At 44.3% G+C, this 144,179-nt stretch overlaps 1 protein-coding gene across 1 annotated transcript; it reads left to right on the top strand.

The window, feature by feature from the left end:
* The first annotated feature begins 27,913 nt into the window (after positions 1-27,913).
* Positions 27,914-127,648, top strand: ddx46 (DEAD (Asp-Glu-Ala-Asp) box polypeptide 46). The gene is made up of 24 exons (XM_068043702.1): positions 27,914-28,022; positions 44,894-45,085; positions 47,147-47,185; positions 48,804-48,932; positions 51,697-51,784; positions 53,982-54,147; positions 56,160-56,308; positions 60,263-60,376; positions 60,502-60,667; positions 68,850-68,970; positions 69,070-69,245; positions 73,205-73,326; positions 79,391-79,469; positions 83,093-83,175; positions 86,197-86,361; positions 101,280-101,442; positions 106,148-106,341; positions 106,454-106,591; positions 106,785-106,934; positions 107,868-108,041; positions 114,145-114,363; positions 123,253-123,397; positions 123,706-123,779; positions 127,259-127,648. The coding sequence occupies exons 1-24, from the start codon at positions 28,006-28,008 to the stop codon at positions 127,304-127,306; spliced, it is 3,111 nt and encodes a 1,036-aa protein (XP_067899803.1). The 5' UTR covers positions 27,914-28,005; the 3' UTR covers positions 127,307-127,648.
* Positions 127,649-144,179: the final 16,531 nt, after the last annotated feature.

Raw genomic sequence — 144,179 nt, 5'->3', positions numbered from 1 at the left:
GCCCAGGCAGAAGCTGCAGTTTGTACATCAAGTGCCCTGCACAGCTATACAAGCTAGTTCCTCCACCTAGTGGGTGATGCTACCTTTCCCATGGTGTATGCAAAGTTCTTGATTCTTTAGCATTAATAAAGAACATTAATACTAGGGTGGATTACTCAGAGATCCAACTGGTAAAGCTTTCAAGGGAAGCCAGCAAATTAATTAACCAATTGAAGCACAGTATCAGTGCATTGTGTCGTTAGCTATTTTTTCCCCCAATGTTTTATGCTCATAAAGATGAGGGATGTTAGCACTGGGAAATGGAACAATTCCGATTATAAGCATCTAATGTCAAGGTAAAGCACTTCAGATCATGTATGCCATCAAAAAACTTCAGGTCAAGTAATGATCCCTCTACCATTGCAATGGGACTTAAAAAGCCCCAATTTTGAACTGTAAACTGCCAGCACAAGTGTGATATCTGTCACCCGTATGGAGTGGAGCTGAGTAATGCAGTGGTATAAGTTTAAGCAATTGGTAGTATTCATGCTTTGGAGTAAGGAAAGTTGTGGGTTCAAGCCTTATTCCAGAATTTGAGCATCTAATCTAAACTGATAATCTGAAAGGGTGCTGTATTGTCTTAGCAGATAATTGGCAAAAGAATCAGATGGAAGATGAAGAGAAATGTATTTATGCAGTAAATTGCTATGATCTGAAATGCACTGCCTGAAAGGGTTGAGGCTCACACACATAAATACTGCTAATGGCAGTCAGGGTTGCTAGGCGATCAGCTGTACATGGAAGTTCATTTGAAAAGCATAGTAAGAATATTTAGTCAGCAATTTTAAGGCTATTTCTGCACTTTGCACCATTCTCCTTCTGGTTTATTGTGCTGCCACTTGAGTTTTCAGGAGCTTTAGTGATAATTGTTCTCCTGCTTCCTTTCTTCTAACAGTTCCATTATGATACTAATGGGTTTCAAAATTGGAAAGTCTTTATATTTGAGCTTTTTGCAGGAAGGAGAGAGGGAGGCCAGATCGGTCAAGTTGCACCAATGATAATCTGTGCCTACCTACTTTTTATTATCTAGAGATACAGCACTGAAACAGGCCCTTCGGCACACCAAGTCTGTGCTGACCAACAATCACCCATTTATACTAATCCTACATTAATCCCATATTCCCTACCACATCCCCACCATTCTCCTACCACCTACCTACACTAGGGGCAATTTACAATGGCCAATTTACCTCTCAACCTGCAAGTCTTTGGCTGTGGGAGGAAACCGGAGTACGCGGCGGAAACCCACGCAGTCAAAGGGAGAACTTGCAAACTCCGCACAGGCAGTACCTAGAACTGAACCTGGGTCGCTGGAGCTGTGAGGCTGCGGTGCTAACCACTGTGCCACTATGCTGCCCACTGATACCCTCAAACTCACATCCACAGAACAATGTCACATACCTCACTTTGATTAGTGTTTGTGGAGGGTTCAATTCAAAAGGAGACCATGATAGTAGACCTGATACAATATGTGCAAGTCTGACTAACCAGAACACTGGCTGGTTCATCAGAAGCATCCCAATCACAATGTGTCATGCTTTAAGTGGTGTTATATGAAATACGTGATTCTAGACTAGTCAACAGTAAGTTCCAAAGAAGGGTCACTGACCCGAAACGTTAACTCTGCTGAGTTCCGAAGAAGGGTCACTGACCCAAAATGTTAACTCTGCTTCTCTTTCCACAGATGCTGCCAGACCTGCTGAGTGGTTCCAGCATTTCTTGTTTTTATTACAACAGTAAGCATACCCTGTTTAGCTGCATATTTCAAGATGCCATCAACCATAACTATAGACATTGGCACACTTGTATGTGGAAACTGGCATCAGGTTAGGTGCTCAATCAGGAACTGTGTTTGGACTACTTCAGACCTGCCTGGATCAAGTATTGGATTAGCAAGTCTATAACAGAGGTTAATTTGGTTCTGACCATCCATCATCAGGTGTGTCACCTCAGGGCCATCTCTACCTCACAGAGACTTCTGCCCCTCTCCCCACTCCCCTCCTCCACCTCCCCACCACAGAGGACAGTTATTGATCCACTAACAAATGTAAATTTTAGCTCTTGCTAGATGGACAGCAAGTACAAGGAACTCCCGATAAGGTGACATGGCAAGAAGGACAACTTACCATAAAATGTGATGGTGATTTGTCTCCATCCTCCTGACCATAGCATGGTAGGCACCAAATATTATGAAATGTGAGGACATGTACTTATATCTGGTCTCCAGCAAATTCTTTCTAGCAGCTGTCTTCCTAAGTATCACAGTTTCCTCATCAGATAAATAATGGAGATCAGTGAGCTGATAGTCTGATACCAGACACCAGGTGAGAAAGGTGTCTAGGGGTCTTTTACTGTCTTCACCTGGTCTTTTTGTAACAGGATTTAATTTTTAAACACACTGTGTTTTGAACTCCCCCTTGGTGAATCCTTGTTCACTGCTTTCCAAGTATCAGGTAAAGAAATCTTAGGTTTAAAGAAGAAAAGTTGAAATTTATTAAAACTTAAACTCTAATATAGTTAATGCCTATGGATATACGACACTCCCACGCTAGCATGCACACGCGATACACACATGCAAATAGGGACAGAAAAGAGCAAAAGAAAAATAAAGTAGAGAGATTTGAGACAATATCAATATTCTTGTTTACTGTGCTTTGAGCTCACAGTAATCCTTTTGTAAGTGGTCTTGCTTTTCATTGGGGCCCAGTATTCTTCTTAAACCTAGTTTACTGTAGGAGACTTTTCTCTCTAGGGGTTCATGTGTCTTCAATGGGTCTTCAATTTCATGAGAAAGAGATGGGAGCAGACAGGAGAGAGATCTTTTCAGTCCAGGTGCAAATAACTTTCTGAGTTTCAAACACTCTGTGGCAAATTCAAATTCAAACAGCCAGTTAGTCATGTGACTAAACCTGTCTGACCAGGTCTTCTGTGTATTGGAGAAGCAGGGACAGGGTCCTTTGTTCCACCACTGTCTGCTGGTATGCAAAAAAGATCTTTCCAGCGAGGGGCCTGGCAATTCCTTGTGATAGGCCCTCTTTTCTTCCCAGCAACATTTTAAAGTTTTTAATGCTCATGTTGCAAAATAATGTGTGCCTCATTCTTGGCAGGTGGGGGCCTGCATGACACCTCCACACCCAGGGAAATGAAATGCGATTTGAAAAAAACTATGCATTTCATTACAAAGTTTGAGAGAAATACAAGATACAGAAAGAAAAACCATGCATTTCTCTCATCCATTTCCATTCATTCATCAATCTTAAAGCCTATTAAAATGGTATTTTTTGGGTGCCAGTGCTGCTTTAATTTCCCCTTTTTTCTGGAGAGTTAGTAGTGGCCAGGTCTATCCTAGACAGAATCACAGAATCATACAGTGCAGAAGAGGCCCTTCGGCCCATCAAGTCTGCACCGATGCATTAAAGACACCTGACCTGTCTACCTAATCCCATTTTCCAGCACTTGGCCCATAGCCTTGAATGTTATGACGTGCCAAGTGCTCATCCAGGTACTTTTTAAAGGATATGAGGCAACCCGCCTCTACCACCCTCCCAAGCAGGGCATTCCAGACCGTCACCACCCTCTGGGTAAAAAAGTTCTTCTTCAAATCCCCCTTAAACCTCCCGCCCCTCACCTTAAACTTGTGACCCTTCGTAACTGACCCTTCAACTAAGGGGAACAGCTGCTCCCTATCCACCCTGTCCATGCCCCTCATAATCTTGTACACCTCGATCAGGTCACCCTCAGTCTTCTCTGCTCCAGCGAAAACAACCCAAGCCTATCCAACCTTTCTTCATAGCTTAAATGTTCCATCCCAGCTAACATCCTGGTGAATCGCTTCTGCACCTCCTCCAATGCAATCACATCCTTCCTATAATGTGGCGACCAGAATTGCACACAGTACTCCAGCTGTGGCCTTACCAAAGTTCTGTACAACTCCAACATGACCTCCCTGCTTTTGTAATCTATGCCTCGATTGATAAAGGCAAGTATCCCATATGCCTTTTTCACCACCCTATTAACCTGCCCTTCTGCCTTCAGAGGTCTATGGACAAACACGCCAAGGTCCCTTTGTTCCTCAGAACTTCCCAGTGTCAGGCCATTCATTGAATACTTCCATGTCACATTACTCCTTCCAAAGTGTATCACCTCACACTTTTCAGTGTTAAATTCCATCTGCCACTTTTCTGCCCATTTGACCATCCCGTCTATATCTTCCTGTATCCTAAGACACTCCACCTCACTGTTAACCACTCGGCCAATCTTTGTGTCATCCACAAATTTACTGATCCTACCCCCCACATAGTCGTCTATGTCATTTATATAAATGACAAAAAATAGGGGACCCAGCACAGATCCCTGTGGTACGCCACTGGACACTGTCTTCCAGTCACTAAAACAGCCGTCTGTCATCACTCTCTGTCTCCTACAGCTAAGCCAATTTTGAATCCACCTTATCAAGTTACCTTGACTCTGAGTCATGCAAAGACTTTTGACTTCAGGAGATGGGTGGTTCCCTTTTTCTCTGACTGTGAGGGAGGATTCTTTGTTAATCTCCCCTTTGTTCTCTGGGACACACCTACCTGCAGGCATGTATGCAGACATGACTGCCCTCTCCTGTGGCACTTCAACTAGGTGAGGCATCATCCTTACGGTTTCTGTGCTCCCTAGAGGTCTCTGTTTGTCTCAGCAGGTTCCTGTTAATGCTGCTGGCAACTCTGGTGGGGAGCTTCTAGAGTCTGCATTTACATAGGAGGATGTGGGATCTAACTTTTCAAATTTTTCAGGGTTGGCAGACCAGACAGTAGGGGTTTTCATCCAGGATTCCTCCCAGACTTCCTTTAACCTGCCCTATTGGTCACTTCTTCCCCTTCTCTTTCCAAACCTTTGCCAGCCGTGTACCTGCCTGTCCCCTTCTGTTCTCTGCAGGGGCCCCTTACAGTTCACCAGCTCTCTGCTAGAGGGTCCTCCTAACACCAGTACAGGACTTAGGGGGTGCAGGTTTCACTGTAGGTTGGGGCTTTCCCCCTAACCTGGCACATGTGGCAACTTCTGCAGTACTCCACCATATCTTTGTGGAGTTTTGGCCAGTCAAACTGCTGTCTTATGCGGGCTTTGGTCTTTCATATACCAGCATGTACAGCCACTGTAGTCTCGTGGGCCCTTCTTAATATTTCTCTCCGGGACCTCTGTGGCACCACTAACTGGTGAACTACTGTCCACTCCTTGCCCTCAGGTCTGTGGGCAGAACTCCATTTCCTCATCAGTACCTCATTCTTTAAGTAGCAGCAATCAGGGACTCCTTGTGCTTCACTTTCAGACTGGGCAGCCTGTGCTAACTCTCGCAATACTGATTCGGCTCGCTGAGCCTCAGCTAGGGAAAATCCATTTAATTCATTCCCTGGGTCTCCTAACTTTCCAAGGAAAATTTCAGACAGGCAGACCTCATGGTCATTTGCCTGCAGTGCCAATGCAGTCTCCTCTGGGGGAGCTGGTTTGATCATGGCCTGATCCACTACTCATTCAGGGACTCTACAGGGAACCGTCTCCTGCCACTGCCCTATCTCTCTGACCTCCTGTGGTCTTTCTTTCGCTACTGGAGGGGCTACCACCTTCATCCCTGCCAGATCATTACCTAGGAGCAAGTGAACCCCATCCACAGGCAAACAAGGGACAATCCCTACGGTCACGGGTCCTGAAACTAGGTCACACTCCAGGTGCACCGGGTGTTCAGGTACAGACATACACTGCCCTCCAATACCATTCATCACCATTCTGGTGTTCACTGCACTCTCTGGGTGAAAGGTCAGGTTTTTTCCCAGTAAAAGGGATCTAGTGGCCCCTGTGTCCCTGAGAATCACTATGGGCTTGCTTGCCCCATTCGAGGGGTATGGGTTACTTTCCCTTCAGAAACAAAACCCTGATAACCATCATGAATCCTATTAACCTTTCCTCCACTGGCTGTAGTAAGCTTCCTGGGTTGCACTCTTCCTCCAGTTAAAGCCACAGCTTTCTCTGTGCTTTCCATCAGGATTCCATCTCCACTGAGTGGGTGTGCCCTTATTAACCCTACCGGTTTTCCCTTTAGTTTCCAGCAGTCAGCTTTTAAATGCCCTGACTAATTACAATGGAAGCACACAGGTCTCCGGGTCTCACTGTTGCTCACAGTACCTTGCTTTTTGGCTGGAGGAGGGCCACCTGTGTCTCCTGCTTTCCTTTCTCTTCCAGGACTGCCTGGGCTTGTATCACCTTCCCACCCTTTGTCCTTTTCGGATTTGTGTGGATGACTAGGAAGAGTTCTCCCCTGGGAACGGCCGCTTGCCGGGCTTCCTGAACCGGCTGCTCCTCTACAACGGTCTTTATTGTGAGTGGGAGAGAGTTTTTAAATTCCTTGAATAGAATTACTTCTCTGAGAGTCTCATAGCTGAGCTGCACTTTAAGAGCCCTCAGCTACTGATCAAAAGCCAGCTGCTTACTTCTTTCAAACTCCAGATAAGTTTGATTAGCTTGCTTTTTGAGGGTTCTAAAGTTTTGGCGATAGGCTTCAGGTACTCATTCATACGCCCTGAGGATAGCATTTTTGATTAGTTCATAATTTGATGAACTGTCATCTGGCAACAAGGAATAAACCTCATGGGCTTTCCCGGTTAGTTTGCTTTGCAATAAGAGAGACCAGGTCTCAGCTGGCCATTTTGGCTGCCTTGCCAGTTTCTCAAAAGACACAAAAAATTCTTCCACATCTTCCTCATTTAATTTTGGAATTAATTGAGCAAATTTTAGCAATTTTGTATCCAGCCCTGAATTCTGCTCTTCCATATTGGCCATGCTTTCATTGGGGTTTCTCTGTTGCCCCCTAGTTAACTCAAGCTGCCTCAACTCTCTTTCTGCACATTCTTTCTGGAATATTCTTTCTCTTTCTCTCTCCTCTCTCTCTTGTTCCTTCTCCTGTCTTTCTCTCTCTCTCTCCTGCCTTTCAGTTTCTTCATGTTCCTTTTGGTAGCCTCTCTCTTTCTGCCTCTCCTGCCTCTCTCTCTTTTTCTTTCTTCGAATTCAAGTTTCCTCTGTTCCAATTGTATCTTTGCTAACAATACCCTGTCAGATTCTGCTTCTAAGCCTGTTTTTTTTTAGAGATACAGCACTGAAACAGGCCCTTCGGCCCACTGAGTCTGTGCCGACCATCAACCACCCATTTATACTAATCCTATACTAATTCCATGTTCCTACCACATCCCCACCTGTCCCTATATTTCCCTACCACCTACCTATCCTAGGGGTAATTTATAATGACCAATTTACCTATCAACCTGCAATTCTTTGGCATGTGGGAGGAAACCGGAGCACCTGGAGGAAACCCACACAGACACAGGGAGAACTTGCAAACTCCACACAGGCAGTTCATTCTTGTTCACTGCTTTCCAATTATAAGGCAAAGAAATTAGCACAAACAGCCCTTCTTAGGTTTAAAGAAGAAAAGTGACATTTGTTTAAACTTAAACTTAAACTCTAATACAGTTAATGCTTACAGATATACGACACACCCACGCTAGCATGCACATGCGATACACACATGCAAATAGGGACAGAAACGAGCAGAAGAAAAATAAAGTAGAGAGGTTTGAGACAATATCAGAAGAGTTTCTTTTTTAGTGTGCTTTGAGCTCACAGTAATCCTTTTGTAAGTAGTCTTGCTTTTCGTTGGGTCCTAGTATTCTTCTTAAACCTTGTTCACTGTAGGAGACCTATCTCTCTTAGGGTTCATGTGTCTTCAATGGGTCTTCATTTTCGTGAGAAAGAGATGGGAGCAGACAGGAGAGAGATCTTTTCAGTCCAGGAGCAAACAGCTTTCTGAGTTTCAAACACTCTGTGGCAAGTTCAAATTCAAACAGCCAGTTAGTCATGTGACTAAACTGATCTGACCACGTCTTCTGTGTATTGGAGAAGCATGGACAGGGTCCTTTGTTCCAACACTATCTGCTAATATGCAAAATAAGGTCTTTCTGGCGAGGGGCCTGGCAATTCCTTGTGATAGGCCCTCTTTTCTTCCCAGCAACATTTTTAAGTTTTTAATGTTCATGTTGCAAAATAATGTGTGCCCCATTCTTGGCAGGTGGGGGCCTGCATGAAACTGGGTTTACATGTCACCAGCTGGTTTGTCCAGATCCTCTTGTAAGGGGCTTTGGAAAATAACAATGTTTGCCATGAAACTGAATTCTCCTCCAGAGTTTTCACTGACAGTTTGGCATAGCCTGGAACTCCTTCTTGCAACAGCATTTTTTAAAATCACAAATCCATCTAATAGCTAAGACTGGGGGAGGAGGTGAAAATGGCAGCAGCCAGGGGTGGGAAGGGAGCAGGAGAAGACCATGATGCGGTAGTATTCAAAAGAGGATTAAAATTCTGCAGGTCCTTTAAGGACATGGAAGTTCTGCATTGTTAAGCTGTTGACTCCCACCCCAAATTACAAAACAGAGTCTAATATATATTCCGGGTGATCATATTCCGGGAAGCAAAAGGGAATATTCAGCAGATAGAACCTACTGAGCTGAAAGGGAGCTCAGGAAGTCAGTTTTCTTTGGGCATACCCAGCAAGATACTTGGATTTATAGATATGGCTCTGCAAGTCAGCCTCTGGTTCAGTTGAACTTGCCTCACAAACCTTGATTTCAACTCGTACTTTCATTATATTAAGATAAAGCTCTTGCATGTTTTATTTACTTTAGGCTCAGCTAGAAGATCTTGTATTTGTAGAGAGATACAACACACATCAAAATAAATGTATTGTTGTTGAGTAAAGCAGTGGTCAAATTCCACTGTGTGCATTTCTGCTCACCTAGTCCAATTATTGGTGGAGGAAGTAGAGGTGAGCAGGATTATTGAAGGTATCTAGAATCTTTTATAAAGATAAGTTAAGAAAGTTTGGCTTATTCTGCTTGGACAATAAGTGACTTTGTGGTGATTTAATTGAAGTTTTCAAGATTAGTTAAAATAATTGGCAAATTAATCCAGGCAAATTGTTCATTTAGTTAAAAAGTCAACTATAAGGAGATACAAGTTAAAAATCAAGAGTAGAAAGGGAAATCTGACAGAACCTGGTTTCTCGAAGAGTGATCAAAGAGCCTTGAGAAATTGGTTACGAAGGAAAATCAATGAAACAAATGTTAGGGGTGACTAGTTCTAAGCAGTGATTTTAACCCTACCAGAATAACATAAACGGGGCAGATGGGCAGTTAAAATGCCAGGTGACTTACTTGATGAAGTCCCACTGAGATCCCGCTGTCTTTAATTTTAGCCTGCTCATCTGAACAGGTGGCAATGCCATCTACCTGAAACCAGCAATGATCTACAGTAAATATGAAATCATCAGGTCCTGACAGCAGTTTTAACACAGACCTGAACAGGAAAGCTGGTATGGCTTTCCTGCCAGGTGTAAATAACAGATAGAGGATCTGGGAGCAGAAAAGGCCAGTTAAAGTAGTTATTTTACTTTCCTTGTGTGGCCAGGAGAAGCAGGAGTACAAGGAAAGTTGAGGCATTTCATTGCAGCAGCTTATTCGGGAGCAGAGAGTGCGAGCGAGTGATCAGCTGGGAAGCAGCTTATTCGGGAGCAGAGAGTGCGAGCGAGTGATCAGCTGGGAAGGTCAGTTTCAAAGTAAACTTAATTTCCTTTTGTTTTCGGTGGAGACCAGGGGGCTGCTGGGTAAGTAAAACCCTATATATTTGGGCCGTTTCTGAACCCGAGACACTACACAGGTAGTGGCTCCCACCCGCCCTCCTCCTCTCACCAAAAAAAAAGGACTCGGTGGTGTGTAGATAAGGTAAGGCTTTTTCTATTTCTCTTTTTTTTTATCGTGTGATTGGTAAAAACTTTTCATTCCTTTTTCATTTAACTAAGTTAAGCTTAAGATTAAAAATGGCAGGAGTTCTCAGACCCGTGTCATGCTCCTCTTGCTCAATGTGGGAGCTCAGGGACACGGCTGATGTCCCTGACTCCTTCACGTGCAGGAAGTGTGTCCAGCTGCAGCTCTTGTTAGACCGCATGACGGCTCTGGAGCTGCAGATGGACTCACTTTGGAGCATGCGCGATGCTGAGGAGGTCGTGGATAGCACGTTTAGCGAATTGGTCACACCACAGATTAGGATTGCTGAAGGAGAAAGGGAATGGGTGACCAAAAGGCAGAGAAAGAGCAGGAAGGCAGCGCAGGAGTCCCCTGCGGTCATCTCCCTCCAAAACAAGTATACCATTTTGGATACTGTTGAGGGAGATGGCTCACCAGGGGAAGGCAGCAGTAGCCAGGTTCATGGCACCGTGGCTGGCTCTGCTGTTCGGAAGGGCGGGAAAAAGAGTGGAAGGGCTATAGTCATCAGGGATTCGATTGTAAGGGGAGTAGATAGGCGGTTCTGTGGTCAAAAATGAGATTCCAGAATGGTATGTTGCCTCCCAGGTGCACGGGTCAGGGATGTCTCAGATCGGCTGCAGAACATTCTGAAGGGGGAGGGTGAACAGCCAGTTGTCGTTGTGCACATAGGCACCAATGATATAGGTAAAAAACAGGATGAGGTCCTACAAGCAGAATTTAGGGAGTTAGGAGCCAAGTTAAAATGTAGGACCTCAGAGGTAGTAATCTCAGGATTGCTACCAGTGCCACGTGATAGTCAGAGTAGAAATGAAAGAATAGTCAGGATGAATGCGTGGCTTGAGAGATGGTGCAGGAAGGAGGGGTTCAGATTTTTGGGACATTGGGACCGGTTCTGGGGGAGGTGGGATTATTACAAATTGGACGGTCTACACCTGGGCCGGACTGGAACCAATGTCCTTGGGAGTGCTTTTGCTAACGCTGTTGGGGAGGGTTTAAACTAATGTGGCAGGGGGATGGGAACCAAATGAGGAGGTCAGTGGACAGTAAGGAGGTAGTAACGAAAGCCTGTAAGGAACTAGATAATGAAGTCAGCGTGACTAAGGGGAAGAGTAGGCAGGGAGCAGATGATGAACGCAAAGGGAGTGGTGGTCTGAGGTGCATTTGTTTTAATGCAAGAAATGTAGTAGGTAAGGCAGATTAACTTAGGGCTTGGATTAGTACCTGGGAGTATGATGTTATTGCTATTACTGAGACTTGGTTGAGGGAAGGGCATGATTGGCAACTAAATATCCCAGGATATCGATGCTTCAGGCGGGATAGAGAGGGAGGTAAAAGGGGTGGAGGAGTTGCATTACTGGTCAAAGAGGATATCACAGCTGTGCTGAAGGAGGGCACTATGGAGGACTCGAGCAGTGAGGCAATATGGGCAAAACTCAGAAATAGGAAGGGTGCAGTAACAATGTTGGGGCTGTACTACAGGCCTCCCAACAGCGAGCGTAAGATAGAGGTGCAAATATGTAAACAGATTATGGAAAGATGTAGGAGCAACAGGGTGGTGGTGATAGGAGATTTTAATTTTCCCAACATTGACTGGGATTCACTTAGTGTTAGAGGTCTAGATGGAGCAGAATTTGTCAGGAGCATCCAGGAGGGTTTTCTCGAGCAGTATGTAAATAGTCCAACTCGGGAAGGGGCCATACTGGACCTGGTGTTGGGGAATGAGCCGGGCCAGGTGGTTGACGTTTCAGTAGGGGACTACTTTGGGAATAGTGATCACAATTCCGTAAGTTTTAGAATACTCATGGACAAAGACGAGAGTGGTCCTCAAGGAAGAGTGCGAAATTGGGGGAAGGCCAACTATACCAAAATTCGGAAGGAGCTGGGGAATGTAGATTGGGAGCAGCTGTTTGAAGGTAAATCCACATGTGATATGTGGGAGGCTTTTAAAGAGAGGTTGATTAGCGTGCAGGAGAGACATGTTCCTGTGAAAATGAGGGATAGAAATGGCAAGATTAGGGAACCGTGGATGACAGGTGAAATTGTGAGACTAGCTAAGAGGAAAAAGGAAGCATACAAAAGGTCTAGGTGGCTGAAGAAAGACGAAGCTTTGAAAGAATATCGGGAATGTAGGACCAATCTGAAACGAGGAATTAAGAGGGCTAAAAGGGGTCATGAAATATCTTTAACAAACAGGGTTAAGGAAAATCCCAAAGCCTTTTATTCATATATAAGGAGCAAGAGGGTAACTAGAGAAAGGATTGGCCCACTCAAGGACAAAGGAGGAAAGTTATGCGTGGAGTCAGAGAAAATGGGTGAGATTCTAAACGAGTACTTTGCATCGGTATTCACCGAGGAGAGGGACATGAAGGATGTTGAGGTTAGGAACAGATGTTTGATTACTCTAGGTCAAGTCGGCATAAGGATGGAGGAAGTGTTGGGTATTCTAAAAGGCATTAAGATGGACAAGTCCCCAGGTCCGGATGGGATCTATCCCAGGTTACTGTGGGAAGCGAGAGAGGAAATAGCTGGGGCCTTAACAGATATCTTTGCAGCATCCTTAAACACGGGTGAGGTCCCGGAGGACTGGAGAATTGCTAATGTTGTCCCCTTGTTTAAGAAGGGTAGCAGGGATAATCCAGGTAATTATAGAGCGGTGAGCCTGACGTCAGTGGTAGGGAAGCTGCTGGAGAAGATACTGAGGGATAGGATCTATTCCCATTTGGAAGAAAATGGGCTTATCAGTGATAGGCAACATGGTTTTGTGCAGGGAAGGTCATGTCTTACCAACTTAATAGAATTCTTTGAGGAAGTGACAAAGTTGATTGATGAGGGAAGGGCTGTAGATGTCATATGCATGGACTTCAGTAAGGCGTTTGATAAGGTTCCCCATGGTAGGCTGATGGAGAAAGTGAAGGCGCATGGGGTCCAAGGTGTACTAGCTAGATGGATAAAGAACTGGCTGGGCAACAGGAGACAGAGAGTAGCAGCGGAAGGGAGTTTCTCAAAATGGAGACGTGTGACCAGTGGTGTTCCACACGGATCCATGCTGGGACTACTGTTGTTTGTGATATACATAAATGATTTGGAGGAAAGTATAGGTGGTCTGATTAGCAAGTTTGCAGACGACACTAAGATTGGTGGAGTAGCAGATAGTGAAGGGGACGGTCAGAGAATACAGCAGAATATAGATAGACTGGAGAGTTGGGCAGAGAAATGGCAGATGGAGTTCAATCAGGGCAAATGCGAGGTGATGCATTTTGGAAGATCCAATTCAAGAGTGAACTATACAGTAAATGGAAAAGTCCTGGGGAAAATTGATGTACAGAGAGATTTGGGTGTTCAGGTCCATTGTTCCCTGAAGGTGGCAACGCAGGTCAATAGAGTGGTCAAGAAGGCATACGGCATGCTTTCCTTCATCGGACGGGGTATTGAGTACAAGAGTTGGCAGGTCATGTTACAGTTGTATAGGACTTTGGTTCGGCCACATTTGGAATACTGCGTGCAGTTCTGGTCGCCACATTACCAAAAGGATGAAGATGCTTTGGAGAGGGTGCAGAGGAGGTTCACCAGGATGTTGCCTGGTATGGAGGGCGCTAGCTATGAAGAGAGGTTGAGTAGATTAGGATTATTTTCATTAGAAAGACGGAGGTTGAGGGGGGACCTGATTGAGGTGTACAAAATCATGAGAGGTATAGACAGGGTGGATAGCAAGAAGCTTTTTCCCAGAGTGGGGGATTCAATTACTAGGGGTCACGAGTTCAAAGTGAAAGGGGAAAAGTTTAGGGGGGATTTACGCAGAGGGTGGTGGGTGCCTGGAACGCGTTGCCAGCGGAGGTGGTAGACGCCTGCACGATAGCGTCTTTTAAGATGTATCTAGAGAGATACATGAATGGGCAGGAAGTAAAGAGATACAGACCCTTAGAAAATAGGCGTCATGTTTAGATAGAGGATCTGGATCGGCGCAGGCTTGGAGGGCCGAAGGGCCTGTTCCCGTGCTGTGATTTTCTTTTTTTCTTTGTTCTTATTCCCTGGCCTGGGCTCCCTCTCTTCCCTAACACGCGACCCTCCTGAAACCCTGTTCCCATCATGTACATTCTTGCGCTTCCTTTGGGATGGCCTGCTACCTCAGGCCTCCTGAACGTCTGCTCTCGTCTGCTGGCCAGCTATTGCATGCTCCTCATTTCAGAAAGGCAGCTGACTGGCAGCATGCAGATGATGCCCTAATGTTAAAATCACCTTGGCTTCGTGTGATGCCAGTATCCTGTAAATGAATACTAAAAAAAAAATTTGGGGCTAAATTATTTTTTTTTTCAGTGGAAATCCTAGTTCTTCATGGGCAGAATCCTGGTGCAGGTTTGGTGGAAGAACTGGGAAACTGGATCCACCAGATTTCTGCCAATTTAAAGATTTGCAGACATATTCTGGCCCAGAGGTGGCGGGTGCTTCTTCTGCTTGCACCCTCACCACTCCATATCCCAAATACAATTTACAGCATGTCCAAGAGTGTTACCCAGCCACTCCTAGAATCCTGTCAGATATGCCTCTTACAGGTTCAGTCGTATCTATGGGCTGAATTTTACCATGGGCTTCAGGACCCTGATGTCCGGCCATAAAGTAGGTTCTGAGCGTGCAGTTGCCGGCAGCAGTGCCTGCTCAGTGATTTTAGTGCAAATGGCCTCCTAATTGGCCGCCTGCTGACCAGCCATCCAATTAAGGATGGTGGGCAGGCTTCTGATGCTGTTGGCTCAATCAGAGGGCCAGCAGCTCGAAAGCCTCAGCAATGTCACCAGGAAAGGTGGCCACTGCTTAGGCAGGTAGGAGACCTCGGGGGTGGCTCAGAATGGAGGCGCCCTTGGACAAGTATGTAAAAGTTAAAATTAAGGGGGCTGAGAGCAGTACACCCTGTGGGACGGAGGAAAAAACCCTCCCAGGGATCACTGGGGCCACGATGGCTGCCTTTGCTGCCCGTTGCCGCCTCTTTGGGCCGTGGAGCCTGCAGCTTCAAAGGCTCCCCGGGCTGCCACAAGGAGGCCACCTCCATGATGTTGGGAGCCTCCCCACACAGTGGGTAGCTGCCATGCCAATGGTAAATGCTGGCAGCCCCATAAAATGGCCTAAATTGGGGCCTAAATTATGCAAACTAGCTGCTGAGAAACTTTCCCGGTGGTGGGACAGCAATGGGGAGCCTTCCTGATGCGGCTTCCCGCTATTTTATTGGCACTCCTGCTTCTGTTCCCGTTTGTGCCTCTGTCTCAGCCCAAAACTTTCAATCCATTCTATGAGTCTATGATTATATAAAAAGTTATTAGAACAGCTAAGCAATAACTTGCTCAAAGAGGTAGATTTTAATGAGCATCTTAAAGGAGAAGGGAGAGGTAGATAAGGTTTAGGGAGGGAATTCCTGGACTTAGGGCCTAGGCTGCTGAAGGCATGGCTGTTGAGGGTGGTGCGAGGAAAATTCAGAAAGTGCAAGAGGCCAGCTTTGGAGGAATGCAAAGATCTCAGATGGCATAGGGTTGGAGGTTACAGAGAAAGGAAGGGGCAAAGCCATGCAGGGATTGAAAACAGGGATGTGAGTTTTAAACCAACGCATTGCTGAACCAGGAGCCAACATAGATCAGAAAGGACAGGGGTGATGGGTGAATGGGACTTGGTGTGAATTAGGATGTGGACAGCAGAGTTTTGGATCAGCTCAAGTTTACGGAGGGCGCAAGGTGGGAGGCCAGCCAGGGTAATATTGAAATAGTCGAGTCTGGAGGATAAAGGTTTCAGCAGCAGGTAAATAGAGGTAGGGGCAGAGGCAGGTGATGTTATGGAAGTGGAAGTAGGTGCTCTTGGTGATGGAGAGGATACGGGTTTGGAAGCTCAGCTCAGGCCAAATATGATGACAAGGTTGTGAAAAGTGTGATTCAGCCTCAGTTATGGATGAGCTAATGTGCAGCATTCTTGTACGCTGGAAGCCACACTGTCTGTGTTTGTTAGGTACATGGTCAGTGGGATTACTAATTTTCAGCACTTGTAATTCTGCATGGTTTCCCATTGTCCTGTTGTTTTAAATTGTCACTCATTGCTATCATTGTCACTGTTGGATTTTACTTTGCACCTCATTACCCCAACTACACCCTCTATTCTGCCATCTTACCTGTGGACTTAGGCGCTTACAAAATACTGGAGCCTTCAATCTAGCACTTTACCTCAGGACCTCAAACATTCAAAACTCAAAAGTTACCTCACTTTTGTTCTAGTATGTGTCAGCTGTTGCCCAATTGGTAGCACTCTTACCTCTAAGTCACAAGGTTCTCAGTTTAAATCCCACTTAAGCACAAAGAATCATAACTGACACTCCAATGCATTACTGAGGGATGACAGATGAGATGTTAAACTGAGGGTCACATCTACCTGTTGTGATGTATATAATAGGTCCTGTTTTGAAGAAGATCAGGGAAGTTATCCCTGGTATCCTAGCCAGTATTAGTTCCTCAATCAACATCACAAAAACAGATTATCTGGTCACATTGCTGTTTGTTAGAGCTCACTGTGTGCAACTTGGCTGCCATATTTCCACATTACAACAATGATGACACTTCAAAAGCACTTCATTGGTTGGAAAGCACTTTGAGATCTCTGGTGGTCATGAAAAGTGCTATATAAATGCAAGTCTTTCTTTTACTACCTCTGTTACAAATTCAAACCTGCCATAGATACTTTGTTGGGTTCAGTGGTGCCGGTCACTCTTGCAGCAGTTTTGTGCAACATACTTCTATGAGAAAAGCAAAATACTGCGGATTCTGGAAATCTGAAATAAAAACAAGAAATCCTGGAAATACTCAGCATCTGTGGAGAGAGCAGCAGAGTTAACTTTTCAGGTCAGTGACCCTTCTTCAGGGTCTTTTATGATAGTTGACACAAACTGCCTTACATCTTCTTGTATGACAGCATGACCACTGCAACAATAGAATCCCCTTGTGACCTGAAGTATATATCAGTGTCTGTTGCATATGCAGTTCTTCAATCCCTTCAAAGGTGGACTGAGTTAATAACAGATGAGGCAATAATTAGTTCCAATTGCAAGCTGTTTTATTCAACAGTAAGGCAAATGTACAAAGCAATGATTGTAATCAGATTCACTTAGTTCAATCCATTGTCTTTGTGCAATGATATAATAATAATGAATGAATGCCATTCCACTTTAGTGACACATCTTATTTAACTTAAATAGAACAGTCCCTGTGCATCCGTCCTACAGCCCAGGACAGAACATTTCTCCTTGCGTTTTCCTGTATACCTTTAATCTTTTCAGAACACTCGGCCGCCTGGATGACTTTTCAGTGTCTGTGGCTCGGTCAGCTTTTAGTCAGCACTCCGTTCCATCCCTCCAACAGTGCAGTCCACCAGACTGAAGTGGCAATGACCCTAATGAGTTCAAATTAATGAGATTGTTGTAGCAGCAATGAGTGTCAACTATCGCTGGAATATCAATTTATCTTTCATTGTCCCCTGGTTTCAAACGGCCCATCTGAAATTCAATACTCACCTGCAGTCTCTGCTGTCCTGTGAATTCAACCACTTTAACAAGCTTTAACATAAAACTACATTAAAAAGAACTCATATCCAGATCCTTTCTATGGAAAAATGAAACATGTCCTTCCAAGCTAGACAAGTGTGAAGAAATTGAACAAATAACTGCGACCTCCAGCAGGCACAATAACAAAATAATCAAATTTTAATTCTTGTTGAAGGGCTCAAGTCAATAGAATGTAACATTTTGGATAGGAATAATGATTTTTTTGAACAAAAAATTATGGGGGGAAGCACTGGGAGCCGGGAAGGGAGTGAGCGAGTGGAAGAAGTGCTGGGAGCTGGGAGGCAATGAGTGGGGGGAGAAAGTGCTGGGACCTGGGAGGGATTGGGTGGGGGGAAGTGCTGGGAGCTGGGGGGAGTGGGTGAGGGGAAGTGCTGGGAGGGAAGTGGGTGCGGGGGCACTGGGATTTGGGGGCAGTGGGTGGGGGGAAGCACTGGGAGCAGGAGAAGTTGGTGGGGGGTAGCGCTGGGAGCTAGGGGGGAGTGGGAGGAAGCGCTGGGAGTTGATGGGGTGGGTATTGGGGAAGAAGTGCTGGGAGCTGGGGTGTGGGTGGGGTTAAGCTCTGAGATTTGTATTTCCCTGAACGCTGTGCATCTTTAGGCCTAACAGCTTCCCCGCCCAAGTCAGCCTGATTGAATGGTTTGACTTCCAGTCGGGTGGGGACCACTCTAGAGGAGGAAGCAGGATCAGGAGGTCCAATTCCCAACTCCATTAGGGGGCGGGTCTGATCTCGGGAGGAGGGTCTGGTCTACGATCCCAGGGAATTCCAATCTTGAAGGAGATCTGATCCCTGACCACGAATTCTGATCCCAGAGACCTCCAATCCCTGATCTCAAAGCAGGTCCGATGCCCGACTGGGGGGATGTAGTCACAGGAGGAGTTTGAATAAGGGCGATGCACAGTCTGATGGTGGGAGAGCTTGTGGGGCCAGGAGGAAGCACTCCTGCTCCTCCTGGCCCACAAGGAGTGCTGTGAAGGCACTTCCCTTCTCCCCAAGGCTACCTTCGCTGCACTGCAGCTACCAGGTTTTCCAAGCTGGAAAATCCCAGTCGGCCACAGTTAAAGCTGTAAAGCAGATTAAATCCAAGGCTTCCAGCCTTATTAACATATTTAAGATGCCAACCTGCCTCCTGCGAGTGGGTTGACTGCCCACCCCTTGCCCTGCCTCACTACAACCAACAAATCGGCAGTTTGGAGCTGGCTTCCCAAAGCACATGGAATTTTTGTCTAATTAACCAACCCCCTACACCCACACCCAATCTCACCTGCTCAGCCATATTAAAATTCTCCCCTATAATTTTACTGAAAATATAAATAACTTAAATAAGATTTCTCTCAGAATGAATAAATGCATAAACATTCATTCACTGTCACGAACACATGCTATACCAAATGACAATTTTGTATTTGGCCAGCTGGAAACCTAAATTAAATTTTTAAAAAGTAACAGATAAAAGGTTACTGCTAGCAGCTAAAATGGCCACCACAATTTGCATCAAAATACCCTACATTCCAAAGCATCAAGGTGGAGATGTAGTGTCTGCTCAGTCCTCAGCAAGAACAATGACCTGGGAATTTTGAGTGAACTACCTGTCCTGTCCCCATTAAGAAGACATTAAACTGGTGGTGACGAACCACTCATAGGCAGTCACTTGAACAATGGGATCCTGGTTGAGAGAAAGGAATTCCTAGACATGAACTGATTAAGTTGTAAGAGGAAATACAGACTGGGTGATGGTTATGTGACAGGCCCCACCAGCTATATGTTTAAGCTGGTTTTTCTCTCTTGCAGACCAGACAAGCAACTAGGCACTGCTCAGGGAAGACCCAAGTGGGGACCCTCTCTCTCTCTCTCTCTCTCTCTCTCACCAGTCCACCTTGCAAGTTTCGAACTCTGCCTTCTGGCAGTAACCACCTAGGCCTATCACTGTTGCAGACAGAGACCCTGTGAAGGAAACCATCTGCATCGCTGTCTCCAGGAAAACCCCAAATCTGCTGTCCACATCTGCAAGCCGGAAGCCTCAGGACCACTGGGTTCAGCTGAAAGACAACCGAGTCACCAAACTCCACAGACTATATACCCCTTTTTACTGCTCTGGACTCTAATCCGACCAAGCTTTCCTTCCCCACATTGTAACCTATGTGTGTGTGTGTGTGTGTGTGAACCTCAAGAGTGTGTGTGTGCGTGTAGAGCTTCCACTGCAGCACTTGAATATTGGGTGTCTTCTGCCTGTGCTGCAGTGGAAGCTAAGACATCCATCACCAAATGCTACATCATGGCTGGGTCCGCAAATGCTATCATGGAGTTGGCCACCACTTGCATGCTGAAAAGGATGGACTCCAAGCTCTGTCAAAACACTGTGCCAAGTTGGAGTCACTATCCTCCATGCTCCTTGTTAGTAACAACATGCTCTGTGGCAGGCCTGCCAGTGCACCAAGCATCTCTGTTTGCCTGCCTACCAACCTTTTCCCGTATGCCACTTGTTACGACCGACCACTCCATTCAAAGCCCACAATCAAAATATACAATTCTGATTATGGTGGGAGAAATGGACTGTTATTTCAATCCCATCCCTCCACAGATTGCCTAACATATCATTTTAAACTTTCCAAATTAAAGAAAGACCCAGCCAAATTGTACCATCTATTAACCCCTGAATGAGGCTAACCAAAGCAGGTGTCTTTAAATCAATAAATTAACTGTTTAATTAGAAAAACTAAATTCTTAAGCACTACTAAGATATAAACAACATTTAAAATAGAAAAAATTAGAGTCCTTGCAGATTAAAGCTCCTGCTGGATGTGGAACAGTCCAAGGTTGCTTGAAGTCCTCATAGTCCAATGGGGGAAAAAAGGTTCTTCAACAGTAGAGCAGTCCGTAGTCTAATTCAGAATTTGAAATTGTTGCTCCTTCTCTAGCGATGAATTATCGCAATTAACAACTTGCAAACACTTTTTCATGAATCAATTTGGCTTTAGAATTTTTTTGAGGAATAAAGGATTGTCACAGTCTAACCTCCCTTCCCTCAGTTTAAATTCTCAGAGATCTCTGTTTTGGCTTGACTTTTTAGAATTTTGAGAGAGAATAATAAATAAACAGACTAAATTCTCTTCCTTCAGCTTAAATGGTCTGAGAGCGCTCCTTTCAGATGCTAACATACAGCTGTTTGTCTGTTTCCTCAGTTAGAACAGCCTGTCTCAATAAAAAAGCCAGTTCAAAAGATAATTGCAACATTTTATATCCGGTCCTTGGTCTCTGAATGGCTGTTGCCGGGTAACCAGGACGCATTCTTTGAAGCTGCTTGGTTCCCTCTCAGTATGGTTGTATCCAACGGCAACCAAAATGCACTTTCTCTAACTTCTGAAGGTTGCTGGTTCTTAAAGCAGTACGGCTCCTTTTCCAGCCTTACAAGCACACTGCATTCTTCCCGAAAAAAAAACGACAGGATCATAACACACTCCATCGAAGACCTCATCTGAGTCTTCTACAGCAGAACTCATCTGTGATCTTACCCTCCAGTGAGTGGCTCACAGGCTATCCTTTCCCCCTGGCCTGGCTGCAACCCACTTATGCCTATTTACTCATCATGTGCAGATCCCACCTCTGTTCTACCATCTAAAGTATACCATTAGCTGAGCTGGTGGCTGCAAGCGACAGTGCTTTTTCATCAGATGTGCTCTTGCTCGCACCCTTCATGCTGAGAGGCTGCACTGGCTGGCTAGGCAGCAGGTCTGGGGTATCTGAAAGCAGAAATTCAAAAAGGGAGCGTTGGAGTGAGGGGGGTGTGTGGGTGGGGTGGAATGCACAAGGTCCATGGTCACACTATCTGCAGCTTGTACTTCATGCCGGATAGCAGGATGAGTATAAGGTGGGATTTGAGAGGTGCATATGGCAGGAACATACTGTCATCCTGAAAGTTCTCAGCGATGCTGGATACAGCGGCCTCAGTCACAGCCAGCCCAATAGTTCACAGCACCGTCTCCTCCAAAGGGCTCAGAAGATGCGGGTGTGCCTGTCTCCCATCAGTTCTCTGCTGCTCCCTCCTATTATGTGAGATCTTGTCCTGTAAAAGAGAGGAAAGTGTGTCAGTGAGTTTGCTGTAAGATATTTGGATGATGTGCCTGTCATAGATGAATAGCTGGGTGCATATGGAAGCACCACAGTGTGGTTGGGAGGATTGCAGCACTAGTATGTGTGTGAGGGTGAGTGCAGCATCTGAATGTTAGGCATGAGTCCTGATTACTAGATATTTCTCAGAATCACAGAATTATTACAGTGCAGAAGGAGGCCATTCAGTCCATCGTGTCTGCACTGGCTCTCCGAACGAGTGGGTGAATAATGGTGGTGTGTGTTATTGAGCAGCGTTAGGGGTTGGGGGTGGTTTGGTGCATAAGAGTTGTCATTGGAAGATGCATTCATTGACCTTGGTCACTCACGTGAGGTCATTGAACTTTTTCCAACACTGCAACCATGTCCTACGTGGCCAGCCTCTCCCATTCCTTTTATAAGATGTGCCTTGAGGGGCTCCTGGCCCCCTGTGGAAACATGACCTCTCTCCTCCTTTCAATCCCCTAAACTAAGGACGCCAGCACCATATCAGAGAAACTTAAAGCCTTCTCTCTGGCCTGTTGCTCCAGTGATAGTGTTATTCCTTCCTTCAAAGCCTCTCATACACAGTTTCATCAGCTGCTGCCACCCGAATGCACCTCCCCGTTAAGAGGAGCAGGCTGCCTTTAAGAAGTGCTGGCTAGCTGCAAGTCGTATCAGCCCCGCATACACATGGGCCCCCTGCTGAGCGTGCAGTCAGTCAGCTGTGCATTTCTCACTGGGTAACACGTAATAATTATTGAGATGAGCAGGTAGCATGAAGTTTGTGTGCTGCCTCCTTCATCTCCACTGGGTGCGGGATAATCATGCCTCATGCTCACTAAAGGGCCTACTAGAATTTTATAGCCCAAGGGAAGAATAAGACATGCAAACCAATCCTTTATACTTTCTATACCTGTAACTTAAAATTAATTACAGCAAGGAAAAGACATTTACACAATACAGATTGAGCTCTGAATATGATAATATGTTCAATTTTTATTCTGTAAATTTCTCTCTACGTTATTTCTAGTCCTTCAGTGTATTTTTAATATTTTACTAACAAACAGAATTAAGATATTATGGCTCTAAAGAATATAAAATTTCTGAAATATATTTAATATCTAAATCCTTTTTTATTCATCCACACTGCTATACACTCAGATATTGTCTGTTCATTTGAATGGTATCACTGAAATCTCATGTCGCTCTGAAAGTTGGGAATTCAGACTCCAGCCTGCTCTGTAATGGATTGTAAATAACTTATTAAAAGTCTATGCACGATCTAAGATTCAAATTTGGGACACAAGCTCATTTGCTGATGACCTGCCAGTGTGCAAACTGGCGACCTGCCTGCCCTCAGCCTGCCTTCATGTGGTCAGGCACAGAATCTCAAACCTCATTTCTTCACTGTTCTGCTCTCACTCTTGTGTTTTATTTCATTTTTGGTCATTTTTGTGTGTTCCTTTCAGGCATTCACAAACAATATTAAGCACCGCATCCCCAACCCAGTGGTTTATAGGTATAGCCAGCTGAGCAGCGGACGTCTGCCAATAATGTGGTTCACACCAGTCTCAGAAGGGAGTAAAAGTGTGCAATCAATTATGCAAGATTCGAATCCAGGTTTGAAATGCAAAAAGGGTAGAAATTGGACTAGTGCCTGAAGAGGGGTAGAAAAAGTCAAACTCCGCTCCCTCCCCCATCCAACTGTTTTTCCTTCTCTCCTTTCCACTCACTTCTCCACTTTCCTGCCTGTCTGACGTCTACCTATTCAGCTCCGATTCCTGCTTCCTTCACTGCTAACCCCTCTTCCCATCCCATCTCTCCTCTGCCTCCAACCTATTCTCGTGCATGCCCCTCCACAATCCTTCCACTCCTCATCCTCCCTTTCCCTCCACCTCTCACATCCTTCCCTCACTCCATGATCTCCTAGTTCTCGCCCTCACCTCCTCTCTCTCCCCCACTCACGTCTCCCCTCGTTCCGTTTCCCCAAATCTCACCAATTTTTCTCTTCCTCCCTCTGCCCCTCATTCATCTTCACTCACCCCTCATTTCTCTTCCACCTTCCCCCTTGGTTCTCTACCTCTCCCCGTCATTCATGTCCCCTTTCCCATCATTTCCCTGACTCCTCTTCCCCTTGTTTCTCTGCTTCCTCTTCTAACCATCCCATTCCACTTCACCCTCTCCCCATTCCTTCACCACTTCCACATTCATCTTCACTCTCTCCCCATTCCTCTTCACCCCCTCCCATTCCTCTTTACTCCCTACCCATTCATCTTCACCCCCTCGCCATTCATCTTCACCCCCAGTTCCTCTTCACTCCCGCCTTGTTCCTGTTCCCCCTCCCCTCCTTTCACTATCCCTTCCCTCCCCATTCCTCATCATTCTGTTCCATGCTGTCACCCTCTACCTCACCAGCCAAGTTATACCAGGGCACACAGTCAATTAGATTAAAAATGCCAGCATGGAATCTCTTTTATCCACTGACTCTAATAGGGTTTCTGCTCCTGCCAGAGCACCAAAATGGTTCTTATCAAAGTTCTCTAGCTACCAACTCCATCTCTCTCTCTTGCAACAGTTTGAGATTAAACAAGTATGTTCTCAACCTTAGTGTCATATTTGAACCTGAGCTGAGCTTCCGACCACATATATGCGCCATCACTAAACCGCCTATTTCTACCTCTGTAAGGTCACCCTGTCTCAGCTCATCCGCTGCTGAAATCCTCATTCATGCCTTTGTTATCTGTAGACTTGACTATTCCAATCCACTCCTGGCTGGTCTCCCACATTCTACCCACCCCAACCCCCTGCAAACTTGAGGTCATCCAAAACTCTGCTGCCCACATTTTAACTTGCACCAAGTCTTGTTCACCTATCACCCCTGTACTCACTGACCATTGGCTCAAGCAATGTCTTGATTTTAAAATTCTCATCCTTGTTTCTCTATAACCTCCTCCAGCCCCACAATCCTCTGCGATATCTGTGCTCCTCTAATTCTGGCCTCCATCATTGATGGCCACTTCAGTTGCCTGGGCCCTAAGCTCTGGAATTCCTTCCCTAAATCTCTCTGCCTCTCTTTCCTCTTTAAGAGGCTCTCTCTTTGACCAAGCTTTCAGTCATTTTTGTGGGCATCGCTAACTAGGCCAGCATTTATTGCCCATCCCTAATTGCTCTTGAATTGAGTGGCTTCCTCGGCCATTTCAGAGAACATTTAAGAGTCAACCACATTGTTGTGGGTCAAGATTCACATGTAGGCCAGACCAGGGTAAGGACGGCAGATTTCCTTCCCTAAAGGGCATACAACAATGGTTTCATGGTCACCATTAGCGTTTAATTCCAGATTTATTTATTGAATTCAAATTTCACCATCCACTGTGGTGGGTTTCAAACTCATGCTCCCAGAGCATTAACCTTGGTTTTAGATTACTAGTCCAGTCACATTACCACTACATCACAGCCTCCCCTACCTAATATCTCGTCACGTGGCTAGGTGTTATATTTTACTATGTAATGCTTCTGTGAAATGCTTTGGGAGGGTTAATTATTTTAAAGTCATGACATAAATATAAGTTGTGGTTGACTGTTGGTAATGCCAGTTGTACCCTTCATCCCAATGGAAGATGTGGTGCGAGACCCCTTGGGGTAGAGCAGCCATAATATGATAGAATTCTTCATCAAGATGGAGAGTGAAGAAGTTGATTCTGAGACTAGGGTCCTGAATCTTAGTAAAGGAAACCACGAAGGTATGAGACGCAAGTTGGCTATGACGGATTGGGAAACGCTACTTAAAGGGATAACGGTGGATAGGGCGGCACAGTGGCGCAGTGGTTAGCACCGCAGCCTCACAGCTCCAGCGACCCGGGGTTCAATTCTGGGTACTGCCTGTGTGGAGTTTGCAAATTCTCCCTGTGTCTGCGTGGGTTTCCTCCGGGTGCTCCGGTTTCCTCCCACAGCCAAAAGACTTGCAGGTTGATAAGTGAATTGGCCATTATAAATTGCCACCAGTATAGCTAGGTGGTAGGGGAATATAGGGACAGGTGAGGATGTGGTAGGAATATGGGATTAGTGTAGGATTAGTATAAATGGGTGATTAATGGTCAGCACAGACTCGGTGGGCCGAAGGGCCTGTTTCAGTGCTGCAATATCTAAATCTAAATCTAAATCAAACATTTAAAGAGCGCATGGATGAACTGCAACAATTGTTTATCCCTGTCTGGCGCAAAAGTAAAATGGGAAAGGTTGCCAAACCATGGCTTACAAGGGGAATTAGAGATAGCATTAGATCCAAGGAAGAGGCATATAAATTTGCCAGGAAAAACAACAGACCTGAGGATTGGGAGCAGTTTAGAATTCAGAAAAGGAGGACCAAGGGATTGATTAAGAAGGGGAAAATAGAGTACGAGAGCAAGCTTGCGGGGAACATAAAAACTGACTGTAAAAGTTTCTATAGGTATGTGAAGAGAAAAAGATTGGTGAAGACAAATGTAGGTCCCTTACTGTCAGAAACAGGGGAATTTATTATGGGGAACAAAGAAATGGCTGACCAACTAAATGCATACTTTGGTTCTGTCTTCACAAAGGAGGACAAAAATATCATACCAGAAATGTTGGGGAACACAGGGCTTAGTGTGAGAGAGGAACTGAAGGAAATCAGTATTAGAAGAGAAATGGTGTTGGGGAAATTGATGGGATTGAAGGCTGATAAATCCCCAGGGCCTGATGGTATTCATCCCAGAGTACTTAAGGAAGTGGCCCTAGAAATAGTGGATGCATTGGTGGTCATCTTCCAAAATTCTATAGACTCTGGAACAGTTCCTACAGATTGGAGAATAGCGAATGTAACCCCACTATTTAAAAAGGGAGGGAGAGAGAAAGCAGGGAATTATAGACCAGTCAGCCTGACGTCGGTAGTGGGGAAAATTCTAGAGTCCATTATCAAAGATTTTATAGCAGAGCACTTAGAGAACAGTGGTAGAACTGAGCAGAGTCAGCATGGATTTACGAAAGGGAAATCATGCTTGACAAATCTACTAGAATTCTTCGAGGATATAACTCGTAGAATTGATGAGGGGGAGCCAGTGGATGTGGTTTATTTCGTCTTTCAGAAGGCTTTCGACAAAGTCCCACGTAAGAGAATAGTATGTAAAATTAAAGCGCATGGGATTGGGGGTAGTGGATTGCGATGGATAGAAAATTGGTTGGCAGACAGGAAACAAAGAGTAGGGATAAATGGGTCTTTTTCTGAATGGCAGGCAGTGACTAGTGGGGTACCGCAGGGATCGGTGCTAGGACCCCAGCTATTCACAATATATATTAATGATTTAGATGAGGGAACTAAATGTAATATCTCCAAATTTGCAGATGACACAAAACTGGGTGGGGGGGTGAGTTGTGAGGAGGATGCAGAGAGGCTTCAGGGTGATTTGGACAAGTTGAGTGAGTGGGCTAATGCATGGCAGATGCAGTATAATGTGGATAAATGTGAGGTTATTCACTTTGGTAGCAAAAACAGGAAGGCAGATTATTATCTGAACGGCTATAAACTGAGAGAGGGGAATATGCAGCGAGACCTGGGTGTTCTCGTTCACCAGTCGCTGAAGGTAAGCATGCAGGTCCAACAGGCGGTAAAAAAGGCAAATGATTTGTTGGCCTTCATAGCGAGAGGATTCGAGTACAGCAGCAGGAATATCTTGCTGCAATTATACAGGGCCTTGGTGAGGCCACACCTGGAATATTGTGTGCCGTTTTGGTCTCCTTATCTGAGGAAGGATGTTCTTGCTATAGAGGGAGTGCAGCGAAGGTTTACCAGACTGATTCCTGGGATGGCAGGACTGACGTATGAGGAGAGATTGAGTCAGTTTGGATTATATTTGCTGGAGTTCAGAAGAGTGAGGGGGAACTCATAGAAACCTATAAAGTTCTAACAGGACTTGACAGGTTAGATGCAGGAAGGATGTTCACGATGGTGGGGGAGCCCAGAACCAGGGGTCATAGTCTAAGGATATTGGGAAAACCTTTCAGGCCTGAGATGAGGAGAAATTTCTTCACCAAGAGAATGGTGAGCCTGTGGAATTCGCTACCACAGAAAGCAAGTGAGGCCAAAACATTGTATGTTTTCAAGTATGAGTTAGATATAGCTCTTGGGTCTAAAGGGATCAAAAGGTATGGGGCAAAAGCAGAAACAGGTTACTGAGTTGGATGGTCATCCATGATCATAATGAATGGTGGAGCAGGCTCGAAGGGCCGAATGGCCTATTTTAGCTCCTATTTTCTGTTTCTATGTTTTGACATTTTGTCCTCCAGGCGGCAGGTGGTGCTAGTTCTGGGAGTTGAGCGATTGTCGCTTCCTTCCTACCGTGGTGCGCTCCTTCTTCTAGGGATTGTGGGACCGATCACTTGTGACGAAGGTGGAGAGTTGGTTGCGTTGTTGTCTTTAATCTTCAGAAATGGGCAGAGAATCCAGGTACAAATAAATATGTGCTTTGCTGCGGGTGGGGATGATGGTTAATGTCGGGGAGTGCAGTCGGAGGGGCGCTGCGTCAAAGGTAGCGAGGGATCCAGGTGGAGTAGGCCCCGGGCCCCGTCAGTCATCCAGCCGGCCCGCAGCACTCGCTGCATCAAGTCAATCCATTCCATGTACTTCAGTAACCGTTTCCCTACGGCCTCCTCCAGCAAAATAAAATCCCTTAGTTTATTTCATCATTTGAGCATTGCACTCAAAGTGCATTTGCGTCTTGCCATTTCTGGTATGTTGGTATTCGGGAGATATGTGCAAATGCATCACCTATTGTGGTACAGACCAAGGGAACTCCAGATATGATTCCTGACGCGGACTGAACAGGATGATCTTAGTCTAAGTAATGGAGAATGATAGTTGAACTTAGTTTCCTGAGTTAGGATGAAAATCAAAGCAACGCTCCTCTACTAGCTGAGGAGTAGGTGTCAGATGAGAATGGGATAGTGTGATGCCTTTCAGAGTTGCAAATTCAGTCATAGTTCACTTGTTCAGAGAATCAACTTTATACACTTTACCTGGTCAGCTCTGGCTCAGTTGGTAACACTCTCGACTCTGAGTCAGAAGGTTTTGATTCAAGTCCTGGAGCACAAAAATCTCAGCTGACACAGAGTAGTACTGAGATAGTGTTGCACGATCAGAGGTGCCGTTTTGAGGACCCATCTGCTCTCTCAATGTAAAAAGCCTGCAGCACTATTTCAAAGAAGAGCAAGGCGACTCATCCCTGGTGCCCTGGCCAATATTTATGCCTCAGGTAATATCTCAAAAACAGATTATCTGTTCATTATCACATTGCTGTATGTGGGAGCTTGCTGTGCACATTTTCTACATTATAGCAGTGACTACCAGAGTATTTCATTGGCTGTAAAGCGCTTTGGGATGTTCTGCGGTTGTGAAAGGCACGAGATAAATGCAAGCCTTTCATTCTTTGAAAGTCTGTGTGGTCTATTGTGTAGGACAGTCCCAAAGTTGGGAAGAGGATAAAAATCAAGTAGTAGTGGTTAGATAATGCTAAATCTGGGTTTAATTGTCTGTAAATTATAGATTCATAAAAAATTACAGCACAGAAGGAGGTCATTCGGCCCATCATGTGTGCACTGCCCCTAACAAGTAGCCATCTAGCCTCATCCCATTCCAGCTCTTGGTCTATAGTCTTGGAGGTTACGGCACTTCAAGTGCATATCCAAGTACTTTATAAATGCTATCAGGGTTTCTGCTTCTACCAGTCTTTCAGGCATTGAGTTCCAGATACCTACCACCCACTGGGTGAAAAGATTTCCCCTCAAATCCCCCTCTAAACCTCCTATCTCTTACCCTACATCAATGCCCCCGGTTGTGAACTCCTTAACCAAGGGGAATACGGCTTCCTATCCACTATAGCTAGACCCAACATAATTTTATAATTAAAACAAAATACTGCGTATGCTGGAAATCTGAAATAAAAACAGAAAGTGCTGGAAAATCTCAGCAGGATCTGTGAAGAGAGAAGCAGAGTTAACGTTTCAGGTCAGTGACCCTTCTACTTTATAATACGAGCTTTAATTAGGTCTCCTCTCAGCCTTCTCTGTTCCAAAGAAAACAATCCTAGCCTATCCAATCTTTCCTCATAACTATAACTCTCCAGTCCAGGCAACATCCTTGTAAATCTCATCTGGACCCTGACTAGTGCAATTGCATCTTTCTTATAGTGCATTGACCAGAATTGCATGCAGTGCTCCAGCTGTGGCCTAACCAGTGTTTTATGTATAACTTTCCAGCTCATACTTTCTATACCTCGGATCATCAAGGTATATTAGGTCTATCCTTGCAGGGCTTTGGAGAGTCATGTTTAAAAGGAAGATTTGGAAGTGGAGCCAGTTTAGTCAGCCTCCACACAGGGACATTCAGATGCATTATTAATGTAGCTTGCTGAAAAATAAATGCAGCTGAATATTTGTTTGCATAATTTGTAATCAGGCTGACTACTTATTTCTCTCCTAGATTGCTGTGATTTTGATTACTTTGCATGATTTTTGACAAAGGTGATGTAAATCTGCATACCAAATAAAGGCATTGCTTAATTGGAGACACGTTTTTAAAACATGGGTGCAGAAAGTGGAGATTACACAAATAGGTGGCTGTCAGCTTTCACTTCAACATTGAGTCATTTAATATCAATCTTATGTTGGAGTTAAAAAGATACTTCAGAAATTTGGATAGTTAATTCTGTGCACTTCAACTGAAGCAAGTCAAAAACACTAAAACAACATATTCTAATTTTGCATTGGCCAAAGATGAGTCTCACTGGCTGGGCAGGTTCTCCCTAATCTACTTTCCCATCCAATTCCTTACCATATCTTGGATCTTCCTTCTCCTCCCTTTCCCCAGAGCTGCCAGTCTCTCGAATCCACAGGTCATTCAAACCTCTCATTGCATTCCCAGTTCTTCAAACTCCAGGATATCCATTCTTTTGTGCTCCAGAGCCCCAGGACCAAGTTTCCACAAACACGTTGGTAACCAAATTTCTCCCAGTACTCCCAAACACTAAAATCCATGTGTTGGTGCTGCCAGCCCCCAGGAGGCTGCTGGTCAACTACAGGAGCTGCCTCCCGCACTGTGAGCAAACTCCAGGACCCAATCCCAGTTTGCCATATTTTGTAACCACTCTCCTGATGCTACCAAAACCAAACTTTATGAAAGAGAAAATGTAAAATTCTATGTTATTAATGTAGAATTCCATGTTATTAAAGTTAGTACATTTGTAAAACATCATTCCTGGGATGTCATTGGCAAGGCTGGGTAAAGAAGGTTAATACCTAGCCTTGGTAGGGAAATAGTACAGAATAGTACTATTATAGAAATAGTACAGGAGGGAAGGATTCAGATTCCTGGGGCATTAGGACCAGTTCCGGATCAGTAATGATCTGTACAAGATGGACGGGTTGCACCTGAAAAGGGCTGGGACCGATGTCTGCGGGGAAGTTAACGGAGAATTGCTCTGGGGGAGGGTTTCAACTAATTAGCTAGGGGAGGGGAGCAAGGATGAAACACCTGTTACGACCGACTGCTCCAGTCAAAGTCACCAATCAAAATATATGGTTGTGATTGCGGTGGGAGAAGCACACTGTTAATTCAATCCCGTTGCTCCACAGATCGCTTAACATATCATTTAAAACTTTCCAAATTAAAGAAAGACCCAGCCAAATTGTACCATCTGTTAACGCCGCGATTGAGGCTAACCAAACCAGGTGTCTTTAAATCAATAAATTAACTCTTTAATTAGAAGAACTAAATTCTTAAGCACTATGAAGATATAAACAACATTTAAAATAGAAAAAGAGTCCTTGCAAATTTACAGTCCAAAGTTGCTTGAAGTTCTCACAGCTGTCCGATGCAAAAAAAAAGGTACTTCCACAGAAGAACAGTCCGTAGTCTAACTCCAGCAGTAGGTGATGCTTTCCTTCTCCAGCGAATCTCAACAATTAACGACTTAGAGTCATAGGGTTTTACAGCACAGAAACTGGCCCTTCGGCCCAACGCGCCTGCGCTGACCATCAAGCACCCGTCCAAAACGAATCCCTTAATCTTAAATGTCGTGAGTGTTCCTGCCTCTACCACCCCTTCAGGCAGTGTGTTCCACATTCCAACCACCCTCTGGGTGAAAAAATATTTCCTCAACTCCCCTCTAAACCTCTTGCCCCTTACCTTAAATCTATGCCCCCTAGTTATTGACCTCTCCGCTAAGGGAAAAAGTTTCTTCCTATCTATCCTGTCAGTGCCCCTCATAATTTTGTATACCTCAATCAAGTCCCCCCACAACCTTCTAACAGCCTTGTTAGTCCTCCCAAAGTGCATCACCTCACACTTCTCAGGATTAAACTCCATTTGCCACAGCTCCGCCCATCTTACCAGTCCATCTATATCGTCCTGTAATCTAAGGCCTTCCTCCTCACTATTTACGACACCACCAATTTTCGTGTCGCCTGCGAACCTACTGATCATACCTCCTATATTCATGTCTACATCATTAATGTCCACTACAAACAGTAAGGGTCCCAGCACCGATCCCTACGCTACCCCACTGCAAACTTTCAATAGAATAAATCTGACTTTCGAGTTTTTGAGGGATAAAATGTCACAGTCTAACTTCCCTTCCATCAGTTTAAATTACCAGAGATCTCTGTTTTGGCTTGACTTTTTTTTAGAATTTTGAGAGATAATTAAACAGACTAAAATCCTATTCCTTCAGTTTAAATGGTTGAGACCTCTTTTTTCAGGTGCTAAACCCCACAACTGTCTGTATTCTGTTAGAACACTGTCTTCAACTAAAAAGTCAGTTCAAAATTGAATTGTAACAATTTATCACTTGATACTCGCTCTTAGTGGCTGTTTCTATGGTAACGAGAATGTAATCTTTGAATCGCAGTCTCCAAATGGCTGTTTCTAAGGCAACGAAAATGCACCTTCCGATAACTCCTGAGGATTGCTGATTCTTAAAGCAATACTGATCCTTTGCAAGGCTTAAAGGCAAACCGCATATTCCCGGAAAAAGAAACGACAGGACCATGACACACCAGAGAGGAGAAACAAGGTGTACAGAGGACTGGGAGAAGCAAACCACATTAGAATAAAAAGGAGCCCAGAAAGTGCTGGAATCAGCGAGAAGAAATGAAAAGCAGACTAGGGCAGCTTGGAGTGCATGTGCGTAAGTGCACAGAGCGTGACAAATATAGTTGGTAACTTGCAGGCACAAGTTGCTATATGGGGTTATGATACAATGTTGGTAGTGGAGACCTGGCTAAATCCAGAGCAGGAATGGGAATTAAACATTCCTACCTACAATGTATATAGGGAAATAAGGAATGAAAAAAAGGAGGGGGTGGTAGTATTGATCAAAAATACAGTTAAAACCTGTAAAAGGATGGTGTGCTTGAGGGTTCAGTGCCACAGTCTTATTTGATGAGGGTTCTGGAGCAAAGGAGGAGCTGTTAGGCTGCTGGGTGTATGCTGCAGACCAAGGTTGTCCAAACTTTTTGTGTGGGGGAGCTCCATGACGATTTTTGTCTTACATAGAAGGCCGGTGAGATGATTTAAAAAGATAAGGCATTACAAATTCAGCTTACCATTAATCAAAACAACAATGTGCATTTTTGTGAAGAAGCTTTAAATGAGAAGATTAATTTATTGACTTACTTTCTCATCACAATGTTGGAGACTGATTTAGTGAGATAACTGGCATTTTTCTGCTTGCACGATTAGTCAATGTTTGTCCAGACACATAGCGATACAGAGTATTCCAGATAGATGTCCGTCTGTCAGGAGTGATCTTGATCACCCTCCTTCCCTCCCCGCCTCCCTCTCCCTCCCTCCCTCCTCTCTGCCTCCCTCCCTCCCTCTCTGCCTCCCTCCCTCCCTCAGCCTCCCTCCCTCCCTCTCTGCCTCCCTCCCCCTCTCCCTCCCTCCCTCCTCCCCTCCCTCTCCCCCTCTCCCCCACACCACCCTCTCCCCCACACCCCCTCTCCCCCCACACCCCCTCTCCCCCCAAACCCCTCTCCCCCCACACCCCCTCTCCCCCCACACCCCCTCTCCCCCCACAACCCCTCTCCCCCCACACCCCCTCTCCCCCCACAACCCCCTCTCCCCCCACACCCCCTCTCCCCCCACACCCCCTCTCCCCCACACCCCCTCTCCCCCCACACCCCCTCTCCCCCCACACCCCCTCTCCCCCCAACACCCCCTCTCCCCCCACACCCCCTCTCCCCCCACACCCCCTCTCCCCCCACAACCCCCTCTCCCCCCCACACCCCCCTCTCCCCCCCACCCCCCCCTCTCCCCCCCACCCCCCCCTCTCTCCCCCCCACCCCCCCTCTCTCCCCCCACCCCCCCTCTCTCCCCCCACCCCCCCCTCTCTCCCCCCACCCCCCCCTCTCTCCCCCACCCCCCCCTCTCTCCCCCCACCCCCCCCCTCTCTCCCCCCACCCCCCCCTCTCTCCCCCCACCCCCCCTCTCTCCCCCCACCCCCCCCTCTCTCCCCCCACCCCCCCCTCTCTCCCCCCACCCCCCCCCTCTCTCCCCCCACCCCCCCCCTCTCTCCCCCCCCCACCCCCCCCCCTCTCTCCCCCACCCCCCCCCTCTCTCCCCCCACCCCCCCCCTCTCTCCCCCCACCCCCCCCCTCTCCCCCCACCCCCCCCCTCTCTCCCCCCACCCCCCCCCTCTCTCCCCCCCACCCCCCCCTCTCTCCCCCCACCCCCCCCCTCTCTCCCCCCACCCCCCCCCTCTCTCCCCCCACCCCCCCTCTCTCCCCCCACCCCCCCCTCTCTCCCCCCACCCCCCCCTCTCTCCCCCCACCCCCCCCTCTCTCCCCCCTCTCTCCCCCCTCTCTCCCCCCCCTCTCTCCCCCCCCTCTCTCCCCCCCCTCTCTCCCCCCCTCTCTCCCCGCCCTCTCTCCCCCCCCTCTCTCCCCCCCTCTCTCCCCCCCCTCTCTCCCCCCCTCTCTCCCCCCCCTCTCTCCCCCCCCTCTCTCCCCCCCCTCTCTCCCCCCCCTCTCTCCCCCCCCCTCTCTCCCCCCCTCTCTCCCCCCCCTCTCTCCCCCCCCTCTCTCCCCCCCCTCTCTCCCCCCCCTCTCTCCCCCCCCCTCTCTCCCCCCCCTCTCTCCCCCCCCCCTCTCTCCCCCCCCCCTCTCTCCCCCCCCCCTCTCCCCTCTCTCCCCCCACCCCCCCCTCTCTCCCCCCCCTCTCTCCCCCCCCTCTCTCCCCCCCCCTCTCTCCCCCCACCCCCCCCTCTCTCCCCCCACCCCCCCCTCTCTCCCCCCACCCCCCCCTCTCTCCCCCCACCCCCCCTCTCTCCCCCACCCCCCCCTCTCTCCCCCCACCCCCCCTCTCTCCCCCCACCCCCCCCTCTCTCCCCCCACCCCCCCCTCTCTCCCCCCACCCCCCCCTCTCTCCCCCCCACCCCCCCTCTCTCCCCCCACCCCCCCCTCTCTCCCCCCACCCCCCCCTCTCTTCCCCACCCCCCCCTCTCTTTCCCCCACCCCCCCCTCTCTTCCCCCACCCCCCCCTCTCTTTCCCCCCCCCTCTCTCCCCCCCCTCTCTCCCCCCCCTCTCTCCCCCCCCTCTCTCCCCCCCCTCTCTCCCCCCCCTCTCTCCCCCCCTCTCTCCCCCCCCTCTCTCCCCCCCCTCTCTCCCCCCCCTCTCTCCCCCCCCTCTCTCCCCCCCCTCTCTCCCCCCCCTCTCCCCTCTCTCCCCCCCCTCTCCCCCCCTCTCCCCTCTCTCCCCCCCTCTCTCCCCCCCCTCTCTCCCCCCCCTCTCTCCCCCCCCTCTCTCCCCCCCCTCTCTCCCCCCCTCTCTCCCCCCCCCTCTCTCCCCCCCCCTCTCTCCCCCCCCCTCTCTCCCCCCCCTCTCTCCCCCCCCCTCTCTCCCCCCCCCTCTCCCCCCCCTCTCTCCCCCCCCCTCTCTCCCCCCCCTCTCCCCCCCCCCTCTCTCCCCCCCCCCTCTCTCCCCCCCCCTCTCTCCCCCCCCTCTCTCCCCCCCCTCTCTCCCCCCCCCCTCTCTCCCCCCCCCTCTCTCCCCCCCCCTCTCTCCCCCCCCCTCTCTCCCCCCCCCTCTCTCCCCCCCCCTCTCTCCCCCCCCCTCTCTCTCCCCCCCCCCTCTCTCCCCCCCCCTCTCTCCCCCCCCCTCTCTCCCCCCCCTCTCTCCCCCCCCCTCTCTCCCCCCCCCTCTCTCCCCCCCCCTCTCTCCCCCCCCCTCTCTCCCCCCCCCTCTCTCCCCCCCCCTCTCTCCCCCCCCCCTCTCTCCCCCCCCCTCTCTCCCCCCCCCTCTCTCCCCCCCCCTCTCTCCCCCCCCCTCTCTCCCCCCCCCTCTCTCCCCCCCCCTCTCTCCCCCCCCCCTCTCTCCCCCCCCCTCTCTCCCCCCCCCTCTCTCCCCCCCCCCTCTCTCCCCCCCCCTCTCTCCCCCCCCCTCTCTCCCCCCCCCTCTCTCCCCCCCCCTCTCTCCCCCCCCCTCTCTCCCCCCCCCTCTCTCCCCCCCCCTCTCTCCCCCCCCCCTCTCTCCCCCCCCCTCTCTCCCCCCCCCTCTCTCCCCCCCCCTCTCTCCCCCCCCCTCTCTCCCCCCCCCTCTCTCCCCCCCCTCTCTCCCCCCCCCTCTCTCCCCCCCCCTCTCTCCCCCCCCTCTCTCCCCCCCCTCTCTCCCCCCCCCTCTCTCCCCCCCCCTCTCTCCCCCCCCCTCTCTCCCCCCCCTCTCTCCCCCCCCCTCTCTCCCCCCCCCTCTCTCCCCCCCCCCTCTCTCCCCCCCCTCTCTCCCCCCCCCTCTCTCCCCCCCCCTCTCTCCCCCCCCCTCTCCCCCCCCCTCTCTCCCCCCCCCTCTCTCCCCCCCCCTCTCTCCCCCCCCCTCTCTCCCCCCCCCTCTCTCCCCCCCCCTCTCTCCCCCCCCTCTCCCCCCCCCCTCTCTCCCCCCCCCTCTCTCCCCCCCCCCTCTCTCCCCCCCCCTCTCTCCCCCCCCCTCTCTCCCCCCCCCCTCTCTCCCCCCCCCCTCTCTCCCCCCCCCTCTCTCCCCCCCCCTCTCTCCCCCCCCCTCTCTCCCCCCCCCCTCTCCCCCCCCCCCTCTCCCCCCCCCTCTCTCCCCCCCCCTCTCTCCCCCCCCCTCTCTCCCCCCCCTCTCTCCCCCCCTCTCTCCCCCCCCTCTCTCCCCCCCCTCTCTCCCCCCCCTCTCTCCCCCCCCTCTCTCCCCCCCCTCTCTCCCCCCCCTCTCCCCCCCCTCTCTCCCCACCCCTCTCTCCCCACCCCTCTCTCCCCCCCCCTCTCTCCCCCCCCCTCTCTCCCCCCCCCTCTCTCCCCCCCCCTCTCTCCCCCCCCCTCTCTCCCCCCCCTCTCTCCCCCCCCCCTCTCTCCCCCCCCCCTCTCTCCCCCCCCCCCTCTCTCCCCCCCCCCTCTCTCCCCCCCCCCTCTCTCCCCCCCCCCTCTCTCCCCCCCCCTCTCTCCCCCCCCCCTCTCTCCCCCCCCCCCTCTCTCCCCCCCCCTCTCTCCCCCCCCCCTCTCTCCCCCCCCCTCTCTCCCCCCCCCCTCTCTCCCCCCCCCTCTCTCCCCCCCCCCTCTCTCCCCCCCCCTCTCTCCCCCCCCCCTCTCTCCCCCCCCCCTCTCTCCCCCCCCCCTCTCTCCCCCCCCCTCTCTCCCCCCCCCTCTCCCCCCCCCTCTCTCCCCCCCCCTCTCTCCACCCCCCCCTCTCTCCACCCCCCCCCTCTCTCCACCCCCCCCTCTCTCCACCCCCCCCTCTCTCCCTCCACCCCCCCCTCTCTCCCTCCACCCCCCCCTCTCTCCCTCCACCCCCCCCTCTCTCCCTCCACCCCCCCCTCTCTCCCTCCACCCCCCCCTCTCTCCCTCCACCCCCCCCTCTCTCCCTCCACCCCCCCCTCTCTCCCTCCACCCCCCCCTCTCTCCCTCCACCCCCCCCTCTCTCCCTCCACCCCCCCCTCTCTCCCTCCACCCCCCCCTCTCTCCCTCCACCCCCCCCTCTCTCCCTCCACCCCCCCTCTCTCCTCCCCCCCTCCACCCCCCCCCCTCTCTCCCTGCACCCCCCCCTCTCTCCCTCCACCCCCCCCCTCTCTCCCTCCACCCCCCCCTCTCTCCCTCCACCCCCCCCCTCTCTCCCTCCACCCCCCCTCTCTCCCTCCACCCCCCCCCTCTCTCCCTCCACCCCCCCCCTCTCTCCCTCCACCCCCCCCCTCTCTCCCTCCACCCCCCCCCTCTCTCCCTCCACCCCCCCCCTCTCTCCCTCCACCCCCCCTCTCTCCCTCCACCCCCCCCTCTCTCCCTCCACCCCCCCCCTCTCTCCCTCCACCCCCCCCTCTCTCCCTCCACCCCCCCCTCTCTCCCTCCACCCCCCCCCTCTCTCCCTCCACCCCCCCCCTCTCTCCCTCCACCCCCCCCCCTCTCTCCCTCCACCCCCCCCCTCTCTCCCTCCACCCCCCCCTCTCTCCCTCCACCCCCCCCCTCTCTCCCTCCACCCCCCCCTCTCTCCCTCCACCCCCCCCTCTCTCCCTCCACCCCCCCCCTCTCTCCCTCCACCCCCCCCCTCTCTCCCTCCACCCCCCCCTCTCTCCCTCCACCCCCCCCCTCTCTCCCTCCACCCCCCCCCTCTCTCCCTCCACCCCCCCCCTCTCTCCCTCCACCCCCCCCTCTCTCCCTCCACCCCCCCCCTCTCTCCCTCCACCCCCCCCTCTCTCCCTCCACCCCCCCCCTCTCTCCCTCCACCCCCCCCCCTCTCTCCCTCCACCCCCCCCCTCTCTCCCTCCACCCCCCCCTCTCTCCCTCCACCCCCCCCTCTCTCCCTCCACCCCCCCCTCTCTCCCCCCTCCCCCCCCTCCCCCCCTCCCCCCCCTCCCCCCCCTCCCCCCCTCCCCCCTCCCCCCCTCCTCCCCTCCTCTCCCCCTCCCCCTCGCTCCCCCCCCCGCTCCCCCCCCGCTCCCCCCCCGCTCCCCCCCCCGCTCCCCCCCCCGCTCCCCCCCCCCGCTCCCCCCCCCGCTCCCCCCCCCGCTCCCCCCCCCGCTCCCCCCCCCGCTCCCCCCCCGCTCCCCCCCCCGCTCCCCCCCCCCGCTCCCCCCCCCGCTCCCCCCCCCGCTCCCCCCCCCCCGCTCCCCCCCCCCCGCTCCCCCCCCCCCGCTCCCCCCCCCCGCTCCCCCCCCCCGCTCCCCCCCCCCGCTCCCCCCCCCCGCTCCCCCCCCCCCGCTCCCCCCCCCCCGCTCCCCCCCCCCGCTCCCCCCCCCCGCTCCCCCCCCCCCGCTCCCCCCCCCCCGCTCCCCCCCCCCGCTCCCCCCCCCCGCTCCCCCCCCCCGCTCCCCCCCCCCGCTCCCCCCCCCCGCTCCCCCCCCCCGCTCCCCCCCCCGCTCCCCCCTCCCCCTCTCCCTCACTCTCCCTCCCCCCCTCTTTCCCCCTCCCTCCCCCCCTCCCTCTCTCACTCTCCCTCCCCCCCTCTTTCCCCCTCCCTCCCCCCCTCTTTCCCCCTCCCTCCCTCCCCCCCTCCTCTCCGTCCCTCCCCCACTCTCCCTCCCACTCTCCCTCCCACTCTCCCTCCCACTCTCCCTCCCACTCTCCCTCCCACTCTCCCTCCCACTCTCCCTCCCACTCTCCCTCCCACTCTCCCTCCCACTCTCCCTCCCACTCTCCCTCCCACTCTCCCTCCCACTCTCCCTCCCACTCTCCCTCCCACTCTCCCTCCCACTCTCCCTCCCACTCTCCCTCCCACTCTCCCTCCCACTCTCCCTCCCACTCTCCCTCCCACTCTCCCTCCCACTCTCCCTCCCACTCTCCCTCCCACTCTCCCTCCCACTCTCCCTCCCACTCTCCCTCCCACTCTCCCTCCCACTCTCCCTCCCACTCTCCCTCCCACTCTCCCTCCCACTCTCCCTCCCACTCTCCCTCCCACTCTCCCTCCCACTCTCCCTCCCACTCTCCCTCCCACTCTCCCTCCCACTCTCCCTCCCACTCTCCCTCCCACTCTCCCTCCCACTCTCCCTCCCACTCTCCCTCCCACTCTCCCTCCCACTCTCCCTCCCACTCTCCCTCCCACTCTCCCTCCCACTCTCCCTCCCCCTCCCAGACCAGATGTAAACTTTCAGCTGGCCAGATCCTGGCCCATGTGCTGTATGTTAGACAATCCTATATTGTGAAGGAGATGGAGGCTCCAATGTGCATGTAGTTATCAGAAAGATGTGAAAACAGGCGACTAGTAATAATGGCAGTCTTCAGTACCTAAATATGGACAAGGGAATACAGTTTAATGAGAAAGGAAGGGGAGGATTTCTTGAATTATGTGGCAGAAAACTTTCTTCCCAATGAGGAAGGAAGCAGTACTGTATCTAGTTCTAGGAAATGAAGTTGATGGTGGAGAGACTTCTAAAGACCATAATCCAGGACAAAATTAATTATCGATTGGAAAAACTGGATTAATAAATGACAGCTAACATGGATTTGTTAAAGGCGTGTTTTGTCTGGCAAAGTTGATTGAGTTCTTCAATGAAATAATGTAGAGGGTTGATGAAAGTAGTGCAGTTGATGTGTGTATGGACATTTGATAGAAAGTGCAAAGTATTAAAGTTGTTAGCAAAATCGAAACTCCTGGAATTAAAGGAACAGTGGTCGCATAGACACAAAATTGGCGAAGAAGCAGAAAGTGAAGTGTAGCGGTGAACAATTGTTTATCAGATGGGGGCGAAAGTATTCAGTAGTATCTCCCAGGTATTATTAGGGCTACGGTTCTCTTTGATGTAAATGACTGGACTTCAGTAGAAGAGACAAAATTTGCAGATGACAGAAAATTGGGAAATGTAGTTAACACTGTGGCCATGGACTGATTAAATGGACAAACACATGGCAGATGAAATTAAATGCAGAGAAATGGGAAGCGATGGATTTTGGAGGAAGAATGAGTGGAGGCAATGTAAACTAAATGGGACAATTTTAAAAGTGATGCAAAACAGAGAGATCTGTAGTTCACATACACAAATCTTTGAAGGTGGCACGCCAATTTGATATACTTTCTTTCATTCATTCATGGGATGTCTGTGATGCTGGCTAGGCCAGCATCTATTTGCCCATCCCTGATTGTCCTTGAGAAGGTGATGGTGAGCTGCCTTCTTGAACCTCTGCAGTCCATGTGAGGTAGGTACACCCAGAGTGCTGTTAGGAAGGGAGTTCCAGGATTCTGACCCAGCGACAGTGAAGGAACGGAGATATAATTCCAAGTCAGAATGGTGTGTGACTTGGAGGGGAACTTGCAGATGGTGGTGTTCCCATGCAATTGCTGCCCTTATACTAGGTAGAAATCACGGGTTGGAAGGTGCTGTCTAAGGAGCCTTGGTGTGTTGCTGCAGTGCATCTTGGAGATGGTACACACTGCTGCCATCGTGCATCGGTGGTGGAGGGAGAGAATGTTGTAGATGGGGTGCCAATCAAATGGGCTGCTTTGTCCTGGATGGTGTCAAGCTTCTTGAGTGTTGTTGGAGCTGCACCCATCCAGGCAAGTGGAGTGTATTCCATCACACTCCTGACTTGTGCCTTGTAGATGGTGGACAGACATTGGGGAGTCGGGAGGTGACTTATTCACTGCAGAATTCCTAGCTTCTGACCTGCTTTTGTAGCCATGGTATTCATATGGCTACTCCAGTTTCCAGTCAATGTTAACCTCTAGGATGTTGATAGTGGGGGATTCAGCAATCGTAATGCCCTTGAACGTCAAGGGGAGATGTTTAGATTCTCTCTCTTGTTGGAAATTGTCATTGCCTGGTATTTGTGTGGCGCAAATGTTATTTGTCACTTGCCAGCCCAAGCCTGGATATTGTCCAAGTCTTGCTGCGTTTCTACACGGACTGCTTCAGCATCTGAGGAGTTGCGAATGGTGCTGAACATTGTGCAATCATCGGCGAACTTCCCCACGTCTAACCTCTTGATTGAAGGAAGGTCATTGATGAAGCAGCTGAAGATGGTTGGGTCTAGGGCACTACTCTGAGGAACCCCTACAGTGATGGCCTGGAGCTGAGATGATTGACCTCCAACAACAACAACCACCTTCATTTGCGCTAGGTATGACTCCAACCAGTGGAGAGTTTTCTCCCTGATTCCCATTGACTTCAGTTTTGCTAGGGCTCCTTGATGCCATACTCGGTCAAATGCTGCCTTGATGTCAAGGGCAGTCACTCTCACCTCACCTCTTGAGCTCAGCTCTTTTGTCCATGTTTGAACCAAGGCCACAATGAGGTCAGGAGCTGAGTGGCCCTGGTGGAACCTAAACTGAGCGTCACTGAGCAGGTTATTGCTAAGCAAGTGCTGCTTAATAGCACTGTCGATGACACCTTCCATCACTTTACTGATGATTGAGAGTAGATTGATGGGGTGGTAATTGGCCAGGTTGAGTAGGTTAAAGGGTCGGCACAACATCGTGGGCCGAAGGGCCTGTACTGTGCTGTACTGTTCTATGTCCTGCTTTTTGGGTACAGGACATACCTGGGTAGTTTTCCACATTGCCAGGTAGGTGCCAGTGTTGTAGCTGTACTGGAACAGCTTGGCTAGGGGCACGGCAAATTCTGGAGCACAGGTCTTCAGTACTGTTGCCAGAATATTGTCAGGGCCCATAGCCTTTACAGTATTCAGTGCCTTCAGTTGTTTCTTGATATCACGCGGAGTGAATCGAATTGGCTGAAATCAGATGCTGGGGCCTTAAGGAGGAGGCCGAGATGGATCATCCACTCGACACTTCTGGCTGAAGATTGTTGCAAATGCTTCAGCCTTATCTTTTGCACTAATGTGCTGGGCTCCCCCATCATTGAGGATGGGGATATTTGTATATTTGTGAAGCCACCACCTCCTGATAGTTGTTTGATTGTCCACCACCATTCACGGCTGGATGTGGCAGGACTGCAGAGCTTAGATCTGATCTGTTGGTTATGGGATCCCTTAGCTCTGTCCATCGCATGCTGCTTACGCAGTTTGGCGCGCAAGTACTCCCATGTTGTAGCTTCACCAGGTTGACACCTCATTTTGAGGTATGCCTGGTGCTGCTCCTGGCATGCCCTCCTGCACTCTTCATTGAACCAGGGTTGGTATCCTGGCTTGATGCTAACGGTAGAGTGGGGAATATGCTGGGCCATGAGGTTACACGAGTACAATTCTGCTGCTGCTGATGGCCCACAGCGCCTCATGGATGCCCAGTTTTGCATTGCTGGATCTGTGAAATCTATCCTATTTAGCACGGTGGTAGTGCCACAAACGCGATGGAGGGTATCCTCAATCTGAAGGCAGGCTTTCGTCTCCACATGGACTGTGTGGTGGTGTCTCCTGCCAATACTGTGATGGACAGATGCATCTGCGACAGGCAGATTGGTGAGGACGAGGTCAAGTATGTTTTTCCCTCTTGTTGGTTCCCTCCCCACCTGCCGCATACCCAGTCTAGCAGCTGCGTCGTTTAGGACTCGGCCATCTCAGTCAATAGTGGTGCTACTGAGCCACTCTTGGTGATGGACATTGACGTCCCTCACCCAGAGTACCTTCTGTGCCTTTGCCACCCTCGGTGCTTCCTCCAAGTGGTGATCAACATGGAGGAGTAATGATTCATTAGCTGAGGGAGGGTGGTAGGTGGTAATCAGCAGGAGCTTTCCTTGCCCATGTTTGCCCTCATGCCATGAGACTTCATGGGGTCCGGAGTCGATGTTGAGGACTGCCAGGGCAACTCCCTTCCTTTAGGGAAGGAAATCTGTGGTCCTGTATACCACTGTGCCACCACCACTGCTGGGTCTGTCCTGCTGGTGGGACAGGATACCCGGGGATAGTGATGGCAGTGTCTGGGACGTTGTAAGGTATGATTCCATGAGTCTGACCAAGTTAGGCTGTTGCTTGACTACTCTGTGGGACAGCTCTCCCAACTTTGGCACAAGCCCCCAGATGTTAGTAAGGAGGAATTTTCAGGGTCGACGGGGCTGGGTTTGCCGTTGTCGTTTCCGGTGCCGAGGTCAATACTGGGCGGTCCGTCCAGTTTTATTCTGTTTTATTGACTTCGCAGCAGTGAGATACAACTGAGTGGCTTGCTGGGCCATTTCAGAGGGCATTTAAGAGTCAACCACATTGCTGTGGGTCTGAAGTCACATGTAGACCAGACTAGGTAAGGACAGCAGATTTCCTTCCCTAAAGGACATTAGTGAACCAGATGGGTTTTTACAACAATCGACAATGGTTTCATGGCCATCATGAGACTAGCTTTTAATTCCAGATTTATTAATTGAATTCAAATTCCACCATTTTTAAAAAAGAATATTGGATCCTGGGATTATAAGTACACTATAGCGTAGAAGGAAGAAGTTATGCTAACCCTTTATAAATCACTGACATTACACTGTAGAAATGAGTTGTAGGCCTTAGAGGGTGCAAAGGAGATTTACTTGAATGGTACTTCAGTTATGTGAAGAGACTTGGATTTTTCTCCTTCGAACTGAGAAATATACTGGAGAATTTAATAGATATGTTCTAAACAAGGAAGGGTTTAAATAGAGTAGATGCAAATTGTTTCCACTGACAGGATGGTTGATAATCAGAGAGCACTGATTTTAAGATAATTCGCTGAAGAACTGGGTGGGGGAGTGCAGGGGAAATGGGGAGAAGGGAAATTCTTACCAACAAGTTCTTATGATCTGAAATGCACTGTTTGAAAGGTTGGTGGAAACAGATTCAGTCATAACTTTCAGAAGGAATTGGATAAACACTTGAAGCAGAAAAATTTGAATGGCTATGGGGAAAGAAGAGGGTCTAATTGGATATCTCTTTCAAAGAGCCGATAATGGCATGATGGGTTGAATGGCGTCCTGTGCTATAAGATTCTATGATTCTATTTATTGTCCAACCTAGTTCCACTGAGCAGGTAGTGGTGGGCCTTCATGAACCACTGCAGTTGTAGCGGTCTGATGCAACTGGCGTAGCTGACCAGACCACGTTAGAGGCATGTTAAGAGTCACATTGGTGTGGATTTACTTCCCTGAAGCATATTCGTGAATTGTTGGGATTTTACAAGAGTCTGGCAGCTAGACCTTTACTCTTGAGATTTTTAAAACTGAGTTCAAATTTTCAAACAGCCATGGTGGGATTTGAACTCTTGTTCTCTGGATTATTAGTCCAGTAACATAACCACTGTAGTACTGTGCCCGTACAATTGGAGTTGTTGGGGAAAAAAGCAGAAAGTTGTGAGTTGCAGTTGAGAAATGTTTCCGGACGTGACGTCCTTTCTGCCTGGTTGAGCCAAGATATATTGAAGCTCTCTTATCCACCTTCTGAAAGCTAAGGTTTATATAAGTTTTATCGTTTCTGTAGGCATTATCGGAAGCGATCTGCATCCCGAGGGCGTTCTGGAAGTCGCTCCAGAAGTCGTTCGCCTGCTGAGAAGCGGTCCAAACTTGGGGACGTCAGAGGTCGTTCACGAAGCAGGGAACGTGATCGGAGAAGGGATCGCTCTCGTAGTCGAGATAGGAAAAGGTCAAGATCACGGGAAAGAAAACGACTCAGGTGAGTAATGTTTTGTAAAATGAGGAGTGGTGCTGTTTCTTTACTGTGATGGGAAAGATTTCCACTGGTATGTAGTAGCTTCAAAACTAATTTTGTTTGGAAGTCTTAAGTCATTTACATTTTAGAGGTGAAGAACTAATAATGACTAAATGAGAACAGTTAAGTAACAAATCAAGTTTAGACATTTTTAGAATCCAGAACAGTAGGAAAATTGACATTACATTGATAGCGACCACAGCACAATATTTGATGAAATAGGAAGTATCCTGTTGGTGGATGATGAATCCAATAAGTAGCTTACTCAGAGTTTGATATACTTGTGTTATTTACTTAACCACATTTCTCTCTAAATTGCCACAGATCCTTTTCCGTTGCGTACCTTAGATATCCTTTTGAATTTTTTTAGTGTAAATAATTTAATCTAAATATGTTGACATCTGTACCCTTTATTTTAAACTAGACTGTTTTTATTTAGTTACAGAAGTTAAATTAAATTGTAAAGTAGTTGGTTGTTAAGTGACCTTTGGAGCAGTAGAAGCTTTAATATTTACAGTAGTATGCCCATACAGGACATTGTGTGCTAGTATTATTTATGGTATCCAAATTGTAAGACCCATTTATTTAAAATGAATCAATCTTTAATCTAATTTGACATTGCTAAATGGGTCGAATAATAGCTATATAAGTTATTATTGACTGGCTTTGCAGCATTTGATTTCTACACTACATAAACCCACTTAATGTGAAAGAATGGTTTATCTGTGCAATTTTGAGTTGTTGCACTGATTTCATTCATTAATACTTAGATCAGAGATGATGATTAATGATGGTGAAACTATAAATATGCATGTCCAATATTGTTACTGCTGATTCTATAAGCTATAAAATTTGTTTTGTTGCTACCTTTTAGTGTAGGATTTTTGAGAAGGCAGAAAAACTTTAATTTGCTTTAATTATAATTAATGGCTGGTATAAATGTAGAAAATACATTTTATAGATATGATTTAAAGCATAGGCACATTTTTAAATATGCAGAGAAAGAATTGCTTGGGCTACTGAAGTGAGCAGTTTTATCGAGAACTGGTTTGATCTACCCAGTGACCCATTATAACCTGTACAATCCCCCTGCTATTGCTGTTAATACTGGAATTTTTGGATTAATTTTATTTCTACTAGAATGGTGGCTCACATTTCTAGAAGGAAAGTTCCTCTGAAAGCAACAGCCTCCATTGGGAATACAATGATATCCCAATGTATATTCTGATAGATTGTGGCGTAGATTGCTGATTAATTTGTGCGGTTGCAGAGTGCTTTACTCAGCTCTCTGTCCCTTTGTCAACGTAAGATGTCCCGGAGCATTCATTGCACTTGGTAAATATTGATGACAATATTGAAATATCATAGTTTGCGTGAATATAGGTTTTTACTATGCATTAATGTGCACACCACTCTCACTCAAGGATTACATGGACTTCTTAAATCCATCCAGTAGTATAGAATGTACCAGATCTATGTTCCACATCTGTGATCAATCCGTTGTAGAACACTACAGCTTAATATTATTGGTGATTAAAATAACGTTTGATGCACGTGAGCTTGTGTTTGATGGTATTTAATGCATGATTCTTTCTTTTCTGCAGTAATTTTTTTTGGGTCAACATATATGATGTTCCATCCCTGACTAAGAGGTTGTTCGGCAACCAAACCAATGCCAACGTTGCTCTGAGGCTGGCTGCTACCAGAGCAGTGCCTGGTGATTGTCCCTCTTTCTTCTTGTTGTTCAGATGCTGTAGATTTTGATGTTGCTGTATAAATAGGAGGACTCCACAGTTTTAGGAACCTGGAAAATATAGCCGAACTCCTTAAAACAGCTGTGGTTATTGTCCGTAATCTGTAGAGCAAATAGCAGCAGTACTGAGCCCCTGGGGAAGCCAGGCTTCAGATGAATTTTTAACCCATTTCTTATATTCCAATGATGTAAAACTGAATATAACTTGGTTTTGACTGTGTGTTATTTTCCAATTTCTTTTCCAATTGTTTATTTAATTTTATCTTACACAGAATACCACAGAGATGCAGAATGTCAGTGGTCATATCAAAGTGAGTAGATAGCAACTTAAACTTTAAACTTAACCTTAGGACCTGGATTTCACGGTCAGTGGTGAAGCGACGGTGCTCGCTGCTGACCTCAAAGAAAGCTTCCCACAAAGATCTTGTGATCTCTGTGGCGTGGATTTCCCTTTTCCCGACGTCAGTTTGAATCTGGCGCCAAGTCAAGGGGATCTCCAGGCATCCAGCAACAGTGATGTCATCAAGCAGGGTAAGCAGCCAATCACATTGAAGTATTCTCACAGACAGCAAACCAGAAAGTAAAACGTACTGATTATCCTTCACTTTTCATTAAAATTTTAGAGAGTGAAATAAAACAGGAACATACACATGGGATTAAGATAGAAGCTGAAATATAATCAAATTTTTAAAAAATTACTTTAAAAATGTGATTTTTTAAAATCACAATGGAGAAATTTGACATTCCGCAAATATAAGATGGGTTTTTTGGGCCAGAAGGGTTTTCAGCAGTAATTATGAACATAGTACACCATTTAAAAACCCAGTTACACCTCATTCAACAAGGTGTAAGTTTTTCAAGGGTTTTTACAATGAGACTGATAGCGTAAGAGGTGTTTTGGGGGTGGGGTAGGGGGGAACTTCAACAGTGGAAAGCATAAATCACTGACAGCAGCTTCTGAATTTCTGCTTTTAACTGCACCTGTGCAGATTCCAGAGGCTGTTGTCAGTTTCAGAGGAGTAAAGACAGCGAACACGGACAGTTTTACCGTAATTACTACTGCAAGATCTGGGCCTAGGTGTTAGCATTGGCTCAGCGGTAGCACTCTCACCTCTCGGTCAGAAAGTTGTGGGTTCGGTCCCCATTCTAGAGACTTGAGCACATAAAGTAGACTGAAACTTCAATACAGTACTAGCGCAGTGCTGCATTGTTAGAGGTGCCATCTTTCAGATGAGAAATTAAACCGAGGCCCTGTCTGTCCGCTTGGATAGATGTAAAAACTTGCATGGCATTTTTCAAAGGCATGCAGGGATGTTTGTCCCAGTGTCTCAGCCAGCATTTATCACTCAACATCACCAAAAACAGATGATCTGGTAATTTATCTCATTGCTGTTTGTGGGACCTTGCCAAGTGCAAATTGACTGCTGCATTTGCCTACTTTACAACTGTGAATACGCTTCAAAAGTACTTTGTTGGCTGTGACGCGCTTTAGCATCCTAAGATCGCGAATAACACTATACAAATGCAAGTATCATTCAGGATATATTTTGTTTCTAACTTAAATTTAGTTTTTTGTTCTCTTAAGATGAAACTTTTTCAATGCAATATTGAACATGTATGTTGATTAATATATTTCTACAGCAGGGTCCTGTTCTATGCAATTGGTTGAGAAAGATAGAAAAAGCTATCTCTAAGCAGATTTGCATGTGATAGGAGTAGCTAATGCAGTACTAAATTGAAAGTCATTTGGGAAAAATGTATGCCTATATGCACTTAGATTTGACTATACAAGACCAATTTAAATAGTTTGAAAGATTCACATTAGGTTGTAGCTGTATTTGGCAGTAAGCTAATTATGTGAAGAACCGTGCCAAGATGATTAGCTCTTGTTTTCTCTGTCATTAAAATGTAAACACTTCCATCTTGTAGACGATCCAGGAGTCGAGAAAGGAGGAGATCTCGCAGTCGAGAAAAACGGCGATCGGTAAGCAGAGGTAGAAGTCGTAGATCACACTCTCAACCACGCTCTCGAAGTCGCAGTAAGAGCAAGGAGAGAAGGTATTGGATCACAAGATAATGGGTATTATTTAACAGTTTAGAATATCAAATGAAACAAAGACCAAAGTTTGTTCTTTAGTTGAAATTGCAAGTGGAATTGGGTGATAAACCCATGTGCAGGAGAGTTGATATGCCTCCAGTTGGAATGAGCCTCTCTCTTCTATCACTCAAAAGGGATGAGTTTTCAGTAATCATTAGCCTGAATCAATGGGCTGTATTGGTAATTCAATATCCTAACTATTTGGGCAATTTAAAAGTGTTAATTGCATATTTTTAATAACTAGTTGACTTTGAGAATCTTTTATTGCTCTACCTGCTAGTTTTAACGTGTCAATGACATCATGCTGGTGCTGGTCTGAAAAAGTTACTATTAAGTATATGGGAACCTATTTCTACCAAAAGTACACTTGATCATTCTGCATTCTCCACTAACGACATGAATCTGTCACTGATCCTGTTAGTTCTGAGGAATCATGTGCCTGATGCATATCATGGCCGTCCACAGATTCCTTACTGTGATTCTAGAGCTAATGGACCTGTATCTCCTTTACTAACAGGAATGCGTTCAATCTATTTTTAAAACTTTCACTACCCACTCCCACTGATCTGTTCTCCCAATTCCACCACCCTATCATTTAAAAATTACTTTTTTATTTACATTTGACACCCTTAACTTTGTGCCTTGTGAACACAACTTTTCTGCATCCAAGTTCTAGATATCTGAAAAATCTATATCAACTTCCCATTCATCCTTCTGTTCACAAATTGAAGTCTCAGGGTGGACAATCTTTCCTGATAACTCTGCACGCCAGATTCAAGCTTTATAGTCCTTTTCTGAGCACCCTACAGTAATGTATATGAGGAGGTAAGAAGTAAACTGCGTTTTCCCAGATGTAGCCTTAACATAGACTGATGCAACTTCAGTGTCACCCACCTTTGGTTTATAAATCACAAGTCTAGCTATACATTTCTAACATATTTGCTTTCTTGACTGCTTATAAACATTGAAGTGAAAGTTTAAAAAATACGAAAGGTTTCGAAAATGTTCTTGCATTCACTTCTTTCTCAACTCATGCATCTCTTCCCCCTCATTTAGTGGTTATAAAGTCACAAAATAAGTTAATAATTTCAGATCTTCCCTGCCGTCAGACACTGTTTCCCCACAGGTAAATGATCCTGTTAGGTAGGGAGTTCCAAGATTTTGACCCAGTGACGATGAAGGAACCTAACTGGTTCACTAATGTCTTTTATCACAGAATGATTCAATGCACAAGGAGGCCATCCGGCCCATCATGCTTGTGCTGGGTTTAAAAAAGGGAACCAGCTTTCCTTACCTGTTCTGGTGTATATGTAACTCCAGTCCCACACCAACATGGCTAACTGCCCTCTGACATGGCCTAGCAAGCCACTTGGTTGTATCAAACCTTGCCCCACCCAGTGTGAAGTGATTGAGCATTCGTCCACAACCTCGCTAGTTGGGTACAAGAGAGCAATGTTTTGCAGCAGGTTGATCTATCGTTTCCTCCTCACTCAACAGTTACTCAAAAGATGGCAAGCGACCTAAGCCAATCTAGATGACATATAAACTGCCTTGAATTGGGGTAGCAATGGGGCAATATAATTAACCTAAACATTTCCGGTAGTAATGGTAGTGGAAGATGTGGAAATCAGCCAGATTCTCAATCCTGTAAATTCTTTTGGAAGTTGTCTGGTGACAGCATAGTCAATCTTAGCTGTGATATTCCCCACAGCCAACTAGCACACAAATAGTGAATTTCTAGGCTTACACATGAAGAGTCTCCTGGAAAATCAGTTGCTGAAGTGGGTGAGGCTGAAGGCCTTTCACTTCTGGAAACTGACTTTGAATCTAGCTTTGGCTAATAGGATAAGATCTTTTCCATTGGCTGTACAGCTATTATGTAGAATGGGTTTGGTCAGTCTTAATTTAGTTCTTGCTAGACATGGGTCTACACCCAGGTGACACTAAATTGACCATTATTCACAGCATGGCAGTTGTGAGAAATGTGATTGCGGTTGGGGCTTCTGAGGTTCCAGTTGATCTATATGGTTTGGGCAAGACTCCATGGCTGTCCAGTATAATAGCCGAGGCGACTGTTCTTGGGTCCAGAGGTTTAAGAAGCCTTAATTTTAATCTCACAGCGTCATTGTTGAATAAATCCTAGATCCTTTACTTTCAGAAGTTTGAGTTATGTGCAGTTTAAAGAGCATTAATTTAAATGGCTTATGTGTCCCTGGCACTCCATGGTTTGCCATGTGTCCTACAAAGACAAAAAGCTTCTGAACTATTCTACATTGAGCTATGCTAGACTTGGGAGCACTGATACGGGTGTTTGAAATTATTGTTTATTAATACAAAAGCACAATACTGTGGATGCTGGAAGTCGGAAATAAAACAGAAAATGCTGGAAATACTCAGGCAACATCTGTGTACTGTGTGTGTGAGAGAGAGACAGAGTTAACGTTCTGGTTGCTGACCTTTTGTCAGTACACAAAAGGTCATTGACCTGAAACATTAACTCTGTTTCTTGCTCCACAAATGCTGCCTGACCTGCTGAGTATTTCCAGCATCTTCTGTTTCTATTTTAGTTTTTAAATTGAGTACAAAAATTTGCCAAGAAAATAGAATGAAGGAGTCATTGAGCTGTCATGCCTATGGAAGTTACTAACTCATGTTGAAATTGTTCAGTTTCACATCAGACTTATCCCCAGTATATCCATAAGATATGTTTTGTACATTTTACAGATCAAAATCTAAAGACCGTGTAGAAGTCACCAATGAGGCTGTCAAAGAGAAGAAAAAGGAGGAGAAAGATGACGACAAAGATGTCAGTGTAAGTGAAAGGTAGAAAGAAAGAAAGAACTAGCATTTAAATAGCACCTTTCACAACCTTAGGAAGTCCCAAATTGCTTTATAGCTAATGAAGTGCATTTGGAGTGTAGTCGCTGTTGTAATATAGAGAAACATGGCAGCCAATTTTCACACAGCAAACACCCACAAACAGCAATGAAATGTATGACCAATTAATCAGTTTTAGTGTTGGTTGAGGAATTAATGTTGGCCAAACCACTAGGTAAACTTCCCTGCTGTTCTTTGAATAATGCCTTGAGATATTTTACGTAGATCTGGGAGGGCATACATAGTCTCAGCCAAAAGACGGCACCTCTGACAGTTCAGGGCTCTCCTCAGTACTGCACTGAAGTGTCATCCTGGAGTATGCGCTTAAGTTTCTGGAGCAGGGCTTAAACCCACAATTAGATAATTAACTTGATGTTGCTTAGTAGAAATTGCTGGCGAGCTATTGGTGTGGCTACAATGGCACTCTTTTGGCCACGTGCACTGATATTAGATATACACTACACACAATACGCACTGTACTTGTAGATCTACCACCATTCAATGCAAAACTTTGCAGTCTTTCTCCTTTACCAAAGTTTGAAATTCTAGCTTGAATTTATCAGACACATTGCATCTTTGTGCAGCATCAGAGTTTCTGTCCAGCAATTGTGAGCAGTACTTTAACTTCATCAGAGTGATTGCTGAGAATGTTGACTTGCATGATACAGGCCAAACCCACCCCTGCTCTCTGTGCAGAATGTGGTTGGATGCTGCTTTTCATTTGCGTTGACCTGCATGGTTAGAGCTACTCGTTATTGATTCATCTTGCTTTCTTCTGGCCTGATGCGTTTATTCTGATTGGTTGAGCTGACTGTGATGACAATCCCCACCACATAATGGGCTGGATTTTGTATTCCCGCCACCAGGAACGGTGACGGGCATGGAACATGATGGCTGTTCCCCACAGGATCTGAGGTGGGCGGGCATTTTACATATTCGTAGTGGCAGTCCCCCCCCCAATCACATGGTGGGGCAGCCTCAGCGACACCATTCATGGTGTCACATGTTGAAGGAGCAAGTGCTGGTGCCATTTTTAAAAGGCCAATTTAAAAGGCTCTGCAAACAATACAATGTAATGCAGAGTTCACCCCCCCCCCCCCTCACCAATACTCATCAGAGTGCAGAGTTCATTCCCTTCCCCCCATACCTATCAGAGTGCAGAGTTCACCCCTTCCTCACCTGAGTGGCACTAGCTTTCCCTAGATGGGAAAGTGAAGGCACGTGTGTGATGCTCGTCACACTGAGGATCGGGAACTGAAGGTAAGATTGCTGTGGTTTGCATTTTAATTCATGCAAATGTGTTATTTAAATATGCTAAGTCAGGTCCCATCGCAGATCGGCTAAGGGGCCGCCACGGAGGTTCCCAGCCGCCAGGAAGATCAGGTTTGACAATCACAGTGTCGCTGCCGCTCCTATTTTCCGGTCCCCTGTCACAGTACCTGACTTTAGGCTGGGAACAAAATCCTGCCTAATGTTGCTAGTGTTATCATGATGCTGCAGTCTGCCCTTTTTCACCTGTGTTGTACACCATTTTAGCAAGTGATCAAGGAAATAAAGCATACAAAAAATAAGTCACTTGCATGGTCTGATTGTCATGTTGCCATTTTAGCAACGAACGCACAAGTAGGTTAAAGTGCACGTGCATATGCCATGTGATTGTGAGTACTAAAATTATGTGGCCAGTAGTGATGCCTATTATTTATTTTTTGTTTACATATTCAGAAATACAATTAGTCACATCTGGATTCCCAGTTACCTACATGTGGCTGGTGCTAACTAATGATATAGTACTATAGTAATAAAGGTGGGGTTAAAGTGTGGCGAGTCGAAGAGACTTAGCAGTTGGCAGGAAAAAAGACAGAAGCGCAAGGGGAGAGCCAACTGTGCAACAGCCCCGACAAACAAATTTTTCTGCAGCACCTGTGGAAGAGCCCGTCACTCTTGAATTGGCCTTTATAGCCACTCTAGGTGCTGCTCCACACACCACTGACCACCTCCAGGCGCTTACCCATTGTCTCTCGAGATAAGGAGGCCAAAGAAGATAGTAACGAGAAAATGAGTACCTGAACAAATTTCTCTGCCGTAGTGAACTTAATTAAATTTAACTTTTAAAATCTCTTGAATTCTCATAGAATTTTGAACAGAGCAAATTGGAGGAAGAAATGAGAAAGCGGAAAGAACGAGTTGAAAAATGGAGGGAAGAACAACGCAAAAAGGTTGTGGAAAATATTGGTGAAATAAAGAGAGAACTTGAAGAGATGAAACAAGGCAAAAAATGGAGCCTTGAGGATGATGATGGTAAAAATTAATAGGTTGTTTATGATCTTAAACAGTGCTTCATGTACTTTGAATTGCAGTGACTATTGTTGCATAGGCAAATATGGCAACCATTTTATGCACAGCAAGATCCCACAACCAGTGAAAAAGGTAAATGACAAGTTAATCGGGTTTTGATAATGGTGGTTGAGGAAGAATATTGACTGTCTTGGTGATGTCAGTTGAGGGACACATGTTGGCCAGGACATTGGGAAAGCACCCGTACTCCGCTTCAGCTAGTGGCAGGGAATCTTCTACTAACTGAGCAGGTAGTTAAGCCCTTGATTGAACATCTCATCTGGAAAATAGTGGTTGAGGCAGAAACGAGGTCAACATTCAAGATTAAATTGGATTAGTGGAGGAAGGAAAAGAGGTTGAAGAGATATGGAAACCGGTTGGGTAAACATGATTTAAACTGTTTGCTTGCATGGAGGATAAATGTCAACTTGAACTGGTTGAGTTGAATATTGTTCTCCTATATATTTCTACATATTAAGTACTGCTGCCTCGCACTGTGGGAAGTGAACCATAGGCAGCTGATGTCTAGTTGGGCTGCACAGTTCCCTCTTAAACTTGGAAATGCCACTGTTTTCAAGGAAACTAGAGCACCCGGAATATACAGTGTTGCATGCACATCCAATCTGTTTGTGTCTAGCTCAGGGTTGAAGTTGTGCCAGAAAATAAGGTTACTTCAAACCACATTGTCATGTTATATTATTTTGGGGCACTTGTACTTGGTATGAACACAGTGCTGCTGTAATCCGTAGCAACTATTTGATTTGATGTTGAATCAGAGTGCTTTTCACTTGCTCTGTAATTTTTACAACCAGGTATAATGCTCTGGGTATAATATTGACTTGGAAGTCATAGTAACAACCTTCAAAAAGCACCCTATCACATACCACTGCAAATTTTCCACTTTACCTAGGCATATGAAATAGAAAAATAGAAATCATTGTGGATAAGTGTGAGGTATTACATTTTGGTAAGAAAAATAAGGACGTCACATATTGGTTGGAAAATAAGAATCTAAATAGGATACGGGAGCAAAGGGATTGGAGAGTGCAAATACACAAATCACAAAGTAGCGATGCAGGTTAGTAAGTCCTTTAAAAAGGCAAACCAAGCACCAGAATTTTATTTCTAGTGAAATATAATTGAAAAGTAGAGAGGTTATGCTAAATTTGGATCGAGCCTTGGTTGGAGCACACTTGGAGTACCGTGGACAGTTTGGTCGCCATATTATAAAAAGGATATAGAGGCACTGGAGGGGGTGCTAAAAGATTCACAAGGATGATATCAGAACTGCGAGGTTATACCAATCAGGAAAGGGTGAGCAAGCAAAAGAGAAGGCTGAAAGGTGACCTAATAGAGGTCTTGAAAATTGTGTAAGATTTTAATAGAGTAGACACAAGGACAGTGGTTCCACTTGTGGGGAAGAGCAAAACTAGAGGCCATTGTTGCAAGGTAGTCATCAAGAAATCAAATAGGGAATTCGCAAGACATTTCTTTACCCAGAAATTGGAGAGAATGTCGAACTCACCACCATGGGGAGTAGTTGAAGTGAATAGTATATGCATTTAAGGAGAAGAGAATGGAGGGTTGTGCTGATCGAGTTAGATGAGGAAGGATATGCAGAGGCTCAAGCGGAAAAGGTCCGTTTCCGTGCTGGATGTGCTAATTAAGATTGCCGACTGTGTTGAATTGTGGCTAATCTTGTTCTCTGAGCTAAGATGAAGAACAAGTTTCATGGAGAATGCCCCAAATGCTTTTGACTCAGGACTCTTGCAACTGAAGGTGAAAGAAAACTATTAGAAGGGAATAAACAGTGTATTAATCCATACTGTCTAATTCCCATGTCTTTAACTTGATTCTGATCTCCATAGTAAGGTTTTTTCCTGGCAGTTTATGCTGTATAACACTTCACTATTATTGATTTATGTATTGGCTGTGTATGTAATTTAAGTGTTAGATTTCACTTTTTATTTGAACAGATGATGAAGATGAAATCATAGAGGGTGAAAGGAAAGAAGAAGGCGACGATGACAATGAAGAATTGGATCCATTAGATGCTTATATGGAAGATATAAAGGAAGAAGTGAAGAAATTTAACATAGGAAGTGTGAAAGGAGGAAGTGAAAAGGTAAGGTTATTTTTATAGAAAGTCTCCCTTTCAAAGAGGACGATTTGCTTTAGTGTTATTAATGCTGGTTCAAACTACTCAGCTGGTTCAAACTTGCCGATGCTTTCCCAGTTTCTTGTTAGCTGAAAATGTTTGCTTACTTTTTAGATAAATCTTGAATTTGCCTTTAACAACTTATATCTGTAAAATTGGTCCTTTGCTGGAACTCCAGGTGAAGTATCTCATGGAAACTTGGTTCCTGCTCTTATGTGAAGAGTCTAAAACAGCTTAATCATCTGGCTGCATGTTTCCAGTTTCAGTTGACTATGGATAGACATTGGAGGTAGTCCAGAGTAATTGGACAGGCTAGGCTTATATCTGCTGGAGTTTAGAAGAGCAAGAGGTGACTTGATTGAAACATATAAGATCCTGAGGGGTCTTGACAGGGTGGATGTGGAAAGAATTCTTCCTCCTGTGGGAAAATCTAGAACTAGGGGTTACTCATTTAAGCCAGAGATGAGGAGAATTTTTTTCTCTGAGGGTCGAGAGTCCTTGGAACTCTCTTCCTCAAAAGGCAGTGGAAGGAGAGTCTTTGAATATTTTCAAGGCAGAGGTAGATAGATTCTTGATAAGCAAGGGGGTAAAAGGTTATTGGGGGTAGGTGGGAATATGGAGTTGAGGTTACAATCAGATCAGCCATGATTTTATTGAATGGCGGAGCAGGCTTGACAGGCCAAGTAGCCTACTCCTGCTCCTAAGTCATATGTTTGTAATGTCTGGTGGGGACAGCACATCTCTCCTGAGTACTAAATGCAAAACTCCAGGATGATAATTGCATCTGTCAGGCAAAATATAAAAAAGCTTTTTTATTCTTAAAATAGTGGTGATATTTCCATTCTATGTAATAACTGAGGTAAAGATATGGTGAAATGGTGTTGAGTGCAATAATCTCTATCATGAGATGCTTTTCAAACTACAGTGGAAGCTTGTTTATCTGCAAGAATTTTTGTTGGAGTCAGAAGTCCAGCAGGAACCAAGGTTTGGTTTTGCAATAACCATTCAAGATGCAATGTGCACAATCAATTGATTTTGTATATGATAGATCTTTGATCCAGGTGGTTAAACATATATCTAGAGGTGCAGTACCTGATGGAATTTACCATCCCTGTAGCTCTGATATTCTGAAATCAGTGGAGTCGTGGTTTCACGTCCAGGAGACCAGCAGGAGTCCGACTGATTTTCTGAAAGAATATCTTATTTTTAAGTTGGAAAAAACTTGTTTTGGTAATCCAAATGGATCAGTCAGAACCGTAAAAATTCATTGCATACAACTCACTATGTAGAGGAGGATTCTAAATTGTCCATGAGCAGTCCATTCTACTGTATACCAGTGTGATACATTGAATGTTATACCATTACCTAAAGGACATATCTGCTAGACTGGGTATGCGGCAGGTGGAGAGGGAACCAACAAGAGGGGAAAACATACTTGACCTTTTTCTCACCAATCTGCCTGCCGCAGATGCATCTGTCCATGACCGTATTGGTAGGAGTGACCACCGCACAGTCGTTGTGGAGACTAAGTCCTGCCTTCACATTGAGGATACCCTCCTTCGTGTTGTGTGGCACTACCACTGTGCTAAATGGGATAGGTTTCGAACCGATCTAGCAATGCAAAACTGGGCATCCATGAGGCGCTCTGGACCCTCAGCAGCAGCAGAATTGTACTCACCACAATCTGCAACCTCATGGCCCGGCATATCCCCTACTCTACCATTACCATCAAGCCAGGAGACCAACCCTGGTTCGATGAAGAGTACAGGACAGCATGCCAGGAGCAGCACCAGGCATACCTCAAAATGAGGTGTCAACCTGGTGAAGCTGCAACACAGGACTATCTGTGTGCCAAACTGCGTAAGCAGCATGCAATAGACAGAGCTAAGTGATCCTGTAACCAACGGATCAGATCGAAGCTCGACAGTCCTGCCACATCCAGGTGTGAATGGTGTTGGACAATTAAATAACTAACTGGAGGAGGTGGCTCCACAAATATCCCCATCCTCAATGATGGGGGAGCCCAGCACAATCAGAGCAACAGATAAGGCTGAAGCATTTGCAACAATCTTCAGCCAGAAGTGCCGAGTTGGTGATCCATCTCAGCCTCCTCCTGAAGTCCCCAGCATCACAGATGCCAGACTTCAGACAATTCGATTCACTCCACGTGATATCAAGAAACGACTGAAGGCAAAGGCTTTGGGCCCTGACAATATTCCGGCAATAATGCTGAAGATCTGTGCTCCCGAGCTGGCCGTGCCCCTATCCAAGCTGTTCCAGTACAGCTACAACACTGGCATCTACCCTGCAATGTGGCAAATTGCCCAGGTATGTCCTGTACACAAACAGCAGGACTAGTCCAACCCGGCCAATTACCGCCCCATCAGCCTACTCTCAATCATCAGTAAAATGATGGAAGGTGTCATCAACAGTGCCATCAAGCGGCACTTGCTTAGCAATAACCTGCTCAGTGACGCTCAGTTTGGGTTCCGCCAGGGCCACTCAGCTCCTGACCTCATTTCAGCCTTGGTTCAAACATGGACAAAAGAGCTGAACTCAAGAGGTGAGGTGAGAGTGGCTGCTCTTGACATCAAGGCAGCATTTGACCGAGTATGGCATCAGGGAGCCCTAGCAAAACTGAGGTCAATGGGCATCAGGGGGAAAGCCCTCCGCTGATTGGAGTCATACCTAGCGCAAAGGAAGATGGCTGTGGATGTTGGAGGTCAATCATCTGAGCTCCAGGACATCACTGCAGGAGTTCGTCAGGGTAGTGTCCGAGGCCCAATCATCTTCAGCTGCTTCATCAATGACCTTCCTTCAATCAAGAGGTCATTAGTGGGGATGTTTGCTGATGATTGCACAATGTTCAGTACCATTCGTGCCTCCTCAGATACTGAAGCAGTCCGTGTAGAAATGTAGCAAGACTTGGACAATATCCAGGCTTGGGCTGATAAGTGGCAAGTAACATTCGCGCCACACAAGTGCCAGGCAATGACCATCTCCAACAAGAGAGAATCTAACCATCTCCCCTTGACATTCAATGGCATTACCATTGCTGAATCCCCCACTATCAACATCCTAGGGGCTACCATTGAACAGAAACTGAACTGGAGTAGCCATATAAATACCGTGGCTACAAGTGCAGGTCAGAGGCTAGGAATCCTGCGGCGAGTAACTCACCTCCTGACTCCCCAAAGCCTGTCCACCATCTACAAGGCACAAGTCAGGAGTGTGATGGAATACTCTCCACTTGCCTGGATGGGTGCAGCTTCCACAACACTCAAGAAGCTCAACACCATCCAGGACAAAGCAGCCCGCTTGATTGGCACCCCATCTACAAACATTCACTCCCTTCACCACCGACGCACAGTGGCAGCAGTGTGTACCATCTACAAGATGCACTGCAGCAACGCACCAAGGCTCCTTAGACAGCACCTTCCAAACCCGTGACCACTACCAACTAGAAGGACAAGGGCAGCAATTGCATGGGAACACCACCACCTGCAAGTTCCCCTCCAAGTCACACACCATCCTGACTTGGAGCCATATCGCCGTTCCTTCACTGTTGCTGGGTCAAAATCCTGGAACTCCCTTCCTGACAGCACTGTGGGTGTATCTACCCCACATGGACTGCAGCAGTTCAAGAAGGTAGCTCACCACCACCTTCTCGAGGGCAATTAGGGATGGGCAATAAATGCTCGCCTGGCCAGCGACACCCGCATCCCATGAATGAATAAAAAAAAAAATTATCCCAGTGATATATTATTTGAGAGGAAAACATCACTCATTAGTGTTTTATGCTCATCAGGTTCAGCTAGTTAAATGAATGATACTGTCTTTGTTATAAGCAGCCCTGCTACAGTTTTCCTCATTGTATCTGTGTCCAGCATTTGTAAGTAATACCATGTTTTTCATTTCCAGAAATCAGGTGCAACTGTTATGAAAGTCATGACTGTGGTGACTACCAAAAAACCATATTCTGACATGGAGAAAAAGAAAGGAGAGCTGATGGAGAATGACCAGGATGCAATGGAGGTAAAAAAGAACGCTGGAAACATTTCAGATTTTTTTGTGTTTGCAATTTGAAATTCAAACTCAATTCAAACTCTTCTAGTTGTGTTTACAAATGTAGTCATTTTTGTCTTTTTTAAACTGAGCAGTATTCCTCAGAGGAGGAAGAAGTTGACCTTCAGACTGCACTTACAGGGTATCAAACTAAACAGAGGAAGCTACTAGAACCTGTGGATCATGGAAAGATAGAATATGAAGCCTATCGAAAGAACTTTTATGTTGAAGTTCCTGAACTCGCTAAAATGACTACAGACGGTTAGTATTTACAATGCTGGCAGGTGGCATTGCATCTGAGATGAGTATCCTGCCATGTTTTCCTTTGTGATTTTTTGGAATACAATCATGAACAGTGATCAGTTCCTTGGGCAGGGGACATAGCTGTAATAGAACACCCACATACTTCTTTTTTTTTAGTTTACATGCTAAATGTGTACGAAGAAATTTATAGTCAAATTTTTGACAGAACGTTTAACTTTACTGACTGATGTCTGCATACCCTGGCCCAGTTATCCCCTGCTGTTAACTTCCACTTCACCTGATGACTACAGTTGTTTTTGCACAGGCTATCAACTAAAAGTTCATATCCAGCAGTACAGTCTGTTGTGGTGTTGGTTGAGGGCTAAATGTTGGCCTGGATACTGGGGAAACTTCCCTGCATCTTTTTGAATAGATGTGACCTCGGTTTAACGTTTCAAAAACATGACTCAAAATCGTCACACAGAAAGTAAGCTTAATGGTGACAGGAAATGTCGGCCAAATGCAAGATATTTAAAATATTACTGGAAGATCTTCTATCATTGCTGACAATGAATTGGAGATATTTTGTTTTGCTGTCCCGGTGATCATGTAAACAGACCCCCATAGAAGATTTTGTTGGCCCACCTGCAGCAGTGTGGAAGATGTGTCGAAGAAAAAGCCTCTTTAAAATGACTGCAGTTTTAAATAAAAAAGCTCTTTGACTGTTAAGTATCTTACTAAACAATGTACCTTAAGTTTTGGAAGGCTAGGTTAGATATTTGGCAGCTCTTTTTGCAGAACAAGTTGCTGGCTCATGTGTTGATTGCTGACTTTGTATACCTTCAAAAGAGAGCAGGCCCATTTCTTGGCTGAGCAGCGATCACATTTAAAAGCTAGATAAAATACAAGATAATATAAGCATGACCAACATTACCTTCTAGACCAGTTATCGATTGCCTGGAGTGAAGGGGGCAGTGTGGAATTTTCCTTTTTCTTAAATCCCTAATTGGACAGGAGTTTTTATCTGGCCTTTTGCCTCTCCCAGGAGATTGCATGACTGCTTGTGGTAGGGATGTCTCATCATGATGCATCAGGACTTTATGGAGCAGGCTTTGATGGACTTTTCTTGCCTGTCATTTTCGTCTGTTTGCAGTAATATGTATTTATCTAGTATATTCACTTTTAAGTGCTTATAAAGGATTTATGTTTTTAAAGGTTTTATTGCTGGTCTAGCCATCTGATGTTTGGAAAGAACTTTCAGAGGGCAGGAGGGTGGCACATAAGTGTGGATGATGGATAGGGGATCAAGAGGTCAGAAAGGGAGGGAGAATTTTATTTTATTTATTTAGAGATACAGCACTGAAACAGGCCCTGCTGCCCACCGAGTCTGTGCCGACCAACAACCACCCATTTATACTAAATATATGCTGTCACTGAGACTGCCCTCAATGCAGCCCAGCCTCTACCAGTCATGGATGAGCTGGACATACAGCCAACCAAATCGGAACTCAGTGATGCCATTGATTCTCTAGCCAGCGGAAAAGCCCCTGGGAAGGACAGCATTGCCCCTGAAATAATCAAGAGTGCCAAGCCTGCTATACTCCCAGAACTACATGAACTGCTTTGCCTGTGCTGGGACGAGGGAGCAGTACCACAGGACATGCGCGATGCCAATATCATCACCCTCTATAAAAACAAAGGTGACCGCGGTGACTGCAACAACTACCGTGGAATCTCCCTGCTCAGCATAGTGGGGAAAGTCTTTGCTCGAGTCGCGCTGAATAGGCTCCAGGAGCTGGCCGAGCGCGTCTACCCTGAGGCACAGTGTGGCTTTCGTGCAGAGAGATCGACCGTTGGCATGCTGTTCTCCCTTCGTCAGATACAGGAAAAATGCCGTGAACAACAGATGCCCCTCTACGTTGCTTTCATTGATCTCGCCAAAGCCTTTGACCTCGTCAGCAGACGTGGTCTCTTCAGACTACTAGAAAAGATCGGATGTCCACCAAAGCTACTAAGTATCATCACCTCATTCCATGACAATATGAAAGGCTCAATTCAACATGGTGGCTCCTCATCAGAGCCCTTTCCTATCCTGAGTGGCGTGAAACAGGGCTGTGTTCTCGCACCCACACTTTTTGGGATTTTCTTCTCCCTGCTGCTTTCACTTGCGTTCAAGTCCTCTGAAGAAGAAATTTTTCTCCACACAAGATCAGGGGGCAGGTTGTTCAACCTTGCCCGTCTAAGAGCGAAGTCCAAAGTACGGAAAGTCCTCATCAGGGAACTCCTCTTTGCTGACAATGTTGCTTTAACATCTCACACTGAAGAGTGCCTGCAGAGTCTCATCGAGAGGTTTGCGGCTGCCTGCAATGAATTTGGCCTAACCATCAGCCTCAAGAAAACGAACATTGTGGGGCAGGACGTCAGAAATGCTCCATCCATCAATATTGGCGACCACGCTTGAAATGGTTCAAGAGTTCACCTACCTAGGCTCAACTATCACCAGTAACCTGTCTCTAGATGCAGAAATCAACAAGCGCATGGGAAAGGCTTCCATTGCTATGTCCAGACTGGCCAAGAGAGTGTGGGAAAATGGTGCACTGACACGGAACACAAAAGTCCGAGTGTATCAGGCCTGTGTCCTCAGTACCTTGCTGTATGGCAGCGAAGCCTGGACAACGTATGCCAGCCAAGAGCGACGTCTCAATTCATTCCATCTTCGCTGCCTCCAGAGAATACTTGGCATCAGGTGGCAGGACCGTATCTCCAACACAGAAGTCCTCGAGGTGGCCAACATCCCCAGCTTGTACACACTACTGAGTCAGCGGCGCTTGAGATGGCTTGGCCATGTGAGCCGCATGGAAGATGGCAGGATCCCCAAAGACACGTTGTACAGCGAGCTCGCCACTGGTATCAGACCCACCGGCCGTCCACGTCTCTGCTTTAAAGACGTCTGCAAACGCGACATGAAATCCTGTGACATTGATCACAAGTCGTGGGAGTCAGTTGCCAGCGTTCGCCAGAGCTGGCGGGCAGCCATAAAGACAGGGCTAAAATGTGGTGAGTCGAAGAGACTTAGTAGTTGGCAGGAAAAAAGACAGGCGCAAGGGGAGAGCCAACTGTGCAACAGCCCCAACAAACAAATTTCTCTGCAGCACCTGTGGAAGAGCCTGTCACTCTAGAATTGGCCTTTATAGCCACTCCAGGCGCTGCTTCACAAACCACTGACCACCTCCAGGCGTGTATCCATTGTCTCTCGAGATAAGGAGGCCCGAAAGAAGAACAGTAATCCCATATTTCCTACCACCTACCTACACTAGGGGCAATCTACAATGGCCAATTTACCTATCACCTGCAAGTCTTTGGCTGTGGGAGGAAACCGGAGCACCCGGCGAAAACCCACGCGGTCACAGGGAGAACTTGCAAACTCCGCACAGGCAGTACCCAGAATCGAACCCAAGTCCCTGGAGCTGTGAGGCTGTGGTGCTAACCGCTGCGCCACTGTGCCGCCATAAGTGGAATTCATAAGTGGAAGATGTCAAGTGGGAGATGCAAGGTCCAAGGCAGCAGGCTCAAAGCATGATCATAGCTTTTTTTTATTCTTTCATGGGATGTGGGTGTTGCTGGCAAGGCCAGCATTTGTTGCTGCCCATTCCTAATTGTCCTTGATAACAGAGGGCAGTTAAGAGTCAACCACTTTGCTGTTGGTCTGGAGTTACATGGAGAGCAGACTAGGTAAGGATGGCAAATTTCCTTCCCTATAGGACATTAGTGAACCAGATGGGTTTTACAACAATCAATGATAGTTTAATGGCACCATAACTGAGACAAACTTTCAATTCCAGATTTTTATCAATTGATTGAATTTAAATTCCAGCAGATGCTGTGGTGGGATTTGAACCCATGTCCTCAGGGCGTTAGCCTGCGCCTCTGGATTACTTGTTCAGTGATATTACCATTGCACCACTGTAGAATGGAAAATGGTTCCAACACAAACCTGGAGCCAATAGGTAGCTTGGTGCTTAGGCACAGGCAATAGGCTTAAGGCCGTCTATACAGGGCGGGTATGGAACAGGTAAACCATAGCTGAAAATTGAGTAGATGAAAACGGGCTTGTGGGGAGCCTCGGCTGCCCTAGAGATCAAGTGAAAACCCTGAAAAAGAAGTTGTAAAAACACCACAACCAGATGGAAAAACAAAATACCAACTGGACAATTGCGATTTGCAGTACTGAATCAGTATTGATTACAGTTTAGTGCCGTTGAGTAAACAGTGTCCTACAACTACAGCGTGTCATAGCAACTTTCAATTCCTCAAGATGTCCTAAAGTGCTTTGTAACCATCAAGTAGGAACAAAAGTAGGCCATTTAGCTTCTCGAACCTGATGCTCCGTATACCTACCTTTGCCACAAATCCCTTAATACCTTTGGTTAACAAAAATCTATTAATCCTAGTTTTGAAATTAACAGTTGATGTAGCATGAATTGCTGTTTGCAGAAGATAGTTCCAAACTTCTACCACCCTAATTTCACTCCTGAAAGGTCTGGTTCCAATTTTTAGACCGTGGCCTCTAATCCTAGACTCCCCAACTACTGGAAATAGTTTATCTCTATCTGTTTCCCATAATATCTTGAAAATGTTGATCAGCCACCCCTTAACCTTCTAAATTTCAGAGAATACAACCTTAGTTTATATAATTTCTCCTCATAATTTAACCCTTGGAATCTATGTATCATTCGAGTAAATCTGCACTGCATTCCTTCCGAGACCAGTCTATCTTTCGTAAGATGTCGTGCCCAGAACTACTCTCTACTCCAATTATAGTCTAATCAGGGCTTTGTATAGTGTAGAATGACTCCTGCCCCCTTGTATTCTCGTCCTCTAGATATAAAGGCTAGCATTCCATTAGTCTTTTTGATTAATTTCTGTACCTGTTCATGACATTTTAATGATTTATGTACCTGGACCGCGCCCGCCCTCCCACCCGACCCCCACCGTCCAAGTCTCTATGGACTTCCACTGTTTCCATTAAGACTGTTCCTAAGTACGTTTGAAGTGTAGTCACAGTTGTAATGAAGGCAACAGTGGCAACCGATTTGCACACAGCAAGGTCCCACATACTGCAATGAGATAAATGGCCAGATAATCTTTTTAAGTGGTCTGGTTGAAGGATAAATGTTGGCAAGATCACAGGGAGAATTCCCCCTGTTTTTCTTTGAAGAATGCCATGGTATCTTTTATGTGGCAACGAGCCTCAGTTTAACATCTCATAAAAGATGGCATATCTGACACTTGGCTTTAAGGTTGCTGTTACGACCAGGTGAGAAAGGTGTCTAGGGGTCCCTCTCAGCCTTCACCTGGTCTTACCGTAACAGGGTTTAATGTTTAAAATACTGTGTTTTTAGCTCCTCCTTGCTGAATCTTTGTTCACTGCTTTCCAATTATAAGTCAAAGAAACCAGCACAAACAGGTTTTCTTATGTTTAAAGAAGAAAAGATTAAATTTATTAAACTTGAACTTAAACTCTAATTGGGTTGACGCCTACGGATACACGAGGTGCCCATGCTAGTCTGCATACACGATATACACATGCAAATAGAGACAGAAAAGAGCAGAAGAAGAAAAAAGTGGAAAGGTTTGAGGCACTATCTGAAGAGTTTTTGTTAGGGTTCTTCGAGTTCACTGTAGAGTTCTTGATTGTAGGTAGATCTTGCTTTTCGTTGGGGCCCAGTATTATTCTTAAACCTTGTTCACAGTAGGAGACTTTTCTCTCTTGGGTTTCATGCGTCTTCAGTGGTTTCAGAGGCTTGTAAGAAAGAGATGGGAGCAGACAGGAGAGATCATGTCAGTCCAGGAGCAAACAGTCTTTCTAACTGTGGCCAGTTCAAAAGAAAACCCTGGAACAGCCAGCTAGTCATGTGACCAGCTGGTCTAACCAGTCCTGGCCCTTCTGGATTGTATCCTGCTTAGCAGGCCCTGGAATGCGCTTCCTCACCTTCGATGTCTGTTAGTATGTAAATGTTTTTTTCCAGCCACGGCTGATCTATTTAATAAGTCATTTCCGCGCTCCAGCAACAGCTAGAAATCAATGTTCATGTCAAAACCAATGTGCCTCATTCTTGGCAGGTGGGAGCCTGCATGACAGTTGCACTCTTGCCTTTAATACAAAGATAAAATGGACAGCAAGTAAGTGCCATATGCAAAACTTTACATGTAGGTTGCTATTGAATGTCCCATGATGTTCTACACAGAAAATCAAGACCAGATCCGGTTTTCGGATTGGCTGGTACCTAGTCACAACCAATTTTCCCCTCTTGGGGAGCTACAGTGGGCCAGAACAAAATTCCATCTCCTAGGGCAGGGTGGGGAATAAAGGCCTGCTACCCGACCCGAACCCGACGGGACCTGATGACGTGTCTGGTTTGGTTGCACTTCCGGGTCCGACATTTGGGCTCGGGTTGGACACGCAGGTAAGTGACTCCGATGCTAATTTAATTTTTGGACTGGAAAGGTGGTTTTGTTACAGTTATTTTAAGCTTGTACAGATCAGCAACAAAGTGAAAAACGAAAGGTAAGTTAACTGATGGTCAGGTTGGGCCGGGTGCAGGAAAAAATGGAAGGACTCGGGCTTGGTCGGGCTCAGGTCGGATGTGGTTCTGTCGGGCTCGGGTTGGGTTTTTTTTTGCAGACCCAAGCAAGCCTTTAGTGGGGAATGTGAGAGAATTTTTCTTCTCGTGTGGAAGGGGGATAGAGCGTATGCTTTTCGGTGCATAATGGAGGCAGTATTGAGTTGCTTCTGAGGAAGAAGCTGAATGATACATGAGTTGTTTCTCAGTGGGTGGAGGTGAATTTTTTTTCATTGGATGGGGTTGAATTACTGTTCACGGGGACAGAAATGGGCCCCAGTTGTTCTGTGAAGTTGAGGGGGGTGTACAGGCTTCAAATTGAATTTGTTTTTAGTAGAGGAGAGAGGCAGGCTGACTTTACGCTCAATGGTGGGGGAAAACAAAATTCTTCTTGAGTGGTGCTGTGGTGGGGTGGAGGGGTTAAGGTTCTCTTTGCACTTAATGGGGGGTAGGGAAGGCTGTGTTCTCATTGCAGCTGTGGGGATTCGTGAAGTTGTTAGGCAGAAATGGGATGTGTTGGTGTGATTGTTTCTGCTCAGTGGGTGGGAGTTGGTGACCCGGATGAGTGAATTTCTGCTCAGCTGGCGGTGGCAGAGGGGAATGTGGAGCAGTGGTGGTGGCTAGTCCCTGCTCTGCATGTGATTGTGGTGCCCTGATTTTAGCTTATGGGGCAGAGTTGGGACTGATTTCTGGTCTGCGTGGGGGCAGGCACCAAGCAGTGGGTAGGAAGATGCCCCTAGTTTAGGTAGGTGGTAGGGAAATATAGGGACAGGTGGGGATGTGGTAGGAATATGGGATTAGTGTAGGATTAGTATAAATGGGTGGTTGATGGTCGGCACAGACCCGGTGGGCCGAAGGGCCTGTTTCAGTGCTGTATCTCTAAAACTAAAAACTAAAACTAATAATCTAAATTTCTTTTATTTAAGCAGACTGATTAACTGAACCAGACCTTACCATCACAGTGGCATTAGACTTGAATAAATTCAGTCATTTAAGACTGAGTAACAAGTGATGGTTATCTTTCTCTTTCTATGATACCCTGACTATATGACATGATGCCACAATTTGACTTTTCAGTTGTAATTTGTGTTCTGGTTAGTTAAATTGCTATTGATCATGATGCTCTTAATTTTACATTTTTCTTCAAAAACTAACTGGCATTGTATTAGAATATGACATATACTGCAATACAAGCAACTTGTATGTATACAGTGCCTTTAAAGTAGAAGAACGTCCCCAAAACACTTCAGAGAGACGTGAGGAAATGGAGGAAGGCATTTAAGGGGCATAGTTGCCCTTGGTCCAATTCTTTTAATTCTGTAAAAATTGCTTATGTGTTCTTAGCTGTTGTGGGCACTTGCTATTCCTTTGTCTATTCCCCTCACTTGCTCCAGATTTTTGCCTGTTTATTCAGTGTCCTGCACCCACTGTGGCCAAGAGGGCTAAGTGAGCTGCAGTTCTTGGCTGGTTACTAAAACAAGCACAAGAGCATCCTGTTGATCACTACCTGACTAACTTGACAATAGGGATGAAGTGATTGAATTCTTGTAGTTTCAAGCTTTTGTGTTGCTTTACAGAAGTAAATGCCTATAGATTGGAGTTGGAGGGAATTCTAGTACGTGGCAAAGGCTGTCCAAAACCAATTAAATCATGGGTGCAGTGTGGAATCTCCATGAAGATATTAAGTTCATTGAAAAAGTAAGTATTTTCTGAAACGCAACAGTATTGAAATGGTTTTATAAATACACTCGCTGTTCCCTCCAATTCGACAAAACACATACTGTTTTCCAATCCTAGGCAAGGATATGAGAAGCCAACACCAATTCAAGCACAGGCAATCCCTGCCATCATGTGTGGACGTGATGTAATTGGAATTGCTAAAACTGGAAGTGGAAAGACCATTGCTTTTCTTTTACCTATGTTCCGACACATCATGGATCAGAGGCCGCTTGAAGAAGGGGAAGGTCCTGTTGGTGAGTATTTAGTCTTGTGTGCTCAGGGATGCCGCAGCACTGCATTCAAGTATCACAGAATTACAAAACTCCTGATGTACTGATCCAGTTTGAAATTCAGTTGTCTCCGTGTACCTCTTGTTCTTGCTGTTGATATGACTGTAATTTTCCCTTTTTAAAAAAAAATGCATAGCCTGTAAACTGGTATTGTGCCCACTAGAACATTTTGAGACAATGTTACACAGCAACACATGTTGCTACCAAAGGATTAAAAATAGCGACACGTGCTAAACACATATGGATTGTCATGTGTACCTATGCATCCATAAATTGTAAGCGTAAACACTACCCTAAATAAATCAATGAACATGTTACAAAAGCAAGTGCTTTACAGAAAATAAACCACAATGTAATTCTGGACCCCAGTGATTGAGTCATTTTATGTAAACCACCACATTCCATTGCATCACTTAGGAACAGGATTAGACCTTTCAACCTGTCGAGCCTGCCCCACCATTCAATATGATCTTGGCTGATCTTCCACTTCAATGTATTTTTCCCACGCTATCCTCATATCTCCTTATGTCATTTGTATTTAGAAATCTGTCAATCTCCGCTTTAAACGTACTGAATGAGCTTCCATAGCCCTCTGGGGTAGAGAATTCCAAAGATTCACAACCTTCTGAGTAAAGAAATTTCTCCTCGTCTCTGTCCTAAGTGGCTTCCCCTTTATATTGAAATTGTGTCCCCTGGTTCTAGACTCTCCAACCAGGGGAAACATCTTAGCTGCATCTACCCTGTCTATCCCTTTAAGTATTTTGTAGGTTTCAATGAGATCACCTCTTCTCCTTCAAAACTGTGGAGAATACCGGCCCAGTTTCCCCAATCTCTCTTCAAAGGACAGTCTCGCCATCCCCGCAACAAGTCTGGTGAACCTTCGTTGCTCTCCCTCTATGGCAATAATATTCTTCCGAAGGTAAGGGGACCAAAACTGCACACATTAATCCAGATGTGGTCTAACCAAGGTTCCATACAACTCTTGGGGATGTTGGCCGCCTCGAGGACTTCTGTGTTGGAGATACGGTCCTGCCACCTGATGCCAAGGATTCTCCGGAGGGAGCGAAGATGGAATGAATTGAGACGTTGCTCTTGGCTGACGTACGTTGTCCAGGCCTCGTTGCCGTAGAGCAAGGTACTGAGGACACAGGCTTGATACACTTGGACTTTTGTGTTCTGTGTCAGTGCGCCATTTTCCCACACTCTCTTGGCCAGTCTGGACATAGCAGAGGAAGCCTTTCCCATGTGCTTGTTTAATTCTGCATCGAGAGACAGGTTACTGGTGATAGTTGAGCCTAGGTAGGTGAACTCTTGAACCACTTCCAGAGTGTGGTCGCTGATATTGATGGATGGAGCATTTCTGACGTCCTGTCCCATGATGTTCGTTTTCTTGAGGCTGATGGTTAGGCCAAATTCATTGCAGGCAGCTGTAAACCTGTCGATGAGTCTCTGCAGACACTCTTCAGTGTGAGATGTTAATGCAGCATCGTCAGCAAAGAGGAGTTGCCTGATGAGGACTTTCCGTACTTTGGTCTTCGCTCTAAGACGGGCAAGGTTGAACAACCTGCCACCTGATCTTGTGTGGAGGAAAATTCCTTCTTCTGAAGACTTGAACGCATGTGAGAGCAGCAGGGAGAAGAAGATCCCAAACAGTGTAGGTGCGAGAACACAGCCCTGTTTCACGCCACTCAGGATTGGAAAGGGGTCTGATGAGGCGCCGCTATGCTGAATTGTGCCTTTCATATTGTCATGGAATGAGGTGATGGTACTTAATAGCTTTGGTGGGCATCCAATCTTTTCTAATAGTCTGAAGAGACCACGTCTGCTGACGAGGTCAAAGGCTTTGGTGAGATCAATGAAAGCAACGTAGAGGGGCATCTGTGGTTCACGGCATTTCTCCTGTAGCTGGTGAAGGGATAACAGCATGTCAATGGTGGATCTCTTTGCTCAATAGCCACACTGTGCCTCAGGATAGACATGCTCAGCCAGCTTCTGGAGCCTGTTTAAAGCGACACGAGCGAAGACTTTCCCCACTAGAAGTCCTCGAGGCGGCCAACATCCCCAGCATATACACCCTACTAACCCAGCGGCGCCTGAGATGGCTTGGCCATGTGAGCCGCTTGGAAGATGGCAGGATCCCCAAGGACACATTATACAACGAGCTCGTCACTGGTTCCCGACCCACCGGCCGTTCATGTCTCCACTTTAAAGACGTCTGCAAACGCAACATGAAGTCCTGTGACATTGATCACAAGTCGTGGGAAACAGTTGCCATTGATAGCCAGAGCTGGCGGGCAACCATAAAGGCGGGGCTAAAGCGTGGCGAGTCGAAGAGACTTAGCAGTTGGCAGGAAAAAAGACAGCAGCGCATGGAGAGAGCCAACTGTGTAACAGCCCCGACAACCAATTTTATCTGCAGCACCTGTGGAAGTGTCTGTCACTCTAGAATTGGCCTTTTTAGCCACTCCAGGCGCTGCTTCACAAACCACTGACCACCTCCAGGCGCTTACCCATTGTCTCTCGAGACAAGGAGGCCAAAGAACATACAACCCCTGTACTCAAACTCTCTTGCGATAAAGGCTAACATACCATTAGCCTTCTTAATTGCTTGCTGCACCTGCATGTTAGCTTTCAGTGATTTATTGACCAGGACACCAGGTCCCTCTGTACATCTACACTGTCAAATCTCTTACCATTTAAGAAATACTCTGCGCATCTGTTCCTCCTACCAAAGTGGATAACCTCTCATTTTTCCACATTATATTCCATCTGCCACGTTCTTGCCTACTCACTTAGACTGTCCAAATCCCCTTGAAGTCACTTTGCATCTTCCTCACAACACACATTCCCACCTAGTTTTCTGTCATCTGCTAACTTTGAAATACTACATTTGGTCCCCATATTCAAATCATTGATATATATTCGATATATTTCTATTCACTTTATTAAGAAACACAACAGTTGAACAGAATGTAATGAAATTACCAACTGATCTTCTATTAATAAATTAGGGTATGCATTTATCATAGCTTTCACCTATTATTGTTCTAGGATTTGCATTTCCCTGTAACAAAATAGTAAATTGCCTTAAACCCAGCATGCAGGCAGATTTCACTAATTGCTAATACTAAATTTCATAGCGAGTTTTGTGATTGAAAATTCTCATATTTCTGAGCATTTGGCAAGTTTAGTATGTTTTCATCAGAATTTCAAATTGCATAAAATAGCAAAGATCCTTAATCTGTTGACGAAAACAACTGAGCGATGGTCCAGCTGTGATCTAATTTTTGAGCTTTCATAGGCTTAGCAATCAGGATTTCTAAATTTCATTTTAGATTAGCCCAAACATAAAGTCCCACCCATAGAACCATAGCTTCAACTTCAACTGTTTTTTTTCTTTAAAAACTACAGCCAACATACAAGTTAGAATAAAACATTCTCTAAGTCACTGTAACTAAAAGTTGTTACTTCTGGTTATTGTGGAAGAGCAAGTATGTAGAAAGAGACACATAAAGCATTTATGTTGAGAGGATTAATGAGGCTTGTTAATAAGTTTCTAGATAGGATTCTACATTCCAGAATACCAAGTGAGATTGATGATTGAAGGACAAGAGGCACTAATTTTCCAGAATTATTTGGGAGGAGAAATTGTACAAAAAATCTGGAAGTTGGGGAATATTACGTCCTGTTCAAAAAAAAATAAATAAAAAACCCATGTAACTATAAACCAGTTAGCCTCAGAATGATAGTTAAAAAATCGCTGAACATAATTAGGCAAAACATTAGTCAACACGTGGAAAGGTATGGGCTAATCTCTGGTGTTCAGAATTGATCATCTTCAATTATACAGTCACTTCATTTGTTTTATGAACCAATACCATTTTAATACACTTTTGAAATTATCATTTTTGTTTTGTTTTCAGCACTCATCTCGACCCCAACCCGTGAGTTAGCCCTTCAGATTACCAAAGAATGCAAGAAGTTCTCAAAAGCACTTGGGCTGAGGGTAGTGTGTGTTTATGGTGGAACTGGAATAAGTGAACAGGTAATTATTTTTCTGCCAGCTTTCGCTGTTTACTGCTTTCAGCATAGAATTCATGTGGGTACCGTTGCTGCAACTGCAACTAACTCAGTGCAGACTGAGAATTGAACCTAAGACCTTCCGGAACTTCCCACTGAGTAATCAAGAAACTACAAGTACTTATTGGAGTAAAATTGTTGGAACTGATCCGAATGTAGTGAAATTCTGTGTTCTTGTAACAAATTGAAATTTCATTCAAAAGGCTTTTTAAAGTACGTTGTAGTTATTCGGGTTACAAGCAATTAATTTTTTTAAACTGATAACCATAGTTGATCAGTGCAATAATAAAAGCAAGAAATGCTGGAAACACCGGTCACAGTAATTGTGGAGAGATTCTGATGGAAGGTAATCTACCTGAAACGTTAACCCTACCTTGCTGTCCATAAATGTGGGTGATCTGCTGAATGTTTCCTGGATTTTCTGGTTTTATTTCAGATTTCTAGCATCTGCAGTGTATTGCTTTTTTTAAACCCATCTGTCCTGTCTTCAGTTTCCAGATTACTCAATCAGTCATAGAACATTTGTTATGTAAAAATGTAATGTAGATTGAGATGTAGGAGCTATGTCTTGTGCAATTACAACTTCAGTGTTTCATCCATAAGGACATATTCCATTATAATATCCCACAATAATAATATTCTAGTACATTCATGCATAAAATTCTACTCCAGTTTATTTTTAAATTGAGTTATTGTTTTCTAAAAACCAGCTATTTAATAGCTGGCTTCCTAGTTGGAGCCACCATCTTTTGGTATTTGTGATTCTCACTGCTCACTTGACATTTTCATGCTAAACATTGCCCCTTTGCTGTCAGTGAAGTAGAAGTGCTAGATACTGGAAACTAAATCTGAGCTTGGGAAGTTTTGTGAGATGGTGGTCCTGATCAGAATACCAGCTGCTGCAGTAAGATTTGAGGGAAAAAAACAATTTTTAGGTTTATGGAGACACAAGTGTCTCCAGATTGTTCCCAAACTGATGGGAAGAGCCGGCTCCCATTGAAGTCAGTAGCATTACTACAGATGCAGTAACCTGCTACAAGATATATATTATGACCTAGACCTTGATGTACAGGGCACAGTTTCAAAGTTTGCGGATGATATGAAACTTGAAAGCATTGTGAACTGAGGAGGATAGTGTAGAACTGCAAAAGGACAAAGACACGTTGGTGGAATGGGCAGATAGGTGGCAAACGAAGTTCAGTGCAGAGAAATGTGAAGTGATTCAGTTTGGTAGGAAGAACATGGAGAGACAATATAAAATAAAGGGTCTATGAACAACTCCATAACATCATTAGCAGCATCCCCAACACCGAACACCTATTCCTGCTGGGGGACTTTAATGCCAGGGTTGGGGCCGACCATGACTCATGGCCCTCCTGCCTTGGGCGCTATGGCGTTGGAAGGATGAATGAGAACGGGCAGAGACTGCTTGAGTTGTGTACCTATCATAACCTCTGCATCACCAACTCGTTCTTTCACACTATACCCTGTCACCAGGTTTCATGGAGGCACCCAAGATCACGTCGTTGGCACCAGCTAGACCTCATTGTCACAAGGCGAGCCGCCTTAAACAGTGTTCAAATCACACGCAGCTTCCACACCACTCCCTGGTGTGCAGCAAGGTTAGACTCAGACCAAAGAAGTTGCATCATTCCAAGCAGAAGGGCCACCCGCGCATCAACACGAGCAGAATTTCTCACCCACAGCCGTTACAAAAATTTCTAAATTCACTTGTAACAGCCCTTCAAAACACTCCCACAGGGGATGCTGAGACCAAGTGGGCCCACATCAGAGACGCCATCTATGAGTCAGCTTTGACCACCTACGGCAAAAGTGCGAAGAGAAATGCAGACTGGTTTCAATCTCATAATGAAGAGCTGGAACCTGTCATAGCCGCTAAGCGCATTGCACTTTTGAACTACAGGAAAGCCCCCAGCGATTTAACATCCGCAGCACTTAAAGCAGCCAGAAGTACTGCACAAAGAACAGCTAGGCGCTGCGCAAACGACTACTGGCAACACCTATGCAGTCATATTCAGCTGGCCTCAGACACCGGAAACATAAGAGGAATGTATGATGGCATGAAGAGAGCTCTTGGGCCAACCATCAAGAAGATCACCCCCCTCAAATCTAAATCGGGGGACATAATCACTGACCAACGCAAACAGATGGACCGCTGGGTTGAGCACTACCTAGAACTGTACTCCAGGGAGAATGCTGTCACTGAGACTGCCCTCAATGCAGCCCAGCCTCTACCAGTCATGGATGAGCTGGACATACAGCCAACCAAATCGGAACTCAGTGATGCCATTGATTCCCTAGCCAGCGGAAAAGCCCCTGGGAAGGACAGCATTACCCCTGAAATAATCAAGAGTGCCAAGCCTGCTATACTCTCAGCACTACATGAACTGCTATGCCTGTGCTGGGACGAGGGAGCAGTACCCCAGGACATGCGCGATGCCAACATCATCACCCTCTATAAAAACAAAGGTGACCGCGGTGACTGCAACAACTACCGTGGAATCTCCCTGCTCAGCATAGTGGGGAAAGTCTTTGCTCGAGTCGCTCTGAACAGGCTCCAGAAGCTGGCCGAGCGCGTCTACCCTGAGGCACAGTGTGGCTTTCGTGCAGAGAGATCGACTATTGACATGCTGTTCTCCCTTCGTCAGATACAGGAGAAATGCCGTGAACAGCAGATGCCCCTCTACATTGCTTTCATTGATCTCACCAAAGCCTTTGACCTCGTCAGCAGACGTGGTCTCTTCAGACTACTAGAAAAGATCGGATGTCCACCAAAGCTACTAAGTATCATCACCTCATTCCATGACAATATGAAAGGCACAATTCAACATGGTGGCTCCTCATCAGAGCCCTTTCCTATCCTGAGTGGTGTGAAACAGGGCTGTGTTCTCGCACCCACACTTTTTGGGATTTTCTTCTCCCTGCTGCTTTCACATGCGTTCAAATCCTCTGAAGAAGGAATTTTCCTCCACACAAGATCAGGGGGCAGGTTGTTCAACCTTGCCCGTCTAAGAGCGAAGTCCAAAGTACGGAAAGTCCTCATCAGAGAACTCCTCTTTGCTGACGATGCTGCTTTAACATCTCACACTGAAGAATGCCTGCAGAGTCTCATCGACAGGTTTGCGTCTGCCTGCAACGAATTTGGCCTAACCATCAGCCTCAAGAAAACGAACATCATGGGGCAGGATGTCAGAAATGCTCCATCCATCAATATTGGCGACCACGCTCTGGAAGTGGTTCAAGAGTTCACCTACCTAGGCTCAACTATCACCAGTAACCTGTCTCTAGATGCAGAAATCAACAAGCGCATGGGTAAGGCTTCCACTGCTATGTTCAGACTGGCCAAGAGAGTGTGGGAAAATGGCGCACTGACACGGAACACAAAAGTCCGAGTGTATCAGGCCTGTGTCCTCAGTACCTTGCTCTACGGCAGCGAGGCCTGGACAACGTATGCCAGCCAAGAGCGACGTCTCAATTCATTCCATCTTCGCTGCCTTCGGAGAATACTTGGCATCAGGTGGCAGGACTATATCTCCAACACAGAAGTCCTTGAAGCGGCCAACATCCCCAGCTTATACACACTACTGAGTCAGCGGCGCTTGAGATGGCTTGGCCATGTGAGCCGCATGGAAGATGGCAGGATCCCCAAAGACACATTGTACAGCGAGCTCGCCACTGGTATCAGACCCACCGGCCGTCCATGTCTCCGTTATAAAGACGTCTGCAAACGCGACATGAAATCGTGCGACATTGATCACAAGTCGTGGGAGTCAGTTGCCAGCATTCGCCAGAGCTGGCGGGCAGCCATAAAGACAGGGCTAAATTGTGGCGAGTCGAAGAGACTTAGTAGTTGGCAGGAAAAAAGACAGAGGCGCAAGGGGAGAGCCAACTGTCCAACAGCCCCAACAAACAAATTTCTCTGCAGCACCTGTGGAAGAGCCTGTTACTCCAGAATTGGCCTTTATAGCCACTCCAGGCGCTGCTTCACAAACCACTGACCACCTCCAGGCGCGTATCCATTGTCTCTCGAGATAAGGAGGCCCAAAAGAAAAGAAAAGAAAATTCTAAAGGGGGTGCAGGAGCAGAGGGTCCTGGGTGTATATTTGCTTAAATCATTGAAGGTGTCAGGACAGGTTGAGAGTGCGGTTAATAAAGCATACAATATCCTGGGCATTATTAATAGGGGCATAGAGTACAAGAGTAAGGAAGTTATGTTGAACTTGTATAAGACACTAGTTCAGCCTCAGCTGGAGTATTGTCCAGTTCTGAGCGCCGCACATTAGGAAAGATTTGAGGGCGTTGGAGAGAGTACAGAAAAGATTTGTGAGAATGGTTCCGGGATGAGGAACTTCAGTTATGAAGATAGATTGGAGAAGTTAGGACTGTTTTCCTTGGAGAAGAGAAGGCCAAGAGGTGATTTGATAGCGGTATTCAAAATCATGAGGGGTCTGGACAGAGTAGATAGGGAGAAACTGTTCCCACTTGTGAAAGGATCGAGAATGAGAGGGCACAGATTTAAAGTAATGGGTAAGAGAAGCAAAAGTGACAGGAGGAAAACTTTTTCATGCAGCGAATGGTTAAGGTCTGGAATATGCTGCCTGAGAGTGTGGTAAAGGCAGGTTCAATTGAAGCATTCAAAAGGGAATTAGACTGTTATATGAAAAGGAAGAATGTGCAGGGTTATGGAGAGAAGGTGGGGGAATGGCACTATGTGAATTGCTCTTTCGGAGAGCTGGTGCAGACATGATAGGCCAAATGGCAGCCTCCTGCACTGTAACAATCCTGTGAAGACTGGCTTGGGTGGGGAGAGCATTGGAGATGTGACGTTTCATCTAAAAATCTATAAAAATATTGATAATTCCGAAAGATGTTAGTTATATAGTTAGATTTACTTTGAGAGAACGTTAGCTTGCAAGTACTTCCCTTAGTGTTCTTTAGCTAAGTAATATTCTTGTACAAACCTCGTATAGTGTTGCTTTAAATTTATGATCAGTTGTATTTTCCAGTTTATATTTCTTTATGCAGATGTATAGATTAATATTACATTTCATATGAATTATCTCAGCATTTAAATGCAGCAATTATAATGTGATAATTATAATGAATATTAAATCATTAGTTCCATCATAGGTGACAATCATTTGTTATACTCATGACTGCATCTTTTGCTTACGGAATACATGGATAAAATAGCAATATCTGCTGTAGATTGTTCTCTTGAACCCCAGGACACTCTGACTTTGGAGTTCCTCTTTGATTTCTTCTCTTACCCCATTCTCCCCTATTTTGTTTGTTTATTTTGAGATACAGTACTGAAACAGGGAAACTTTGAGGTGACTAGCCCTCATCTGCCCACCTGCACATGGTTAGATTTTAACTGCAAAGGAGAAAAAAGAAGATTGTGGATGAAGCAAAATTTCCCTCTTAATGCCTATGATTAGTTAGTAGTGCTCAGTTTAGTTATGAATTTAATGAAGTTGCCTTTGTGATTTCCCAAAAATCATCAGTACAGTTAGATATCAGTGAGCAGATGTTTTGAGTCTGAGTGTGTAATCCAGTGCATTACTTGGCAGAGGGGTCATTTTTCTAAACAGTTGCCATTATCACTATGCTGTATTAAATGCTTTGGGGTTTGAAAAATATACATTAAGGATGAATTAGTTCTCAGTTGTCCTCTCAATAAATAACAGGTTTAGCTCAAACTGTACAATATAATATTGCACAAATACTTTTTTATCCAATTTTGAATTATATAACAATTTAGTAGAATGTACTTCCCTCTATATAATTATTACAAATATGGCTGCATGAAGTTTTAAATCCCTCGTGGCATTGTCTCAATAATAGGTAAATCACTTGTGCGCTGACAGTAGTAAATTTTTAGAAGCTTCTCCCAAACAAAATCAGCTTGAATGACTGACTGATCGAGTCCTAATTTTTAATGAATGATCTATGATGCCTTGTTTATCATTTTTCTTTTAAAAAGAATGTTTTATTTCTTAATCCAGATTGCTGAACTAAAGCGAGGAGCAGAAATTATAGTTTGTACGCCAGGCCGCATGATTGACATGCTTGCAGCCAATAATGGTAAGTAAAGGGAGTTGTAAACAGTTGAACACTTACTGTAGTTTTCCTTTATCATTTAATGAATGTTAAACATACATGGAAGCCACTTAAAAGCAGAATATAGGGTGATGCACTTTAAAAGGTGAAAGTACTCAACTTCTATATGTTTACCACAGTTTACATTTTTATAAGCAGCGAAGGATTCCTATGTAGAGCCCAGGTAATGGTCACTTAAGTGACTAGCAATGTGGAATGAATTCCTCACAAAATGCACCTACTAGGCAACACTCCAGTCTGATGCATATACAGAATTTGATGCCAATAAGGTACACATGTTATGACTCCTTCCCCCTACCCTAACATCGGATGGTCTTTGCATCAGCTTTATTCATACAATGGTTTCCTGGGTTCTACAGAGGAATCTTATTGCTGCTGCTGCTGTTTTGTGGTGGGTTCTATTTCAAATGCGGTATTATGGAAAACATATGGGAGTGAGCACTTCTCTCAATATAGGCAGTTACTTTTAACATTGATGCACTTCTGTATCTAAAATAACATAAACAACATGCTATAATTTTGTTGAACAGCAATAAGATTTCTATGAGAATATATTCTAACTTGGGGCAATTTTAAAATTAAAAATTATCTTTTGTCTTTCTGCACAGCAAGTGAATTCTTCACTTATTGATAATTTTTCATTTTAGAGTCTGAATTAGTTCAGTGTTTCTTCAGCAATGTTAATTCACTATCAGTCCTAAATTTAGTAGAGTGAAACTATAAAATAACAGGACCATGCAGAATCAATTATTTTCATAAAGTGTGGAACAAGATGGGGGGATTCAGTCCATCGAGAAGCTTCTTTCATGTATTAATCTACCCAGTCATGAATGATAGCTGCCAATTTAATCCCTTGATTTGGAAGCTCTAAATAACCATTTTTGATCTGTTAAAAATAATCTATCAAACTCCAGTTTTCCTACTCATTCCTGCATCTCAACTTTTCAGTCCTGGTGAGCTGTCTTACACGGTTAACAGTTTGCCTTTTGCATCAGTCTTAGCAGGCTGGATCTATTGTGATCTATCTCTATGACGTTCAGCTCTGTTCTCAGCTAGATGTATGTGCAGCTTAGCTCATTTTGTTGAAAACCTGTTTCACTTATCCTGCTACCCTTTATTGAATTTCCAAGTGAATGCAATCCCCCGCTGCAACAAATGGTGGTGCTAAGTATCCTGCATGCGGAGATGTCTCAGGAATTGGCACATCTGAAGTGCAATGGAACACCCTCAACCTGGAGGACTACTTTTCTGATCATGTTCTCTCCCCTGCCATGGCAACATTTTTCTAATTTCAAGTTTCACTTGAGGCTTATTGGTTTTAAATCTTTAGCTTTTAAATTTTCCAAGTGGCCCTAATGGCAAGGAATCTTGTCTGCCGCCAGCGCATGCTAGAAATATTTGAGCAACAAATGCTCGATTTTGTTATTTGTGTTGGAGGCAGGCATACTTCTTCACTGACTCAGCTTGCTCAGAAAATTTTGGTCTTCTGGTTGTGACATTGCTACCAAAAACATATTTTAGAATTGTGCAGATGTCAAACACAGATACCTAACTCTTACTAATCCACTAACCATTAATGAAAAGAAAATCACAAGCTGCTTATAAATACAGATGACCTAGATTTCTCATGCTCTCGTCTAACTATTTGACAGAGTTTGAACTTTTAAATATGTACTGTTAATTTTACTTTAGCTTATAGTTTTCAACTTAAATTTTAAATTTTCCAGCTCCAGATATCATGGTTATCTTATGTGTTTTCTGGAATCTGGTGTCTGCTAACTAATCAGATGGGATAGAACAAATTTTAGATTTGTAGGCCAGTCCGATTATAGCAAATTTAGGACCAAAGTTAGGAGGTTCTTTGTGTAAACATTGATCACAATTTGAACTAACTTTGGTTAGACTGATGGAGGCAAACCGTTGAGCAGTTCAGTGTTTTGGGGCGTGGGGAAATGTAAGCTTTTCTATATCTGTGAGCTGATAAGGGTGAACAGACTTTCTCATTTGTATTTATCTTGTTATTCCCTAATTGGGAATGGCACATACAATTGTTAAGACCAACTGAGTAATCAAAAAAGCAAAGCAATCTTATAAACTTGTAGATAAAATCTTTTATTAAAAGTTATCTGTTGTCTGGTTCTGTACTCGCTGATCAACTCGTGCTTATATTTCCATTTTTGCCTATCTGTATTTTAAGGAGCTGCAATATATTCTCCTCAGTCTTCCTTTCCATAACATATACAAGTTCATTGACTCTGCTTCTATTGCCTTGAAATACGAAGGGTCATAATCATCCTGGTCACTTTTCTCTGAGCCCTGTCCATTGCATTGAAGATAAGCATGCCCCCAAATTGTGGCTTATTTCATATGTGGCCTCAAGGTTCAAGTAACTTTTGGCAAAGTCAGATTCCCTTGGGATACATTCTGATATTTGATTAGCTTTGTGGATAGTTTTGTGTTGGCAAGAAACTTTCAGTGAGGTCAGTAATCTATTTCTTTTTCCACCTTGCTGTGTAGTAAGACTGCACAAATCTGCCAAGATTTAAGCTTTTCTATGACACAGGAGCTACTTACAAAATGATTGTGCTTTAAAATAAAAAACAATTAAATCACATTGATAACAAAAAAATTGCTGGGTATATGTGGGTTTAAAGGTTCATTATGACTTCATTGTAGCACCTAATATGTTTTATATCAGACATGATTGCATGAGAAAGTATGCAGTTTAATATTAGACAAATACTGTATGATATTGAATATCACTTTACTAAACTGTCAACATTATTTGACCCATATGGAGAAAGTTTCCTCAAGAAATTTGATTTGGGCATGCAAGACTTAACCCATCAGAGGTAGGTCCATAATAAAGTTGTGCAGTATCCTGTTACTAAACTTGTGGCTCCTTGTGAATGTGTCATATTCTTAGCAGAATATAAGCTCTACTGTTGGAACATTTTCAAGTGTTTTTTCCACTCTATAGAATTTTAATGTTCTTGTATTCAGATACTTAGAAAGTTAAGTAAAATTACACATACAGCAGTTCCTCAGTACTTACACTGGTTAAGCCTCTAGAGGAAGTATGCAGATACTTGGTATAAAATACACCAACTAATAGCTGTTAAAGGCACATAGCAAGGTCCCTGTCTTCCACACATGCGGCGTAATCTCTAATATGTTCTTTTCCTAGGTGAATGCTGAGACTTGTCAGATAATGGCTGATGTGGCTCCATGCTTCATCTCAGTTTAAAATTGTGTGATGAGTGTTTGTTTGGAGAGGGCTGTTTTGTGAATTTTGCAGGTTCTGCTTGCTCTGATGGTACGCAAGAGAAGAGTTAGAAAACATGGGCGTCTATTTTCACACAGTATTGTACCCAATGTATAATCTGTTCTTAAGAATGTAATATTTCTATGAAGACAAGACAAAGTATAAAACAGAATTATAGTCATGAAAATATGGACAAAGTTGGTGCTTAATTTGAGAAAGATGATTTTTTTAGTTGAAGTACATAAAATAAGTTTGAATGATTTAAGGATTGCTGAATGTTTGCGCAGAGCACTTATTAAAATTATATTTTTGCTATTCCTAGGTCGTGTAACAAATTTTCGCAGAGTTACCTATGTTGTACTTGATGAAGCAGATAGAATGTTTGATATGGGTTTTGAGCCTCAGGTAAGCATTTTGAAGAAAAGTTTTTCTCTGGAAATATTGTTTGACAGTTTTGACTATTGAGTAGTTACATGTCACTTATTTAGATATGTGTCTGCAATGAACAACATTCACAGAAAATGATAATGCAGTGCATTGAAATAATTCTGAATAAGGGAGGTTGATTGGCTCACCTAATGAATCAATTCACATTTTCTTTTGCCTGAGAGATTTGTTAAGTGCTTATATAGCATATGGAGAAGTTCACCGTTTACATGACCAGTGACTTGCTCTGGCAGATAAATGTATCGATCAGGTGTGCTCAGAAACTAGCATTTTCATTGCATGTCATTCTACGTATGTAAATATAGAATTTTATCGTTTATTACATTGTGCCACATCACCTACCCCAGTCATTCCATCAGTACAGTAGTATATTATCTATTTGGTTATGGCAGTTACTAAAAGTTTAGTTTGAGTATTTTGTAGGGATGCTATTTGTTAATTATAGTTGTATAGAGCCCCCACCCACCCTCTGCCTAAACTGAATCAAACGATTTAATTTTTTTTTAAGGAGTTGACCTTGGTTTGCACACTTTGGAGTTACTCTCCCACTGTTTGCTGGAGCATATATTTGAGTGTGTTGGCATTGTTGGGCTTGATTCAATAATGTAACTTCCAAAACAGATAAGACTGGTAAAACTTTTGCATAAGTAATGCAGCGTTATTTTCTTGCTTTCATGATCGCCGTGTCTCTATTGATGCTGCTTTATAGCTAGCTGTGTGTGAGTGATTAGGAGGGAGTAAGTTTCAATCTAATATCTCCCTGCCTCTTGGCTGTTGGAAAGGACCTGGATGCTGCTTGCCCATTCCCTACAACGATGAAGTGCGATTGGTAACTCACTGGGGAATCATGGCCATGTACTAAATTACTCATTCCAGGCACATAAAATTTTGTCAAAGCATTTGAGTTCCTGATGGCATTCTGATTCATAACTTTGCATAGAAGAACAAGGGCAGCATGCATATGGGAACATCACCACCTGCAAGTTCCTGTCCAAGTCACACACCAACCCAACTTGGAAAAATATTGCCATTCCTCCATCATCGCTGGGTTAAAATCCTGGAACTCCCTCCCTAACAGCACTGTGGGTGTACCTATACCACAAGGACTGCAGTGGTTTAAGAAGGCGGCTCACCAGCACCTTCTCGAGGGCAATGGGGGATGGGCAATGAGTACAAGCAATGCCCACAACCCGTGAATGAATAAAAAAAATTGCGCAAAACAGGCCATTTGGTCCAACTGGCTGTGCCCCTGTTTTAGTTCCGCACTAACCTCCTCCCACTGTACTTCATCTCACCCTATTAGTATATCCGTGTTACCTTTTCCTTCATACTTATCTAGCTTCTCCTTAAATCAATCCATGCTACTCACCTCAACTACTTCCTGAAATAGCAAGTTCCACATTCTAATCATTCTCTGGGTAAAAAAAATTCTTCTGAATTCCTTGTTGGATTAATTTTAGACTCCTCCAACAAGTGAAAACATTCTCTCTTTGTCTACCCTATAAAACCTATTCATAATTTAAAATATCTCTATTGGGCCAACCCTCAGCCTTCTCTTATATATTGAAATGCATTTGCCATTCACAAGCCCACTGTGCACATTTCTTAATGTCTTCTTGTACTTTGTTGCAGTCTTCCTCCTCATAATTTTTTTTTTAACAGTTTGCAACAATCTGTACCTAGCAGCAAGTTATAAGTTCCCATGACCTCATTACATCTTGCTGTTACCGTCATCATGAAAATGACAAATAAGATGCCACAGAAAATATTGTTGTCTAATAATCTTTACATTAATGGGGAGAGGAACATAGAACCATTTATGGCACAGAAGGAGGCCATTTGGCCCAATAGTAACCGTGCCGGCTGAGAAAGACCTATCCAGTCTAATCCCACTTTCCAGCTCTTGGTCCATATCCCTGTAGGTTATGGCACCTCAGGTGCGTATCCAAGTGTTTTTTAAATGGGATGAGTGTTTCTGCCCACACCACCCTCTGAGTGAAGAAAATTACTCCTCTAATCCATCCACTTTAAATCTATGTCCCCTGGCCACTGACCTTTCTGCTAATGGAAATAGCTCTTTTTTGTCCACTCTATCTAGGCTCCTCAATTTTATACACCTGAACTAAATCTCCCCCTAGCCTGCTCTGTTCTAAAGAAACCAAACCCAACCTATCCAATCTCTTCTCATAGCTAAAGTTCTCCATTCCTGGCAACATCTTTTGTAAATCTCCTCTGCACTCTCTCTAGTGTGATCACATCCTTCCTGTAATGCAGTGACCAGAACTGCACGTAGTAATCTAGCTGCAGTCTAATCAGTGTTTTATACCGTTCTAGCATAACCTCCCTGCTCTTATACTCTAGGCCTCGACCAATAAAGAAAAATATCCTGTATACCTTTTTGACCACCTTATCCATCTGCCCTGCTACCTTCAGGGATCTGTAGACATACATTCCAAGGTCCTTCTATTCCTGTACACTTTTCAGAAAACCTTATTGGTTTTATTAGTGATTTTCGTATATTTATGACCATTAATTTTGGACTCCTCCCACAAGTGAAAATGTCCTCTCTATGTCTACCCTATCAAACCACCAGTTCTTAGAGACCACTGGAGGCTGCCATCCGAAAGGTAAGTTAAAATTTTTCTTATTTCTATTGTAGAGCCAGAAGGAGCAGGAGTGCTCATTAGAGCCACAGGCTGAGGCTGGCTACTACTAGCCCACATCTTAATTGCCTCCCTAATTTTCCCCCCGACCCCATCCCCACCTTGTGAACAGCAAGCTAAATCTGGGTTGAAGAATGGCATCCGCAGCTCACCTGTAGTTTCTTAATGAGACCAGTTTCTCTTGGTGCTGCTGCCGGCCTCATGAGATGGTTTGTGTGCGATCTTATTTCTAAACCGCAATTTAATTCTGATAATTGTTAATGAAGATCAAAAAGAACTGTGAAGATTAACCATTTCTATATTCATTTATTAATAGGTAATGCGAATAGTAGAAAACATTCGACCAGACCGACAAACGGTTATGTTTTCTGCTACCTTTCCCAGAGCTATGGAGGCCCTAGCACGACGAATACTAACAAAACCTATTGAAGTGCAAGTGGGTAGTAGGAGTGTCGTTTGCTCTGATGTCGAGCAACATGTGGTAGGTGTTGGCCAGTAGTGCAACCTGTTCATTATGATCAGGCAATTTATTTCCATAGTTAAATGTCTTCGTATAGCAAACTACAGCTCTACAACCTGAGAAGGAATTTTAATTTTTTTATGGGTGGTGCTATTATAGCCATTGCATTTATTATTGTTTTTCTAAATGTTGCCGCTTAAAAGTGAAACTTTACTCTTTCTGAGACATTACACTTTGTCATGCTAGACCCCCACCTGCCAAGAATGAAGCATATTAATTTCACCATATGGACATTAAATTTCAAGTTGTTGCTGGGAAGAAGAGAAGGTCAGCTACGAGGGCTGCCAGACACTTGTCTGAAAGACATTTACATACCAATAGGGCCAAGGTAGGTTACTTCCCTTATCCATTTAACCAACAATGGTCTTTGAGCACCAGACATTGAAGGCAGGGAAGCGCATTCCAGGCCCTGCTAAGATGATACAATCCATGGAGCCAAGACATGGTCAGACCAGTTAGTCATATGACTAACCTGCTTGGCAACCTGGGTTTTTCTGAATTGTGCAAACAGTTTGAATTCAAGAGTGTCGGTTTGCTCCTGGACTGAAAAGACCTTTCCTGGCTGGCTCACCACAGCCTCTCCAGTCTGCTCCCATCTCTTTCTCACGGAACTGAAGACACATGAACCTCGAGAGAAAAGTCTCCAACAGCGAACAAGGTTTAAGAAGAATACTTGGCCCCAACAAAAAGCAAGATCTACCTACAATGAAGGACTCTACAGTGAGCTAGAAGATCCGTAACAAAAATCCTCTTCAGAGATTGCCTCAACCTTTTCCACTTTATTTTTTGCTCTGTTGTCTTTATCTGCATGTGTGTATCGTGCATGCATGCTAGCTTGGGCGCGTCGTGTATCCATAGGCTTTAACCGAATTAGAGTTTAAGGTTAATAAATTTCAACCTTTCTTCTTTAAACCTAAGAAAACCTGTTTATGCTGGTTTCTTTGCCTTATAATTGGAAGTTAGTGGACAAGGATTCACTAAGGGGGAGCTAAACACACGGTGTGTTTAAAATTAAACCTTGTTACGGTAAGACCAGGTGAAGGCTGAGTGGGAACCCTAGACCCCTTTCTCACTTCGTTGTAATAGAAATTTGGGGGCTACCGTCCTGGATTTTACCCACAGACAAACGAGAGAAATTGGAAGTGGGAAACCGAATTGTTCCCAATCAAAAAGAGCCAAGATTTCAATACAGGTATTCTGGTGGTTGTGTCTGCTTGAATACTAACATGTCTGCAATTGAAGCAAGTGGCTCCGCAAGCCAGGGTGAAGTAACTTGGGATAAGTTAAAAGCACTGTCTAGGGAGGAGTTGAGAAAAATGGTTGGGCGGTGTGGGATCACTGTACATGGCAAGGCTAGGAAGTCTGAACTCCTAAGGCTGGTGGCCAACCACTTTTCCCTTGAATCTGAAGAAGCAGAAACAGGGTTAGATATCGACTCTGACAGGGTAATGCTAGCAAAGATACAATTGGAATAGAGAAAACTTGAATTTGAGGAAAGAGAGAGGGAGTAAGAAAGTGCCTTCCAGAAGGAACTTGAAGAAAATGAAAGGCCAGAGTTGGGGAGAGAAAGAATATTTCTGAAGGAATGTGAAGAGAGAGAGCTGAAGAGGCTTGAGTTAACTAGGGGGCGACAGAGTAACCCCAGTTAAAGCATGGCCAATATGGAGAAGTGTAATTCAGAGCTGGGTACAAAATTGTCAAAACTATTTCAACTAATCCCAAAATTCAATGAGGAAGATGTAGAAGAATTTTTTGTGTCCTTTGAGAAACTGGCAAGGCGGCTAAAATGGCCAGCTGAGACCTAGCCTCTTTTATTACAAAGCAAGCTAATCGGAAAAACACATGAGGTTTATTCCCTGTTGTCAGATGAGAGTTCATCAAATTATGAACTGACAAAAAATGTAGTCCTCGGGACATATGAATTAGTACCCAAAGCCTAGCGCCAAAAGTTTTGAACCCTCAAGAAGCAAGCTAATTAAACTTATCTAGAGTTTGAAAGTAAGCAAGCAGCTGGTTTTTGATCAGTGGCTAAAGGCTCTTAAAGTACAGCTCAGCTATGAGAATCTGAGAAGTAATTCTGTTAGCGGAATTTAAACACTCTCTCCCACTCTCCATTAAGACCCATGTAGAGGAGCAGTGGGTTCAGAGAGCCCAGCAAGCGGCCGTTCTGGCCGATGAGTTTGCTTTAATTTATAAGTCGTTTTCCCAGGGGAGAACCTTTCGTAGTCAGCCCCACAAACCTGAAAAGGACAAAGGGTAGGAAGGTGATAGGAGCCCAAATAGTCCTGGGAGAGAAAGGAAAGCAGGAGACACGGGGGCCCTCTGGCCACAAAGGAAGGTGCGGTGAGCAAGAGTGAGACCAGGAGACCTATGTGCTTCCATTGTAATAAGGCAAGTCATCTAAAAGCTGACTGCTGGAAACTAAAGGAAAAACCTGTAGGGTTGATCAGGGCACACCTGCTCAGTGAAGATGGAATTCTGGAGGAGAGCATAACAGAGAAAGCTGTGGCTTTAACTTCAGTAAGAGTGCAATCCAGGAAGCTTACTACTGCAAGTGCAGGAAAGGTTATTAGGATTCCTGAAGGCTATCAGGGTTTTGTGTTTGAAGGGAAAGTAACCCCATACCCCTCGAGTGGGGCAAGCAAACCCATAATAATTCTCAGGGACACAGGGGCCACTAGATCCCTTTTACTGGGAAAGACCTGACCTTTCACCCAGAGTGCGCAGTGAACACCAGAATGGTGGTGAATGGTATTGGAGGGCAGTGTCTGCCTGTACCTGTATACCGGGTGCACCTGGAGTGCGACCTAGTTTCAGGACCGGTGACCATGGGGATTGACCCCAGTTTGCCTGTGGACGGGGTTGACCTGCTCCTAGATAATGATCTGGCGGGGGTGAAGGTGGTAGTCCCCTAATAGTGAAAGAAAGATTGCAGGAGGTCAGAGAGACGGGGCTGTGGCAGGAGACCGACCCCTGCAGTTTCCCTGAATGTGTAGTGGATCAGGCCATTATCAAACCAGCTCCCCCAGAGGAGACTGAATTAGCACTGCGGGCAGATGACATGGTCTGTCTACCTGAGACTTCTGGCAAGTTAGGAGACCCAGGGAATGAATTAAATAAATTTTCCCTAGCTGAGGCTTAGCGAGCCGACCCAGTATTACAAGAGTTAGCACAGGCTGCCCAGTCTGACAGTAAAGCAGAGGGAGTCCATGATTGCTACTATTTAAAGAATGAGGTACTGATGAGGAAATGGAGTTCTCCTCAGAGACCTGAGAGCAAGGAGTGGACAGTAGTTCACCAGTTAGTGGTGCCACAGAGGCACTGGAGAGAAATATTAAGAAGGGCCCACGAGACTACAGTGGCTGTACATGCCGGTATACGAAAGACCAAAGCCCGCATAAGACTGCAGTTTGACTGGCCAAATCTCCACTAAGATGTGGTGGAGTACTGCAGGAGTTACCACATATGCCAGATTGAGCGGAAACGCCAGGCTACAGTGAAACCTGCACCCCCTAAGTCCTGCACCAGTGTTAGGAGGACCCTCCAGCAGAGGGCTGGTGAACTGTAAGGGATCCCCGCCGAGAAGAAAAGGGGACAGGCAGGCACAAGGCTGGCAAAAGGTTAGAAAGGGAAGAGAAAAAAGCGACCAAGAGGGCAGGTTAAAGGATGTCCGGGAGGAATCCTGAATAAAAAACCCTGTTGTCTGGTCAGCAAAACCCAAAGAATTTGAAAAGTTATACCCCACATTCTCCTAAATAAGTAAACCCCATCAGAGTTCCTAACAACATTTACAGGAACCTGCAGAGACAAAGAAACACTTCTAGGGGGGAAGAGAAACCATGATGGTGATGCCTCACCTAGTTGAAATGCCATAGGAAGATAGGAACAGGAGTAGGCCATTCAGCCCCTCAAGCTTGTCCTGCCATTCAATGAGATCATGGCTGATCCGCGGCCTAACTCCATTTACCTGCCTTTGGCCCATATCCCTTAATATCTTTGCTTAACAAAAATCTATCTATCTCAGATTTAAAATTAACAACTGTTCTAGCTTCAACTGCTGTTTGTGGGAGAGAGTTCCAAACCTCTACCACCCTTTGCGTGAAGAAGTGCTTCCTAACATCTCTCCAGAACGGTCTGCTCCTAATTTTTAGACTATGCCCCCTAGTTTTAGAATCTCCGACCAGTGGAAATAGTTTATCTTTATCTAGCCTGTCTTTTCCTGTTAATATCTTGAAGACTTCAATCAGATCACTCCTTAACCTTCTAAATTCTAACAAAAACAGGCCTAATTTGTGTAATCTCTCCTCGTAACTTAACCCCTGTAGTCCAGGTATCATTCTTGTAAACCTATGTTGCACTCCCTCCAAAGCCAATATATCCTTCCTAAGGGGTGGTGCCCAGAACTGCTCACAGTACTCCAAGTGGGGTCTAAGCAGGGTTTTGTACAGCTGCATCATAACCTCTGTGTCTTTATACTCCACTCCTCTAGATATAAAGGCTAGCATTCCATTAGCCTTTTTGATTATTTTCTGCAGTTGCTCGTGGCATTTTAAAGATCTATGCACCTGAACCCCCAAGTCTCTTTGGACATCCACTGTACTTAACCTCTTCCCATTTAGAAAGTACCCTGCTCTATCCTTTTTTGGTCGAAAATGGATAACCTCACACTTGCCCGCATTGAAATCCATCTGCCACAGTTTTGCCCACTCACCTAGTCTGTCAATATCTTTTTGCAATTTTATGCTATCATCTGGACTGTCTACAATGCTGCCTAACTTTGTATCATCAGCAAATTTGGATATGTGACTTACTATGCCATCATCCAAGTCGTTAATGAATAATGTGAATAATTGAGGCCCCAACACAGATCCCTGCGGGACACCACTAGTTACATCCTGCCAATCGGAGTTCTTCTTCTTTTGGGCCTCCTTATCTCGAGAGACAATGGATACGCGCCTGGAGGTGGTCAGTGGTTTGTGAAGCAGCGCCTGGAGTGGCTATAAAGGCCAATTCTGGAGTGACAGGCTCTTCCACAGGTGCTGCAGAGAAATTTGTTTGTTGGGGCTGTTGCACAGTTGGCTCTCCCCTTGCGCCTCTGTCTTTTTTCCTGCCAACTACTAAGTCTCTTCGACTCGCCACAATTTAGCCCTGTCTTTATGGCTGCCCGCCAGCTCTGGCGAATGCTGGCAACTGACTCCCACGACTTGTGATCAATGTCACATGATTTCATGTCGCGTTTGCAGACGTCTTTATAACGGAGACATGGACGGCCGGTGGGTCTGATACCAGTGGCGAGCTCGCTGTACAATGTGTCTTTGGGGATCCTGCCATCTTCCATGCGGCTCACATGGCCAATCGGAGTACTTACCCATTATCCCCACCCTCTGTCGCCTACCACTCAACCAACTTTCTAACCATGTCAATAATTTGCCCTCAACTCCATGGGCTTCTACCTTAGTTAACAGTCTCTTATGTGGAACTTTATCAAATGCCTTCTGGAAGTCCGTATAAATAATAACCATAGACACTCCCCTGTCCACTACCTTAGTCACCTCTTCAAATAATTCAATGAGATTTGTCAGGGATGACCTTCCCGTCATGAATCCATGCTGGCTGTCCCTGATTAACTGAAATTTTTCTAGGTGTTCAGTCACCCTATCCTTGATTATAGACTCCAGCGACTTGCCCACCACAGATGTCACGCTAACTGGTCTGTACTTTCCTTGGTTCCTCCTTTCACCCTTCTTAAAAAGTGGAGTGACATGTGCAACTTTCCAATCCAGAGGGACCACTCCTGAATCTAGGGAACTCTGAAAGACTATAGATAGGGCATCTACAATGTGCTCCCCTACTTCCTTTAACACCCTCAGATGGAAACTGTCAGGTCCTGGGGATTTCTCACTCTTTAGTTCCATTAATTTCCTTGTTACTGATGATTTACTTAGGTTAATTGTATTAAGTCCGTGTCCCCTATCGGCTATTAATTTTTTCGGGTCTTCCGGCAAGTTATCCTCCTTTTCAACTGTAAATACTGAGGCAAAGTAATTGTTCAACATGCCTGCCATTTCCCCATTATCAATGACAATATCTCCATTTTCAGCTTTTAGTGGGCCTACATTGCTCTTGACCACCCGTTTTCCCTTTATGTAACTATAAAATTTCTTCTTATTGATTTTGATGTCCCTTGCAAGTTTCCTTTCATAATCTGTTTTAGTAGCTCTTATAAGCTGCTTTGTGACCCTTTGCTGGTCTTTGTATTGATCCCATTCGGCTGGATCTGCTGCGTTTTGCATTTTTGTAAGCCATTTCTTTTTGTTTTATGCTATCCCTAATCTCTTTAGTTGTCCATGGCTGTTTTTTCTGTGAAGTGGAGCTTTTTCCTCTCTGGTATATACTCGCTCTGTATTTTGTTAAATGTTTCTTTAAATATTCTCCACTGTTCTTCAGTCGTTTGACCCATTAAAAATCTTCCCAGCTTACCGTGGACAGTCTGTCTCGTCCCGGTAAAGTCAGCCTTACCCAAGTCTAAAATTCTAGCAGCTGATTCGAGCTTTTCACTTTCAAACGCTACCTTGAATTCGATCATGTTGTGATCACTATTTGATAAATGTTCATGCACAGTCAGGCTACTAATTAAATTTGGCTCATTACTCATAACTAAATCTAATATTGCCTGTCCCCTTGTTACATCTGGGACATATTACTGTAGGAAACTATCCCGGACACATTCCAGAAATTCACTACCTTTCTGACCGGTGCTAGTCTGCCTCTCCCAATCTATGTGTCAGTTAAAATCCCCCATTAATACTACTCTGCCTTTGTTACACACTTGCCTAATTTGTGCATTTATACAATCTAACACCTCAGAACTGCTACCAGGGGGTCTATACACAACACCCATTACAGTTTTAGATCCTTTTCTGTTCCTCAATTCCACCCATACGGTGGATGCTTTCCCCTCATTATATCCTCCCTCACCAATGAGGTGATATTATTTCTAATCAGTAAGGCTACTCCACCCCCTCTGCCATTTTCCCTGTCCCTCCTGTAAACTTTATAACCAGGTATATTTAGTTCCCAGTCCCGACCATCCTGCAGCCATGTCTCCGCAATGGCCACCACATCATAATTTTCCATTTGAATTTGCGCCTGTAGTTCATCTAGTTTATTTCTTACACTTCGTGCATTTGTATATAGAACTCTTATTTGGGCTATACCCCCTAACCTGTCCCTTAGCACTGATGCTTTATTCGCCTGTTTATTATCTCTCTCTTCAGGTTTAACCAGTGTACTTCTTGCAGTTTGGTAGCAATCAGCTTCACCACTAACCTGCATTCCTATCTTCTCTTTTAACTTGCTGTTTTTCCATGCAACTGAACCGTTCCCACCGCCCCCACTATTTAGTTTAAAGCCCTATCTGCAGCCCTAGTTATACGATTCGCCAGGTCTCTGGTCCCAGCATGATTTAGGTGGAGCCCGTCGCATTGGAACAGCTCCCTCCTTGCCCAGTACTGGTGCCAATGTCCCACGAATTTGAACCCATTTCTCCCACACCAATCTTTGAGCCACGCATTTACCTGTATACTCTTATTGGCCCTTTGCCAATTTGCTCGTGGCTCAGGTAATAGTCCGGAGATTATTACCTTTTTGGTTCTGCTTTTTAATTTAGCCCCTAGCTGCTCATATTCCCTCAGCAGAACCTCTAATCTCGTTCTACCTATATTGTTGGTAACTGTGTAGACCACGACAACTGGATCCTTCCCCTCCCATTCCAAGTTCCTCTGCAGCCCAGATGAGATCTCCAAACCCTGGCATCAGGTAGGGAACAGAGCCTTTGGGACTCTCTATCCTGGCCACAGAGAACAGTGTCTATGCTCCTAACTATACTATCCCCGATTACGACTACATTTCTCTTTTCTTCCCCTACTTGAATGGCTCCCTGTACCGCGGTGCTGTGGTCAGTTTGCTCATCCTCCCTACAGTCTCTGCTCTCGTCCACACAGGGAGCAAGAATCTCGAATCTGTTGGACAAGGACAATGGCTGAGGCTCCTGCAACACTACCTCCTGGATCCCTCTACCTGCCTCACTCATAGTCACACCCTCCTGTCCCTGACCACTGGCCGAATTCACGGTAGTTAATCTAAGGGGTGTGACTGCCTCCTGAAACACAGCGTCCAGGTAACTCTCCCCCTCCCTGATGTATCGCAGTGTCTGAAGCTCAGACTCCAGCTCATCAACTCTGAGCTGGAGTTTCTTGAGCAGCCAACACTTGCTACAGATGTGGTCACTAGGAACTACAATGGGGTCCACCAGCTCCCACATCATGCAGGTGCAACACATCGCCTGGCCCTGCATCTCTATTTTATTTAATTAGATTTTAATTTGTTTTTTAAATTTCCGACTGGTCTTTAGTTTTTAATCTGTAAAATATTTCTCCTATTCACCTTTAATCTGAAATCAACTTAGAATAGGTAGTTCAAATTAGCAGTTACTTACCAACCAATGAACTTACGGTTTTCCTGTGACGTCACTCTTTGTTTTTTTTTCACTCTTTTTACTCCCTTAAATTACCCAAAAATTAGACTTACACTAGGAACCTTTGTTCCCCCCAAAAAACACTACCTACTATATTCAAAAGAACTGTAGACCTTTTTCTTTACTTTAGTTACTTACCGAGCTATTTAGAGTTATTCCCTAACAGCTGTTACTCACCAACCAATCACCTTGCAGCTTTCCTGTGATGTCACTGTTGACTTGTTTTTCAAAAGCTCCGGCACACCTGGACTGCTCCCGGAAGGTAAGCCGGCTCGCTGAATGAACTCTCGCTCTCTCTCCAGGTCTGTTTATACTCCTGCTCCACTCTTGCTGTTTCCTGCTCGCTGAATGAACTCTCGTTCTCTCTCCCGGTCTGTTTATACTCCTGCTCCGCTCTCGTTGTTTCCCGCTCGCTGAATGAACTGTCTCCCGGTCTCTCTCTGCTCCGGCTCCGCTCTCGCTGTTTCCTGCTCGCTGAATGAACTCTCGCTCTGTCTCCCGGTCTCTCTGTGCTCCGGCTCCGCTCTCGCTGTTTCCTGCTCGCTGAATGAACTCACTCTCTCTCTCCCGGTCTCTCTCTGCTCCAGGTCCACTCTCGCTGTATCCCACTCGCTGGGAGTGCAGTAGAGTCTGCACAAATACCTGCAGGCAGGAGTGTCCCAGAAGACAAAGGGGAGATTAATAAAGAATCCACCTCCACAGTCAGGAAAAAGGGGAACCAGCCATCCCCTGAGGTGAAAAACCCTTGCATGACTCATCAAGGCACTGGAAGAGAATTCAGAGTGGAAACGCCCACTGCTGCCACCCCTGAACAGAACTCCAACCTCGGGCTAGTTAAATCTAACCCTCCCCGCTACAGATCTCAACAAGAACAAAGCCCCCTTAGGCAGTCATGGAAATGTGCAAACTGAAAAAACTGCCCCAAAAACACATGTTTATTGGGATGCCAAAAAGGGGCAATTAAAGCAGCAATGGCACCAAGAAAAGACAGGTTGTAAAATGTTTTAGGATCTAGGAATGAATGAGAGAAATGCATGTTTTTTTTCTGTATCTTATATTTTCTCTCCTTTTTAATGAAATGCACCTTTTCTCAAATCGCATTTCATTCTGCTGGGTGTGGAGGTGTCATGCAACACCCCCACCTGCCAAGAATGAGGCATATTAATTTCGCCATATCGACATTAAATTACAAATTGTTGCTGGGAAGAAGAGAAGGTTTGTTACAAGGGCTGCCAGACACTTAGCTGGAAGATATTTGCATACCAATAGGGATAAGAGAGGTTACTTCCCTTATCCATTTAATCAACAATGGACTTTGAGCACCAGACATTGAAGGCAGGGAAGCGCATTCCAGGCACTTGATACAATCCACGGAGCCAAGACATGGTCAGACCAGTTAGTCACATGACTAACCTGCTTGGCAACCTGGGTCTTTCTGAACTGTACAAACAGTTTGAACTCAAGTGTCGGTTTGCTCCTGGACTGAAAAGACCTCTCCTGGCTGGCTCGCCACAGCCTTTCCTGTCTGCTCCAATCTCTTTCTCACGGAACTCCAAATCCACTGAAGTCACATGAACCCCAAGAGAGAAAAGTCTCCTACAGCAAACAATGTTTAAGAAGAATACTGGGTCCCAACAAAAAACAAGATCTACCTACAATCAAGGACTCTACAGTGAGCTCGAAGATCCTTAACAAAAACCCTCTTCAGAGATTGCCTCAAACTTTTCCACCTTATTTCTTCTGCTCTGTTCTGTGTCTGCATGTGTGTATTGCGTATACATGCTAGCGTGGGCACATTGTGTATCCATAGGCTTTAACCAAATTCGAGTTTAAGCTTAATAAATTTCAACCTTTCTCCTTTAAACCTAAGAAAACCTGTTTATGCTGCTTTCTTTGCCTTATAATTGGAAGTTAGTGAACAAGGATTCACTGAGGGGGAGCTAAAACATGGTGTGTTTAAAATTAAACCCTGTTACAGTAAGACCAGGTGAAGGCTGAGAGGGAACCCTAGACCCCTTTCTCACTTGGTCATAACAGCATATTAATAAATACAAATATAAACTCCCACCAATGCATCTCAAGTGAAGCTAAGCCACTGTAAGCAGTTCCAATAAAACTAAAAAAAAACTTGATAATGAGCTGAACAGATATGGAGAAATGTGGGCTGTAAAAGATCAAATAAAAGGCTGGGATGGGAAAACGTGGCCTCTGTTAATACATAATTTGCATGCGGTCTGACCACTGTATTAACAATGATGTGAGATGGAGGAAGTGCTACACAGCAATCTAGTGGCCAGAACTGGGTAGGACTGAGGGTGAGGCTCAAGGCCAGCTGCTCACTACTGAGAAAAATTGAGCTGAAATCAGATGGCTGTAAATGGACCAGGTGGTTTGGGATGCCCACACAGGGCAAGGGAGCCCTGTGTTTCCCCATTTATTGGTGAAAAAACATGGAAATCATTTTTATACGTCTGTTAACGGCCACATCCAAAAATAGAATGGAATAACAAATTGGCAGGTGGACCTGCATAATGTGACACAGCACCACCTAATAGTGGGAGACTTCCTATAATGAAACTGTTTTACATAGTGTTTTGCCATTATAAAATGTGACTTAAACATATTTTCCACGTCAGTTTTTGTGGACAGCAGGTGTGCTCCATGTGTAAGACTTTTATTATGCTATGAGGCACCTATCACATTACTTGTGGACAGTTGGAGGTTTGATGATATGTATTAAAAGGAGCAGAAAATTGTTGCCAGACTTGGCCCTCCCTTTTTCCCTCATCCTTCCCCCAGCCCCAAAAAATATCCACAAACTCCTGTTCCATGACTTAGCAGCATTAGCATCACCCTGGGATTTACAAGGGGGCCCCAGTATCTGACGAGACTGGGTTAAGTCTCAGTATCTGGCAATATTTTGAGAAGAATCTGGGAGATGGGTTCTGATATTCCTGGAGCATTGCAGAAGTGGGTTCTGGGAACACTGATGCAGGTGCTGAACTCTGCAATGTTGGGGAGCAACGGAAATCTCTGATTATGGGAGCATTGAGGGAAGTTCTTGGACTGGGAATGTATTTTGAGGATTTATTGGCATAGGGGAGGGTTGGTCATTTGGGTCCCAGGATCTGGCAGTGGGTTAGAAAGTCCTGGGGAGGTAGGCCCTGGGGCTCAACAGAAAGAACAAGGCTCTCAACAGGGTTTTGCGAGCATAGAGAGCCTAAGTCTGACAGTATTGGGTGATTGCGATTTAGGAATATTTGGAAGACAGAGTCTGATATAGCCTTATGGATAAGAGAACCCCAGAGGATTGGGACCCAAACTGCATTAGGTACCTATTGGACCTGGAAATGCTACGCTCCAGCTGTCCATTCCTGCCTATTAGCACCCTGCACTGCCCAACTGCCTTGTGCGGCCTCGTGGAACATTCATCCACCAATCTTCATGTGGTTAGCTGGTTCCGGTTTTTACATTCTAACTTAAGACATTTAGTACCCACTGATTAAATTTATAGTCTTTAAAAACCATAATATTTTCATAAGGCACAGAAATTACTTCAGGATTGCTCAAAAGCTTTGTGTTTACACCGTTTCTCTGTTTTTAGATTTTAAAAAATTCCTAAAGCCAAAAATTCTTTAAGGGAAGAGATTTTTAAAAATTACATTTTTATCTAAAATAGAGTTAGAAACCAATCAGAAGGCCCATAAGTCAAAAATCACATTTCCAATCATCAGTAAAGAAATCAGAGCTGCTCTAAGCTGTTGTCTGTGTACAATTAATTTTTTTTAAAAAATACATTTTAATTTCATCGGCTGAAATAAAACTCAGAATTCAGTCTTCATTTTTTTTGCATTTTGGAAATTGTAAAAGAAATCCAAATCCTCTCAGGATGAGGAGACACAACCTTCCACTTCAATTCATGCTGATGCACAAATTGCTGCAAAATTTGTCAACAGCACATGCACATGTTCTGCAATACAGGATAGTCTGTTGAACTGGTTTGAAGCAAAATTATATAATAGCACTCCAAGTTATTGAGACAAGCTGAGATCTTGAACTAAACTTTAAAGAAGATATTAAAAAGCACAAAGAACATTCAGTAGGTAAATTTAGTCACGTTATCGTGAAGTACTTTTTTGTCCTTATTTTGTTTAAAATCTTCTGTTGAATGTCAGTTTAATTCACTGCGTAAAAAGTAGTGGCTGGAATTTTTTGAAAAACCATCTTAAATGATTTAGTGCAATGCTGATGTCGCATTTCTTCCTGAGAAAAGTTCACTTAGATGTTTTCAATGTGACATGCATACATGAAGGTTTTCCTCATAAAAGCTTGATATAGGAAGTAAGATCAATGGGCTGAATTTAATGGAACCCCCCCCCCAGAGATAGGTGAGGGGGCCCATAGAAGGTTGGGTGTTGGGGAGGGCCCGTTGCCTTCACATCACAGTGTTTTTAACTCGGGGGTGGGAAGGGCCGAAGATGGTCTTCGGACCAGAATCCATTAAGTGTCCTATTAGCTATTCAAGGGCCTCTTCCTGCTGCTGCTGGAATTAAGCCAGCAGGGGGACGGTGGGGGAGGGGAGGCAGGCCTCCGCCACACAGGGATGTCACGCAGTGAAAGGAGGTGACTTCCCAGCGGGCTTGGTGGGGTGGCTCCTCCATGGGCAATTTGTGACCCACGGAGGGCCCCCACTGGCAAAAAACCCCACCTCCCTTAACAAACACCCTTCTTCTCCCCCCCCCCCCCCCCCCCCCCCACCCCGCACTCATTGCCCACCCTCCCCTCCCCACCCAATTGCCGGGGCTTGCTGGACTGGCCCCAGTGACCCCACCTCACTTACCTGAGGTCCACGGCTCCAGTGCTGGGCCTGGTCCCAGGCCTGGTGTAGTATGGGCACTAACGACTGCTCCTGGTGCTGTTTGTACTACTGAGCTGCCAGCCCTCTGAGTGGCAGCCCTTGGAGGCGGAATTTCCATCTTTAAAGGGACTGGGAGCCCGGTGCCAGGCTCTTAATTGACTACCCGTTGTTGAATCCTGCCGGGGGCAGGGCTCCAAATGGCCAAGGCAGGGTTCCCACCGCAATTTTGGCCTGACTCTGGGAAGCCTACCAGCGCGACAAAATTCTGCCCTATCTGTACAGTAAGTGCATGCTATTTGCAGATATTTGCAGACCATTGTGCAGATGAAACTATAAATAAACAGTTGATCAATATATTAATTCAGTTAACAGATAACTTATAGAATGTGTAGTTGATTATTAGTATATAATCTGTGTAACAATAACAATTGCATTTATGAAATGCCTTTAACATAGGTATATGTCCCATGGTGCTTCTCCAAGGTGTCGGGGGGAAATAAATGTATGTCAGGTCAAAGAGCTACTAGGAAGGGTGACCATGAGTTTGGTCAAAGTTTTAAGTAGGGTCTTAAAGAAGGAGAGATGGGGATTTAGGGAGGAAATGCCTGAGCATGGGGCCTAGATGGCTGAAGGTACAGCCAGCAATGGCAGGTGAAGGGAGTCAGAAGAGCAGGGCTTTTGGGAGGATGGGGATTAGTTAAGACTGATAACATTGCTGAAATAGGGAAGGACAAAGACCATGAAGGGACAGAAGAATAAAGATTTTAAAGTTGAGGTATTTCAGTGTCCGTAGATACTATAGGTCAGCAAAGGAAGGAAAGATGGGTGAGTGGTACTAAGTGTCAGGTAGGGTAGGGGGAGCAGAATTTACAGAGGCTGGAGGATGGAGGACTGGTCAGTACAGCATTGGAATAGTGAAATCTGGAGGTGACAGTGGCATGGATGAGAGTTTCAGCAGAAGGTGGGCTGAGGTGAGGAGGAGGTGGGTAATGTTGCAGAGGTTGGTGTTTCTGATGGAGAGGATAGGAATATGGAAGCTTAACTCAGGGTCACCGAGATTATAAACGGCCTGAAATAGAGCTTGTTAGTGGGGGTGAAATTTCCGGTAAGGATACTGAGTTTGATGGGACCAAAGATGATTGCTTTTCTCCTCCCAGTGGTTAGCTGGAATAAATTGAGGCGCATCCAAGACCAAATGTTGGGCAAGCAGTCTGATGAAACAGTGTCAGTGGAAGGTGGAGTGGTGGAGGCAGGTCGTGTCCTTAACGTATGCGCGGAACCAGGCTGCATGTCTTCGTATAATGCTGCCAAGGACCAGCATGTAGACGAGGAGGAGGCCAAGAGCAGTTCCTTTACGGCAATCCCACTGAGCAGGAGGATGGTGTGGTCAACATTGTCATTAACTGTAATTTGTGGTTCAAGACCATATGTAATGAAAATAACCGAAATTATAATTCCACATATTTATTTGTTTTTTTTCTTCAGATTGTCATAGAGGAGGAAAACAAATTTTTGAAGTTGTTGGAACTCCTGGGTCATTACCAAGAAAATGGCTCTGTTATAGTGTTTGTGGACAAGCAAGAGCATGCTGATGGTTTATTGAAGGACCTGATGAGGGCAGCCTACCCCTGCATGTCATTACATGGAGGTACTGTGTATAGTCAATTACCATATAATCCCAGTGTTCATTTCTACCACAATTTTCTTTCCTTTCTCCTCCTTGTGCAGGTGTTGACACACTCAAGTGTGTGGCTCTGTGAGCGCTAGTAGGTAACTTTTTGAGCCTCATTTAAGTAGCCATTCTTCAGGTGTAGACAGATAATGGGTTAAAACTCTGTTTTGACTGCAAGTTTATTGAAGTTAATGGAAAAGAAAATCAGGTGGGGGTATAATGGGTGGCCAATCCACTACAATGTTTTGTTCCCCACCAAAGTTGAATTTTATCCCCAATTTGTATTGTAGCAGCTTGAATATGGAGGACATCACCACTGAGTCAGCATATATGTTCCAAGAGGCTGCTGGATAAGAATCAGAAGTGGGAATCCTGATATTTCCCTAAACTGAGATGATTTAGCTGAGCATGATCCATAGAATGGTTGCAGCATAGATGGAGGCCATTCGGCCCATCGTGTCCGTGCCAGCTCTCTGCAAGAGCAACTCACATATTCCCACTCCCCTGCCTTTTCCCCGTAGCTGTGCAATTCTTTTCTCTTCAGATAATTATCCAGTCCTCTTTTGAAGGCCTCGATTGAATCTGCCTCCACCACACTCTCAGGCAGTGCATTCCAGATCCTAATCTCTTGCTGCGTAAAAATGTTTTTGCTCATGTTGCTGTTGCTTCTTTTGCTAGTCACCTTAAATCGGTGTCCTTTGGTTCTGGACCTTTGGCCAATGGGAACAGTTTCTCCCTATCTACTCTGTCCAAACCCCTCATGATTTTGAATACCTTTATCAAATCTCCTCTTAATCTTCTCCAAGTAGAGCAGACCCAGCTTCTCCAGCCTATCCACATAACTGAAGTTCTTCATCCCGGGAACCATTCTTATAAATCTTTTCTGCACCCTCTCTAATGCCTTAGCATCCTTCCAAAAGTGTGGTACCCAGAACTGGAAACAATACTCCAGTTGAGGCCAAACCAGTATTTTATTCAGGTTTATCATAACTTGCTTGTTTTTGTACTCTATGCCCCTATTTATAAAGCCCATGATCCCATATGCTTTATTAACCACTTTCTCAACTTGCTCTGCAACCTTCAATGATTTGTGCACATATACCCCCAGCTCTTGCACCCCGTTTAGAATTGTACTGTTTAATTTATATTGCCTCTCCTTGTTCTTCCTATCAAAATGAATCACTTTGCACTTTTCTGCATTAAATTTCATCTGCCACTTGTCCGCCCATTCCACCAGCCTGTCTATGTCCTCTTGAAGTTTATTGCTATCCTCCTCACAGTTCACAATATTTCCAAGTTTTGTGTAATCTGCAGATTTTGAAATTGTGCCCTGTACACCCAAGTCTAGGTCATTAATATATATCAAGAAAAGTAGGCACCCCAACACTGACCCCTGGGGAACCCCACCTTATACCAGTCTGAAAAACAACTGTTCACAACTACTCTCTGTTTCCTGTCATCAGCCAATTTCGTATCCATGCTGCTACTGTCCCATTTATTCCATGGGCTTGAACTTTGCTGATAAGCCTATTACGTGCCACTTTATCAAATGCGTTTTGGAAGTTCATGTACACCACATAAACTGAATTACCCTTATCAACACTCTCTGTTGCCTCATCAAAAAACTCAAACAAGTTAGTTAAACATGATTTTCCCGTAACAAATCCATGCTGGCTTTCCTTAATTAATCCACATTTGTCCAAGTGACTATTAATTTTCTCCCAAATTATTGTTTCTAAAAGCTTTTCCATCACTGAGGTTAAACTGGCCTGTAGTTCCTGGGCTTGTCCTCGCACCCTTTTGAACAAGGGTGTAGCATTTGCAATTCTTAAATCCTCTGGCACCACCCCTGTATCTAAGGAGAATTGGAAGGTTATGATCAGTGGCTCCCCAATTTCCACCCTTGCTTCCCTAAGTATCCTTGGATGCATCTCATCCTGTCCTGGTGACTTATCAACTTTAAGTACAGCCAGCCTATCTAATACCTCTTTATCAATTTTTAGCCCATCCAGCATCTCAACTACCTCATCTTTCACTATGACTTGGGCAGTATCTTTTTTGGTAAAGACAGATGCTTGCCTTCGGGATCTCATTTTTGTTTTTCAAAAATCTCTTTTCCCATATATAGTCCATCTTTATCGTGTTGTCTTGCTGTTGTTAGATATTTAAGATGCTGAAAATTTAACGAAACATCGGTAAAACAGCCAAATAAATAATAGACTTCTTACAATTTTACCTATTTCAAAATGGAATGCAAAGGGCTTGAAACTGCTGTCATAGCATACACTGCATTTGGAATGGGAAAGTGCAGGAAGAGGCATAGCAAGATATTTTAAGCATAATTTTACCCCATCTTGTTCCATTAAAACAAATATCTTTTGTGCATATGGAAACGACGCTGGGCCAGATTTTTTTTTTAGCACTTCTCTGCACTCTGAAACGCAACCATAAATGTTAAATTTTATCATCGCCTAGTTACTAGCTATCTTACCCAGAAGCCCAAAGATGATCGTGTGTGAAAATTAACTTGATATCTCAATATCCTGTGAAGAAATGCTTTAATTTGCACTGGACCTACCGAGAACGCTTCATAAAATAATTTAAATATTGATATATTTCTGGTGTAGAAACTTGCATAGGAAACTAGTGGATGCAGTGTGTTAGAACAATTTCTCTTGACTCTGGGGCCTATCCTAGATTTAGTGAATTTAATGTCATAATCCAAGGTTGAATTTGATCTTGTGGTTTGCTGCTTCAGTACTATACCACTGGACTATCTTAGCCCAGACTGATGGTAAAAGATTCTTAATACTCACAGCCATGTTAATGTCCTTAGATAATTAAAGTTTGGGGTTGTTTCAATCTAGTTCCCAGTGTGAACGAGAGGATTGTTACATTTTTGCACCAATAAGCAGTGTCGCTCGGAGAATCAGAAGGATTGGTATGGGAAATCGTAATGTGCAGTACGGAAAGAAGAAGGGAGGGAAAGAGAGAATTTTTATAAGATTAAGCTGTGTTAATGTGGCAAAATAATTCTTGGGAATTCTTCATACAGATTGATAGTAAGGTTGAAAAATTCTTAAATTACTCGTCATAAACATTCTGCCATCTTGATCCACCTAAAACGGAAGATGAACTTTCAGTAAATAAAGCAGTTATAGAGCATTCTTATTTGAGGTTGATTGAATCAAATATTTATTCAGTAACTGGATAATGCATAAATTCTAGAAAATTGGATAAATATCCATGTGCTTTTTACAACATTAACAGAAATTGTCTTTTGGAATTAAGTTGAGAAAGTACCAAAAATTGACATACAAAAGTAACTTATTAGTGTTGTGGGACACGGTGATATCACAAAAATGAGACCATTTGTCATGCTTGCAAGAAGTGCGACAATGAAAAAATACAAACTGAAACTGAAGAATTATAAAAACTGACTTTAACTTCTTTAAAAAGTGGACAATGCTGCAAAAGATGGATGCATGTGTATTCAAACATTGCCACACTGTCTGTTTAGAACAAAGGATGCCTGACTAGGTTGAGAGGTGACAATTACACCCATCCAGAAACATTCCTGAATTAAATTCGTTCTACAGAAACATTCCTGAAACAAAGAAGGTATGAAGTGGAAGCATCATAACTGGATTATTCTCATCCTGGGCCATTGTGTGCTACTAGAATATGATGCGACAAACACTTACCTTAAAAAGGCAGCCCAAGAGACAGAGCGACACCCAGAAAGAAGCACCACCGAGAAGCTTGTCCAGCTAATAGCTAGGAGAAAATCCAGCAAGCCAGATGGGAGGCACCTTGCTGTAAATTCTGCATTTTCAACTTATGCAGCAGTGAAGTTGGAAGTGATCCTCTATCTTCAAACAGAACTTCCAACCAAGAGAGATATCTGCAAACACCTCAGGCCTGCATCCAACGAGAACTTAACTCCTGAGAGAATTCAGCAGGTTTACTGTGAACCCCAAAACCCTGCCTCACCTGAAAACCACTTACCCATTTTTCTCTCTGTCTGTCTGTCTGTCTGTCTGTGTGTGTGTGTGTGTGGATGCAGTCGCGACAATTTCGGGATAAGGTGTATTGCTCAATAAATAATTAATCTTCTGGTTTAATCCTGCCAGAAAATCTGTCACATCTGTTTATTTGACAAATAAAACACAAAGGGGTTATACCTTAATAACAAAACACTTGCTGTGGTCAGGTAGGAGTTGAACAGTGGGAACCACCTACACGTCTCACCACATGGCCGTTACATTATTGAATAACTCGTGTTAGTGTAGCAGTTGGGCTGTTTACTTGGTCAGTTTGGGTTTGCAGTTTATTAATGGCGAAAGGTTGTTGGTAGCAGTTGCTTTGCACAGGTGAGTTTAGTATACAGGTGAACAGAACCCAGCTGTTGTCGAGTTAATATGCAGCCCATTCTGTTGCAACTAATGTGCAAAGGATGTGAAAAGTGCTGTCTATATGAACAGTGCATCCAGTAATAATGTTCTACAATATTTTATTCAATCACTATCTCATCTGTTTTATGGTTGGTCTGCAAAAAATTTAATCAATGTGATAGTTTGTGGAGAAGATGGAAAGTTTAAGCATCCTCATTTTTGAGGTTTTAAGGACCTTGAACTTTTAAACACAGCAGAAAATTTCAATATAAATTATTTTATTTCAGGTATTGATCAATATGATCGTGATAGTATAATCAATGATTTTAAGACAGGAGTATGTCGTTTGCTTGTGGCAACATCGGTAGCAGCACGAGGACTGGATGTGAAACAGCTGATTCTTGTTATCAACTACAGTTGTCCCAATCACTATGAAGATTATGTACATCGAGTAGGACGTACTGGAAGAGCTGGTAACAAAGTGAGTAATGCAAAGAAAAATGATCTTGGCTCATTGATGAACTGCTGTGTGTTAAATTTGGTTAGATACAGTTTAATTTAACTATTTGTCAGTAGTTGTCTTTTTTTTGTAGGGTTATGCATATACATTCATTACTGAGGATCAAGCCCGTTATGCAGGTGATATAATTAAGGCCTTAGAATTATCAGGAAATGTTGTTCCACTTGAGCTGGAAAAATTGTGGGATGACTTCAAAGAACAACAAAAGGCAGTAAGTAGTAATTGTGATAAATTGCAAATTGGCTCAAGTATTGTCATTTTGTCTTTTGATATGAAAATGTAAGCACTTAAATATTAATGCTCTGCAACATGGAAGTGCTGCTTGAAATTAACCTAATTTCGTTATTATGTAATCAACAGCCGCATTGATTTTAGTAACCATTTATTTTCTTTGTGTTCCTAAGGAAGGAAAAACAATTAAGAAGTCTAGTGGCTTCTCTGGGAAAGGCTTTAAGTTTGATGAGACTGAACAAGTTCTGGCAAATGAAAGAAAGAAGCTACAGAAAGCTGCTCTGGGTCTACAGGATTCAGATGATGAGGACACTGCAGTTGATGTAAGTACTGTAGACAGCGTGAACTAAACATAGGCTGAATTTTACTGGCGCCTCGGCCTGCGACATCGAGAAGGGCCCACCGCATATTACTGGCGGCGGCGGGACCTCTGTGTGCAATCCCCCCCCGCCCCCCCCCCCAGGCCGCCTAGTGGCGGGCTCTTCTTCAGCAGATGTAAATGAACATGTAAAATATTTAAATAAACTTACTAAAGTGGCCGTCCCACTCCGATATTGCGGCTGCCGTTCGTGCTGCGCGCGCCTTTGGAATTCCGTACAGAGTTCTGGACAAGAACCTGGTGGGGAGGGGGGAGGAATAAAATTTACAGGGTGGGAGGGGTGGAGGAACGGGGAAGTCAATTCTTATTGGATGTGGGGATGGTGGGAAGGGGTTGAAGGGCAAAAGATCGGAGGTTAGGGGGAAGAGTTTGGGTATTTGAACAAACAACTGATGGTCATTTCATTGCCTGAAATGACCATTATGGGGGTTGGGGAAGGGCCTCTATCACTTATCTTTTAATGTATTAAAAATCTTTTATAGCCTTTAAAAATTAAGCTTACTTGTGCGGGCTTAAAGCCCTTTAAAAATGGCGCCGGACACCATTGCCGGGGACGCGGAGGCTGTCCCCTCTACGTCATCGGGGTGGCCGCTCTGCCCCCTCTGTTAAAATGAGCCCCCGCATGTAATATCATGGGGTCTCAGGGACAGCGCATCCGCACGGGATGCATGCAGTTCTTGGAGTGCACCGTCATAAAATTTAGCCCACGGTTTTGGGATTTGTGGCAAAGGCTGTCATGCAGGTTACTGTTAATCTACCTTGGTAGCATATTTGAATTTTGTCATTACTGATTTATAGTAGTTAATGCATCTAAATTGTTTGCTGATTTCATGATTTTATTATGCTGCAATTTGCTGTAACATTTGGTTTTCTTCAGATTGATGAACAGATTGAGAGCATGTTTAATTCCAAGAAGCGTGTAAAAGACATGGCAATGCCAGGAGCTGCTAATGTTCCAGTGCCATCTGCTGGTAATGCAGAGAAACTGGAGATTGCAAAGAGGTTGGCATTGAAGATCAATGCCCAGAAGAATCTTGGTGCAGAAGCTCAGGTAATAGATGTCTAATGTAAATCAGTGAAACGTTAACCAGTCTGAAAGGACTGTGATTCAGAAGAACTTTGAGTTAACTTAATACATGTATGGTTATTTAAAATGAGTTGGGATGGGAAAATATAGTGAAAGTACACAAGAAAAATTACAGCCAGCGGTAAAAAAGTGTTTATAATTAGGTTTTCCAGTTGAAAAAAGAGAATGCATTGATAAGATTGTTTCCAGGGTAGGGGATCCAGACTCGTATCAAACATGTTTCTGCTATACCACATAAAATCTAACCTTACAAGGTCTGTTCAAGAGGTGTTCTGTCTTCGCATGACCAACCTGTCTCAATGTTTCCAATCCTACAAAAAGAATGGGAATTAACCCCAAAGATTGCTTTTTGACAGTGCAGTTTAGTTATTAAATATGAATAAATTAGTCGCATAATACCATGTAGTTGGGTATTTGAACATTTGAGTTGTCAATAACTGAAGGTAGTTAACTGTCTTTTTAATTGCTTAGTATTGGGGTAACATCTCATGCAAATATGGGCTGAAAAATATAAATAGTAATGTTTTCTTCAAGTTTAGTAAATTATTTTTTTCTCTCTAGCCAGTATAGCCCTTTAGCTGGGCACTATTAAGTGATAGGAGATAAATGGCATTGGCCTACATGGCATCCTTCTCACACGGTTGTTGGAATTTTTGTGACCTGTTCCCTATATCCAGCTGATCTGTGATGCAGCATGTTTTCCCCCTTCATTTTGTAATCTGGCAAATTGGTTATTTGATCAAACCAGTCAAAAGATTCTCTTAAGTAAATTGCTATTTTTGAAAGTATTACCATACAATTAAAGTGTTTTTCATATTGTTGGGTTAATTCTATCTTTTAGTGTGATTTCCCATCGTGATAAAAGAGAACGACAATGGCAGTGTAACAAAAAATTTACATAAACAGATTAGCATCTAGTTTTTGAAGACAGTCCTGTACTTATTTTGGAGATTACATATCTATGAAGGAAAATGTTGTATTGACCTCTCTACAAATATATTTTTGTGATCCTTAAGCACTAGTTATACATTATGATAACCCCAGAGTTGAGCAGATTTTTGTAAGAAATATTAGCTAACACTTTGTAAAATTATACTGAATTTGTAATAAAATCTAAGTCTGGAACTTCTTCAAAGCCAAAATGTACAACAGCATAATTGTAAAATTAGCTTTAATGGTTCTTCATTAATACAGCTATTTTATGTGGACTAGCAGCTAACTTAATATTTCTGGAATGTCAGTTACTGGAATTAGAACGTGAGTGAAACTCATAATGGATAAGATTTGTTGTGTAAACTAATTTCCACTGTAGGTTTATTTAATTTCACCTAGTTGGTAGCTGTGAACCAAAGATCTGAATCTTTAATCAATTAGCATGTGTGATTGCTGGCAGAACTTCATACGTAGTTTCATAAAGATACTTAGCAGCTACAAGTACTTATTTACTAAAGAACGTGGTTGCCCACTGTTGGATCAATGGTAATAGTTGCATGCAACTGAGCCACTTGGATCAGAAGATTCCAGGATTATTTCCTAGTTTGTGCTGAGTTAGCTGATCTCAGCTGGGCTGGCAGCACACTTCGTCTTAATGCTCCTAGTATAAGCAGAGGAAAATCAGCCTTGGTTCCTGCTTATGATTATTCAGTGACCCTAGGAAGAAAATGCACAACAGGAGATTGTCTGGCTTTGTTGTGATGAATTCCAGAATTAAATTGACTGCCAATTCAAACATGACGACTGTGCACTTGGGTGAGATACAAGATGTTACCCATGAAACCATACTCCAGTAGGAGTCAACATCTACAGGAGACAAATGAAAGCAGAAAATTGTCCATACATAAAATTGTGTATAGTATTATCTTAATGGGGTTGAGTGAGGTAGATATTTATTTTCACCGTCTGAGCAGTAATCTGGCAGGGCGGATCGCCCACTGTTTATAAAACCCACCTGGTTTCCATTCCTTTGATTTTTATAGATATAAATCCGGTGGCTTGTATAATGGGCATCTCTTGAGGGGTCTGCAGCATGTCCCGGCTAAATATTTTGAGGTCTATGGTAATTGCAATCCACGATTGGCTGCCCCTGCTGTTTTTGCGCAGTTCATGGAGTGAGTGGGAACGGCTGCTGCAGGGGAGAGGGAGAGAGAGGCTGAGGGGAGAGCAGGAAATGGGCCAGCACACAGCCAGAGGCGCAGGCGGAGTGGCGCTGAGGGAGCACACACAGAGCTAGGCAGCCCTTTAAACCAGCACCGGCCTGGGGAGCAGAGAGAGAGAGAGAGAGGTGGGGGCGAGATGGACACAGAGCAGAGGGGGGTGGACAGAGAGGGGAGAGGAAGAGATCAAGATCGCTCCTGACAGGTGGACATCTATCGAAATTCTCCGCATCGCTACATCAAGTGTGCGGACAGACATTGACTACTTGAGCAGGCAAAAACAATGCCAGATACCCCTCTCCATACAGAGAAATGTGTTTTAAATCAGGCTGTGTTTTGATGGCATTAGGTTGGCTTTACACTTTATATGCAGATTAATTACCCCCATGTCTGTGGCTGAGTCAATAATTTTGTCAAATGTCCATGGGTGCAACATGTTGGTGCCTATCCCTGCATGTGATCCAAACTGCTAGATTATCGCTTAGGCGTGCCAGTGAAAATCTACCGAAACGTGTTTGTTTGCTCAGTGTTGTGCTAAATGATTAGATATTGTATTTTGTATTGTGGTACAGCCTTGTCAGTCCATACAGTTAATGGGAATGTCTGCTTCCAGGGCACATTTTTATTCAGTTTTCTATTCATTTCTTGTCCTATGCATACTACCTGGTTTGTGTTAGAAAAAATAGGCAGTAAACATCTGATCACCACTGAAGTTCCTATTGAAAGGGAGATTAAAAACAGTGCTGGAAATACTCGGCAGATCTGGCAGCATCTTTGGAGAGAGAAACAATTAACGTTTCAGGTCTGTGACCTTTCTGATAGGTTACAGACCTGAAATGTTAACTCTGTTTCTCTCTCCACGGAAGCTGCCAGACCTGCTGAGTATTTCCAGCACTGTTTTTATTTCAGATTTCCAGCATCTGCAGTATTTTGCTTTTATTCCTATTGAGAGACTTGTTTTTCAATCAACAGCCATCCTTTAATGAAAAGTAAGCCACCAAATGATGTGGGAAAATGTAACGCACTGTTTATTTACTCTTTTTGCAGTAAATCACTAATGGCATGATTAATCAAGTTAAAATTTAAAAGCAAGAGTTGAATATATTTATACTGGTGTCATCCCCAGGCATTGAGAGTATATCAGGCTTAATACTCTACAGTGAAATGAGGCAATACGTCTGCAGTTTATCTCCTTTCAGCCTTCAGTTTTTAATTGAGGTTTTTTCTGCTTGCTCTTTTGGGTGCCCAGTGCAGTTCTGTGTTTCTGGTGTCTATTTCAAATCCTGCTCTCTTCACATGCTTGCCTTTACTTAGTTAATTACCAATTTCTGCAATAAAAGAATGTGGATTCTGCAAAATATTACCAAATGGTCTACACATTTCTGTTTTACGACGTGTGTAGAAGGGTACATTAAACTATAAATTTACATTACCTGTTGAGGAAAAGAGGCAGAAAACTGGAGAGATTGCACCACTGTGCAGCAGAACAGGAAACAGAAGCCTGGAGGAATCAACCAGCCAATACCCAGACAGTTCACAGCCACTAGCAGAAGGGGGCAGTCAGGTTCCTCAGGTTCTTGAAGAAAACACAGTGAGATCATGACCAGGCAAGGCAGTAGGATTGGGAAAGCCAGTGGTACAGTCAAGAGAAGAGTGGCAGGAACAGGAAGGACATGCAAATTGTGAGTGGGAGAAATGCAATGTACATAGTCAGTTTTTATAATAATTTTTTTATTCATTCACAGGATGTAGGCGTCCCTGCAAGGCCCATTTTTATTGTCCATTCCTAATTGCCCTTGAGAAGGTGGCGGTGAGGGCCTTCTGCAGTCCTGTATTGTAGAAGTTAGGTACAACTGAGTAGTTCGCTAGGTTATTTCAGGGCAGTTTAGAGTCAGCCACATTGCTTATGGGTTTGGAGTCACATAGAGGCCAGACTGGGTAAGAATGGCAGATTTTCTTCCCTAAAGGGCATTAGAGAATCAGATGTGTTTTTACAACAATCTGGTAGTTTTCTGGTCGCCATTACTAGTACTTATAGTCCAGATTTATTGAATTAACAACTTAAATTCCCCAGCAGCCATTGTGGGATTTGTGGATCATTAGTGCAGACCTTTGAATTACTACCCTGATAACATAACCACTAGACTACTGTACCCAAAGAAAAACCAAACTTTTTTTATTCATTCATGGGATGTGGGCGTCGCTGGCCAGGCCAGCATTTATTGCCCATCCCTAATTGCCCCTGAGAAGGTGGTGGTGAGCTGCCCTCTTGAACCACTGCAGTCCATGTGGGGTAGGTACACCCACAGTGCTGTTGGGAAGGGAGTTCCAGGATTTTGAGCCAGCGACAGTGAAGGAACGACGATATAATTCCAAGTCAGGATGGTGTGTGACTTGGAGGGGAACTTGCAGGTGGTGGTGTTCCCATGCATTTGCTGCCCTTGTCCATCTAGTTGTCAGAGGCCGCAGGTTTTGAATTTTCATATATATAGTGCCTTTCATGATCTCAGGACAACCTAAAGTACTCCACAGTCAATTAAGTATTTTTGAAATGTCACTGATATAATAACTGATGTAACATAGGGAAACACAGCAGCTTATTTGTGTGCATCAAAGTTCCGCAAACAGCAGAGAACCTAATGGCCAGATAATTTGTTTTAGTGATGTTCGTTGAGGAAAATATATTGTCCAGGGCAGTGGAGAATTCCCCTGTGCTGCTTTGAACAGTGCCATGGAATCTTTTGCATCTATCTGAAAGACATCACCTCTGACAAGTCCCTCAGTATTACATTGAAGTATTAACCTAGATTAATATGCTCAAGTCTGTGTAGTAGGGCTTGAGCCCATAATTTTATGACTTGAGTGAGAGTGCTACCGTTGAACCAAGGGTGCTACCTTAAAATTTGCTTTGCACAGGGTCGTTCTATGGGGACCTATAGCTTAGTCAGAAAACCGCCAGCCCCTCTCTTTAGTTTAAGACTTTATTTCTTAGCTGCTAAATTGCCACCTTTGAAATGTGCTTATACTCTATTTACATGCATTAATGTCTTTAAAAGTGCAGGTGATGAGAAAACTTCAGACCAAGATGACCGCTAGGTTTGAATTTCTAGCTGATCCTTCCCTTAATGGATTATATGATGTGAATAATGGTTCAGCTATATGCTGTACAGTGTATTGCTGCTTCAACAAACTGTCAGGAATGGAATAATTCCCCATATGGCAAGTTCCGACTGTGTTTTGGAGCTGAGCAAGATATTTGAGTGGAATCCAGATCTGTTCCTAAAGGAAAGCCAAGAAACTCAAAGCCTGTGTTATCCTAAGTTCTATCAATGGGCTACCCAAGGAGCATTGACAGAGTCCTTGGGTGCAAGTCACCAGTTCACCCTGTCAAATAGGGATCAGAGAAGGGCAGGAAAGTTTCATTCTCATGCTGGCATCACATTACTTAAATTTTACAGGTGTGTGCTCTTCTCTTCCTTCTGCCCCTCCCTCCCAAAAGAAATCTTGAGATCTTTCAACAGTATCCTGTGTTTGCTTTTCTGGATCTTGAGTTAATAGCCATTTCTGGCTAAGATAATTGAAGTCAGACAAGCAAGATCTTCAACATTGAAGATCTTCAGTGTTGTTTCAAAACAGTATTAAGCAGTGTGGAAGACTGGCCCAGAGTAAGTCTGCTTGGCGTTTCCCTTTGGGGTAAGAGTGTGGCTTTATTTAATGTTTCCTCAAAGTGGCGCAGCTGAGGCCCAGAACTTACACTGTGGAGGATCATGGGTGTGAACTTGTACTGCTATTTCACTTGGGTTCTGATACGTTGTGTCATTCTAAACGTGAACTTGCAGCATTCCTAATAATGTGCTGCGTATTTGTATCTTCCCTCGTGTTCAATACATTTATTTTCTTTCCCTTAAATTCAGGATGTGATGCAGCAGGCTACAAATGCCATTATGAGAGGCCGCACTCTCCAAGCCCCAACTGTTTCTGCTAAAACAATTGCAGAGCAGAAAGCAGAGAAGATCAATGCCAAACTCAACTATGTGCCAGCAGAGAAGCAAGATGATGAGAAACCAGAAAATGCACAAACTGAATCATTCAAAAGATATGAGGAAGAGCTCGAGATCAATGATTTCCCACAGGTGAGAGTGTATCTTCTGGGTGGAATCATAGAGTCATGGAGTTATACAGAACAGAAACGGGCCCTTTGACCCATCGTGTCTCTGCCGGCCATCAAGCACCTAACTATTCTAATACCATTTACCAGCACTTGGCCCATAGCCTTGTAAGCTATGGCATTTCAAGTGCTCATCTAAATACTTCTTAAGTGTTGTGAGGGTTCCTGCCTGTACCACCCTTTCAGGCAGTGCATTCCAGATTCCAACAACCCTCTGAATGAAAAATATTTTCCTCAAATCCCCTCTAAACCTCTTGCCCCTTAACTTAAATCTATGCCCCCTGGTTATTGACTCCTCTGCTAAGGGAAAAAGTTTCTTCCTATCTGACCTATCAATGTCCCTCATAATTTTGTACACCTCAATCATGTCCCCCTCAGCCTTCTTTGCTGTAAGGAAAACAACCCTAGCCTTTTCAGTCTCTCTTCATAGCTGAAATGCTCCAGCCCAGGCAACATCCTGGTGAATCTCCTCTGTACCCTCTCCAGGGCAATCACATCCTTCCTATAGTATGGTGCCCAGAACTGTACACAGTACTCCAGCTGTGGCCTAACTAGCGTTTTATACAGCTCCATCATAACCTCCCTGCTCTTATATTCTACGCCTCGGCTGATAAAGGTAAGCACCCCATATGTCTTCCTAACCACCTTATCGACCTGTGCTGCTGCCTTCAGTGATCTGTGGACAAGAACACCAAGTTCCCTCTGACCCTCTGTACTTCCTCAGGTCCTACCATCCATTGTATATTCCTTTGCCTTGTTAGTCCTCCCAAAATGCATCACCTCACACTTCTCAGGATTAAATTCCATTTGCCACTGCTCTGCCCATCTTACCAGCCCATCTATATCGTCCTGTAATCTAAAGCTTTCCTCCTCACTATTTGCAACCCCACCAATTTTCATGTCATCTGCGAACTTACTGATAGTACCTCCTATATTCACGCCTAAATCATTAATGTACACTACAAACAGCAAGGGTCCCAGCACCGATCCCTATGGTAAACCACTGGTCACAGGCTTCCACTCGCAAATTGCCCTGGATCCTATGGGCTGTTACCTTCTTAACCAATCTCCCATGCGGGACCTTATCAAAAGCCTTACTGAAGTCCACGTAGACACCATCAATTGCTTTACCCTCATCTACACACCTAGTCACCTCCTCAAAAAATTCAATCTAGTTAGACACGATCTCCCCTGACAAAGGCATGCTGACTATCCCTGATTCATCCCTGCCTCTGCAAGTGGAGATTAATCCTGTCCCTCAGAATTCTTTCCAATAGTTTCCCTACCACTGATGTTAGACTCAACGGCCTGTAATTACCTGCTTCATCCCTACTACCCTTCTTGAATAATGGTACCACATTCGCTGTCCTCCAATCCTCAGGTACCTCTCCTGTGGCCAGAGAGGATTTGAAAATTTGTGTCAGAGCCCCTGCTATCTCCTCCCTTGCCTCACATAACAGCCTGGGATACATCTCATCTGGGCCTGGAGATTTTATCCACTTTCAAGCCTGCTAAAACAGCTAATATTTCCTCCTTTTCAATGCTGATATGTTCAAGTATATCACAGTCCCCCTCCCTGATCTCTGCACCTACATCGTCAAGAACAAAGAACAGTACAGCACAGGAACAGGCCATTCGGCCCTCCAAGCCTGCGCCGATCTTGATGCCTGCCTAAACTAAAACCTTCTGCACTTCCGGGGTCCGTATCCCTCTATTGCCATCCTATTCATGTATTTGTCAAGATGCCTCTTAAACGTCTCTATGGTACCTGCTTCCACCACCTCCCCCGGCAACAAGTTCCAGGCACTCACCACCCTCTGTGTAAAGAACTTGCCTCGCACATCCCCTCTAAACTTTGCCCCTCTCACCTTAAACCAATGTCCCCTAGTAACTGACTTTTCCACCCTGGGAAAAAGCTTCTTACTATCCACTCTGTCCATGCCGCTTATAACTTTGTAAACCTCTATCATGTCGCCCCTCCACCTCCGTCATTCCAGTGAAAACAATTCGAGTTTATCCAACCTCTCCTCATAGCTAATGCCCTCCAGACTAGGCAACATCCTGATAAACCTCTTCTGTACCCTCACCAAAGCCTCCACGTCCTTCTGGTAGTGTGGCGACCAGAATTGCACGCAATATTCTAAGTGTGGCCTAACTAAAGTTCTGTACAGCTGCAGCATGACTTGCCAATTTTTATGCTCTATGCCCTGACCGATGAAGGCAAGCATGCCGTATGCCTTCTTGACTACCTTATCCACCTGTGTTGCCACTTTCAGTAACCTGTGGACCTGTACGCCCAGATCTCTCTGCCTGTCCATACTCCTAAGGGTGCTGCCATTTACTGTATACTTCCCACCTGCATTAGACCTTCCAAAATGCATTACCTCACATTTGTCCGGATTAAACTCCATCTGCCATTTCTCCGCCCAAGTCTCCAACCGTTCTATATCCTGCTGTATCCTCTGGCAATCCTCATCACTGTCCGCAACTCCACCAACCTTTGTGTCGTCCGCAAACTTACTAATCAGACCAGCTACATTTTCCTCCAAATCATTTATATATACAACAAACAGCAAAGGTCCCAGCACTGATACCTGCGGAACACCACTAGTCACATCCCTCCATTCAGAAAAGCACCCTCTGTCTTCTATGACCGAGCCAGTTCTGTATCCATCTTGCCAGCTCACCTCTGATCCCATGTGACTTCACCTTTTGTACCAGTCTGCCATGAGGGACCTTGTCAAAGGCTTTACCGACGTCCATATAGATAACATCCACTGCCCTTCCTTCATCAATCATCTTCGTCCTTCTCCATAGTGAACGCAGATGAAAAGTAATCATTTAAAACCTCACCTATGTCCTCCGGCTCCACACACAGATTGCCACTTTGGTCCCTAATGGGTCCTACTCTTTCCCTGGTTATTCTCATGCCCTTAATATCCTTACAAAACGCCTTAGGATTTTCCTTTATCTTGCCTGCCAGTGTTTTTTCATGTCCCCTCTTTGCTCTCCTAATTACATTTTTAAGTACCCCCCCTACACTTTCTATACTCCTCTAGTACCTCTGTTGTTTTCAGTGCTCTGAATCTGCCATAAGCCTCCTTTTTTTTCCTGATCCAATCCTCTATATCCCTTGACATCCAGGGTTCCCTGGACTTGTTGATCCTACCCTTCACCTTAACGGGTACATGTTGGCTCTGAACTCTCACTGTTTCCTCTTTGAATGACTCCCACTGGTCTGATGTAGACTTTCCTACAAGTAGCTGCTTCCAGTCCACTTTGGTCCAGATCCTGTTTTATCATATTAAAATCAGCCTTCCCCCAATTCAGTACCTTTATTTCTGGTCCATCTTTGTCCTTTTCCATAACTACCTTAAATTTTACAGAGTTATGGTCACTATCCCCGAAATTCTCCCCCACTGACACATCTGCCACTTGTCCGGCTTCATTCCCTAGGATTAAGTCCAGTACTGCCCCTTCTCTTGTAGGACTTTCTACATACTGGCTCAAAAAGCGCTCCTGTATGCATTTTAAGAATTTCGCCCCCTTTAAGCCTTTTGCACTAAGACTACCAGTTGATATTGGGGAAGTTGAAATCCCCTACTATTATTACCCTATTATTTTTACACTTCTCTGAGATTTGCCTACATATCTGCTCCTCCATCTCTCCCTGACTGTTTGGAGGCCTGTAGTACAGTCCCAGCCAAGTGATTGCCCCCTTTTTGTTTTTAAATTCTCCCCATCTGAGGAACCTTCTAAGATATCATCCCTCCTTATTGCAGTAATTGGAGTTTAAAGTTGCAAATTAATTGGACTTCTGAACAGCTTGAGATTTGATGCTTTAATATTATTGGTCTATCTACTTTATGGTAGTTCTCTGCATCTTCAGACCATCACTTAAAAACATGGAAAAGTATTGTGTTCGTGTGATCAAGTAACAGTCAACCAGTAATACAAACTCTACATAAATCCTCCATGTAAACCTTCCCAACTATATTCACAGCCACCTTGACTGTGGTATTTCCTATGACTTCTACTCTAGTGGTCTCAATCCAACATGGCCATCTCCAACCACTTCCTTGTATTCCTCAGCACCCACTCCCCCATGCTTTTTCAATCTCACTTTCTTCTGCATCCACTACTGGAAAAACTCTTTCCCAAGTCATTTACAACTGCACTCTTAGATGCTACTGCGTTTTCTTTGGTTCTCCATTTGCCATGACACATGCACAACTATTAATATGCTGAACCACTCCATAACCTCCACCTTCAAAACCTTTATCCCCAGTAAAAGCTTCAGTGTTCCCAAATCCCTATCATTTCACCCACTTGCTCACTCATGCATTTGCTCACTCAAGTTCAAGGAATGCAAACAGGAGTGTACCTGATACATTCTAAGCCAGCTGGATTATTTCACCAGTTAGCACACTGTCGTTTCACCCGTTGCAACCTAACTGGATGAGATTGCTCTTTCTCTGATAGTTCTACGGGTCATGTTTGAGACAGGTTTGGCCAACGTCAATGTACTGCTTAGATTTGTTCTGAGTCTGTATCCACTATGATTAATGTGACACATTTCTCTCAATCCATGACTATAAAGATAACTGATGTCAATATATAAAGATGACTGACCTAATATCTCCTTATGTGGCTCGATGTCAAATTTTATTTGATGATGCTTGCAAAGTGCCTTGGGACATTTGTTACGACCGAGGCGCGAGGAGCGCACTGTTTTTCTAGTTCCACTTCTCCACAGGTTACAACATATATTTCATTTTTTTTCCAGTTACTGATACTGTCGGTCATTGATTCTATTTTTATCCTGGAATAAAATACACCAAACACATTTCTTTAATAAACAGCAAATTATCAGTTTATTATAAAACGAGTCTTAATCAGTAATGAAGCAAAACATTAACACACAGATTTAAATATAAAAGTTCCCTTTTTACCTTAGCCCCTCACACATACACAAACACTGGTTAACCGAAAAGGGCAGCACAGTGGTTAGCACCGCAGCCTCACAGCTCCAACAACCCGGGTTCAATTCTGGGTACTGCCTGTGTGGAGTTTGCAAGTTCTCCCTGTGTCTGCGTGGGTTTCCTCCAGGTGCTCCGGTTTCCTCCCACATGCCAAAGACTTGCAGGTTGATAGGTAAATTGGCCATTATAAATTGCCCCTAGTATAGGTAGGTGATAGGGACAGGTGGCGATGTGGTAGGGATGTAGGATTAGTATAAATGGGTGGTTGATGGTCGGCACAGACTCAGTGGGCCAAAGGGCCTGTTTCAGTGCTGTATTTCTAAACTAAACTAAAAGATTTACTCTTTAGAGTTCTATTACAAAAAGAAACAGACAAAAAGAATACTTTGGCCAAATACTTGCAAGTTTTTGAAGAAAAAAAGAGAAGATATGGAAAGATGTCAGATGTCCTTTGGTTTGGTTGGGTGTCCCAAATGTGCGTAGACAGCTGTCACTGGGATCTTCCTAGAACAGTTTCTTGTCTGGTGACATTGACAATCAGTTTGGGCAGGCTTTCCAGGAAAAATGCAGCAACAGTTTCATTCTATTTCTTACACTTGCTTTTCAGAGCTTCTCAAAGATGAAAAAACTGGCAGGCTTTTCAAAGACCTGGAATAGACTGAGTTGGGGTTTGTTCCCTTGGCAAGTTTTCTCCAACTGTCTTTTTAACAAGAGTCAAGCCTCCTGACCCATATAAATCTTGACCTGTCACTTCTTTGTAAACGTCTTTCCCCAAGTCAAAAAAAACCCCTGCTGGGTAATTATCTGAAGACAGGTGGCTTCCAGTAAGACTTGTTGTTAGCATTCCCTGATTCTTCCAGTAACTGTTGTTTACAGGCTCAGTCCAAAAGACCTTCTGATGATCTCTTTTTTTAAAAAAAACACAAAAGTTCCAGTATCTATGGAATCCTTTTCAGTTTCAAAACCCAAGTCCTCAAAAAAATTAGTTAAAAAAAGGATGCATTCGTAACACATTTTATTGTGTTCAAAGTGCTATATAAAGTCAAGTTGTTTGTGTGAAAAGTAGAAAAAAGCATGCTGGTTAAGCATGGTGTTCAAGAAAGGTCAAATGAAAATTAGAAAGATAATCAGTTTGGGTGGAGCTAAGGAACAGCAAGGGGCAGCAAACGGTGTGAGTTATTTATAGGCCACCAAACTGCAGTGGTAATGTTGGGCACGGTATAAATCAGGAAATTAGAGCTGCATGTAGCATGGGCAATGCAATAATAATGGGCAACTTCAATTAGCATATAGATTGGGCAAATCTAATTAGCACTAATGCTGTGGAGGATGAATTCCTGGAGTGCATACAAGATGGGTTTCTGGAGCAGTACGTTGAAGAACCAACTAGGGATCGGGCTATTATAGATTTAGTATTATGCAATGAGAAAGGGCTAATTAACAACCTTGCTGTAAAGGAGCCATTAGGAAATAGTGACCACAATATGATAGAATTCTACATTAAGTTTGAAAGAGATATAGTTTATTCTGAAACTAGGGTCTTAAATCTGATCAAAGGAAACTGAGGGTATGAGTGGCACGTTGGCTATGGTGGATTGGCAAATACATTAGAAAATTTGACAGTAGACAGGCAACGGCTAGTATTTAAAGAAGCATTACATGGTTTACAACAAATATCCATTCCACTAAGACACACAAACCCAACAATCAACCATGGCTTACAAAAGAAGTTAAGGATTGCATAAGGTTAAAGGTCGTCAGAAAAAGTGGTAAGTCTGAGGATTGGGAGCAATTTAGAGTCCAAAAAAGGAGGACCAAGAAACTGATAAAGGGAAAAGAGATTATGAATCTAAACTAGCTAGAAATATAAAGGCGGACTGTAAAAGCTTCTTTTAGGTATGTGAAAAGGAAACTATTAGCAAGGATGAATGTGGGTCCATTGAAGGCGGAGACAGGAGAGTTTGTGGTGGAGAATGAGGAAATGGGGGAAGAGACTAAAGAACTACTTCGTGTATGTCTTCATGGAGGAAGGCACAAAAAATCTCCCAGAAATACTAGGGAACCAAGGGACCTGAGAGTAATTAATATCAATAAAGAGGTAGTACTCAAAAATTAATTGGATTGAACGTTGATAAATCCCCTGGACCAGATGAGCTACATCCCAAGGTATTGAAGGAGGTGGCTGTAGAGATAGATGCATTGGTGGTTATCTTTCAGAATTATATAGATTCTTGAAGGGTTCCTGCAGACTGCAAAGTAACAAATGTAACCCCACTATTTAAGATGGGAGCAAGGGAGAAAACTCAGAACTACAGACCTGTTAGTTTGATGTCAGTAGTAGGGAAAATGTTAGAATCTTTTATAAAGAATGAGATAACTGGACACTTGGAAAATATTGATATGATTGGGCAGAGTCAACATGAATTTGTGAAAGGGAAATCATGTTTGACAAACCTGTTGGAGTTTTTTGAGGGTGTTACTTGTAGCATAGATAAAGGAGAGCCAGCGGATGTGGTGTATTTGGATTTACAGAAGGCTTTTGATAAGGTCCCACACAGGAGGTTAGTAAACAAAATTTAGAGCACGTGGGATTGGGGGTAATATACTGCAATGGATTGGGAATTGGTTAACAGACAGAAAGCAAAGAGTAGGAATAAATGGGTCATTCTCAGGATGGCAGGCTTATTGCTAGTGGGGTACTGCAAATATCAGTTCTTGGGCCACAGCTGTTTACAATCTATATAAATGACTTGGATGTGGGGACCAATTGTAACTTCCAAATTTGCAGATGACACAAAACTAGGAGGGAGTTCAAGTTGTGAGGAGGATGCAAGGAGGCTTCAAGGGGATTGGGAACCGGCTAAGTGAATGGGCAAGAACATGGCAGATGGAAGATAATGTGAATAAGTGTGAAGTGATCCACTTTGGTAGAAAAACCAAAAAGGCAGAGTATTTCTTAAATGGCAAGAGCTTGGGAAGTGTTGATGTCCAAAGAGACCTGGGTGTCCTTGTTCATGAGTCCCTAAAAACTAGTATGCAGATGCAGCAAGCAATTAAGAAGGCAAACGGTATGTTGGCCTTCATTGCAAGGGGGTTTGAGTACAGCAGTAAAGATGTACTGCTTCAGTTGTATAAAGCATTGGTGACACCACACCTGGAGTATTGTGTACAGTTTTGGTCTCCTTATCTAAGGAAGGATATACTTGCCATAGAGGGAGTGCAGTGGAGGTTCACCAGACTAATCCCTGGGATGACGGGATTATTTTATGAGGAGAGATTGCAGAAATTGGGCTTGTATTCTCTAGAATTTTGAAGAATCGGGGGTGATCTCATTGAAACTTTAAAAATTCTTACAGGCTGGATGTGGATAGGATGTTTCCTCTGACTGGTGAGTCTAGAACAAGGGGACGCTGTCTTAGAATAAGGGGCAGGCCATTTAAGACTGAGATGAGGAGGAATTTCTTTACTCAGGGTGGTGAATCTGTAGAATTCTCTATCCCAGAGGGTTGTGGACGCTCAATCATTGAACATGTTCAAGACAGAAAATGATGAATACATCAAGAAAGACGTCAGGGGGTATGGGGATAGTGGGGAAAAATGGCATAGAGGTAGATGATCATCCATGATCTGCTTGAATAGCGGAGTAGGCTCAATGGACCAAATGGCCTACTCCTGCTCCTATTTCCTATAATAAACACTTGATGCTTTAATAAATGGTTTGAACTGTGTCCTTGTGAGTATACTAATAAGATGTCACAAGACTTATTGCTGTGAAGCCCAGGCATAGTAGAATTTAGTGAAAACAATATAAGCACATACAGAATGTTTAAGTATCTGCCATGCCTTCATCTTCTGCAATTAATATTTTGTAGACGGCCAGGTGGAAGGTAACATCCAAGGAAGCTCTGCAGAGGATTAGTGAATATTCAGAAGCTGCCATCACTATTAGGGGCACTTACTTTCCTCCAGGGAAAGAGCCCAAAGAGGGCGAGCGGAAAATCTACCTTGCGATAGAAAGTAAGCATTGATGAATTTATTTAAAGTGCTACTTGCAAAAATGTTGCTTTAGGCATCAAGCCGAGAAACTGCAGCATTTGCTGCCTTATTTAATAGTGGAATTTGAGCACAACATGCACTACTGCCTCCTGAAGCTTGACCAAAACCTTATTTACACATTTTATATTTACATTACCATCTAATTCTAGAATGTACCATTAAGAAGTACAATACAGGCTTCAACTTTGACTTTTGTGCTGTTAATTTTTATGAACTACTGTGTTAATATGCATTCATTCTTTTTAACATATTTTCCTGCCATTTAACAGGTGCCAGTGAGCTGGCTGTTCAGAAAGCTAAAGCTGAGATTACAAGACTTATTAAAGAAGAACTCATTAGACTGGTAAGAAGCTTAATGGAAATATTCTCTGAAACCCATTCCTTCCACCCAGTATTGATAAAAATCACTTTCAGTAAAATAATCCTTTGAGAGAGTTAAAATCCTGTTTCTGAAGTCTATCCTTTTTTTAAACAATAAACATTGACTAAATTAATATTATGTTTCACTGTTATTGATTGGAGCTGTTCGGTAGGGAAATATTCAGCATTTTGAGATCAAAGGGACAGAGAAATACTGAACATGGAAACAGGCTGCTTTACCCAACCAGTCTGTGTCAGTATTTATCCTCCACACAAGAAATTACTTCTAATCACATGTACCCATCTTTCCCTATATCCTTTAAACCCCTTTTCCTTCATCCAGCTATCCAACTTAATCTTAAGTGTTGGCCTACTTTGCCATCTCAACCACTAATCCTGAAAGTGAATTCCACAGCCTTGCAACCCTGTGTAAAGAAGTTTCTCTGCCCTCTGTTCTAAATCTCTTGCATTTACTCTTATATCCATGGCCTCTTGTTCTTGACCCCTCAACTATTCATACAGTCCACTTTTATCTGCCCTGCCTCATCCTCTCATAATTTTAAACATTTTTGTCAACACTTCTATCAGAATGCTCTACCATCTGTGTTCTTCTAAAGAAAACCACCCAATTTTTCAATTTGTATTTACATTTCCTCATACCAGGCAGCATCCTAGTGAATCTGAGCCCAGTACTCCAACTAAGGTTATAGTAAGGTTTTATGTAGGCTTGTCATTACCTCATGGATTTTATATTCTATGCCTCTTTTAAGAAAACCTAAAATTCCATTAGATTTTTACAGCTTTATCAACCTGAGGGGCTTTCTTTAATGTTCTGTCAACCTATACCCCAAATCCCTCTGCTCTTCCATTCAGAATAGGCATTATTTTGTTTTAACCAAATGGTTTAACACACTTGATGAAACTGAAATCAATAACACATTTTAGCCCATTCTCTCCCCCCACCGCCCCCCAACCCCCCTCACATCCAACCCTTCCATCTTCCTCTTAGTAAAATCCCTTTGCAGTTTCCTTTGGTCCTCTTAAAAACAAAAATAACTGTGCTCTTTTTAGGCATAATCTGCATTTTTCAATTACACTCCCTCATCTAAATTATTGATATGCGCAATGAACGGAAGTGGCCGCAAAACAGAACCCTATGGGACACCACTCTGAAACACTGTCATTAACTCCTACTCTCTACTTTCTCCCTTGAACCAGTTTTTATTCCACTTTGCTATTCTCTCCCTAATTCCATCTGCCTTAAGCTTCTCTATCCTATCCTGTGACACCTTGACGAAGGCTTTCCTTACAGTCCATGTACAAGTAGCCAGTGCATTTCCCTCATTTATCATGTTTTTTACCTCAGTTAAATTCTGAGGTTTGTTAAGCCCTTTTTAAAATCAATGCTGGTTACTTCCAACTATTTCCTCTTTATCTAGATACATGATAATTTCATCCTTTATTAAAGACACTAAAGATTTTTTTTACTAAAGATGTGCTAACTGGTTTTTAATTACCTAGATCAGTGCTGACTCCCTTTTTAAAAATGGGTACTAGTACGTTGATCCCTCTCCAGCTCACATCCACACTCAAAGCCCTAAAATATAATTTTGAGGGCCTCTGAAATTTCTTCCCTCATTTCCATCAGGTCCTTGAATGTATCCTACTGGGCCCACAGCCCTTTGCCTTTCTTTAGCTTAACTAAATTACACTCCCTCATCTAAATTACTGATATGCGCAGTGAACAGAAGTGGCCGCAAAACTGAACCCTATGGGACACCACTCTGAAACACTGTCATTAACTGTTTTATCTGTCATGATATTGCTCATTTTTCTCTTAGCCACTTCAGGATTCGCCTGAATTTTCTTTTGTAAAGATCAGCGCCATTTTTCGAATGTCTACAAATTGACAATCCTCTCCTCTCAGAGATCTCACCTCACTTTCAACAGTTTTATTTTTTACTGATATTATGAAAGTGAAATACTTTGGATTTTTAAAAAACTTTTTTCTCATACTTCCTTTTAGCTTTCCTTATCTTGCTCTTAATCTTTTATTTTCTCGAATTCTCGTTTAGTTTTTTTAATCATTATAGTCCCAATAAGCCCTCTTCAATTTTAATTGGTTTCTAACCTCTGTATTTATGGCATTCTAAAAGTACTAGTCATTTTCTTTTATTAGAATATACTTATTCTGCATTTTACAAAAGGAAATCACATTGTTGCTGTACAGTCCCTTGGGAGAAGAGGGAAGTAAATTGGTAACAAAAAAGATCCCTATGTTTAATTTATCCCCTAGGCTTCTAAGTGCACTGTTTAGTTTAGATTGTCCAACTTTGCTGAGGGAAAATACTTTAATCTTCCTTGGGTTAATGAAAAAATAAAAATTGATATTTAAATAGTGGAAATAACCTATGTTGCAATGGGTGTACAGCCTTGGTGACCTTTGCATCTTGACCATAGGAAAAACAAATGCATTCAACCCTGGTAAGGATATGCTTTTCACAAACTATCTTTTCATCTTGGGTTAAATAAAGAGATTAATCATTTACTGACACCTAACTGCTAGATTCCTTGGGCCCAAAATTTCTGCATTGCTACTGAAAATATGGGCAAGGTTCTATCCGCTGACTGCCCAGGCCAATGAGAGAGACCCCTGCCAAGTTGTCAGAAGGAAACCCAAGTGCTCCAATAGGGAGAGCCTGAGGGCATTAATGAGACCAGAGATATAGGGGAAAAATTTCTTTCCCAGAGGAAATCACAGGAAATGTAGTCCATCCCTCTGGTGCCAATTACCTTTGCTCCTTTGCATTTTTGAGGCCTTTACGAGGCTCTTAATGGAACCCACACTTCTCAGCGGGCATAGTTCTATTGGGCTTAAGAGGATGAGCTGCACGGAACTCCTGGGATAGTCTCTGAATATCTCCACACACACTCCCAGCCATGCTGCTGGGGCATAGCGGGCCACCTCCCAGATCAGGATTTTTAACAATTGGTTCCACCTCAATTCTGGCAATTTCTCTTCCCGCCTCTCTTTGCTAGCAGGAGAATTGTCCAATTTCAAGCCTCCCCAAACCTAGGAATTTCAGGCTCCTGATGATGTGGACTGGAGTCTGTTTCTATTGCTTTAAAAATTGTGTTGGATGTTCTAGCAAATGCACACACACTCTTCAAACTGCATGTAGCTGACAATTGAGGGAATTCGTCTTATTCCTTGCCAAGTCTTCTCTTGTTACTTTGAGTGTCTTGAAGTGGGGACCAGGTTTGGAGATTATTAAAAGCCGGCCTGTTAACAACTTAAATGTTTATGTTCCAAAAGAGTTTGTAACAGGAAAGGGTAGATAATTCGGTACAATGCACACCTCTTGCTATAAGATGCTGTAAAAGGTAACCATTAGCAGTGTTTTATTGGTGGTTGTGCATTTATGTAGTAACTATATTATTAAACATTTATTTTTCTTGCAGCAAAATTCATACCAGCCAACCAACCGTGGACGATACAAGGTTTTGTAGGAGACCTGTGAAATGTATGTCATGTGTCTACAAGTCAATTTTGAAGGTAGTCCATTATTGTGGGTTAATTGATTTATTTTATTCTCTCTATAATGTTAAAATTACAGATGCATTTGAAAATATTTTTTAACCATTCTACAGAATCTGTAGAATCCATCTTGTGAATTTCTGGAAACTGTGTATTACAGTAATAGAGATAAGTTTCTGTTAAACTTTTACTACATCCAACTTATTGTATGTGAACAAAACGTACTCATGCTCTTCAAGTGTAAAAATGTTGTCTTTTGTATGCTGGGATACAGAAATGTCACAAAAGTCAAATAAAATGAACATTATCTTTAATTTCATGGCTTCCTTTATTGAATCACCAAACTTAGAATATTTGTGTGAAGAAATACTAGCGAAAATCGTATGCCACTGAGCATTTTATTCTGATTTTACTTGGCTTAAAATAACAATAAAAGTGGCTCATTATAATGCTGCTTCATTTTCATTTCTGCATGCAGAGTCAATTTTTTTGAATATAAATCTATTTCATTTGGGTAAAAAAAACTTACATTTATAAAGCATCTTTCATATACTCAGGGATCCAAGCCCTTTATAGCCCTGTAGGCAAACATATAGCCCATATGTATGCACCTGGCTCCACAGACAGCAATGGAATTAATTTCTAGTTAATCTGTTCTTTTGGTGTTGGTTGAAGCATACAGATTGATCAGGATACCAGAAGAATTTCCTGCTCAGCTTGGAAAAAAGTGTCATGGGATCTTTCATGTCCACCTGAAAAGGCAGACAAGGCCTTGGTTTAACAACTGATCTGAAAGACAACATCCTCTGTATATTGCACAGAAACAGATTTCAGACCCCCTCTAAAGCTTTTGTAAGGCTGCATGCCTTCCTACCAGGGGATACAACCTCAGTCTGATCAGCCAAGGAGAAACCTCTTTTGGAAGTCGTAGAATTGGGAAATGGGGAACAAATCATACATAAAGATTACAACTTCCACTTGCGTTTATCTAGCATTTCTCATGTGAGTGTCCAAAGCACTTTACAGGAGGACGCATTGAGCAAGAAGAAAAGCTAGAGGAGCTGACCAAAACATAGTCAATGTTTTATGGAGACATTGGAAGAAACAAGAGATTTAATAAGGTAAAGAATTTTAAGGAGATAATTCCATATGAGTGCAGAGACTGTAGCACTGGTTGTGGCATTTCCTTGCCTAAAAAACATTAGTGAACTAGTTGGGATTTTATGACAATCTGAAAACTTCATTGATACTAGCTTTTTATTCAAGATTTATTTAATTAATTGAATTTAAATTCACAAACTGCCATGGTGGGATTTGAATGCACATCTCTGGATTATTAGTTGAGGGCTCTGGATTACTAGTCCAGTAACATAATCACCATGTTACCTCACATAGTCTGTGACACCAGACCCACAGCAATGTGGTTGTGTCTTAATTGTTCTCTGAAATGGCTTAGCAAGCTACTCAGTTGTATAAAACCACCACATTAAGGTACAATAAGACTAAATGTATACCAAATAGAGCAGTGTTCCTAATACCGACCACTGGGGAATGCCACTGTATACTTCCCTCCAGTTTGACAAACAATATTCAACATTACTGTCTGCTTTCTGTCAGCCAATTTTATATCTACGCTGCCACTGTCCCTTCAGTCTCATGGGCTTTAATTTTGCGAACAAGTCTTATGTGATACTCTATCAAACTCCATTTGAAAGTCCATATACACAACAGAATGGGTCAAAATCCTGGAACTCCCTCCCTCACAGCACTGTGGGTGTACCTACGCCACATGGATTGCAGCAGTTCGAGGGAAGCTCACCAGCACCTTCTCAAGGGCATTTAGGGATGGCAATAAATGCTGGTCTAGCCAGCAACACTCACACCAAGGACGAATATCTGACATGTCAACTGTGGATGTTAAATGGATAACAGTATCCAGAAACTAGATCATAGAGTCATAACAGCACAGAAGGAGGCCCTTTGGTTTCTCAAGTCCATGCCGGCTTTACAGAGCAATCCAATCAGTCCCTTTCCCCGGCTCTATCCCCATAGTTCTGTATTTCCCTCGTGCCCATTTAAAAATCTTTCATCATCTCCGCTACCATTACTCGTAAGCAGCAAGTTTCAGGTCATTATCACTCACTGCGTAAAAAACTTCGACCTCACATCCCCCTGCAACTCTTGCCCAAAACCTAAATCTGTGTAATCTGGTAATTGCCAATGGCCTTGTATTTGGAAGTTCTTTTTTCCTCCTGCAGCTCAATATTCTAGTTTACTGCATTCATGCTTCTATCTGAACACCTTTGCGCTCATGGTCTCTACTTTGACCAGTTACAGATATTTCTCCGTTTCCTAACTGCCTCCCCCACTGAGAGTCTTGCTGAAACATTGATACTAAACTGACATCAGAATTGGAATCCTTTCTGTGATTTAGCTTTCTTATCATGGATACCTATTACAACACATCTTTTACTTTAGCACCATGGGCTTAACATTTGTAAGCACCTGAGAGTTCCCTCATAAATTGGGATGTATGTAAAATCAAACAACATTGCCTAGATTCTATGACAAATGATAGATAAATTTATCTTAAATAATTAGTAGTCTTAATAAATAAGTAAAAAATGATCTGGCTCAGTGTATAAACAAGCAAGCGTTAAATAAATAATTGATCCAGTTGAGAAAAGCAAAATAAATAATTACTCAATGTACGATTCACCAAAAAGTTGTTTCTTTGGTATGGATGACCACCAGTTGACCTAATTACTTTGAGTGAAAGCAAGCAAAATCCTTGGGTCCTTGCATGGCTTCTCCCCATCGACACTGATCTTCAAAGAGAACTATGAAAACTAAGACAGAGGGAGCCTAGAAATCCCTGTGACTCAATGCTAGTTACAAAAACTATGGTTTTTCAGTCCTGCTTGATCTTTTGGGGATTTCATTAGCTCGCAGATAATTGTTATATTTCCTTTTCATGTGCCTGTGTTTGAGGCAGCCCTTCTAAAGTCCTGCATCTTTTGTGAAAGTAACCAGTAAAGTTCTTGCCATCCTACAGTTCATTGCTCTAGCAAACTTAAATTCTATTCACGTGATATTATTGTAATGTGATCACTTAAGCTGCAGTGGCTGCAACAAATTACAAAATCATTTTTAATGAAAAAAGTCCATCAGCCCACTTAATTTCAACAACAATTTGCATTTATATAGTGCCTTCAACATTGGAAAATGTTCCAAGGTGCTTCACAGTGGCATAGTCTGTCAAAATTGTCATAGTCAATGGGTGACTAAAAGCTTGGTCAAAGAGGTAGGTGTTCAGGGTGTTAAAGGAGGATGGAGAGGTTTAGGGAGGGAATCTAAAGTTCAGGGTCTAGACAGCCAAAGGCACAACCATCGATGATGGGACGAAGGGAGTGGGGGATGCACAAGGCCAGAGTTAGAGGAATTCAAAGTTCTAAGAGGGTTTTAGGGCTGGAGGAGGTTACAGAGATAGGGGTGAGGACATGGAGGGATTTGAACACAAGGATAAGAATTTTAAAATCAAGACTCTAGACAGAGTAGATAGAGAGAAACTGTTCCCTTTGGTTGAAGGGTAGAGAACCATGGTTGGCATCCTTACATCTACGAAAGTTGATGGAGATGAGGGTAGAGAACCAGAGGACATTGATTTAAGGTTGTTGGCAAAAGACTCAATGACAATATGGGGAAAGATTTTTTACGCAGCAAGTGTTTCAGATCTGCAAAGCACTACTTGAGAGTGTGGTGGAGGCAGATGGAATCATGGCTTTCAAAAGGGGATTCGATAAGCACCTGAAGAGAAACAATTTGTAGGACTACGGGGAAAGGGTGAGGGAGTGGGATTAGATGAGTTGCTCTTGCTGAGAGCCGACATGGACATAATGGGGCGAATGTCTTCCCTCTGTGCTGTAACCATTCTATGATCCTATGAAGACTGTTGGTGGACTGGGAATCAATATAGGCCAGTGGGCAGAGATGATGATTGAGCTGGACTTGGTACAGGTTAGGTTACAGGCAGAAGAATTTTGGATAAACTCACCTTTATTCAAGAAGGTGGTTGGGGGGTGTGAGGGAAGCGACAGAAAGCAGGAAACTATAGGTCAGCCTAACATCTGTTATTGGGAAAATGCTGGAATCCATTATTAAGGAAGTACTAGCAGGACATTTAGAAAATCATAATGCAGTCAAGCAGAATCAACATGGTTTTATGAAAGGGAAATCATGTTTGACAAATTTATTACAGTCCTTTGAGCAGGGTTGGTAAAGGGGAACCAGTAGATGTAGTGTATTTGGATTTCCAAAAGGCACTCGATAAGGTGTCACACAAGATAAGATAATGGTATTGAGGGTAATGAGCATAGATAGAGGATTGGCTAACTAACAGAAAACAGAAAGTCAGGATAAACGGGGCATCTTCAGGTTGGAAAAACTGCAACTAGTGGAGTGCCACAGGAATCAGTGCTAGGGCCACAAATATTTACGATCTATATTAATGACTTGGATGAAGGGACTGTGTGTATTGTAGCCAAACTTGCAGATGATACAAAGGTAGGTAGGAAAGCAAGTTATGAGGAGGATACAAAGTGTCTGCAAACAGATATAGATAGTTTAAATAAGTGAGAAAAAATTTGGCAGATGGAGTATAATGTGGGAAAATGTGAGGTTGCCCACTTTGGCTAGAAGAATAGAAAAGCATATTATTACTTACATGGAGAGAAACTGCAGATGGCGGTGGTACAGAGGGATCTGGGTGTCCTCTTACATGAATCACAAAAAGTTAGCATGCAGGTACAGCAAGTAATTAGGAAGGCAAATGGAATGTTGGTATTTATTGCAAGGAGGATGGAGTACAAAAGAAGGGAAGTCTTGCTCCAACAGGACATTGGTGAGACCGCACCTAGAGTACTGTGTACCGTTTCGGTCTCCTTAAGGAGGGATATACTTGCATTGGAAATAGTTCAGAGAAGGTTCACCAGGCTGATTCCTGGGATGACGGTGTTGTCTTATGAGAAAAGGTTGAGCAGGTTGGGCTTATACTCATTGGAGTTCAGAAGAATGAGAGGTAATCTTATTGAAACATAAAAGATTCTGAAGGGGCTTGATAGGGTAGATGCTGAGAGGATGTTTCCACTTATGGGGGAATCTAGAACTAAGGGGAACAGTTTCAAAATAAAGGGTCTCTCTTTTAAGATGGAGATGAGAAGGAATGAGAAAAGATGGAGATGAGAAGATCATTAATCTTTTGAATTCTCTTCCCCAGAGAGCAGTGGAGCCTGGGTCTTTGAACATATTCAAGGCTGAGTTAGACAGATTTTTGATTTACAAGGGAGTCAAGGGTTATGGGGAAGACAGGAAAGTGGAGTTAAGGCCAGAATCGGATCAGCCATGATCTTATTGAATGGCAGAGCAGGCTTGAGGGGCCAAATGGCCTACTCCTGCTCCTATTTATATGTTCTTATGTCTATGGAGGGTAGAACATGGGAAGACGGCCAAAAGAGCAACAGATGAGTTTAAGCAAGGGCAGAGACGGGTGATTTTATGGAAGTGGAAGTAGGTGGTCTTTGTGATGGAGAGGATATGGGGGTCAAAGCACAGCTCAGGATCAAATAAAATGTCGAGGCTGCAAACCATCTGGTTCAGCCTGAGACAATGGCCAGGGACTGGGATGGACTCTGTGTCAAGGGAAGTTTGCGACAGGGATCGAAGATGTCTTTGGTCTTCCCAGTGTTTAATTGGTGGATATCTCAATCTTTCCCTAAACAAAGCATTTTATGCTGCAAAGAAAGAAAGAACTGGTAAATACTGTCCATCAAATACTTTAATAAGTCCCCTTCCCCATTACTCCCAGGATGCTAAACTGTCCCGTTAACTCCCTAGTAATAATAATGGGAACTTATTCATTTTGGTTAAACTACAAAGTCACTGTACACATATGCTATGGATATTATAAAAACAAAATATTTGATAATGGCCAGCAGGGTCAGCATTCAGTAGGGGTTGGCATTAATGCTGGTATGGAATGGGTCACAAAGTCATTAATCAATGGGGTTAAGAAGAATGTCAGTGGGAACAGTTGCCATGGCGGCCATGAACAGAAAACTTGCAGCATGTCCACTGTTGCCCTGGAAATTTTACTAAAGATTGTGCCACAGAGCAATAGATGGAAAGAAAAGCTAGAAAGTCAAGTCAGATTTGCATTGGGGGCAGTGATTGACAGTGGCAAGCAACCAGAGTTGTGGCAAGTCAAAAACCAGCAGCATCCTAGGACAGGCTGTGAAGCATGGGGGGCAGTAGGAAGCAAGGGGCAACGTACCCATGAACGGGTTGCAGAGTGGAAATGAAAACCAGCAGAGCCTGGCAGCTAGCCACTGTGAAGGGGCAAGGATCAGTGGCACCTGGAAACTGGTCATGGAAGAAAGACAGGAACAGCAGGATAAGACTGCTGAGTGCAAGACAGGATCCCATGGTTGGGCCAAGAAGCAACCAGATAAAAGGCAGAAAGGAGGGTGTGGCCTTGGCAAGAACATGTTAGAACCATCCACCATTTTTAAAGTATATTGTATTTTTTAATACCTAGTTTTTTGTACAGAACTTATTTTATTGGAGGAGATATAATTAACATCAAGTTGGCACTGAAGCTAAAAGATCAGAAATTTAACCCACAACCCCATTCTGCCCAAAGTGAATAATCAGAGAGTGAATTGAATAACTAGGGCAGTTGACAGGATGTTAACCTAATAAGGGGGTGGTAAGGTGCACGTAAGAAAGAAAGGCTTGCATTTATATTGCACATTTCACAACCTCAGGACATCTCAATGAAGTACTTTTGAAGTGTAGTGACTATTGTAACGTAGGAAAGGTGGCAGCAAATAGCAAGCTCCATTTAACAGCAATGTGTTAATGACCAGATAATCTTCTTTATTGTGATGTTGATTAAGGGATAAATTTTGGTCATGACACCAGGGATAACTCCCCTGCTCTTTTGAAATACGTTCACCTGGAGCATCCACGAGGCAGAGAGTATCGTGGATAGCACGTGTAGAGAGGTGGTCACACCACAGGCTCAGACTCCACAGGCAGGAAGGGAATGGGTGACCACCAGGCAGAGCAAGAGGACTAGGCAGGCAGTTCAGGAATTTCCTGTGGCTATTCCCCTGCAAAAAAGAAAGACTGCTTTGGATACTGTTAGGGGGAATGGCCTCTCAGGGGAAAGCAGCAACAGCCCAATTCATTGCACCATGGTTGGCTCTGCTGCACAGGGGAGGAGTAAAAAGTGTGGGAATGCAATAGTTATAGGGGATTCAATTCTAAGGGGAATAGATAGGTGTTTCTGTGGCTGCAAAAGAGACTCCAGGATGGTATGTTGCCTCCCTGGTGCTCGGGTCAAGGTTGTCTCAGAGCGGTTACAGGACATTCTGAAGGGGGAGGGTGAACAGCCAGTGGTCGTGGTACACATTGGTACAACCGACATAAGTAAAACAAAGATGAGGTCCTAAAAGCAGAATATAGGGAGTTAGGAAGTAAGTTGAAAAGTAGGACCTCAAAGGTAATGATCTCAGGACTACTACCAATGCCACGTGCTAGTCAGAGTGGAAATAGTAGGATATATCGGATGAATACGTGACTGAAGAGATGGCGTGAGGGGGAGAGTTTTAGATTCCTGGGACATTGGGACCGGTTCTGGGGGAGGTGGGACCAGTACAAACCGGACGGGTTACACCTGGGCAGGACCGGGACTGATATCCTCGGGGGGATATTTGCTAGAGTGGTGGGGGAGGGTTTAAACTAAAATGCAAGGGGATGGGAACTTTTGCAAGGAGTCAGAGGAGGGGGGATCAAAGGCAAGAACAAAAGACAGTAAGGGGAATAAGAAAAGTGATAGGTAGAGAAATCAAGAGCCATAATCAAACAGGACCACAATAAAAAATAGTGGGAAGGGGACAAGTAATGTTAAAAAGACATGCCTTAAGGCTTTATGCCTTAATGCGTGGAGCATTCACAATAAAGTGGATAAATTAATCGTGCAAATAGATGTAAACGGGTATGATATAGTCAGGATTACGGAGACATCGCTGCAAGGTGACCAGGGATGGGAAATGAACATGCAGGGGTATTCAGTATTTAGGAAGGACAAACAAAAAGCAAAAGGCGGTGGAGTTGCATTGCTGGTTAAAGAGGAAATTAATGCAATAGTGAGGAAAGATATTAGCTCTGACGATGTGGAATCTGTAAGGGTAGAGCTGAGAAACACTAAGAGGAAAAAAACATTAGTGGGGGTTGTATATAGACCCCCAAACTGTAGTGATGATGTTGGGAATGGCATTAAACAGGAAATTAGAGATACAGGCGATAAAGGAACATCTGTAATTATGGGTGATTTTAATCTGCATATAGATTGGGCAAATCAAATTAGTCACAATACCGTAGAGGAGGAATTCTTGGAGTGTATACAGGATGGTTTTCTGGACCAATACGTTGAGGAACCAACTAGAGAACAGGCCATCCTAGACTGGGTATTGTGTAATAAGAGAGGAATAATTGATAATCTAGTGGTGCGAGACCCCTTGGGGATAAGCGACCATAATATGATAGAATTCTTCATCAAGATGACGTAATTGATTCTGAGACTAGATTCCTGAATCTTCGTAAAGGAAACTGCGAAGGTATGAGGTGTAAGTTGGCTATGACGGATTGGGAAATGTTACTTAAAGGGATGACAGTGGATAGGCAATGGCAAACATTTAAAGAGCGCATGGATGAACTGCAACAATTGTTTATCCCTGTCTAGCACAAAAGTAAAACGGGAAAGGTAGCCAAACCATGGCTTACAAGGGAAATTAGAGATAGCATTAGATCCAAGGAAGAGACATATAAATTTGCCAGAAAAAAAACAACAGACCTGAGGATTGGGAGCAGTTTAGAATTCAGCAATGGAGGACCAAGGGATTAATTAAGAAGGGGAAAACAGAGTACAAGAGCAAGCTTGCAGGGAACATAAAAACTGACTGTAAAAGTTTCTCTAGGTATGTGAAGAGAAAAAGATTGGTGAAGACAAATGTAGGTCCCTTACAGTCAGAAACAGGGGGATTTATTATGGGGAACAAAGAAATGGCTGACCAACTAAATGCATACTTTGGTTCTGTCTTCACAAAGGAGGACACAAATATCATACCAGAAATGTTGGGGAACACAGGGCTTAGTGTGAGAGAGGAACTGAAGGAAATCAGTATTAAAAGAGAAATGGTGTTGGGGAAATTGATGGGATTGAAGGATGATAAATCCCCAGGGCCTGATGGTATTCACCCCAGAGTACTTAAGGAAGTGGCCCTAGAAATAGTGTGTGCATTGGTGGTCATCTTCCAAGATTCTATAGACTCTGGAACAATTCCTACAGATTGGAGGGTAGCTAATGTAACCCCATTATTTAAAAAGGGAGGTAGAGAGAAAGCAGGGAATTATAGACCAGTTAGCCTGACGTCGGTAGTGGGGAAAATTCTAGAGTCCATTATCAAAGATTTTATAGCAGAGCACTTAGAAAACAGTGGTAGAATCAGGCAGAGTCAGCATGGATTTATGAAAGGGAAATCATGCTTGACAAACCTACCAGAATTCTTCGAGGATGTAACTAGTAGAGTTGATGAGGGGGAGCCAGTGGATGTGGTTTATTTGGACTTTCAGAAGGCTTTCAACAAAGTCCCACAAAAGAGATTAGTATGTAAAATTAAAGCGCATGGGATTGGGGGTAGTGGATTGCGATGGATAGAAAATTGGTTGGCAGACAGGAAACAAAGTGTAGGGATAAATGGGTCTTTTTCCGAATGGCAGGCAGTGACTAGTGGGGTACCGCAGGGATCGGTGCTAGGATCCCAGTTATTCACAATATATGCACAATTTGCAGATGACACAAAACTGGGTGGGAGGGTGAGTTGTGAGGAGGATGCAGAGAGGCTTCAGGGTGATTTGGACAAGTTGAGTGAGTGGGCTAATGCATGGCAGATGCAGTATAATGTGGATAAATGTGAGGTTATCCGCTTTGGTAGCAAAAACAGGAAGGCAGATTATTATCTGAATGGCTATAAACTGAGAGAGGGGAATATGCAGCGAGACCTGGGTGTTCTCGTACACCAGTCGCTGAAGGTAAGCATGCAGGTGCAACAGGTGGTAAAAAAGGCAAATGGTATGTTGGCCTTCATAGTAAGAGGATTCGAGTACAGGAGCATGGATGTCTTGCTGCAATTTTGCAGGGCCTTGATGAGGCTACATCTGGAATATTGTGTGCAGTTTTGGTCTCCTTATCTGAGGAAGGATGTTCTTGCTATAGAGGGAGTGCAGCGAAGGTTTACCAGACTGATTCCTGGGATGGCAGGACTGATGTATGAGGAGAGATTGAGTTGGTTAGGATTATATTCGCTGGAGTTCAGAAGAGTGAGGGGGGATCTCATAGAAACCTATAAAATTCTAACAGGACTTGACCGGGTAGATGCAGGAAGGATGTTCCCGATGGTGGGGGAATCCAGAATCAGGGGTCATAGTCTTAGGATACGGGGTAAACCTTTCAGGACTGAGATGAGGAGAAATTTCTTCACCCAGAGAGTAGTGAGCCTGTGGAATTTTCTGCCACAGAAAGCAGTTGAGGCCAAAACATTGTATGTTTTCAAGAAGGAGTTAGATATGGCTCTTGGGTCTAAAGGGATCAAAGGGTATGGGGCAAAAGCGGAAACTGGTTACTGAGTTGGATAATCAGCCATGATCATAATGAATGGCGGAGCAGGCTCGAAGGGCCGAATGGCCTACTCCTATTTTCTATGATAGAGCCAATAGGGCTTGTTTTGACTCCCTTAGTACTGCACGGGAGTATCATTCTTGATTTTGGTGCTCAAGTCTCTGGAGTGGAACATGAACCCAGAACCTTGTAACTCAGAGGTGAGAGTGCTACCAACTGAGCCACAGTTGACACTAAGGGTAAATGTATAAGTCCGAAGAGAAAAATCAAGGCCATAGCAAGTTGGGTAAAATCAAGCAGATTGTGTCAGGAAACAATGAAGAGTTTAATAATGGTAATAGGGCGTTAGTGACTAAGGCCACTTCAGGGAAAATTATAAAAAAAATTAAAATTAAAGGCGCTATATGTGAATTTACAAAGCACTCGTAACAAGAGAGATGATTTAATGGCACAAATAGAGATAAACGGGCTTGAACTAGCAGCTCTTACTGAGATGTGGTTGAAGGGTGACTACGGTTGGGAACTAAATATTCCAGGATACTTCACTTTTAGAAAAGATAGGCAAAATAGAAAATGAGGTGGGGTAGTCCTGGCAATAAAGAATGGATAAAGGAAATCGGGAGAGAGGATCTTAGTTGAGAAAATCAGTAGAATCAGTATGGATGGAGCTATGAAATAAAGCACAGAAAACACTGGTGGGCATAGTTTATAGGCTGCCTAACATAATCATAGTGTTGGACAGAGTATAAATCAAGAAATTAGAGCAGCAGGAAACAAGGGTATTGTAATAATCATGGGGAACTTTAATCTTCATATAGACTGGACAAACTGAATTGACAAAAGTAGCTTGGAGGACAAGTTCATGGGATGTATTTGAGACAGTTTTTCTAAAACAATATGTCGAGGATGAACTAGGGAATAGGCTATTTTCGATCTAGTATTGTGTAATGAGACAGAGTTAATTAGTAATCTTGTAGTAAAGGATCCTCTGAGGATCATACTAAGTTTGAGAGTGATGCGGTTAAATCCAAAACTAGGGCCTTAAATTTAAACAAAGCTAATTATGGAGGTATGAAGGTGAGTTGGCTGTGGTAGATTGGGAAATTAGATTAAAAGATATGATGGTAGATAAGAAATGGCAAAAATTTAAAGAAATAATTCAAAATTCTCAATGAGCATACATTCCCTTGAGGAATAAAAACTCCATTGGAAAAGTGGTACGGCCATGTCAAACCAAAGAAATTAAGTATAGTAATAGATTAAAAGAATAGACTCACAATGTTGCCAAAAAGTAGTAAGTCTGAGGATTGGGAGTGTTTTATAAATCAGCAAAGGATGACCAAGAAATTGACAAAGAGGGAGAAAGTAAAATAAGAGTAAACTAACAAGAAATATAAAAACAGATTGTAAGAGCTTTTACAAGTATGTAAAAAGGAACAAATTAGCAAACGTAAGCATGGTTCCTTAGAGGCAGAGACAAGATAAATTATAATGAGGAATAGTAAGGAAATGGCAGAGATTAATAAACAAATATTTTGTCTGTCTTCACAGTAGAAGACATTAAGAACATTCTGGAAATAATGGTAAATCAAGAGTCTAATGAGAATGAGGAACTTAAAGTAATTAACATTAGTAAAGAAAAGGTACTGGAGAAAGTCATAGGATTAAAAACCAACAAATTCCTTGAACCTGATAACTGACACCCTAGTGTTTTCAAAGAGGTGGCTGTAGAGATATTGAATTCATTGGTGTTGATCTTCCAGATTTCCCTAGATTCTAGAATGGTTCCTGTGGATTTTAAGGTAGGAGATAACTATAGGCTAGTAAGTCTGACATCAGTAGTAGGGAAAATGCTGGAATCTATTATTAAGGGCGTGGTAACAGGGCACTTAGAAAATCACAATATGATTAGCCATACTCAACATGGTTTTATGAAAAGGAAATCGTGTTTGACAAATCTGTTAAGAGTTTTTGCGGGTGTAACTAGCAAGGTAGATAAGAGGGAACCAGTGGATGTAGTTTATTTGAATTTTCAGTAGGCATTTGATAAAGTGCCACACAAGTTTATGGCTCATGGGATTGAGGATTGGTTAATGGACAGAAAACAGAGAGTAGAAATAAAAATAAAGATAGAAATAAAAATAGAATTGTTTTGGGATGGTAGAATGTAACTGGTAGAGTGCTGCAAGGATTAGTGCTTGGGCCTCATCTACTTAAAATCTCTGTCAATGATTTAGATGAGGGGGCTGAGTGTAATATATCCAAGTTTGATGACGATGCAAAGCTAGGTGGGAAAGTAAGCTGTGAGGAGGATGCAAGGAGGCTGCAAAGAGATATAGACTGGTTAAGTGATTGGGTAAGAAAGTGGCAGATGGAGTATAATGTGGGGAAGTGTGAAATTATCCACTTTGGTAGGAAGAATGGAAAAGCAGAATCTTTTTTAAAAGCTGAGAGATTAACAAATGTTGATTTGCAGAGGGATTTGGTGGTCCTTGTACAGAAATCACAGAAGGTTAACATGCAGGTACACAAAGCAATTAGGAAGGCAAATGGTGCATTAATTTTAATGCAAGGGGGTTGGAGTATAAGAGTAAGGAAGTCTTGCTACAATTATTTCAGGCTTTGGTGAGACCACACCTGGAGTGTTATCGACAGTTTTAGTCTCTTTACCTTTATCCCTTTACTTGCCTTAGAGGGGGTGGAATGAATGTTCAGTAAATTGATTCCTGGGATCAGAGGACTGTCCTATGAAGAGATTAAGTAGTATGAGCCTAAAATCTCTGAAGTTTAGAAGACTGAGAGGCGATCGCATTGAAACATTTAAAATTCTTAGTGGCTTAACAGAGGAGATACTGAGACTCCCCTGGATGGACAGTGTAGAACCAGGGGTCAACCATTTAGGGCTGAGATGAGAAGAAATTTCTTCACAGAGGATTATGAATCTTTGGACTTCTCCACCCAAGACAGCTGGGATACTCGGTTGATGAGTATATTCAAGACTGGGATTGATAGATTTTGGGGCACTAAGGGAATCAAGGGATACGGGGATAGGGCTGGAAAGTGAAGTTGAATTAAAAGTTCAGCCATAATCTTACTGAATAGCAGAGCAGGCTCAATGGGCCATATGACCTATTCCTGCTCCTATTTCTTATGTTCTGATGTTCTTACAGGAAAAGTTGATTATAAATGTTGACATAGGAATTCAGAATGGGAAAAAGTTAAAACAAAAAAAATTAGGAAAAAACGTAACAATGGGAACTCAAGTGGTGTAGACTGGAAGAGTGCACAAATGTAGCTTTTTAAATAAATATAGAGACACGGACATGATGGGCTGAATGTGCTGTAACTATTCTGTGATTCTATACACATCTAGCACAGCCTTTGACTAAAGCCAGCAATTATAAAGTTAAGCTTTGGAAATGTATTCATTATTTCCTACGCAAAGAAATTATTATTTATTTAATTAATGAGAAGGAGTTATGGTAGCTTGATTGGATTGAGTGTTTATTTTTATGTTGTATAGTTTAGAGATACAGCACTGAAACAGGCCCTTCGGCCCACCGAGTCTGTGCCGACCATCAACCACCCATTTATACTAATCCTACACTAATCCCATATTCCTACCACATTCCCACCTGTCCCTATATATTTCCCTACCACCTACCTATACTAGGGGCAATTTATAACGGCCAATTAACCTATCAACCTGCAAGTCTTTGGCATGTGGGAGGAAACCGGAGCACCCGGAGGAAACCCACGCAGACACAGGGAGAACTTGCAAACTCCGCACAGGCAGTACCCAGAATCGAACCCAGGTCCCTGGAGCTGTGAGGCTGCAGTGCTAACCACTGTGCCGCCTTTTTTTTTAAGCAGGTGAATATAATAACAAAAATAGTGGAAGTGGATAAAATTATTTCCAGCTCTCTCAGAACCAATTATTTATTTAATTATTAGGAAACATGTCTGGTGGCCTGACTGAATTAACTATTTATTTTGATGTCATGAAGAATTTTTAGCTATTTTTCTTCTGATGGTCAAATATGATTATAAAAGAGGAACAGCAGATGCAATGGAATTATTACAAAAATAACCGATACAGTTGTTAAATCTGTTCAGCAGATCTCGGGCATCTACTGACTCTTGGTTACGTGGCTTCAAGATCAAACCAGGAGTTTGTTACATGTTAAGAAACCAATAAGAGCTATTATAACAAATGAAAAGAAAGACTTGCATTTATATAGTGGCTTTCACAACCTCAGGAATTCCCAAAGCACTATACAGACGGTGAAGTACTTTTGAAGTGTGATCACTGCTGTAATGTAGAAAACAGCAATATTGTTAAAATATGACAGAAAGTGTTACAGTTAGACATGATGAAATAATGCGATGAAAAAACAGGAAAGTGTTACAAGAATTTACATTCAATTACATTAAATGTGTGCAATGTGCAGGAAATATGCAAGACTTCTACTATATAGGTACATAGATACATGGAGCTATTCGGTTCAGTGATTGCAGATCTGTACACTGTTGAATTTCAAGAAAGTGTGATTCTCTCATGTATTCTATTTTCTGAAATTAAATCAAATTTATCTTTTACACACAAGGGGCTGAATTTTATTGATGGCGGCACCCTTTGAACGCGGCAGGGCGCCCGCATTCGCCAGCCGCCGCAGAGCCCTTAATCGCTGGGGCTCATTAGAATCACGGCGCCGAGCCGCCCTCCCCATATTACGCGGGTGAAGCGGGACATTCGGCGCAGTGAGCGAATCTTTAACAGCTGTGCAGCAGGTGCTGGGGCCCTATTTTAAGCGCTCCAGCACCTGCTTCCTGACAGCTGTCAAAGAAATACTTACCTGACTGCTGAAGAGTGGGGCTGTTGTCAATCTGGCAGCAAATCAGCAAGTCCTGAAGAAATCCAGCAGGTCAGGCAGCATCTGCGGAGAGAGAAGCAGAGTTCACTTGTCCAAGTTCACAGACCTGAAAGTTAACTCTGCTTCTCTCTCCACAAATGCTGCCTGACTTGTTGAGTTACCCCAGCACTTTCCGCTTTGCTGCCACATACTTATTCTGCTGTGTCCCAGTGTCCTGTGAGGTTACGATCCTCTTCTCCCACTCAAGTGTAACATTTCTTCTTGTAAGCGTGCCGCGTCTAGGTGAATAATCTTAATTTTGCACATTCCAGGACAATACCATAAAAGGTATTACAGAGGTTTACAGAGAACACACTGAGCCAAATAGGAATGCACAGGTGTCACAGCAATATAAATACGTCTTTCACTAAATGTTCGTCACCAACATGTGTGTCCCTTTTCTCTGTGCGAATGATGTGTGCCAGTATGTAATGCCAATGTCACATCCCCTTGCACTGTTGGCCCTTCTGGAGAGCCAACGTATGAAATAACAGCATTGCCATGCCACCATTACACATGAGCGTCTCCACAGACTCAGTGACATGGACATTGGCTCTGCCAACTGCTACCTGTAATGGTTTACACAGGGATGCTGCAAATGTGGACTGGTGCACAGCAGGTGAGTGAGGGTGATGTGTGGCTTGCAGAGCTCATGTCGGTTCCTATGGAGTAGAGAGCCTTTGTCTAATAAGCCACTTCCATACATCCCTAACTCACTGCTAGCCCTACGTGCAGAGTCTGGGTGCCATCTGCCCTCCTATGCTTCTTCCATGTTGTAGGTCTTCAGCGTTCTCATAGACTGAGGAGGAATCCTGTTGACGTCTCTCCTCATCATGCCAGGCCTGGCCCCTATTGGGTGCATAGTTGTGCAGAGCAGCAAAGAAAGGAGCTGGCCTTTTCGGCCCATCCAGGCATTGGAGGCGCTCTTTCAGCATGCCGATCTCCTGCTCAATGGTGGCTCATGTAGCTCAGTGGCTGGCATTCTATCTCTCCTCTGCAGCAGTGGTGGAGTCTCTCACTGGTGTCAGGAGCCATGTCTGCAAAGGATAGCTCTTATCTCCAAGGAGCAACCCCTCCATCTGAGCCAGTTCAGTGAACAGTGGTGGCAGCTGGGACGGGCACAAGACCCAGGTGTCATGGCAGCTGCCTGAGAAGTGGTCACACATTTGCTGCAAACAGCCGTGGTGTTCACAT

Source organism: Heterodontus francisci, chromosome 12, assembly GCF_036365525.1.
Source record: "Heterodontus francisci isolate sHetFra1 chromosome 12, sHetFra1.hap1, whole genome shotgun sequence".
Taxonomy (NCBI): domain Eukaryota; kingdom Metazoa; phylum Chordata; class Chondrichthyes; order Heterodontiformes; family Heterodontidae; genus Heterodontus; species Heterodontus francisci.
Note: the sequence above shows the minus strand (reverse complement) of the source record. Positions and strands in the feature narration are given on the sequence as shown.

Excerpts from the sequence above, each read along its gene's own strand:
- ddx46 (XM_068043702.1), top strand. Across the intron at positions 60,668-68,849 it reads CGCTAAAATGACTACAGACG|AAGTAAATGCCTATAGATTG; the intron begins GTTAGTATTTAC and ends GTTGCTTTACAG. Across the intron at positions 123,780-127,258 it reads AAGAAGAACTCATTAGACTG|CAAAATTCATACCAGCCAAC; the intron begins GTAAGAAGCTTA and ends TTTTTCTTGCAG.